Source organism: Akebia trifoliata, chromosome 3 (assembly GCF_017979445.1).
Source record: "Akebia trifoliata isolate Shusen 1 chromosome 3, ASM1797944v1, whole genome shotgun sequence".
Lineage (NCBI taxonomy): Eukaryota > Viridiplantae > Streptophyta > Magnoliopsida > Ranunculales > Lardizabalaceae > Akebia > Akebia trifoliata.
The window spans coordinates 7,985,148-8,109,696 of record NC_141377.1 but is presented as its reverse complement, the minus strand read 5'-3'; the positions used below and the strand labels follow the sequence as shown (position 1 = coordinate 8,109,696).

At 35.5% G+C, this 124,549-nt stretch overlaps 5 protein-coding genes across 9 annotated transcripts in view; 3 read left to right on the top strand and 2 right to left on the bottom strand.

Annotated features, from left to right (window-relative positions):
- Positions 1–9,259: 9,259 nt before the first annotated feature.
- Positions 9,260–22,446, bottom strand: LOC147405866 (ATP synthase subunit O, mitochondrial-like). The gene is made up of 6 exons (XM_086433745.1): positions 22,259–22,446; positions 21,710–21,760; positions 20,240–20,483; positions 14,659–14,771; positions 10,316–10,402; positions 9,260–9,706 (listed from the first exon to the last, which is right to left on the bottom strand). Exons 1-6 carry the CDS (start codon positions 22,385–22,387, stop codon positions 9,578–9,580), a joined length of 753 nt encoding a protein of 250 aa, XP_086289871.1. The 5' UTR covers positions 22,388–22,446; the 3' UTR covers positions 9,260–9,577.
- Positions 22,447–40,066: 17,620 nt separating this feature from the next.
- LOC147405865 (Tetratricopeptide repeat (TPR)-like superfamily protein) lies at positions 40,067–42,815 on the top strand. Its single transcript, XM_086433744.1, has one exon. It carries the CDS (start codon positions 40,255–40,257, stop codon positions 42,238–42,240), a length of 1,986 nt encoding a protein of 661 aa, XP_086289870.1. The 5' UTR covers positions 40,067–40,254; the 3' UTR covers positions 42,241–42,815.
- A 9,710-nt stretch (positions 42,816–52,525) lies between these two features.
- On the top strand, positions 52,526–77,269 carry LOC147405864 (uncharacterized). The gene is made up of 9 exons (XM_086433743.1): positions 52,526–52,677; positions 52,907–52,990; positions 55,205–56,605; positions 69,643–71,436; positions 72,555–73,628; positions 74,550–74,654; positions 74,819–74,908; positions 76,053–76,163; positions 76,250–77,269. Exons 2-9 carry the CDS (start codon positions 52,931–52,933, stop codon positions 76,796–76,798), a joined length of 5,184 nt encoding a protein of 1,727 aa, XP_086289869.1. The 5' UTR covers positions 52,526–52,677; positions 52,907–52,930; the 3' UTR covers positions 76,799–77,269.
- Positions 77,270–86,134: 8,865 nt separating this feature from the next.
- EMB2076 (Pentatricopeptide repeat (PPR) superfamily protein) lies at positions 86,135–89,396 on the top strand. Its single transcript, XM_086433742.1, has 2 exons — positions 86,135–88,188; positions 88,943–89,396. Exons 1-2 carry the CDS (start codon positions 86,557–86,559, stop codon positions 89,147–89,149), a joined length of 1,839 nt encoding a protein of 612 aa, XP_086289868.1. The 5' UTR covers positions 86,135–86,556; the 3' UTR covers positions 89,150–89,396.
- A 2,831-nt stretch (positions 89,397–92,227) lies between these two features.
- Positions 92,228–124,549, bottom strand: part of LOC147405862 (SNF2 domain-containing protein / helicase domain-containing protein / HNH endonuclease domain-containing protein) — a 67,646-nt gene continuing 35,324 nt past the window's right edge. For 4 of the 5 annotated variants that reach the window (XM_086433737.1, XM_086433739.1, XM_086433740.1 and 1 more), the window contains 19 exons: positions 118,591–118,626; positions 118,380–118,470; positions 117,321–117,380; positions 116,592–116,820; positions 114,111–114,310; positions 113,607–113,708; positions 112,967–113,077; positions 106,269–106,334; positions 106,089–106,187; positions 105,306–105,635; positions 105,047–105,172; positions 104,833–104,940; positions 96,682–96,996; positions 95,937–96,124; positions 95,764–95,866; positions 95,283–95,428; positions 94,232–94,311; positions 93,816–93,979; positions 92,228–92,644 (listed from right to left, as the gene is read on the bottom strand). In XM_086433737.1, the coding sequence (XP_086289863.1) occupies positions 92,507–92,644; positions 93,816–93,979; positions 94,232–94,311; positions 95,283–95,428; positions 95,764–95,866; positions 95,937–96,124; positions 96,682–96,996; positions 104,833–104,940; positions 105,047–105,172; positions 105,306–105,635; positions 106,089–106,187; positions 106,269–106,334; positions 112,967–113,077; positions 113,607–113,708; positions 114,111–114,310; positions 116,592–116,820; positions 117,321–117,380; positions 118,380–118,470; positions 118,591–118,626 (2,692 nt within the window). In that variant the 3' untranslated portion in view covers positions 92,228–92,506. The remainder of the gene's footprint in view (positions 92,645–93,815; positions 93,980–94,231; positions 94,312–95,282; positions 95,429–95,763; positions 95,867–95,936; positions 96,125–96,681; positions 96,997–104,832; positions 104,941–105,046; positions 105,173–105,305; positions 105,636–106,088; positions 106,188–106,268; positions 106,335–112,966; positions 113,078–113,606; positions 113,709–114,110; positions 114,311–116,591; positions 116,821–117,320; positions 117,381–118,379; positions 118,471–118,590; positions 118,627–124,549) is intronic. The other variant, XM_086433738.1, reaches the window with a different exon arrangement.

Genomic DNA, 124,549 nt, shown 5'->3' with positions numbered 1-124,549 from the left:
CTATCAATGGCACCGACCATGCCACCACCAAAATTTTCTCTCTGTCGATCACACCGACAGGACCAGATTTTTAATACTTTTTCAATATTGTATTTTCCCAATAGCACATAAAGTTTAAGTACCTTAGTTTCATTAAAAACATTTAAGTAAATGGAAACATTTACTTTAAGTTATTTAATAAAAATAAGGGAATACCCCCATTTGAAAATAATGGGAATAGCTTAAAAATCTAGTTGTCTACGCGAGTCACCTTCTTCTAGGCTCTGTTGGACGACATAGCATTCTCGTTCAAGTATAGGCCGACCATTGTGATGGTTCCTTAGGATCCAGTATGACCACTTAGGTCTACGTTGCCACAATATTGTTCTATAATCTGGTCTGGTATTTTTGGTTTCGTAGGAGAAGGATTACTTAACAAATTAAAATCTAATTTTTGGGTACAAAAATAAAATGCAAATTTGAACATTTTTGTCAGATTTACAATCTCTGATTTCTTTAATTTTTTCTTGAAATTAAGTTTCAAAATTATATGATGTTAAATCTCGTGGTAACAACTCTCTATTCCAAAAAATCGTTTTACATTTGAAGAACTTTGAAAAATTATATTTTTGACACTTAGCGAAATTTTCATCAGCTTTGACTAGTCTTCAATGATTTTATCCCAAATTGCATATATAACCTATTTTTGGCCAATTTTAATTATTTTCTTCACATACTTTTATAAATTGAGTTTTAATATTTAAACTTTATTGAATAATTTACTTTTATCTCTTCAAATAATATAGAAAGATTTGGTTGAACTTGAAAAAGAAAATAGTTTGATTTATTAAAAATTTGAGGGATCGCATTGTAGGTGTGATATCGTATATATAATAAATGAAAATGTAAGCTCTCATTTATTTCTATTATCAAGAGGCGATGTGTATTGTTGTTTATTTTTACGAGTTGAGCCGTTGTACGGTAGAAAATTGGATATACATTCCACATACTTGTATTGTTAATTTCTATTTTATTTTCAAAAAGAAAATGTATATATAAAATTATTTTGGGATCTCTTAAAGAGTTTATGAATGCCTGACAGGATAATTTGTCATATCACATCCAAAGTAACATAATATCCTAGGATGAACGATTGTGATCGTAAACTCCTATGTAGTCACCATGTATAGGGGAATAGCATCACAACTGAGATTCGGGATATTCTTTTCTATCTTTACCAATGAACTTTGTGGTGAAAAGGTAGTTTGTGGCAGTGTTGAGATGTCATTAAAGAATCATATGTTCGCCTGATAGGCTTAGATGAAGATGACCAGTCCATGATCATTAATTGTCTAGAATAGTCGAACATTCTAACACTTTGTGAAAGAACTTATACCTTATGGTCATAGTCAACGGTCAACCTAAGTTGAATAAATGGTCATCCAAGTTCTGGTAAATGCAACAATCGACCACGAAATCAAGAACTAACAATGGGGTTCCACATTGGTGAAGTTTGAAACATATTCGGATCCTAACTAATAGGTATCCAATCGTGATTCTCACACTCTTATCAACTACACTACCACTATTTGCATGTAATAATATTATTATTAATATTATATGGATTTTAAATTGAGAATAATTACAAATTGATAAATTGATCTATTTATATGTCCAGCCTTGTTTACATTATGTTACAAAAAAATTCATGATTTTTTTAAGGATGATATTATATCTTGATAGTAAAATTGGAAAATTAATTATTTTTGCAAATTATCATTGCTTTTGGTTATTCGTTATTTTTTAGAGTTATGTTATGACAAAACCTGTAGTTATTTATATTTCAAGTATAATTATACATTAAGCTAAATATTACATTGAAAAACATGCATATGTTTCAAACGCTTTAGAATGATTTTTTTTTCTCAGATTTAAGGGACTGTTAGTTTGAGACATTTATTTCTTGCTGGATAACTCTTTATTACTCACCCCATCTTTCACCATTTCAGATATGTCAGTTATTGAGGTGTCAACCTTCAAGGAATTAAAGTACAAGAATGTACTTGAGGTTCATCATTCCGATGAGTTGCAACCCTCATCTACTTGAGGATGATCTTAAGGTTTACTTGTTTATTTTATTTTGTTGAGGTTGTGTATTGGGAGTATTCTAAATGAATTATGGGTTGTAATTGATGTTTAGTTTCTGCACTCTGATAGATATTTTGGTCTTTAATTATTCATATCCATTATTCTATTATCTTTTTATCACTTTATTATCTATTTATGCTATTATCATCTTTGCGTAGTGTTATTTAGTGTCTTAGAATACTAGAATCTGGAGGCGCTATAAGAAAAGTAGAAAAACTTTTGTAAATGTGAAGAAAATAGAAAGTCGAAATGATTTCAATTAGGGCATGTAACCCTAACACACAATCTCAGTTAGGTCTTTCCTTAACATAATAACCAATATATATGCCTTTGAATTTTGATCGATCTATTTTGAGAAACTCTTTTATCATGTAGAATTAGTCTACAAACGTTTACATAGAAAAATTGATTTACCAAATAAAATGATCTTTCAAAAAATTATTACAAGAAAAAAAAACCAATTTATATTTGAATATTTAATAATATCCTTTACCCAATCTTAGATATTCTCCCATTTGCATAGGTATAGATTCTTTATCAAGAACTTCCCACTATTCAATATACAGATATGGAATATTCCTTGCTGAAAACTTACAATTACTCAATTACATGTTTCATGGATCAAATGTGGTAAAAGTTGGTAAAGGCTTGAGGAGAGTTGATCCCATGAGTTACCAAACTAATGAAATATTACTAACATAAGTTCATCGAATCGAATCTATCTATATGTGATATAATAGTTTTCCGATAAGAAGCTTCTCAAGTGTGATCGATCATTAATTGAAATAAATATTCTACAATGCTAGCTCAAGAATCAGTTACTTCCATCCATCTAATTAATAATAACATACTAACACTATGACTACCATATAAATAAAATTAAACGCCAACTTGATTTGTGGCTGTGACCGTTTTGGGTAATAACGTAAGAACCTTAACCTTAACGATAATCTCATGGTCATGTACCCGAACCTTTAGCATGAAATATCATCCAATATTAGACAATAATATGAATCTTGTGCTTAAAAAGAATCTTAACTCTTATAAGCATTCTCTATCAATAACACAACTCATTCTTAAAAGTGACTTAGTCAGTCTAACATACCAATGGTGTTGGTATTATCAAAAAATTTTCATTCTATTACAAAAACAAGTTGACATTTAGGATGAATCCGGCATTTCACGAAAGAATCAAAGAAAGAGATCAATTTTCATCTCACGCCCAAACAAAAAAAAAAAAGTCATATTGTGAATAACTTACATCCAAAATGTCGAATCAAATTTGCAATGTCGAGCCTACAAATCAATTTTATGGGTGCTTGGAAGCCCAATGTGAAAATTTTTCATGAACCATCTAAATTCTTAAGAAATTTCAGCAAATGATTTAAAGCACAAAGCAAAGACTAGAGCAAATCATTTGCAAAATTATTCAAAGCCAACCTACCAACATCAAAATTACTAAAATATCTATTATTAAAGAATTTAATCAATTCACAAAAATACCCTCAATAATTCCAACAAAGTTCACTTCCGATTAGATACTTAGGCCCCGTTTGATACAACTGTTAGAATCTGCTGTCAGATTCTACTGTAAGAAGCTACTGTCAAAATCTACTGTCAAAGGCTAAAACACTGAAAAGCTTGTTTGATAGAGTTGTGTACAAGTGTTGTGTTGTTTACCAGAATCTGGTAATTATTGTTTGATATAGCTTCTGGATTCTATTGTATTAGGATAAAATGACTAGAATACCCTTAATGTTTATAATGCACCCAGAATACATAAAAAATTACCATAATACCCTTATAAATATATAATTACATTAAATATATATACATATAATAAATTTATATTAAAATTTTATAAAATAATTATTTTAATTTTAAAAAATTTATAATTCTATAAAAAATCAATAATTCTATAGAAATTTCGACAACATCTCCTCTTAAAAATGGACATATGAAATTTTCCTGATAAACAAAATACATGGATAATATCGATGAAGTCAAATTCAAACAAAATGGAGAACCCGAGTATCACCAGTTTCTGAATAGAATCACACCACCCAATGAAGAATCTCTCTTGGCATACAAGGTCTTGAACCCAAAAAAATATTCTCAATCAACTACAAAACATAATTAGTATATCCCAATTAACCCACATGCCTGACTTATTAATAACACCTAATTAAACTCAAAGAAGTCCTAATTAAACCCTAATTATGCAGATTCTAGACCCACTAATCAAACTTAGGCTTGAGGCCATTGCACAACTATAAGGGTCTTGGGTTTGGGTTGTATTACAATGCAGTCTCTTTCTCATTTTATAAAAATGCTTCACAGTTATTGACAGATTATAATGTGATCTTGCTAAGGATAATGAACATACTTAATTTGCCCCTTTAAAAATGATTAGTGAAGCTAAATATGATTACATTAACGATAAAATAACAGCATAACGGAACCATTGATGCATAATCAATGGCTAGTGGCTAGCCATTACTACTTTGTTACAACTCCAAGAGATAAGAGCTAAACAATCTACACCATTACCACCTCAGTGCTTTTGGTGTATTGGTTAGGTTTGTCTAAATTGGCATCAGAGCCAACGCCACATCTTGGGCTTGAATCCCAAAATGAGAGACATGGAGAAAGGACTACCTAGGGGCTCCAAAAGAAAAAAAAGGGTACCAAAATGAATGCCACCATAGAGGGGAAGGGCTACATGAGGGGACTAATATAGAAGGGTACAAGAGTAAAAACCACTAAAGAGTGGGCGGCCACAAATGTCGACTGTGATGTGTGCAACCCAAAGATATAAGGACCAAATTTTCCTCACCATTATCACATATGTGCATTTGGTGTTTTAATTAGGTTCATATCTATTGATATCAGAACTAGCACCACATCTAAGGCTTGAATCCCATAAAATCTCATAACCAACATCTTAGTTAAGCATTGAGATAGATTACATGTAGCTGGTAGTGAATAAATAATAAACATACTATAAACCAAAAAAGAACAAGAATTGTTTTGATATATATTAAGAAAGGATATTATATTAGAAATAGACAGCCAAACAAAATACCTAAGGAATAAAGGAAAAACCACGACATCTACCTTATCATCCCTTATTTTCATGTCATTCCTTTCCTCAGGTAACCTATCGACACCGACAGCATTGACACTGGGTTCTCTCAATACAGAATCAGGCACTGTGCTCACTGAAGCCATTTGCTAAAAGAAGAGATTTGTGCAGATATTGATCCAGCAACTTGTCCACTTGGCTTTCCAAGTCGAGGAAACCCAATTAGTTTACCTGATGAATACATAATGAGATTATTGATCTCCACAAAGTTGCAATAAACAAAGGCTGCTTATGTCCCACGCATTTGCTCTGAATTGTGAAAATTCACATGTCCTCACATGACTCATCTAAGTTGTTAGCAATAGCCTACAAGATTCTTGATGTGTGCATCTATAACTACCAGAAAATTTAGTAAGTTGAATCATGGGCACCAATGGATCAGTCTAAGCAATGCCCTAAGAGAAGAGAAAAGATGAGCAATACAAATTAGCAGATCCAAATTTCAAAACAACCATAAATGTGCAGGATTCCTTTAAATCACAATAATACACATCTCGGAATACTAAAAATTTGATTCAACGTATGCATAGAAACTCACACTTGGTCCCCAACCATCCATCTACTATATAATCGTTGCCAAAATATCAAGATTGAGAAAAGGTGGTCATGTTTCCAAACAAAATACCTAAACAGGAAAATCACTTTTTTATAAGTTCAAATATTTTCTTTTCTTTATTTCCAACGTTTCCCTTTGCTCTCTGTTTTGATTTCATCTCGCTAAGAAAGTAAATAACTTTGTTTGAATAAATAAAAATCAAGAAAAAAGGGTAAAAATGATGAAATAATACTTCGAATGCCTAGAAAACACCATTATTATGAAATGTCTACCATCAAACTTTACCAAATAGCAAAGAGTAGTAAATTATGAGATAAGCTCAACCAAACTCCCGCAAAACAATAACAAAATAGCACCCAAAAAAAAACAGGATCGCGTTGATCAAACTAAAAAATTCAGACAAAATATACCAGATCACCCTAAGCAAAAAGATTTATGCATCCAAACCAACAAAACCAAGCAGATCATATTAAACACTATCGGATTCGATTTCAAACTCTATACAAATTAAATCCAGAGAAAATTTACCAAATGAACAGAAATAAACATTAAATCAATGACAATCGTTCTTAAATAAGAAATTTTGACGACGAAAACTATACCGATCGGATCAGGATTTTTCGGGATCAACTCTTTTTGAAAATCAACAGCATTAATGGCTACATGCTAGGAATACCCGATAACATTCGAATCAATTTATTAAAAAAGTTTAAAATTTTAGAAATTAGAATATTGAAAACTCGATAATATTCGATTCGATCCCATCAAAAAAAATTATTTTATAAATTTATAAATTAGATTATCGAATACCCGATAATATTCGCTTTATAAAAAAAAAAAATTATAAATTTATAAATTTGATTGTCGAATACTCGATAACATTCGATTCAATTTACAAATATAAATTATCTATAACTCCCCTTAACATTCGATTCAATTTATAAATATGCAATCAACAAAAACCCTTGATTTTGAAGATGAAAAACCATTAATTTTTACATACAAATCGAGAGTTTCTTAAAATCGAGGGTTTCTTTGGCAGAGAGAAAGAGAGAGAGGATATCTGCACGATCGTCGTAGGAAAAGATGGAGCCGAGGTCTGCTCAAGCCGAAGAAGATGGTGTCGAGATCGGCTACTGTTGAAACACTCTGTTTGAGGGTTAGGGCTGTGTGAACTTCTGTCAAGAACAAAAGGGAAAAAATGGCTGAGGGTTAGGGCTTTGTGAGGATCTATCGAGAAGAAGATCTAGAGGACTGTGGTGTGTGAGGTTCAGTCGAGATGAAGATCTACAGGGCTGTCTGAGGTAGTATCGACAAGAACAGCTGCGTGCTGTCGACAAGCAGAGAGAGTTGTGCGAGGCTTTTACAAGAAGAAGAGAAGAACAAATGTGGGTGAGGTTTTGTCGAGAACAATGAGCTACTATGTGCGGCTCTGTTGACAGAAGAGAAGATGAGAAGAAAATTGCGATGGGTAGTTCGGTCATTTCACATGAACCGTTTTTCAATAGCTCGTTTCTCCCACATACGCGAATTAAAAAAGCTTATTTTTACTGCTTTTCATATCTGCATTTAAAAACGCAATTTTTTTTAACAAATGGTAATTACGGATCAAAACGCAGATTTTCAGCGCAAATGCACTAAAATCCGCATTTTGAAGTCAAATCAAAACCCCACTTAGTTTTTTTTTCTTCTCGAATGTCTTCATACCTTTGTCAACTGCTAATGGATTGCATCGAGGGTTGGATATCTCTTATACTATCCTATTCTGACTGTTTGGAGCTTGCCAAATCTGTCCTTTATATAGCCTCCACATTTATTGGCTTTTAGCTTTTAACATCCCAAAAGGAATGCAAAAGAAAACTGAATCCCTCTTTGAGATTTCTTTGGAGAGGTCCAAACCTTCAAAATTCTTACCACCTTACTCAACTGGAACAATGTATGTAAACCTCTTTCCGAGGGTGGACTTGGCATTATTGGGAAATGGCAGGCAGGCATGATCAAACTATTTTGGTCTATTCCTGGATTCGTAGAAGATACATTGGAGGTGGTGACATTTGGTCTTTCTCTCTTCGTCGAAATGACTCATAGGCTTAGAGAGGTATTCTAAGAATAAGAGATCTAGTAATGAAAAATATCAGAGTTTTGATTGGCAATGGAGAAAATACATTCTTTTTTGGAAAGATGGCTCTTTGATATCTCAATTCGGCCAAATGCTAAGGTGGCAGACAGAACTTGTAAGCTCTGAATCGAGGTTGCTTTGCCCCCTCATAATGACCGAATGAGGTCTGTAGTGAATCAAGTTTATTCACCACCTCTTCTTGAAGCTGAAATACGAAACAAGTATATATGGACCCCTCACGCCTGTGACATCTTCAGCTTTAAATCTGCTTGGGAATACACGCATCTACACTCTACACTGATAGTAATCAAATTGGCTGGCAAAAATTGTTTGTAATCCACTTAGAATTCCGAGATATTCATTCATTAATTGTATTCTCACTATCGAAAATCTGCAAAAGAGAGGTCTTAATATGGTCTCTCGCTCTGTTCTCTTTGTCTGCAAGCCAGAGAAGATAACGATCATCTGTTTTTCAAAAGTTCATTCAGCTCGTGGATCTGGAAATCATTTCTTCTTCGTTTTGGGATTCATCGTTTGGGAATAGGTAATGTAATATTCATGAAGATCTTCAACGTATTATGAACTTGAAGCTTCCCTATTCCTCCTCGCTCTATCTCAGTTTTTTGGGCTTGTCCTCCTTAAGGAGTTATCAAATTCAATTGTGACGGATCCCTTCTTCCCTCGGGAGGTGATTATTGTATCTTGCTCAAAACTCGGAAGGATCCTTCCTTAACAGTGGCTGGAATTTTTGTCAAGGCTTAGATATTGCTACAATCAAACTCACTCACTGACTTCTATTCTTGAAGCTCCTCTTAAGGTAGAAAGAAAGGAAGACTTGCCAAGAATTATGAAATTGTCAGATAATTCTAATGCAATTAGTAGCAAACGGAATCATGAGCGGCTGGCCCTCTTCAGTGAATTTCAATTTGTTTTCCAACGGCGAGAAGCTAATCAACCTAGCAAAGCAAGGGGGGCATCATCAAGGACTTATTTTCTCATAAGATACTTCCTTATTTCCTGATGTTTTTCACTATTTTGTGTAATGACCTCTCATGTAATTATATGAGAATGTATATCCCCAGCTTATCAATAAAATAATTGCAATTATGAACCAATCACAAACAAAATATGATTTCATATAAGATTTCCCAATAGCTCCAGAGCCATAGTAAATTGTTCATTGCAAAACATTTGGGGCGCAGGCCCTGCTTGATAGGTACTCATGTAAATGCAAAAGATTTGCACTACAAATGATTTACAGCTGCAAACTATTTGCTGAAATTTGTCAAGGGCTTAAGAGACTGAGTATCCCTGGTTAAACACTACTACTTAGAAAATGAGCTGTGCAAGAAATGTTTGGATTTATGATTCAAAGAAACAAAACAAAAGACCAAATGGAAAAAAAAAAAAAGGTTTGTTCCCCAAACATAAGTGTAGTGTTGATACCTTATTTCAGATTGAAAGACCTACAACCCAAAGACTCGAAGAGATAAATACCACCAATCCAAGGCTCTAATGAGAAACCTCTCTCTCAGAGTACTTGATTGAAAATGCAACAGAAGTAACATGAAAATGAGTGATCATAGCAAGCTCATCCATCATGCTACAATGCTTCAATGAAGCCTCTTTTTTAGATGCTATCAAAGTTGACGGGCTCCCGCAAGAACCTCTCCATCTGTTTTGCCCTCGTCCTTATCGACATATCAAAAAGCTTTTGCCCAAATTCCACCACCAGTCCACCTAGAATGCTTGGGTCAATCTGCAGGTGGATGGTGTAAATTAGACTCATTTTCTTCAAAAACCAACTACAATATTGTGTAAATAAAAAGCTTTAAAAAAAAAAAACAAAAATAGAGGTCTTAATTGTTATCAAAGGATACCTTTATTAAAATGTCCTGCGGGTTCCAAAACCATGGATACTAGAGTCATGATATTTTTATATTACAAAACATAAATAATTCATAGTAGAATAAGAAGTTTTATTTTATAAAACAGAAATTTCTCATGGCAAATATGAGAGGTTTCTATGTTTACAAAACAGAAACTTTCATGGATGAAACAATATGTTACCATGTTATAAAACAGAAACTTTTCATGATACCAGTCTTCCATGTTTGGGTATGGCCATACGAGTAAGCACTATACTTTCATGGACTTATTTCAACATAGCTAAAACAGATGGTTCAAACAAGTCGGTTTTATTTTTATTTTTTTTATCAAATATTATAAGTCAAAGGAAAAGAGTAGGGCAATGTGATTCTCAGCTGACCATGTGAAAATCCTAAACCAAAATGGCATGCATGGTGTAAACAAGCTTAAACTAATAAAAAAAGAAATACAGTAAGAAAATTTGATGTAAGGTAAGTACCTTTTGTTCAACCTTAACCTTCTTCCCACGTCCAACAATCTCCAGCAGTGTCTCATTAAGTTGTTTCTCCTCTTCTGGTGGGAGGGGCTGACGAAAAAGGAAACAGAGTAGAATAAATGGTTGGAAAATTGGGTTTCACGTACATAGCATCAGTGGTGAAATGTAAAAAAAATAATTCGAAACCAGGTGGCTCTAACTAAATGTTCTTTTATGCCAACAAGAGAAAGCTCTAACTAAAAGCTTCATTAAACACAATCAAGAACTAACTTTGCGGCTGATTGAAATACATTGTCAATGTCAGATTTACAAGATTTATGTAAAAAAAAAAAAAAAAAACGCAGTCTTATGATTAGATTGACACTAAGAGATCAGAACATCTTAATGTGGCTTTGCCCTACAGTCTCATTTAATTGTGGGTTTCAATTTCTATAAAAAGAAAATAAACTTAAAATTCATATACCAGTTTCGGAAATTATCTGTGGGTCTTTTATCTTTTACAGTCATACTTTGATGTAGGATATCTACAATCCTAGTTAGAGTTCTAGTAGGATTTCTATTTCATAGTTAAGTTAGAAGTACAATTCCTTACTAGTTTCTAATTTGTTTTTATTATTTAAGCTATATAATTAGAAGTGTCCAATTTGAGTTCAAACAGGATTAAAAAGTTAGTATTATGTTAAAGATATGTTAAGAATGTTAATTTTTAATATTTTAGTAGAATTTTAAATTGTTATGATAGAGTTATCTATCTAAGGAACTCCAAATCCGAAAATTAATAATAATCAAACAATCAATCAATTCAATTATATTTTCTCTCTTAATTACTTTTTAGCTTTATGCTTTATTTTCTTTCAAGCTATTGCTTATTTATCAATTGAATCTATTGATTCAAATTGATTTGGAGTGTCCTATTGAACACAATATCTTAATTCCTATCAAGTCTCTTGATTCACACGCTTCTGCTATGTCATAATTCGAGCTTCCAATATTATTTCTAACGGACTTGGCTATTTAAGATGCTCCTATGGAAACTTCAAGGCAAGGGGCCATCCCTTAGTCGTCATCCTTGAGCATCTTTATTTTCAAAATATTTTCAATCTATGATAAAATAAATGTTCTCTCATTCTCATCTAAATGATTATTTATTTGTATTTTGATTAGTGTTACGACTATATTATTGGCAAATAATTTTTTTGTATCAAAATTGATTCCTTAAAATTCTAAGCAGCACACTAGCGAAAAAGTCAAAGGTAGGATGGTAGGATGTAGAAACATGTACTTCAAAAGTACGATATACGGAAATAAAGAGAATTGTTGAAGTCACTGAATTATATATAGAAAATAAAACGGAGGTGATTTTTTGAGTTTCGACAAAGAACAAGGTTCTCTTTCTAACTCTACAAAGATACAATAACAAATATTATTTGAATTTAATAGTTGCTTTTAAAAGAATGAAAATTATCCCAAAGAAGTGTCAATGCCCTTGGCAAATCGGGAGACGGGTTTTAGCCATCCAGAAGTTAAGTGAAAGCTTCAAAAGCTTCTCCTTCATAAGCATTATGTAATAATGAGGAAAATGTGACCAATTTTCTTTTTGCTTGTTGTGTGGCCTGGAAGAAGGCTGAAGAAAGTTGGGTAATCTTCTTGGGTTAAGAGGTTACACTAGATTCTCTTTCAGTAGGGTGTTTTCTTGGGGAAGAGAAATAACAAGAAGATCCTAGTGGATTTTCTTCAAACTGTTACAGGGGTGATGATCTGATTACGTGACTATCAGATAACCAGTGACTAGTGAAGCCGCTGGAAAAGTTTATTAGGCAGAAGGTCTCACGTTTGTGGTCGCAACTCTAAAATGAACCATGTGTGTAAGGCTAGGCAAAGATAATAGATTTCTTGGTTCGCTTCAATTCACTTGTGCATGTGTGTGTATATAATTTAAGCATGCAAATTACAAGTACAAATATAGGGTTAATAAATTTTCAAGTGTTAAATAGAAAAATTGATGGGGACATCAAAGCTTCAAGAGTAGATTTTAGTTTTTATTTAATTTTCTATTTTAGGACCTTATTTTTATGGTCTTTGAGGCTTATTTTCATGTTTTATTAACCCATGATCTTAGTATAATATTTAGGGGTAGTTTGATAAATTTAGTTTGTTTTTTATTTAAGTTTATAGGGGTTGGAAAATTAGGAGAGAAAGTTATGAAATTAGGTTATGTATTTGGTATTTTAGATTAATTAGGATTCTTAGATTTATTTTCTTTATATATAGATTGTATTAGGATTTTTTTTAACGAATAATTTGATGAATAAAGAATGAGTTTCTTTCATGGAGTGAAGTGAATTCTCCACCATTCTTGGTGTGATTCCAAGGTTCTATCCTTCTATCCCAGATTTCATTTTTTTCCCTCCTCGTCCTACATCAAAAATTCTAGTTTTGCTTCTCTTTTACATATATATATATATATATATATATATGCATAACTGAATATTTCAAAAACAACAACTAAACATTGTATACTTCACGATTTGGTTCACCAAACTCAATAATAAAATTCAGTAAACCAGAATGGTTGGGTTCACAAATTAGTTAGCACAGGTTTGCTGAATTCCACGAACCCAATATAGAAACTGCACCACGAATTGGTTCAACTTTGTACCAGTTTGCAATTCGATCTAGTAGAATTTGGTAACATAGAGACAAATAGTGGATCAGAAAAATAGCAGCCACAATATCATTGTCCCTTGTCGGGGATGGTCATATACCATCCCCCAAGCCTTTATATAAATCATATGATGTAGGAGCGCAGTTAACATTGGACTCCATCCTCTGTAATTTTTTTTTTTTCAAAGTATAAGATTTTATTAGTAATGAAAAAGTGAAGCGGCCGAAGTGTTCCCTATACAATAATACAACAAAAAAGACAAGGCAAAAAGAAACAAAAGAAAGAAAGGAAGTTTGGCCACAAACGAGCTACACATGGCACAGAGAAACCCACTTAAAAATAAAATCTTCGAAAAACACCCTTCAAACTCCTTTGACAGCTTGCTCCACAAAAAAATCCAACCCAAAATATCCAAAATGACCTCTTGGAGTCTTTTCCTCTCCTTAGAACACCATTCTGTTTCTCTTTCCAAAGTCCCCGGCACAAGGCAAAAAGAAGAACGACCCACAAATATCTTTTTCTATGGGAGAAAACGTTATAATTTCACCCAATAAACAAAGATAAGACCTCCAACTAAGTGAAAGGGAGAAAGGAAGTGAAACCAAATGCAAGGAGAGAAAGGACAATGAATAACAATGTGGTTCCGTGATTCCCCAGCCTTTTTACAAAGGAAGCAATAATTTGGTGAGGAAAAGCCCCGTTTAATCGGGTTATCGAAAGTTAGAATTTGACCAAGGGAAGCTGTCCAAATGAAAAAACTGATTTTTGAGGGAACAATAGACGTCTAAACTACATCATCTCTAATTATTTTGAACCACGTATGAAGGCGCAAAGTGGTGATGATTTGACATGATCATTGTTCAAAGCTTGATCAGTCTCAGAAGGTTTCAGCAGAACATTCCAGTCTCCGCAGAAATCGGAACAAAACATGGACTCTGAAACATACAATGTTTTGGATTGTCTAGGAAGTATTGGTCGAGACCATTTGGATTTTTCTCCTGACCAAAACATTGCATCGAAACAAGGATTTAAACCTTTGATTTGATAGCCTCCCATGTCAGAGATTGTTGTCCTTAGTTCAACCCTTTGGCTGTTTGGGAACAAGAACCAACACTTCGTTGTCCTTAGTTCAACCCTTTTGTTGACATATAAATTTGTATGTTGACTGTCATAGTGTCTTAACGGCTGTTTCATCTAAAGTGGCTTGTGACTTTACATGCTTGCTTTGTCATTTCTATAAAAAGCACTCTATCTAATAGTTTAATACAATTTTTTAGTGATTTTCACAACATTTCCATAGTTTTCCAAATGCTTCCGCCTATATCCACAAAATAGTTCCATTTCCACAAGGATCAAGTGTGTCGAAATAAACTAAAACCTGGGCCATTATACTATAGCACAAGCAGTTAGAAAATAAACCTTTTTCAGAGAGTAAGCCGGATCAGACCTGTGACCACATGGATCAAGATCCACATATTGGTTAAACACTCAAACAAGCATCATGGACATCAAAAGATGCAGTATTTATGAAGATTTTTCCAAAATCAAGTATACCATACTCAGAATCCTCATCTCCAGAAAGAAAATATCTTACAAATCCCAAAAGACCCAACACTACGCTAGTTATGAATAGTGCGCTTTGCCACGAAATATAAGTATGTCAAGGAGAAAAATAACTTACAATGACAGTTTTCACAGTGACTTTGACCTCTCCCCTATGTGCCATGGTCAACTCCACAAATTTCTTTGTGATATTCTCAACGTATCGTAACCCCCCTTGCTCAGTCAAGATAACTAGTGCAAATAAAGCCAAAGCAGGCGCGTCAGAATAATGAGCCAAAATTGTTCAAAACCTATATAAACCCAAAGCTAAATAGTTGGTGAGTGTAAGACTACAAGTGCGAGTATTCATTAATAAAAAACGGTTTTCAATTGAGTAATATTCAGAGTAACAATTACAAGGAACAGCAACAATCCCATAATGGTACTTCGTAGAACAGAAATATCATGAATTCATGATTTAGGTCAAATTAAAATGCATTAGTGAAGACATGACAAGTGAAGCCAAAAGAGACCAACAAATTTAAGTGGCAGTATGTAGCAATCAGACAACACACCAGTAATTTTGCATATAGATATTTGGAAGATTCGTTCAACTAAATAGTAACCATAACAGAAAAATAAGCTTATAAAGTTTAAAAAAAAATAAAAAAACATTTTTAAAGGTGAAAGCAAGAAGCATCACTCTCGCAAAAAAATCAGCCATTCTGATTTTCCTAACTTCATGAACAATACACTTGGAGCATTAGGAATGCTATATAGAGTTGTTCAAAGGGTTGTCCAACAATTGTCATTTACAATTTGCAAACGATGCCAGTAATTGCAGGAGCTTCCTTATACCTAGTTAAGATTCTAGAAGCAGCTCATTTGTTACTTTGAGGTAGTTTCCGTGCTGAGCATAACTTTAGCCATCAGCAAGGTGTGTGGCAGTGTTTTAAACGTTTAGGAGTAGGGATAAGGTGTTCAGAAGCCAAAGCCTTAAGGAGTAAGACTCAAATGTGTAAAGCGCAACCTTCAGGAGCATCCATTTTTTAAATACATACATAATAGAAACTCAAATAAAAAAGAAAATGAAAGAAATGTCACAAAAAAAAAAATAACCATGCACAATTTCAGATTCCAAAACTTATCAGACAAATCCAAACTATCAAGATCAAATTAAAAGTTAACCATATCTAAAATTTCATATTGGCAACTTTCCATGTTTTAATCCTCAAATTATTATTATTATTTTTTTTTCAAAGAAAGAAAGAAAAAGTGCAACAAGCACTTTGACTAAAAGGGCTTAACAGCTTGCTAAGTCTCAAGAAGAAGTAAGTGTATAGAGATAGAGTAAGGAAGAAACACAAAAATAGTGGAAAAGGGATCCAAACATTGATGGAGTTCCAAATCAACTAGAATCTGGAGGTCAAGGCCAAAAAAAATGTATAATAAAAGAACCTTTATGCAAATTAAATGTCACAAGGACCTTTAGAATTATAACGACTTATGTAATAATACTAGAAAAACAGAGAGAAAATTAATACAACATATTCCACTTTGAGGCATAGACCAATGGAGTCTAGTTATGGATCAAAGGATTTTTGGCACCCGACTATTAAGACATTTCAATGAAGTATCCCTGTCGAAAACCTTAAGATCTTTCAAGGTTGTTACTTAAGAGTACATAATCAAATATTATTGTTTATTTCATATCCCAATTCCTCACCCCTATGTCCATTACAAAAGAGTTGAGAAAATTATTATACTTCGGCGAAAGGGGGTCAAATTCTCCGAACCTTTGTTATTTTAGTTAGGTTCAAGTCTAGAAGGAATAATATTCTACAACTAGCAACTCATATATTTTCAAACCGATCCACTTGCTATGTATTATTTGATTGACTAATCCTTTATACTGGGATAAACAAAAAATCAAATGTTTTGGCAATTCCTAATGAGATGATGAATCAAGATGACTTTGAATCAAAGCTCTGGATTTTTGTTCATCCCTTGTCATAATAATATCTCGATTGTTTGTGGAATGACAAGGCAAGGTTCTAAATAAATACCACTCAAGGTAATGAGCATGATATCTTGGACAAGAGGCTATGGAGGTTTGGAGTTGAATAGCCATATACGTGGAGAGTCATTTGGACCAAGTATGGAAGCAGGAATCTTGATTGGGATAGTGAGAGGTTATGCGTATTTTGTTCAGAGAAGCAACCAAAATGGTATCCAGAACTTGTCAAAAAGTTATATTTGATTCTTCTCCCTAAAGAACATACTCTTTGTAGTAGGCTCCCATCAATGGTGTGGAGGAGTACCCTTCAAATATGTATACCCATAAATCTTTAGTCTCTATAATATGAGAAACCAACCGATTAAAGAATCCATGGTATTAAAAAACGATGAGTTGTCATGGGATATGTCAAGATTTGTTTGATCCCACTTTTCATCAAGTTGGCAGACATAATAAATATGTATTTCATATTTGATCGTTTAAGCTGATAAACTTTGATTCTCTCATCTAGAGAACATACCCTTTATAGTATGCTCCATTTGCAAAGAAAAGGGGTGTTTTGGGTGAGACAACGATAATCATGCTATTGTTTTAAATATTAAAGCTATTTTATTGTGGCCTAAAATATTTATTTTTTTAAGATTTTGTAGATGGGATCACCTTGTGAAGGATGAGGGGGCAAGTAGGTTATGGCTTCTTCCTTTTTTTTATTGTGCCCGTGTAGGTAGACCTCCTCAACCTATTAAATCTTTAAATGCATTTTTTACAGATAAAACAATTTTATTGAAAGAAAGGGGAAAAAAAGGGACAAGGAGATCAATCTGAAATCCGCAATACAAGCAAAAAAGAAAGGGAAAACCATAATCTTTACGTAAGGACTCCTCACCTGAACAAAAAAAAGAAATTCAAAAAACAAAGTTCCTTCAAATTCCTCAATACACTGGCACCAAAAAATGCTCCTTACCATAGTTGTAGTTGTTGTTTGAGATCACATATACAATTTTTTATTATAAAATCGCATATGCCATGATCACATAGATAAGGATGCAATAGTATATGCAGTCACATATGCTCTCAACAGTCAATTTTTAACTTGAGGCAACAACTAATCTCTGTTTTTTTTTTTCAAAACCGAATTCTTCTATAACACCTCAGTTCCACCTATCCTCATTCTTACAGCACTCTAACTTACTACTACTCTCATTTTAGCTCCCTTCTAAGTTCTCATTTTAGTTCGTCAAAGGAATATAAATCTTAGATGACAAAAAACTGACCAAGCATAAATCCTCCTCAATAACCAGCCTATTGACCAGATCAAGTAGATTGTTTGATACATGTTTCTTTGCCACACATGGAACCACATATACTAAAAAATAATATATCAAGAAGGTAAAAAATCCCACGTCTTTTTCATCATTATTCCTAAATATCTTCCACCTATTTACCAGAGATAATCTCTCTTTGCTATTTGGGAAAGAGCATGACCATCAACTTCTACATTTTTCAGTTATTCATATGGACAATGACTTATTTCCTTCCTTATTGGCAGTCTAGACAAATAGGCAGCATCTTCGATGCTAAAGTATACGAGAAATGTGAAAAAACAAAAGTATAACTTGGATTTCACAGCTCTCTAAGAAGAATAAAAAAAAAGCTTGTTCAGAAACATATTATTCACTGAAACTTTAATGGCAACCAAGAAGTTCATCCTCCTTAATGTATCTTTATGACCTTTATCAGTAAAGATATATTTTGCCTCATAAGCCCATTCCTTTGATTCTCAATTGTTCATATAGTGAAGAACTGGAATCATATATTTATCATTGTCTTTTCAAGTGGTATGGCCTTAATAGAGAGAAATCAGAACTTGTAGTGAGCCCTGTGGATACTTTCTTAAATTGAATTGTAAAGCATCCATCATCTATATATCAGATTGTTATATGTCTCTTTATAAAGTTGGGATATTCAAAAAAGTAAAGGGATCACTTCGAGGAATCTCACCCTCTTCTAATCCTTCATTTCTAATTCCAGATTTTTAGGTAGCTATTAAAGTGTTCCCTCTCAGTGCCTTTTAATTTGTCACAAATAGTACTAGATTTATACCAATGAGCCCGAACAAATGTTATCATTTCTCTTCTCCCCCCTTCCAATTATCCCTTCCAATTTTAATGTCTTTCCACTTTTACCCCCTCAACCAGACAACAATGCTCGTGCCGTAAGCCGAGAAAACTCTACTTGAATAAAAGGATCGATACATGATTCTTTGTCAAACAGGAGCTGCATAAACAACATGATAACTTAAGACTAAAATTTCATTCTTTTCTTCATTATTCTTGAATCTCTTCCACCAATTTACTGGAGATATACTCCCTTTGCTATTTGGGGAAGAGGCTGACTTCTTCGTGGCCATCAACTCCTATACTAGGATCCTCTTTCATATGTCAGTGATTTGTATTGAATATGACCTATTTTCTTCATGACCAATCTAACGAAGTAGACAACATCTATGATGGTAGAAGTATACTTCAAATGTGAAGCACCAAAAGCATTAGAAGTTGGGTTCTACTAATAAGCATAGGCTTGCTCGAGTACATATCATTCATCAAAACTTCCATAGCATAGAAAAAACTCATCCTCAATTTCTCCTTAGAACCTTCATTAATCAAGATATCTTTCGCCCAATAAGCCCATTCCTTCAATTCCCTATTGTTGATATTGTAAAAAATTTGGAATCACATTTTTATCATTGTCTTCTTGAATGGTATGGGCTTGAAAGGGATAAATTATTTCTTATATTGAGACCTTCAATACTTTCTTAGGTTGAGTTGTAAAGCACCCGTCATCCTTCTACCAAATCTTCATTTCACTTTTTATAGTGGTTTGGATACTCCCAAAAGATATGGGAACATATACAAATACAAGAATGGGCTGGGATATTTGTACACAATTTTTCCATGCTAAGTTTTGCAGGACATACTTGGAGACCTGTTGAAGGTTGGTTTTGGATGAGAATGATCTTAGCATGGAGATGATGCCACAAAAAGTAGACCATCATGAAACTTATAACCCTTCCCTCTATTGGCCAAACAAATTTGGGGAAATAAACAGTCCCAATTATTTCAACATCTAATCCTTTGATAGGGTAAGAACTAAGAAGTTCAAGAATTAGCTCATTTTTGGAAAGATAATTCCCATGGTGAGAATTATCATCCTCCCCAAGAATCATCCATATTGAGAGCAAGAGAGATTTGTGTGCATGCGTACAAGGAGGGGGAGAGAGGGAGATAGAGGTGGAAGTATCCAAAATGTAACATTAAATGCCTAAAAGAATAAAGATACAATGCCAATAAGGTGGCTAGGACCAAGCCTCAAGAAGCAGAGGTCCTGAGTTTAATTCTCCCCCTTGGTGGCCCCCCCCCCCCCCCCCCAGTACACCTAGTATATGTGGAAGGGGTTACATACATACATTGTGGGATTAGTCGGGTCCTCTAAGAGGCTCGGATACCAAGGTATCAAAAACAAATGATGGTAAAGTGGTGCCATATTGAAAATTTGCCATTTCAATGTGCAAAAAAGTGTAACAAAAATGTTTTCCCACAAAATGTATGTCAATGGACACAAATATAATTCGAGATTATCTTTCCAATACTAGTATCAAAGTGCAACAAATAAAAACTAAGTTTCTTAAAACGGCTTGACGTACCCAAAAAATTCCTTGTGATAGTCGAAAATTTGGCTTCAGAGCATATTTCATCCATAGCATTTACCCTAGTCCCCTCGGGTACTGATAAATCCTTCATGAACTGTGAGAAAGTAGGACTTCTCTTGGAAGCCTCAACAAAATCAAGAACCTCAGACTCAACTTTGTCTAGCAAGTTTGCTTTTGTTGCTGAGATATACAATGCAGAGGCATAGGTTCCAAATGCCCCAAACATAGGCAGTGGCACCTGTAATGTTGTTGACAACTAAGATTAACATAAATAGAAACACATTATCAAAATAATATTTGAGTATTTAAAATGATTTCCCGAAAACCTATAGAAGTAAATATTGATTGTTGACCGATTATTTTATTTTTTTAATAGGCAAAGAAATTGTTAACCTATTATTGTAAGATACCATAATAAGAAGATAATTGTAACTAGAAAAATCAAGACACCACAGTTTTTTTTTTCTTCATGTTTGCATGTGTTAGAATCCTGTTGTTCTGTTATTTACACGAACAGCCAGGTTGTTCATATGTGTTGTGTGACTGCCCTAGGGGCTTTAGTTATATCGTGGTGGGCGTTTTATGTAATGGGGCCCATCTTGTTTTATTTATGTGAGCCCCACATACTTTTAATAGTGGTTTTAATAAATAAAAGAGGATAGGCCGAACCCTATAGCCAAGGCAGTGTTTGGCTCTCTCCCAGTCTCTTTCACTAATCTTCTTCTTCTCCTCTTCTACTTGTTCTAGGTTTTGGTTTACTAACTACATGCATATCACAAAATAGGATGTTGAACAATACATACCAATCAAGCTAAAAAAAATGTTTTATGACAGTAAAAGACCAATAAAACTTTGCGGAGGAAAATGTGAGGCAGTTAAGATATATCTTCAAAAAATGAACATAGCCAAGATGAGGAAGTTGAGATGGATAATGGAAAAAACTAGAGAAAAAAAAAATCAGATATGAACAAATTTTAAGAATGCATAGGAGAAACCACGGACCCAAATAAAATTTAAAAGGCACATATTTCATGCAGTTAAAAAAATAGTGAAGGTGACAGCGCTAAGTTGTTAAGTTCTATGATTGTTGATTCAACAACCAGGGTTCAAAACCCACCTACATCCACTAGGTGATTTAACTTACTCTCCACTACTTCTGCACATATACAGAAATCAACAAGAATGATCTTTGTAGACCTAATGTGATTAGTGGCAAGAAGTCCTATAGAAACAGACAAAATCAATAATGATACCTTGAGTGGAACACTGTCAATGGATCAAGTCGGATACAGTCAAACTGAACACCCCCACTATGCATTAGTTTTGTGTCAATAAAAGAGAAGGGAATATGGAAACAAGCATTGAATTCCACAGAAATTATTTCACTAAAAGATTAAAAACTCTTCAAATTTGGACAGACTGACTTAGGTTTATCGCACCAAGGTGTTGACAAATCTAACGTACCTTAACCTTCACTTCCTTTGATGCTGTTTCAGTTGCATAATTCCTTGAAAACTGTGAGTACAAGAATGAGAACACTCAGATTATAACCAAACCAAGAAAACATTCAGCCTAGAACCACAATGAGAGAAATCGATCAAAAAAAAGAAAGAACCATGAGATTAAGTATAGAAATAAGGAATTTCAACCTCCTTTAATTATCAGAAATTAGACGTCAAAAATCGATTGGCCTCTATGAGATCTCTTCGTACATAAATAACAGAAATGTAGTGGAATTAATCACAAAAAATCATACTTACCTCTATTTTATTATCAAAATCACTTGTATTTACAAATCCATAGATAAATTTTGGTTAAAAAAAATATATATATATATTTAAAGAAAAGAATCAAACGTCAACAAAATACAATATAAAACCCAGGATGATAGAGTGGATCAGAAAAATAGGGTCGATTATTAAGTGAACCGAAAAAATGTAATTCATGGATCTTGAAACACAGATCAGATCAGAAAAATTAAAGAAAATCTACAAAAATGAATGAAAATTTTACCTCAGGAAAACCAGGGCGGGGGCGTTCAGAACTTTGTTGAAGAACGGATCTCTGCGTAAGAACCGATTGGGATCTCAGAATCTTATGGAGAAGAGGGAGACTTGATCTCATTCGCCCAGCCAACGCCATTAGAAACCCTAGCGAGAGAGAGAGAGAGAGAGAGAGAGGAGCGCACGAAATTGAATAATGGCTGTTACTGAGGTTTTCTTTGTTACATAACCGGAGATGGTTTTTAATCGTATCGCGAGGAAACACATCCATGGTCAGACCCACGTCAGAATTGAGAGAATTGCAGTAAATGCCGTTTCATTCCGGCATTTTCCTTCAAAGAAACTTGTTGAGTTGAAGAGGTTAGAAATTATAACTATGTAGGATTTGATCCTATGAGTAGTAATTAAGTAAACTAATAAGTTATACTTCCATCCAATTAAAACTAATTAAAGTTAAAAAAACAAAGGCTTTGTAATCCTAGAAAACCAACACACACAAAAATAAATGAAAATCTAAAAAGAGTAAAAGTTAAACAAGATCAATCCATTTTAATGGAATTGAAGAAAAAAAATTAATAATAATAAAAATAAGACAGTCTTCCATTATAGGTTAATGTTAATTGATTTGAATGCCCTCGTCTTCAACTTCTAGCCAAAAAGTCATTATATGTCTCTGAAGTATGTCATTTTCAAGTTCTTTAACTTCTATGTGCGTTCCGCCAAAGAGATCACCCACCCAACACAATCAACCAGATGAACTAGTCCACATTGAATACAATCCACTCCATGCATTCCTTTCGATGGTTAAGAAATATGACTTCAATGGCTTCTCATCTAATCGGGAAGATTTTGCCTAGGTCCTCTAGTGGACGTGACCCATTGAACAAGAGTCTGAAAATCATTGCATTGTATGATAGGATGAAGCCTGCAATTGTTGTTGTTGTTTGTTTATATATATATATTTTCCATTGAAATTTGGATGATTAGATTACAAGTAGAAAAACTCTTTCCTTACCAATTTAGTAAGGAAAGTTTCCCGACAGGACAAAATTCTAAGAAACTTAAAAAAAAAAAAAATTTTGAGAAAAAAGCTAGTTTTTTATTATTGAAATTTTTTTTTAATGTTAGATTTTCTTTGAAATCTAGAAGGCTATGTAGTGTTGGATTGCAAATGTGGTGATCAATGTGGACCCAATCATGCTTAATAAGATTTTAGGTTATCTAGGTAATAAATATTAGAGAGCTGCTATTAACACCCCAACTTTTACTTACAAAATATTAGAGATACCCCCCTATGTTTTGAAATTGATGACATGTATCCCTTGATCTCAGTCATCTAAATATACTGGGAAAAATCTCAAATGCCTTCATATTCAAGCCAGAAAACAAGATTTTTATTCTCAAAACTAGTCATCTTCAAGTCCTTCAATCTTCATAGTATACTACTCAACTTTATACCTTCCATTCATCGTTTTCAACTTAGAACAACTCTTTACATAAAATCTTAGGTTTTTCTATCCAAAATCCCATTATTTTCAATTTACCCCAAAATCTAATTTGTTTTTTCTTCCCAAAACCAACCATCTTCAAGTTCTTCAACCACTAACGTAACTTTAATCTATTCAACCTTATGTACATCATTCATTTTCTACTGAAATTTTTCTATTCATCCTTCATTTTCCACCCAAAAATCCAAGATTTTTCCACCCAAAATTTCATCATTTTATACTTCTTCAAAAAGTGTATCTTGCCTAGAGATTTGAAGGTTAAAGACTTAAAGTAGATAAATTCTTAAGATAGATGATGAGGGTTAAAAAATTTATCCAAAAAGACTGAAGATGAGTGGTTTTGAGAACAAAAATCTGGGTTTTGTACTAGAGGTTCAAAATGAGGGTATTTGAGTCTTTTCCTCTTAATCTACGTAGAAGACTAAGGTCAAGGGATGCATGTAATCAATTTCAAAACATACAGGATATCTCCAATATTCAGAAAAATGATGGGGCATGTCTAAATTACCCTTTGTTAAATTATTTATAACACCCCAATTAATTAAAGATTAAAATCATAGTCACTAAAATTTGTAAAATTCCCCGAAGTAGGGGCTAGCAGATTAAATCAATGATTCCTATATTAATAATGGAATATAGTAACATTTTTATCTTTGACCTTCAAATTTTTTATTTTTTCAACATTCAAACATTAAGAAGAAGATAGGGTTTTTAGCGAGTTTGAAGATTATGGGTTCTAGTAAGAAACCCAAAAACAAATTTTGTATAATCTCCAAAATTTTCTAAATTTTTTTACAAAACTTTTTTGATTTATTTGAAGTAACCAAATTGAACCTTCGCCGAATAATTACTAAATCCGAACTTTGTTACTATGATTAAAATACACTATTCAAACATTACAAAGACTTTACTCAAGTTATTAATTAATATTACAAAACATTATAACACACATTCAAACAATTTCAGTAGTTGTCTACAGCTAGGATTAGACTCATATAAAATCCTAAACCTACAAAAAATAAATGTTACAAGAAAAAAATAGAGAGAGATATTTATTCTCAACCATATACGTATTTTTTTATATTTTGAATTGAGGTGTAATACGTAAAAGTTGGGGTGCAATTAATGCTATCTAATATTATTATAAATTATTATTTGAATTTTAATAAATATTTTAAATAAAACTTTGATTAATTAATTTTATTATATTATTAATAAATATTTTTTAAATTTAAAAAATATATTAAATAAAATTGTGACGTAAGAAAAATAAAATTTGCTTTTGCTTTTTAAGAAGTTAGAGGATACTAGGTATGTACTCTCTTTTTCTCCACCCTTAGTTGTAATTTTAAATTAATAATATTAGTCTAAATCAATTAATTTTAGGGTGATTTAGACATACCCCTATGTTTTCTTGAATATTAGAAATACCCTCCTATATTTTGAAACTGATGACATGCATCCTTTGACCTCAATCTTCTAACTAGACTAAGGAGAAAAGACTCACATGCCCTTATCTTTAATCATCAACCAAAAAACTCAAATTTTTCTTCTTTAAAACCAATCATCTTCAGGTCTTTCAACCTTTAAGATAACTTTAATTTATTCAACCTTATTTTCATACATCATTTTCTATCTTGTCTCCTTTTGTAAAACATCCTAGATTTTTCTATCCAAATTTTTTTCATTTTATACTTCCTCAAAAATTATATCTTGCCTTAAGATTTGAATGTTTAAAACTTGAATACAATCTTAAAATTGATAATGAGAGTTAAAAATTTTATCTGAAAAAGGTTGAAGATGACTGATTTGGAGAAGAAAAATATGGATTTTTGGTTAAAGATTAAAGATGAGGGGCATTAGAGTCTTTTCCTCTTAATCTATTTAAAAAATTGAGATCAAGGGAAGCATGTCATCAGTTTCAAAACATGGGGGGTATCTCTAATATTCAGCAAAACATAAGGGTATATCTAAATCACCCCTAATTTTACTTTTGTACTTATTTATTTATTATTTTTTTGAAGATTAAGGGGGGGTTAGGCAAACCCCCAACCAGAAGAAACAAGATTACATTCTGTTATAGGCATGCCCATTCGCATCCTTACTTACAATATTTTGTAGCTCTCTAGGTAAGTTCATAGGATCCAAAATAATCACCCCTGGCATGTTAAGAAAAGAAGCTAGGAAGTCAGCCGCTTGATTACTCTCCCTATAACAGAAGGAGAACTCTATCCTTTAAAAGTGTGTTGCTTTTGTCTTGATCGCTTGGACGATTCTTTCTTCTCTCCAAGGAGCGTTAACTCTCCCATCAATGCAATCTATGGCAACTTTGGAATCAACTCTAACCTTCAAGGATCTAACATTAAGGGAAGCAACCATGTTCATTCCTTTTAGGATAGCCTGAAGTTCGTGAAAAATGAATAATCTTCCTTGAGTGTTTTCTGCAAGAGCACCGATCGTCAGACCTCTATTGTCTCTAATACTGGCACTTTCCCCTCCAACATTTCCTTTTAAAGAGCCATCTAAGTTTAACACGTGGAAGTCCTCCGAAGGCTTGACCCATTTACAACTGAGAGGCGTTCGCATCTCAAACCTAGGCTGCAGGTTCCATGAACTCATAAAAGCTCTTGATGATGCATTGTCTTCTATTAACACTTCAACACTTTGAATCCTTAGTTGTACATCCCGAACTATGATAGCTTCAAGAAGGTTTGGAAGGATGTAGTTGTTCTTGAATAATCATCTACACCTCTCGAGCCAGATATGGTGGATAAAAGCATTGAAGGCTAGCTTCTTGACTATGGAGATGAGATTCTTTCCTTTAGCATTTTTGCACATCCATTCAATTTCAATACTCTAGTCCCTATTTGTATGGTTCATGTTAGACCTCTTAAGAAGTTTTTGCCAGATCTCATAGGCATAGTTGCACCCTAGGAAGAGATGTGCTTCATCTTCGGCCTCCATTCTGCAAAAGCAGCATATTGAATGTTGAATGATGCCTCTCATCAGTAACTTATTTTGAGTCTTGAGGCCTTTGCATAACCCCAGCCACGTAGTTGTGTTGTGCCTCTTTATGTTATTTGGGAATCATACTAGATGATGCCAACTAACTTGGGTGTTGGGTTGACACATAGCCTCGTAAGTTGATTTCAAAGTGAATAAACCTTTTGGCACAGGCATCCAAACTACCTTGTCCTTAAACGTGACATCAAGGTCCAATGATCTGATCTGGTCCCATATTCCCCCCAGGTTGGTGGCAAAATGCACTGGAAGATTCCAAGTGTTATGCCTGATTATATCACTTACTTTAGCCTCTCTATGAATTATTGACTCCAAGTTAGCAACCTATTGGAAGTTGTTCGACAAAACTCCTTCGGGTGTCCATGGGTCATGCCATATAAATGAGTCTCTCCCACTCCAATTATGTAGGTCACAAGATGTTGGATGGTTCCCCTAGCTTGGAGGATCTTCTTCCACATCCAAAAGGCATATTTGGGAACTGGGATTATCCAGAAATGGCCTCCCTTAATTTTATTGTTTTGGATCCAATCAACCCAAATGCTATTTTTATTGGACACTAAGTCTCAGACTTGTCTTGCAATGCCCGTTCTGTTCTGGATTTTCAAGTCTCTTATCCCTAAACCTCCTTCCTTCTTGTCTCTAGTAATTTTTCCCCAATTGATGCAATGCATCTTTTTCCCCATATCTGGGCCTGCCCAAAAGAATTTTGCACAAATGCTTTGGATCCCCTTTAAAACTTTTATAGGAAGCATAAGAACATTAGCCCAAAAATTGTGCATGCTGCTAAGGACTGATTTTATCAGCTCCATCCTCCCAGCTATAGATAAAAATCTTGCCTTCCATGATTAGATTCTATTGGTAATCTTGGTTATAAGGGTCTGACAATCTACAAATTTCAGTCGAGTAGAAATAAGAGGAATTCCCAAGTATCTTACAGGTAGGACACCTTCAGTTAAGTGCAAGGTTCTGATAATGTCTCTTTTTTCTCTGTCCTTAATGCCTGAACAGTAAACGTAACTCTTTTCGACGTTCATTTGGAGCCCTGTGACATTTTCAAACCAATCCAATGCCTCTTTAATAGCTTCGGCTGAAGTTTGGTTTCCTTTGAAGAAGATCATGAGATCATCCACGAATATCAAGTGGTTGATTTGGGGGGTTCTTGTAGTTAGACATCAGCTCCAGTCTGCCCTCCCTGGTGAGCTCCATGAGCTTAGTAGATAACAATTCCATTACTAGCACAAATAGGTAGGAAGAGATGGGGTCTCCTTGGCGGATACCTCTTTTGCCAGCAAAATAACCCTTTAGGCTTCCATTAATGGAGATGGAGTACATTGGGGAGGAAATGCAGCCCCAAACCCAAGTAATGAAAGTATCCGAAAACTTCATCTTTTCCATGCAGTAAACAATGGCTTTTTAGGAGATAGAGTCATACGCCTTTTTGATGTCTATCTTGGATGTACATTTTGGGGTATCTCTTCCTCTATGGAAGTTTCTAACCAGTTCATGGGACAACATGATGTTGTCTCTGATGGATCTACCTCTAATGAAGGTTGATTGGAAGGGGCTGATCAGATGGTTTAAGATGTTCTTTATTTTGTTGGCTAAGATCTTCGATATACACTTGTAGATGACATTGTAGCAAGCTATGGGTTTGAATTCATCTATGGTAGTTGGTCTATCTATTTTGGGGATGAAGGTGATGGCAGTGGCGTTAATCTCTTTAACCAACTTACATTTCTAAAAGTAGAACTTGACATTAACTACTATATCATCCTTTATAATAATCCAAGTTTTTTGGAAGAAGGTTGTAGTTAAGCCATCTGGCCCAGGAGCTTTGTCTCCATCCATAGAGAAAAGAGCCAACCTGATATCCTCCTCCTCAACTGGGAGACTAAGCTCATTGGCTTCAACTTCTTCTAATTCCTTGAGGTAAACTTCTTGCTCCATGATGTCAGTCCTCGAGCATCTACCATACAGATTTTTATAAAGCCCAAGGATTTCCTTTTCGAGGTCTTCTTCCCTGTCTAGCTATGCTCCATTGTTATTTTGAAAGGAAGTAATCATATTCATTGCTTTTCTAGCAATCAAGGATTTGTGGAAAAACGGGGTGGTGAAGTCTCCTAGCTTCAACCAATTTATTTTGGATTGTTGTCTCCTGGCTGCTTCTTATTTTTTAGCAATCTCGTAGCATTCATGAGCAATTTTCTTTTCCTTGGCAACAAGGTTCCTATTGAGAAGTTGCTCTTAGATGACTCGTTGAATGTCTTCCAGCTTCTGATAAGTTTGTTCGACCTTTCTCTTATCCTCTCCAAAGTGTTGAGCACTCCAAGCCTTCAAGGTGGTTTTGAGTCTTTTAAACTTCAAGACAACCTTGTACATAGTGTAGACATGAAATGTTCGCCATGAGCCTCAATGCTACTTTGTTTGGAGTCACCACCATTCTTTTTTGGAAAATGGGTGTGAATGGGTACCCGAATCAATTTTTTTGAAAATCATTTTTTCCATGGCATTGTAGTGACTCTCATTTGTTGGAAAGGGCAAGGTCTACCTAATATCTAGGTAAGGAGGTCCGGTTAGAAGATGGGGAAGGTGTTAGGCACCCCATCCTCTCCACCAAAGGTGGTTACCTTGTTTGGCCATTTTATTTTGTAAAATCTTAAGAAAATAAATATTAAAATGCATGGGAATGCATGATAAGGGTGGTGTGTGCATTGGAGTGAAATGTTCCCTTAACAAAGGGTTTTGATTTTCAACATGACATTAAGGGCATTCTATGGAAAAGAATAACCCATGTAGTCACATTAAATTTATGAATATGAATGTAGGTTTGAGTTTTTAGAAAGACTCCATGATGGAGTTCCCTTGAGGCCACAACTTTGATGCATGTATGCATGGCTAGAAACTTAGTGTTTCACCTCATCAAGAGGGTGACACATTTCTTCATCATTGCCATGCATAGGTGAGTGTGTGCATTGTGTACAATATGATGCATGATTTTAAGGTAAAAATGGCTTCAACCCCCATCCTTTCGATCGAACCTTAGTCCAATCTACCGGGGATGGGAGAGGGCATGCATTACATCCTAAGGGATTTCTAAAAAGAAAATAAAGTAGAGGGTTAGAAGAAGAAGATGCAAGCTAAAAAATAAATAAACTACATCTTAACCCCACCTTGTCCCTTGGTGGTCTTGAACCTTGAGAGTTGAGTGAGATGGTTGAGGGTTGAGTGAGTTGAAATTAGAAGATGAGAGAATGAGTATGGATTTTGGTAGAGTTTTAGGTTGAGAGATGGGGGCTTGAGAGCATTAGTTGTTCATAGAAAATGATGGTATTTATAGAGTTTTTGGAGAACTTTTGAGGATAAAGTGGTCCAACCTTAAAAATAAAGAAAATGGACATGAGGTTTAGGTTGTTTATTTTTGGATTTTCCATTTGTATGAGGGTAAATATGACATTTGTGAAGAAACCTTAAAAGCATTATTTGATCTTTGGTTTTTTGGTAAATAGAGATAAGAGAATAGAAATATTTTTGGGAGGATGAATAGGGGAGTGACATGTGTAAAGGTGGAGTGGTAGGTGAAAAGTAGACCTTGGTTCATTTGTAAATAACTTATAAAGTAAGGGTAGAAGGATATTTTTTTAAATGGACTAATAGGAGAACAAAGTAATTTTTGGGAGGGTGAGTAGGAGAATGACATGTGTAAAGGTGAAGTGGTAGGTGAAAAGTAAACATTGGTTCATTTGTAAATAACTCATAAAGCAATGGTGGAAGTATATTTTTGAAATAGACCAATGAGAGAGCTCCATGTATGTACTTGAAGATTCCCACCTTTTAAGGGTATGATTGGAAGTTTTCTCACTTTATGGATTATTACTAAAGACCAAAGTATCTTTTTAGTTTGACTAACCTTTTTAGGAAGGGCATTCTTGAATTTTCACAAGGGGGAGTTGACTCTCCAATTAGATGATGCATTGGGTATTGAGGATTTATGGGAGATCAACATGTGTCACATTTTGAGGTGTGAGAGAATGAACTTAGATGGGATTGGTGTTGGGCTTAGAATGGACTTGGTTTTGGGTTTAGGATATGGACTTGGGTTTGGGCTTAGAATATGGATTTGGGTTAGGTTGGAGAATGGATATAGGTTCGGATCGGATCATGGAAGTAAGTAGAATTGACTTGGATTAGGGACAAGGTATGAGTATACAAAAATAATATGAGGTGATGCATGTATGCATGACTAATGTTACCAAGTGGCAATGCGGGCCCGTTGAGAGGCTTGAGTTCTAAATCGAAATCAATTCGAGGAAATTCAGATTTTTCTAACGGGTTCATGCAAATTGGGGTGTCTACACATAAGATTTCCTCTCACTGGTTCATTCCAACTGGTTTTCACTAGGTCGAGGAATCTCTTGTCAGCTGCTCAAAAATTGTAGAATCTAAAAAGCCTCAGTCTGTTATTGTCTTCCTCCCCCATGGTAACAGACATGAGACTGTGGTCAGAGATCCCTTGAGGATGGAATTCAGCTTCGGAGCAGTTAAAGTCTTTAGCCAATAGATGTTGGTTAGCACTCTGTCAAGCTTGGACATGATTCTTCTGTCATCCTGTTGATTGCACCAAGTGAGTTGGCATCCTCTAGCCTTTAGGTCCATAAGGCTTGACTTCTGTAAGCTTTCCACTAAGTCTTTGACATCAACATTAGTTACTCTTCTACTTCTCACCTTCTTTCCAGCTTTAGTTATGGCATTGAAGTCTCCCATTACTAACCAAGGAATGTTGGTGTTGGCAACAATACATTCTAGCTCCCTCCAAGCTATTTTCCTTTCTTGTCTATCGTTAAGCCCATAGACAATGGTCAACAAGAAATTGGGTCCTCTATTGACATTCCCTTGCATGGTTATCAATTGGTCAGATTTAGCCACAAGGTCCATATTGACTCGATTTTTGTTCCATCCCACCCAAATCCTACCCCTCAAAGCACAAGTGTAGTTCTCATCCATTTCTCAATTAGGCCACACATGCTTGGCTATCTCATACTTGTTAACTTCTCTAACTCTCGTCTCAATGATGCCCATGATGTCAATGCGGTTCTTTTTGACGAATCTTCTGACCTCTTGTTGCTTGGGAGGGTCATTCAACCCCCTTATGTTCCAGGTTGCGCACTTCATTGGGTATCATTTGTGTCCCCCTCTTCCTCCCCTTCTTGCTCCTTTTGAACCTCTAAATGCATATCATGCTCCTGCATAGCTCTCATTGCTAGCTTGATCTGTTGGAGAGTTTAAAGGTTTTTGGTATGCTTCATTGCAATTTCATCCACTCTTAAGTTGTTGAAATCCTTGTCTCCTTATTTATGAATTTCGACACTTTTATTATCCTATTCATCTTGGAGTGCTTGGAATCTATTCATGTAAGGGGTGCGGTTGTTTACTGGGGGGTTGTTTTTGTTGGGTGTTGTCATCTTTCCTTCCGAGAAGTACTTTTCGTTTTAAACCTTTGTCCCTTGGTGCTACTGTCTTCTTACTAGATTCGCCTACTTCCTTGGTAATTCTCTCATCATTGATTGGCTCATCCCATTCCAATCTTTGCTGGTGTGGTCTAGAGTCCCTATCATATGGTTGTTCTTTTTCAATTATTTTTCCTGTCTATTTTGGGTTTCTAGGACCTCTGTGTCGGGTAATGTTGGTGGGTTTATATGTAACCAAGGTCTAATCTGTTCTTTCTCTCTAGTTTCCTTCTTTCTTCCTTGTGTTGTTGTGTTTTTGGCTTTGTTCCCAATTACCCTTCGTAGTCTTGTTATTTTGTGGGAGGCAGTTCCCATCCAGGTGCCCAAAAGTACAGCAAACTGAACATCTTGGGAGCATCCAGTCATACTCGATTGTCACCTCTACAACAACTCCCTCTTCTACTTCAACGAAGAGCTTGTTAGGGGGGTCCCTTGAAGCATCTATTTCCACGCATACTCTAGCGTAAGACATTCTCCGAAGTTTTCCGTGGCACTTTCCATGAACAGAGGTCTGCCTATTGAGCTCATTATGTATCCCAAAGCTTCTAGATGCCAAAATTGATTGGATAAGTCGTGGAGTTTGATCCAGATGGGAATGGCTACTGTTTCCATCTTTTCTAGTTTGATTTTTGCCTTCTATTCCTTAAGAACCATTAGTTTTCCGGATACATGCCATAGGCCTTCTAGTAAAGCTTTCCTTCTATCTTCTTCGTCCCCGAACTTGAAGAAGTATAGTTTGTTGCCTTTGGAGAAGATTTCTAAGTTCCCTTTAAGGCTCCATAGTCTTTCCACTGCCTTCTTCACCAGTGCATAGCTAAATTGATGTCCTTGGAAGTGGTCCATTAGGCTTCCTTCCCATTCTTCCTCCCCTTTCTTGATCATTTCCTTCGGGCAACTAATGTAGTTCTTGTTTCCTTCTAGCACTTGTGGGTGAAAAGCCAACTTGCCATGCCCCCTTGCAGAAGCTTTGGTATATGCCCCCAACAAAGCTGCCCAAGAGTGGGTGTTAGTAGGCAAGTCAATAACTCTTTCCTTTACCTTCCCAATACCTATGTATTGCTCTATTTGGGCCTTATGGGTACCCCTTTCCATGGTCTTAACAGTGGCCATTAAGTTGACACTTTCCTTAGCATTCTCTGTAATTATATATATTTATAAGGGTATTCTAGTAATTTTTTATGCATTCTGGGTGCACTATCAACCTTAAGGGTATTCTGGTCATTTTACCATAATACATCAACTTCCAAAAGCTGTATAAAACAATAATTACCAGATTCTTGTAAACAACACAGCATTTTTCCAAAGCTCTATCAAACAAGTTTTTTAGTGTTTCAGCTTCTAACAGCAATTTCTTACAGTAGAATCTAACAACAGATTTTGGCAGCTATATCAAACGGGACCTTATCAAATCCTTCATTAAATAATTATCTAGAAAACAAGTTTATAATAAATCGAGAGAAATGAGTTTAAAGCTTGTTAAAAGAATTAGTTTAATGAAAACTTAACCTAATTGATAAGAGATCCCAAGATCTAGGTTCAATAGGACAACTAAGTTATGGGTAATTCAAAGAAACACCAAATAGAGAAAAATCTCTACATCTCAATTTTATGATGTAAAAGTGCTACCTACAATTATGTAAGATTAATATTAGTTATTTTAATGATGCATTTATCTTATTTATTTAAGTGAAATATAGTAAAATACTCTTAATAAGAGTCACATATATAAGTAAAGAAGTGTGATCGTTTCTATGAGAATTATATCTTAAAGGTTAAATTCTCTAAAACATTTATGAATCCAAGAATTATTCAGGGTTGTAAGGAATACAATCGTAAGAATCCGTTGTATTGAAAAGAATTTGTATGAAATCTATTGTCTTAATGTACAAGATCGGCTAGTCAGTTTAAGACATCATGTTCACTGAATAGCCAAGTAAATCTGATTAGTCTTCACCAGGGGCGGATTTATAGTGGGGGCAGTGGGGGCAATTGCCCCCACAAGAATTTCTAAAATTAACAGGGAGGTACTAATAATTTTAAAAAAAATTTAAACATTCTACTACTTTGCCCCCACAGAAGTTTTGAAAAAAAATTTATTTATAATTTGCCCCCATAGTCCACAGAAAATCAGAAATTAAAGATTAAAAAAAAAAATTTAAACATCTTCTCTAACTCTCTAACCTCTCTAATGTCCGTCTCCTCTCCAAGGTTGGAAGACAACTCAAAACCCCCGTCTCACGATCTACGAGTCCATCACTAAAGTCTCTTCTCTTCAACTCAAAAGAGTCTCATAGTTTAGAAACTCTAGCTCCCTCTCCATCTCCACCAGCCGACAAGGTGAGAAGAACACCGAATTCGAACCTTGAACTGAAGAGTTCTTTGGTATGTTCTCTCTCTCTCTCTCTCTCCATAGTGGAGATTTTGATTTTGTTAGAGGTTTTTATGAGTGTGAAAGGGGTTTTCAAACCCTAGATGAAAATTGAAGAACAATGATTTTTCAAAACATGATTAAACATGATTACATGATGGGGGTGGTTCAAGGGACATATGCAAAAATAATGATTTTTCAAAATATGGGTTAGAGGTTTTGGATTGAGCTGATTTTTTGTGAGGATGGTCACTATGATGAGAAGATAATCCTAACTAAAAATCAGCTCAATCTGAAATGAAAAAAAAAAAAAAAAAAATATATATATATCTATATATATATATATATATATATATATATATATATATATATATAATGGGAAATGTTCAGCAACAAACATTTTGGCAAAACATTTTTCAAAACATGGGTTAGAGATTTTGGAATGGGCTGATTTTTGGTGAGGATGATCTCTACGGTGAGGAGATCATCATCACCAAAATTCAGCCCATTTCAAAACTTCTAACCCCATCAAAAATGATTTACAAAAAATGGACGGTCCACGATTTTTCAACTTGTAAACATGGGTAAGAAGTTTTGGAATGGGCTGATTTTTGGTGAGGATGATCTCCTCGCCGTAGAGATCATCCTCACCAAAAATCAGCCCATTCCAAAACATCTAACCCATGTTTTGAAAAATGTTTTGCCAAAATGTTTGTTGCTGAACGGGACCCATATATAATATATACTACAATGAATCTAAATGCTGATGTTAGTTTTATTTACATATAGAAGTGTCCTATGAACCATTTGAGCAACTTCATTCACAATTTATTGCACTCTTTTAATAAGATATACCATGTAGAGTGTTTTTTTTTTTTTTTTTCCTCTCATTGTATAACTGAATTAGCATCTCAAAGTTTTCAAAAGCACATAACTTCCATAAATTGACTTATAATAAAAATGGATCCTTCAGATAGCACTTGTCAAGATCTCTACATTGATAACTATATTACAATTAAATTTATATTTATTATAATTAAAATTCTTATATTCATTTATTATTTCTTCCCTATGGACTATGGTGAAATACAAATTATTCATAATTTGGTATTTTATCCTTTCTTATCAACAATCGTTTAGCATTTTTTTTCCTTACGTTAAGTGATTATTCATTCTTAAAAACATATTAAGTAATGCCATTTCGTGAGAAGATGTTAGAAAGTCTAATTTCAACTTTATGAAATAGAAAGTCTAATTTCAACTTTGGTCCTCTTGTGTCAATTATTTCTGTGGATCCTAGTAAGTTGAATGTTTTATTACACTGTTCTCCTCACCTATGTCATGTAAAGTGAGTACTGTTGTATTGGTGTTTAATAACATTTCTTATTATCCACATAGGGTGAAGAAGTTAACATGGTGATCAAGTTGGCAGCACTATTTAAATATGATTTTGGTGACTGTTTTATCCAACCTAGAATGTAATTGGTTCCATAATAGATATTTCCCTGTTTTTAAATAATAAAATTAGTAAGTATGATGTGGAGTTAGAAATATTTTAGTGATATGCCTTTTCGGTCCCTGTGGGTAGATGCATTTTGGTATAGTTCATAACAAATATGTTGAAATTTAATACAACATGTATATATTTAAAAAGTATGTATCTAAATATGGACACTTTTGAGAGCCATATGTTCAAAATATCTAAGTTGGTTCCTCAGTGAGGTGGTAAAGTCTGTGCTTGATAGTACCAATTTATTGTGGTACACATGTTTTGTTGCTTACTTGCTTATCTTTTGAACTTCCATGGTTTGTTTTGAGGGTTGTTTGTATAATTGTATTGTGTTCATTTTTAATGTATATACATCGAATTGCTCTTTTCTAAGAAATTTAGAATTTCTATTTCTGATACTAATGGTGAAGAATATATATACATTACTTGTTATATTTTTTACTCATCCAAGTATAATTTTACAGGAATTTTTCAATTTATCACTCAATCTAAGCCTTGATCAGTCAACGATCAATACTCTTCCAATTTTGTTATTCAAGCATCGAAATTAACTTCAAAGGTATTCACTTTAAACTTATGTCGTTATTTCTTTTTATAAATGTATAAAGGGCGGAGCCCAATTGTTAATTTAGTAATGAAAATTTTATATTTCTTTTATGAATATATGGGGGGCAGAGCCCTATTATTTGCTTTATCAATGAAATATTGTATATACAGGGGGGCGGAGCCCTATTGTTAATTTATTGATGATATATTGTTATTTTTTTTTATAAATATACAGGGGGGCGGAGTCCCATTGTTAATTTTTTAATGAAATGTTATTCCTTTCATGAATATATAGGAGTAGAGTCCCCTTTGTTGATTATTGATTTTGTTTATAAAATTATAATGTTATTAACTTTAATTTTTATTGTTCATTGAAATTGTTGATTACACAATTGAGATTAGATTAGTTCTTGTTACCTTTCTTTTATATGTAAAATTATTTTTCAATGTTAGATTACATAACTTTCTAGGATAGAATAATATGTATCTTTAATATATAGAAATATGTTAAAAATCTTGATATCTAACTAAATAAATTAAATTTGTGAATCAGATATGAATAAATTTCTTATAAGAAAGACTAATTTGGAACAACCATTCATTACTCGATAAAGGAATGATCCTAGTGATGATGATATGCGATGATATTCAAAGCATAGTCGTGTTGAAATCAACTTGGAAGATCTTCTTTCGGATCCTAGGTTACGAATCAAAATTTTGGATTATAATTCTAATGATCGAGACGAAATTCGAAGAGCGTACTCACAAAAAGGTCCATGTCATCCTCGTGAACATAATTTCCCACAAAGAAAGTTTGGGAAGGTATTACGTCGTTTTAATTCAACTTTGTTTGATAATTTTGGAAATTAGAAAAACCTTGGTGCTCCTCTTCCTACCATTTGTCCACTAGTTTTAATGTTACTCTCCCTCTTCTTCACCTTTTAATTTCTCTATTTTTAATTGGATAATTCATAAATATAAATACCAAGGTGTCAAATTTTTTTTTTTGACGAATCGAAACCATCAAATTAATGAAGGATGGGAGAAATTTGATGGCTCTAAGCCATCAAATTGGGGAAGATAAAAAAGTTTAACGGCCATGGGTTGTAGAAATTTGATTTCTAAAATTGGTGGGCTTTATATTGTAAAGTTTAAGGTATCGATTGCAAGAATCAAACTTTTTTTTTTCTTATATATTTTTATCTCATTATTTTGAAAAAAATATAATTTGGTATATTTTTATTTTATAAAAAAATCAAATTTGAGAAACCTTATTAACTAAACAAGATTATGATTTTCAATTATAAATTCAGTTTTCAAAAATAGTTTAACCAAACGGAATTTTGGATTTTGAAAAATAGTTTATACAATCTAATTTTAAGAATTCATAATCAAAATCGAGAATTAGGTTTTACAATCCGAGCCATTACCCTCGTAATCACATAGTGAAAATAATATATCTTGGAAATCATATAACCAGCCATTCCACACTCATTCTTATAATGTGATTCAAATTTTACATAATTAGCTATCCACCACTCACCACTCTTCTTTACATAACTCTCCCATAACCCTTCACATATACACACTTGTTTCTGGCAAAGAAGTCCCATTAAGACCGATAAGAACCTGATAGGTGTTAGTGGTGTGGAAATTAAGTTTAAGTGTTTATCTATTCAGGGCTGTAACACAAGGGCTTAAAATGGGTCGGGTCCAAGTTGGAACTGAGTATATTCATATCTAAATCTGAATTTTTTATCCAGATCCAACTTGGATTCAATTAGTTAAAATCATATCCGAACCATTTTACTTTCACTAAATCAGATCTGATCCAATTGGATTATTTGATTCGGATTGGTCAAGTTGTTTAATTTCGAACTATTCAACATTTTTTGTTATATTTCTTTCTTTAGAGCTATATTATTCTATTTTATCATTTTAAGTCTTTTATTTTATAAGAATTCATTTTATATTAAACACAGTAGAAGAAATATATCTTGAAAAACATAAAATATCATTTTCAAAGTAATATATTATTCGGATTTAGGCTGATAAAAGGATCGATCCTTACCAATCTAGATCTGACTCAGTTAAAGGGACATTAACTTAGATTTGACCTATATAGATTATTATTATTATTTTTTATATTTATAAATGTCATATATCACTACTTAAACTTTATCTTGTCCTTGTTTATAGGTCTTAACAAGAGAATATTTGAATATCATGGGGTCATTGGACACGATTGAATATGCTACAATATATTTTCGAGGGAATTTATCAATCATTTTTAAATTAATAGAATAGGAAATTAACTTTACAATAATGGATTTTTCGTGCGAGTAAGACTATAGTGATAGAATAATGATTTTCTGACACCCCCTCTGATATACGCCCCCTACATCCCATCACATAACCATAGATCATTTGCCTCAAGATACGTAGAACCATACATCTTTTTCTTATGTATCCCAAGGCAAATGATCTACGGTTTTGTGATGGGAGCGTATGTTATCGGGGGGCATCAGATTATCACAACTCATAGTGATATTCTACATACTAGAGTAACATGTCTCACCTCAAACATATTCTCAATGATATTCATGATTTCAAACCTCGGTTTGACGTCTCATCTCGTTCATGGATGAGACCGAGTTGTCTCGGACATACCAAGATGACTTTATCCAATCTTTAAAATCAGGATGTAGATGTACTGCAATTTTGACGAGATCCAATCTTTACATTTTATTCAAGTATCATGTTTTTAAATACTAAAAACATTGATTATTTTAATTAAAATATATAAAATCCCAATTGACTCGTTCAACTCATCTCGCAAGATTCCACATAGTTGAGATCCCATATCTATCCGTCTCGTTCATGAACGATACCAAAATGACTCGAGCGAGTCATCCTAGTTTGGGACAAGACTTGAAACCACGATGATCTTAACCCAACCAATACACCTAAACTAAAATTAAGCATTTATTTATGGGTTGGGTTCCGTTAACTCCTAAGAATGACTTATGAAAAAAACACATGATCCCAACCCTTTAAACACAATATCCAATCGTTGAGATTTATGAGTATCTTCATAACATAAATCTTGGAGATACTTATCTCGAGAATAAATCTCATCATTGGATTTTGCATTTAAAAGGTTGGGATCATGTGTTTTTTTCAGTAATCATTCTTAAGAGTTAAGCGATATTGACCCTTTATTTATTTGGTATTCTAATAGGTACATTTTTGTGTGAATCCGAACAAAATTGCAGTACATCCACACATCATGATTTTAAATATTGGATTACACTTGACTCATCTGAGATTTGTACGGCCCATCTCATATTTTGAAAAAATCGGCTAAAATTAATAGAATCGGACGAGTCAACTCAGTATCCGAATACTGGGTTTTAAAACCATAGTCCACACCTAATTACTTCAATCACCAAGACAGCCATTGGTGGGCCCTACCTTCAAATCAAGAATCCAATGATTAAAAAACACCCGTTTCAAGTAGATTGGAGAAGTACTGGATAATTTGGATTCATGATTCAATCTCTCTCGAAATCCAATTTTTTTCTCAAATCAAACCAAAATGTCTCTTACTTCCATCTCTACTATAACAGCTTCAGATCTTCCTACACCATCACCAATCACTCTACCAGCATTAGTTCCACCCTTCAAGCTATCAAGGCATGTAGCAATGCCACCCAAGCACGCCACCTGTTTGATAAATTGCCTCAAAGAAGCTCCCCTGTCTATAACGCCATGATAAGAAGCTACATTTACTACAACCAACCTGAACAAGCACTCCAACTATTTATTGAAATGCTCACTTCAGGACTTCGTCGGCCTGACAACTACACCTACCCTTTTGTTCTCAAAGCTTGTAGTGACATGTCGATGCTCAACACGGGCACCACAATTCATTGTCGAGCGCTGGTGAGTGGTTTTGAATCGGACACATATGTGCAAAACTCTTTATTAGCGATGTACATGAACTGTGGTGAAAAGGAGACGGCTTCACGGGTATTCGATAGAATGCTAGATAGAACTGTGGTGTCTTGGAACACTATGATAAGTGGGTGTGTTAGAAATGGGTGTGTAGAGGAAGCTTTCATGATTTTCAATCAAATGGTATTCGATCGTGTGGAATTTGATCATTCTACGATAGTTTCAATATTGCCAGCTTGTGCCCATTTGAAGGACTTGCGACGTGGGAAGTGGGTTCATGAATTGGTGGATGACAGAGGATTGGCGACACGTAGAGAAGTGAGGAACTCATTAGTGGATATGTATGCAAAGTGTGGTTGCTTAACCGAGGCGCGATTGATCTTCGATGAGATGGTTGAGAGAGATGTGGTTTCGTGGACAGCTATGATGGGGGGGTATGTTTTGAATGGTGATGCAAGAAACGCATTAGCTCTTTGTTATCCAATGCAATTGGAGGGTGTAAGGCCTAATTCAGTGACTATGGCCGCTCTCCTCTTGGCGTGTTCGAGTTCATCTTCCCTAAAACAAGGCAAATCCATACATGGTTGGGTTATAAGAAGTAGACTTGAATCGGATGTTGTTGTGGAGACTGCCTTGATCGACATGTATGCGAAGTGCAACTCTATGAGACTTGGTTTCTGGGTTTTCACCAAAACTTCGAAAAAGAGATTGGTCCCATGGAACGCGATTATTTCGGGGTACGTACATAATGGACAAGCAAGAGAAGCTATAAAGCTTTTCAAGCAAATGCGGGCTGAAACAGTGGACCCAAATAGTGCAACCTTGATCAGCCTCCTTCCTGCTTATGCTAATCTAGCAGATTTACAACAAGCAAAGAACATACATTGTTACCTAATCAGATCGGGATTTAATCAGATAATCGAAATTGCGACGAGTTTGATTGATATTTATTCAAAATGCGGAAGCATAGACTCTTCACGTGAGTTATTCAACATGATATCCGAAAATGACAAGGACATAGTCACGTGGAGTGTGATCATAGCTGCATATGGAACGCATGGACATGGTGGGGATGCCATTTCACTTTTTGATCGGATGGTGAAGTCTGGGGTTAAACCAAATGAAGTCACTTTTATGTCTGTGTTGCATGCTTGTAGCCATGCAGGGTTCATGGACGAGGGACTGCGGTTGTTTAAAAGCATGTTTGAAGATCATCAAATGATACCTCGTACCGATCACTACACTTGCATCATTGATCTTCTTGGCCGTGCTGGTCAACTCAAGAAAGCCTACGAGTTAATCCAAATGATGCCTTTTGAGCCTAATCATGCTGTCTGGGGTGCGTTACTTGGTGCTTGTGTGATACATGTGGATGTTGAACTAGGAGAAGTGGCTGCGAAACGATTGTTTGAACTAGAGCCGGATAATACGGGAAATTATGTGTTGATGTCGAAGATTTATGCTGCAGTTGGAAGGTGGGAAGATGCAGAGAATGTGAGAAGCGTGATGACTGAATTGGGATTAAGAAAATCACCGGCTTGTAGCTCGGTTGAGGTTAGGAATACGATAAAAGTTTAAACACATCAAATCTCTTTTCTTTTGGTACATAAAATCCCCAATGAACAGGACTGGGCACCTGTGAAGTGTGAACTAGTACATTGTAACGCCCCCACCCTTGACCAGGTAACAATATTGTCTGCTTTGGGTTTCTCCTCATAGCTTTAAAATGCGACGATACAAGGTCAGAGAGTTGGATTACCTATAATCCAGAATCTCAAACGTTCCCTAGTTGATGTGGGACTAACTTCACCCCTCTCCCTGCTATTCCGCCTCGCAACCACAAGTCCAGCTAGTAGCCCATTGGTGAGGGTGTGACATACATCATGATAAAGTAAGGCTAGTTTTTTTGGACTTACATCATGAAACCTGTTTGTCTCAGAACAATTTGCGAGTGAAGTCTCTGACATTAAAAATGAAGTGCATGATGATTATAGCTCGAAAGTGATTGTTGGGTTTCTTCTAGAACCATAATTTTATGATTAATGTCTTGAATCTGGTTGGTGATTGATCACCAGGGATGTACTCTACACTACAAAAGTAACATAGACATATATGTAATATAACTCATTTTAGAGTCATGGGAGCAAAATCAAGAGGCTTTTTTTTTATTATTATTATTTATTTATTATTATTATTGATTTCATGATTTGATCTTGGATTTCCCGCTTACACACAACAAGGCATTGATCGAGCAGTGTTAACAACCCAATTTCCTCCTTAAGTAAATTCTTATAATTCGTCACAGATAGCATGCAAGCTATTCAAACAATTCAAATTTGATCCAATTCTTACCATTTGACCAAGAATCCAGTTCGAATATGATTTTTTTTTGTTTGATTAGGATGTTTGAATGGTGTCGAGTTAGGAATGTTCTGACTTGAATGTATGGTCTTCCTCAGTAACTGAAACTGAAGTTAAAATTGGGCGGAATGTTACAACTGAATGCAGTTGGTAAAGCTTTTCAACTTAATGCACCATGGTAACTCGGTGCGGATGGCAATTGAATCTAGTTAGCTAAAATCAACATAGATTTGAGATGCTAACTTGTCTCATTTTTTGAAAGGTAATTGGAAGTTAAGGCAAAGTTATCAATGGCCCAACTTTATATCCATGATCCTTTTGTCTATGATACATGGATGAGTTTTTTCTAGACTGATTTTCATGATAGAGTTTATTTCCCAAAGTGTTCTCTATTTGATATTCCAATTATATGCAAAAGTCCATTGTTAGAAGCATAAAATGTCGGGGAAAATACCTCCTATTGCCATTTTTTGGGCTGTTTGGAAATAGAGGAATAAGTTGGTCTTCGAAAAGTAGGAAAGCACTCCTCATCTTGGTTTTAAAACTTGGTTTCGAGTCTCGTCTCGTTCATGCCAGATACCAAGTCGTCTCGGATGAGTTTTTCGACAGGTTTGAGACGTCTCGTTCAAAAATTAAAAAAATGAATGTGGAGCTTTAAATCTCATCCGAAAAATTAACTTGTTCATCTCGTTCATGCCTGATACCAAGATGACTCGAGTGATATGTCTTGGTCTCAAACTAGTTTTGAAACCATACTCCTCTTATGTTGGTATTAGAAATTGAGGCTCTCTTATACATGTGATGTGGTGTCTTCCAATTGAGCTATAGGGATTTATGATTTGATGAGTGATGACTTGTTTATATATATATATATAAAAGTGAAGACTTTGTTTTTAGATGAGAGAACATTATAATTTTTTCCTCTTAGCAATTGCTTTTGGTTACAAGGAGAGTGTGAGACCCTCTCTCATGTTTACTCCATAGTATTTTGGGAAAGAATAATGCTGAAGTGACCTCAAGGTTGGACCTCACATGGCACATCTTGACATAAAGTGTATGGGGGCCATAAATTCTTTTCCCCAAGATACAAACGGTTCCTATCCACTTTCACGCCAAGATGTGCTATATGAGGTCCAATTTTGAGGTCACTCCAGCACGACTCTTTGGGAAATGATCTTAGAGGTTGTATTTTTTTAAAGATGAACCAAAAGGTTTTCATCAGAAAATTTGGACTATTTGAAGTCTTTTTTTTAATATTGTCCTTACAAAGATCTTTTGAAACATTATTTAAAAAAAAACCTACAAATTAAATTATTTAAAATATGGATGACTCGATCAAATGGACAACAAAAATCACTCATTAATTTCATTAAAAAAATTATTGAACTATTAAATATATGAAAGGGAGAAGATAAAGGAAGAAATTTGGAACTTTACAAAGACGAAAATCCAATGGACATGTTCCAGATTATTTCAATTTTATCCAAGAATAGACATGACCAATACTTTTTTTTGACTAAAAGTTATAAATCATTATACCAAAGCCCATATGTAAGTCCACAATCCCACATTCCACATCTCGATACTAGAACCCAATCTTGGGTCTGGCATGCATGCATGTGGCAAGGTTCAGTAGTCCTGACTGTACCTCCTCTTTGCAAAATAGAGGCAAGAGAAACTTATATCTACCACCTTTATTTTGTTGAGTCCGACTAGTCTTACTAAGTAAGGATTTCACCCTTACTAAGGGTCCTTGGGCTCACTTGTGGCATCTAAAAACATGATTCATTGCTTCAGGGTTGTTGATGACAGAATTTTATAAACTTTGAAAAAAAAATATTAAAAAAAAAAGTTATTTTTCACCATTTAATTTTAATTTAAAGTTTAAGAGTTAAGTAGAAGTTTGATACCCTCCAAGTGGCATACTAAAAATACTCTCTTGACATGGGATGTGTCAAAACAAAGATTTTCTTCCTTGATATACACAACTGCACAGATTTATGAGGATATACTGTTGTGTATCCCGAGGCATAAAGTCAATGATTCTAGCACATGCCACATCAAGAAAGTATTTTGAGTATGCCACGTGGGGGAGTAAGATTGTCATGACTCTTTTCAAAACCTTGGATTAAGCTCAAAAGAATTTTTTTTTTTTTTTTAATATGAGTTTCTTATAAAAATTAGAGGCTTGTGGTGTTGGATTGCTGATGTGGTAATCCATTTGAGCAAATCGACCCTTACTAAGGCTTAAAATCTTACTATATTAATAAGGAAAGTTGTTTCACTATTTCCTTTGCCCTTTTATGAGAAAATAACACACTAAAAACATAAGCAATAGAGTTGATTCAGGCTTCGATTATTTTCTTATCTTTTTTAATCACTAAAGTTATTTATCAAACAACCAAATTCATGAATCTACCATGCTTCTCAATTATGATAGAAGAAGTAGGACATACAACCCATTCAAAAGTGTGTCTCAACACAACAAAATGAAAATATCTGGGGGGGCAGTTCGACGGATGTCTCAAAAACCAAATGAGAAACTGATGTTTTTCAGATGTTGGATGGACGGAAATCAACGGCGCACAGGCTTTCTCACGTCAGTTCAGTTGTTAAAAATGGAGTCATCGAAAATTTCAAATAGATCCCTCGAATTTTACAATTTTTCAACTAACTCTCCTTCTCTCTGTTCTTCCCGACAGAGCGACTGAGACTTCAATTCTCTCTTTTCGTCTCTATCGAAATACTTCGACTTCAAAACCGAATTAATGCTTAGGTCACAGGTCCTACACCATTGCTTTCAGCTATCTCATTCTGTAAATTTCTGTTACAGTTGAAAAATCTTTGAAATTTAAACCACAAGAGGAACCTCTTTTGTTTCATGTATTTGAATCCATCAACTGTGAATATGTCGCATGTATATATTAAAAGTATGAGAATGGTTATTGCTACTTGAATACAATTACATTCATGTAATTTTCACACTATGCCAAACTATACACAATGGAACAGTTCATCCATGAGTCCCGATCAGAAAATGGCATCAACTGCATCCTCTATTTTGTGGATTGGTTGCAACATTTTCCACAATACAATTGTTTAGATGGTTAGACTCATCGGTTGATGTGATCTTTTCGTCTCCATCGAAATATAACATGCCAAATGACTAAACTTGTTAGGAACTAAGAACCTGCTGTGTACCAATTATGATATGGCACTTGTGGATGCTTATTTATTGTGTGGAGATGAACTCAATCATGAAGTTCGAATGGCGTACAGATAGACAGTTAAGATGGATTGTTAGATGCTCTAAACTATGATTCCCCATGCCAAAAATTGACCCAATGAGTAACATTTTTCTAACCACCAAAAGAGTTTGGTGTCTTTGTTTTTTGAATCACCCAAAACTTGTTCTTTTGTGTAACTGTCTCTATTATTTTTTTTAAACAAATTAACAGCTTCAAGGTTCCTTTCTAAAGGATGGCAATACCTATTCATTCTAGGCATTCTTCCCAAATGGAGTCCTCACAGGTATGAGACAAAGGGTTTTCTGCCCGGACGAATGGGTGGGTTGGGTTTTTTGCCGAGGCGAGAGAGAGAGAGCGAGATCAGTCGACGTTTTCTATCGGGACAAATGGGGGTTTGATTTTCTGTCGAGACTCGATCGAGAGAGAGAGAGAGAAAGCGAGCGAGCGAGAGAGAAAGAGAAAGCGAGCGAGCGAGAGAGAGAGAGAGAGAGAGAGCGAGCGAGCAGTCGAGGTTTTCGATGGCTCTCAGTCGTTCTGTCGAGACGAAAAGAGAGCGAGAGTTCAGTCGTTCGGTCGAGAAGAAAAGAGAGAACGAGAGTTAGTTGAAAATTTGTAAAATTCGAGGGATCTGTTTGAAATTTTCAATAATTCCATTTCTTACAACTGAACTGACGTGAGAAAGCCTGTGCGCCGTTGATTTCCATCCATCCAACGTCCAAGAAACATCAGTTTCTCATCTGGTTTTTGAGACGTCCGTCGAACCGCCCCTGTAAATCATGTTATAACATTATTAAAAGAGGTAGCTAGATTGCAAGAATGGAACTCGTGATCAATAAATTTGTATATGATTACACCTCGTATGGGCCATGACATGGTCTAAAAGTGAAAACCCCTTCTCCAATACAAATTTGGAGTAGCTACTTGATGATGGGGGCCTCACATGAAAACATCAAGTGTGGCTTAGATTATTGTTTATGCATTTGCACATGAGGCTTGTTGCGTCGAATTCATGTTTTACCTCAATAATATATGCTAAGTTCCACATTTTTTAGGTTTAGAAAACCAGTTAGGATTTTGAGATTTAGGTTTTGATCTCCATTGGGACTAAATATATCTACTCTACCCAAGGTAACTTCAAAAGTTGAGTAAGACTAGTCTGCCTAGCATAATTAGGCTAGAACACCTTACTAAAAGCTTCTTAACGTGCCATGTGGAGGAAAATCGGCTCTAGCCGATTACCCAATGTGGGACAATCGGTTATGGTTGATTTTCCCTCCACACAAAATACTAAGAAGTCTTAGCTTTGGTTTAGCCTAACTAACATAGTTAGGCTAGAGTTTTCTTAGAAGTTTTGCCAACCGCTGTTAAAATATAATTAACCCCTTCGAAAAATTGGGGTTTCAAAATTTTAAGTTAAGGCTTTCTTGATTATTAGGAGGAATCGTTCCCTCATCCAGGGGCAGAACCATGATTTTCTTTTAGTGGGGGCAAACTTATAGTTAATTGGAGGGAGAGGGGGCAAAAATTGGAGGGAGATGAGGGAGTGGGGGCAATAGGGTCAAACGGGGCATGTTAGTAGTTCAAAATGCATGAATATCTCAAATTTAAGCATAAATTCAAAGGTATCTAAAATGCTCAAAAAATTTGAGTGGCGGCAATTGCCTATCTTCGCCCCTGCACTCATCAAATTTGTAGAAGTAGAAACCAACCTCGTGGCCCATCCCATGGACAAAGTGGCATTGGGTTGGCCTACCATTTCATTGCTCTATGAAAGACATCTGTTGGGTTAATATTCGTCGAAAACCATTGATGCTTAGGTTTCTTGATCAATTTGTCTTGTCATTTTCACAAAGTTTTTAGTAATATATGATTGGATTTAGTTATTGGGTTTTGTAATTGGCTTAGTTATGAGGACAAGTATAAAATTGTATTGATCTTCTCTTGGATGTTGATTGTAGGAACATTTACTGTGTTGCATGTGTGGGCAATAAGTAGGATTTCTTCTTATGGACCAGACATAATTAAAGTGCTTCCTAACATGGCACTACAGTAGCCTCTTGATATCTGGCGCAAATGATGTGACCATTGAGAGAAAAAGTCCCTCACCTTCCCGCATGTCCTCTGCCCACAAATTTTATATTTTTAGATTTCAAATCTTAAGAAGGGTCTTTGGCCCACACAAATTACAATTTTGGGATCTAACATCACATACTTCTAAGTTTTATCAAAATAATCATGTTTAAAAAAAAAAAATTTGAACTTGATCAAAGATTTTGAAAATGAATAGTTAAGAAACACTCAAATTTAAAATTAAAATTTAACGGTAAAAGATTATTATTATTAATTTTTTGTTTTTTAAATTCATAGAATTTCTTCCTCTACAATCCCATAGAATTGGATCATGTTTTTGAATGTCACAAGATGATCAAATTAGGAAATTTTCTTTCTTTCACTTAGGGTAAGGGAGAGAAATTCTCTCTTTTAAATTTCAAATTTGCTCACAGTGTCGTGAGAAAAAAATCACTCTATATATATATATATAGGGTCGGGTTCCTGCAACACACATTGCGACACACATATAGACAACGTGTTTGTCTTATATGGGCAAAAATGTTTGGAATGAGCTGATTTTTTGTGAGGATGATCTCTGTGATGAGGGGATCATCTTGACAAAAAATCATCCCATTCCAAAACTTGTAATCCCATCAAAATTGATTTACAAAAATTGGACGGTCTATAATTTTTCAATAAAAATTGGACGGTCTAGAAGTTTTGGAATGAGCTGATTTTTGGCAAGGATGATCTCCTCACCACAGAGATCATCCTCACAAAAAATCAGCCCATTCCAAACATTTTTGCCCATATAAGACAAAACACGTTGTCTATATGTGTGTTGAAATGGTTGTCGTTTGAACTTGATCCATATATATATATATATATATATAATATATTTGTAGGACTTGGTGTACCCGAGTTGGCTTGGATCTAGCTCTAGCCTCTAATAAGCATACTATGAAATTTTGATATATTTTCATGGAATTTTTTCATCATAATAAGGCCCAATATATGGAATTTAAGGTAGTTTTAGAATACATTTTGATGAAATCCCTGTTCATTTTGCAAAATATTTCAATAATTAGTAAATTTCAAAATAAATAATAAAATCTTATGTATAAAGTGCAAAAGTTTAGTGGAAATATTTTAATGACCAGAATATTAAGAGTTGTTTTTTTTTTTTTGATATAAAAAAATAATTTTTAAAAAGTAAAAAGTAATTTTTTTTTTTTTTTTAAAAAAGTAAGGATAAAGATATTTTTACTTTTTAAAAGTAGTTTTCTAAAATGAATCTAGACATACTTTATAATTTTGTAAATTTCAAAAGTTAAAAAGTCGTTGAGTGAGAGCTCTTCCACACCGGACTCTCGAATCACTATAGCCGACTTCCATCTTTGTTAGACCAGTTGATCTCACAATCAGGTTGGCTTATACCATTACACTCATGAGCATAATCTTAGCTTGACCCTAACTTCACACACCTCCGCTACTCTTTAAGAGGCTTAGTAAAAGTTAAAAAAGTTAAAAGTTACTTTTGTGTGTAGTCAAACGGGCTTTAAAATAATTTATAAAAGTGAAAAAACTTGTGTGGAAGGGACTTGTAAAGTATGTATGGTAACTTAATAATAAGTAATAAATAGGAGACCAACATATCACATAAGTATATATGATTCTACTTGATGGAAAGAAAAAGGTTGAACAACCTTAGAATAAAATGAGACACAAAGCTCATTCAAGGACAACACCCATGTTGTTGTTGTTGTTGTTTTTTTTTTTTTTTTTACTTTATTTAAAAAAATCAACAAAATCATCGTGATTGATGCATCGTCATTTGAAATTGATGTTTGACAAAGTCATGCTTAGATTGATCAGACAATTTGAAATCATGAACAAATATTTTTCTTCATCATCAATGTACATTGATGGTTGACTTTTAGGCTCTTACCCACCCAATTTAATTTCATTGATTGGGGGTGTTACAATTCAAAACATAAAGTTTGGTATGGCAATATCAAATCTCTGATAGGAACCCCACTTTCTCTAGCATCCCGGTGTGGGGTTTTATTGTTACTCAGGTATTTGTTTTTATGTTGTGTTATTTTTTTATTTTAGTATATGGTTTTGAATTTTTTTTTTTTTTTAAAGTTATATGGTCAATTATACTAATTATATTATAAAAAATAGTAAGTGGCATGTGCAAATCAAATATATCACAAATGCATGATTTAAAATTTTCTATAATTATTTCAAATTTTTAAAAAGGTAATTTAATTTTATAACATATTTTTTTAATTACCATATTGTAAAGTCTTTTTTTTTTAATAGCTAAAATATTAGGAACTGTGATAATATGACGCTCTCCTCTGACAAACGCCACCTTACCCCCTCCCCCCTCCCCTCACAAAATCGTAGATCATTTAACTTGGGATACACAAAAAAAAGATTTGTGATTGTATGTATCCTGATGCACATGATCTACGATTCTGTGATGGGGGGGCATTTGTTAAAAGTGGGTGTCATATTATCACGACTCAAGTATTAATTACAGTGATTTTAAAGATAACACAATAAAAAAATATTTTTGTAATTTTAGAAACTGAGTGCCTACAAGGGTGGCTTGGTTGTAATTTTATAATGCAAGTTTTTTTGCAATTTAAAATATTCTAAAGACATTTTGAAAACAATAATATATAAATGGGTGGCAATTTCAACACGACATGAAGTTAATGGTTTGGGTCTAGCCTAATTGGGGTTGGGTCATAATAGTGTCAACCCGTCTAACATAATTATTAAATGGGTCGGGTCTGGGTTTTGGATGTCAATTTGCTTAATTTGTTTTGACACGTTTAATTATTCTGTTATTATTAATGTGTAATTTTAAATATATCGACAATTATTTAAATTACTTATTTTTTTCTACAATTTCTTAGAACTTTTTCGTAATACAATTTTTTTTTTTCAAATTCTAAAAAATATAAAAGTTTTTTAAGACATTTTTGAAGTAATAAATGGTTAAGCTTTAGTTTGAGAAAAAAAAAACTTTTCTTACTAAGTTATTTATTTATATATATAATTTTTTATTCTATTTTTTTTCCATTGAAATATAGAGGTATGTAGTGTTTGATTCCTAATATGGGCAAAATGTACGTCAAGAAGATTTAAGATCTTACTTAGTAAGGCAAGTATATCTCATGTGATAACAAAACACACTTTGCGTAACCAATAATAACAATAATAATAGTAATAATATTGAAAAACACTAAAGTTTTCTAACCACATCACCTTATGGCATCCAAAAATAATGATCTGATGCCACAGGTTGTCAATGACAAAATTCTATGAATTTTGAAGAAAAAAAAATCAAAAGAAAGTTCTTTTTCACCATTGAACTTAGTTTACGGTTGTGTGAAATTATTTTTAGTAATGATTTTTTTATTATTATTTATATGTGGGTTGGGTCATGTATACCTATTTATATGCCTATAAGAACTAAGGGCAAGGTTCTTAAAAGCTTTGATGTAAAATTGCCTACACCTGAAGATCAAAACCATTAGATTGGACAGAGGACAAGAGTATATCAGGTTTGAGTTTAAGTTTTTGATACAATTATCAAATGGGTTGGATTTGGGTTTGGTAAATTTTTATAATACCTTTGCCTCAACACAACACAACCCCGACCCACTGACATTCTTATATAAAATTATTAATAAATATATTTATATTTAAATAATTATAATTTTTCAAAAAATAAGTTAATAAATCCTCAATCATAAAATCATATTTATTTAAATAATAAATATTTAAATTACTATAAATAATTATTTTTCATCAATATTCAAAATCCAAAATATCACACAAGTCATTTTGAATCTCGAATAAGTTAATGTGATGAACAATTCTTAGGATGGCTTGATCGAGTCTTCTCGATATCAGACAATTTTAAAATCCTTATATAAAATTATCAACTATTATTGCCTAAATACCTTCCATAAAGAAACTATTACTGCCAAAATCCTATTTATATTTTTCAGAAATTATCTGAAATTAAATTTTAATAAAAAAAAATTCAGCAAAAAAAAAAAAAAAAACAATATAGTGGGAGGTGAATGTCATTACTTTTCTCAGTAGGGACAGATAGGTAAATTCAAATCCATCTTCTTGTTCTTCTGTTCTTGCTCCAGCTAATTGTAAACATTTCCTGTCTTCTCCACCAGTCCACACTCAGAAACCCTAGGAAAACCACAACGTTCTTTGAAGAAAAACCATAAGTCTCTGCGGAAATTATGCCAGAATTCCTAGAATTTCTAGGGTTTCACGAGGATTTCATGAATTTTCCCTTTGAGAGAGGTTTAGTTCGGTATCCGTGTCATGGTTCTTCGTAAAGTATATAAATTATTTAGGTTGAATTCTTTGATTTTGGTACTATTTTTCAGATACATTGGTGTTTTTTGGGATGATTATTGTGCATTAGTCTTCATTTTCAATTTTTAGTAATGGTTCCGAAAATTTAGCAACTTTAGAATTGATGGATTGAATGGTTCAAAATTTTCTGATCATGAACTTTTTGGGTTTTAAAGTTTTCTTATTGTGAGATTCTGATTGTGATGGAAAGCAACTGCAAAGCTGAAGATGATCTGGACGCGGGATGGTTAGAAGTGAAAAAGGTTTTTTCTTGTTCTCTCTTTTCTCAACATTTTTGTAAATTTTATTGTTATGGTTGTATTACAGTGTAGATTCTACAAAATTTTACCTAAATTCGTTAAATTGGCCTCATTCTATCACCCAATGAGATGGGAATTAGATCAGAAAAGAGAAACAAATGAGTAGAACTGTTTTGATTTTGCCTTTTTTACAGACAAAAGGTTAGAAATTTATCTTAAAAAACCTCTTTTGTTTTGTTGCCTTGAAAATGGCTATCTGGCAAATCTGAGTCCACCCTACAAATTTCCAGCTTAGTAAGTGTATAATCTTTACCTTTTAGTTGGTGAATTATTGCTATATAAGTGCGAATATCATGAAATTTGTGAAAGTGTATTGTGAGTTGAATGCGGTTTGCAATTTTAAAATTACTGTAAGTAGAAATGTTCGTTCGGTAGAATCAAAATTTACTGAAGGATTGACTAGTGTGCATATAAAAAACTCAATTGGGTCTGATACTAGAAAACTATTTATAAACTGATTTTTTTTGGACCTACGTTACCTGATTCGTGGGTTCGCTTGGTTTGAATTCGGGATCATGGTTTGCCACTGTAAAATGAACTTGGTTTGTAGGGGTACGTAGAGATAATTCTTTTCTTGGTTTGTTAGTTTCAGTTCTCTTGGGCTTATATACAATTCAAGAATGCAAGTAATAAGTACAACTATAATATTAAAAAATTCTTAGAGTCAAACAAAAAAATATACATATAATGACTGGGGAATAAGCATTGGCTAACTCTGTGCCAGCAGCTGCGGATGAACAAGGAAGCTATAAGTAATGCAACTATGAATCTCATGGAGAGTTTGATCCTGGCTCAGGATGAATGCTGGCAGCGTGCTTAACACATGCAAGTCGGACGGGAAGTGGTGTTTATCCAAATTTTTTATATATAGGTGAAGAAGTAGACGTAGTACAAGATTTGCTTCTCTTTTATACATTTACATGAAGAAGTAAGATGAAGTGGCATCTTTGAATTTCTCAAAAAAATATGTTTTATCATCACTGTTTGGTTGCCGAACCCAATGAAAAAATTTAGCTAACCGGAATGGTTGGGTTCACAGATTGGTTAGTATTTGGTTTGCTGTATTCCACAGACCCGGTACGAGTTGTACCACGAATTGGTTTACTTCATACCGGTTTGTGGCTTGGTCTAGTAGGAATTAATCTGGTAGCATAGGTTTGGACTGAGGGCCTATAGAAGGCAGGAAAGAAAGGTGGAAGAAGATTTTTTCATGCCTGTGTCCTTTCAAGAATTTTTGTCATCCATTCCTTAACTTGAGTTCGATGAGGAGTACACAATATCATAGATTTTCAACATTCTGTATTGCTGAGATTTTTCAACTTTAACTACCAAGGTGGGAAGCTGGCCTCCTTGTCAATAAAATTATACTTATAAAAAAAAAAGTTGGGAAGCTGGCCTCCTTTCAAGAATTTTTGGCATTCATTCCTTAACTTGAGTTTGATGAGGTGTACACAATATCATAGATTTTCAACATTCTGTATTGCTGAGATTTTTCAACTTTTAGCTGCAAAGGTGGGAAGCTGGGCTTTCTGCTACATCTCTAAAATTACAACTAGAGTTTAGGCTCTACGTTCATATTTATTCGCCTTCAAGTAACAAGTAACCCACAAAGTTTTTAGTCTTTGGTGCCATTCTCTTTTCAATGAAGTCTCTCATTGGTGTTCATCTCTAGGGAACTAAAGATTGTTATTTAGGGTCCTAACAGGCAAGCTCCCTAGGATCATTGTTCAAAATTTTGTACCGTTTCAGAATGTTTCGGCAGCACATTACGGTTTCAGCCTAAACCAGAACAGAACATTCACCCCAAAACATTGAATGTTTTGAATGAAACTGTCTCAATTTTTCTCCTGACCAAAACATTTCCTTGAAACGAGATTTTAAATCTTGCCTAGGATAAAGTTTACTTTAGTTTTCTTTCTTTACCAATTTTATGTTATGCCTAGCAAAAGAAAAAAAAAACTTATTTTCTGTGATTAACTTTTACTGGGAAGGATTTATTTTTAAGTGGAGATTTTTAGTGCAACAAATAATTGGAGACCAACCATATGTTAGGCTTAGAATATTTTTCTTCTTCTCAGAATTCATCCATTTAGTGTGTAACCGTATTAACTGCCGATATCCTGTTTTACTTCTTATGTTTTCTTTCATCTTCTCCAGAAGCATAGAGGTAGCTCAAAGTTCTCCATACAAGGTTTGGTTGGGGGATTTTCCAACAAAGGCCGATCTAATTTTCTGCGTAATCGGTCCTCAGTTAATGACAGAAGTGGAAAGTCCAATGCCAAGCAGAGATCCCAGCACTCTAAAGTCAGACAAGATTTTTCCACACATGTCATGATGGGTGGAGAAAATTCTAATTCTCTGTCGAAAGAAGCAGATAAGGCTGCTGGTCAAGAATTTGCTACACATGTCCTGGTGGATGGTGAAAAATCTAATTGTGTGTTGAAACAAGCAGAGAAGGCCATACATTGCCTTGATAAATGTGTTGTTAATCTAGATACCGAACTTCCCAAGTCGCCTCCAGCTAGATCCACAAATTTCAAGGAATCGAATGACGTAACCGAAAAGGTCAAAATAGTTACTCAAAATGAAAAATTGGACATCGTGCCCAAGATCAAGTGGGGTGATCTGGAGGATGATGCCTTGGTGATATGCCGTGAAAATTTGGATAAAGCTGAAATAAAATTTGGTAACCTGGGTGATGATAATTTGGTGTACAAAAAGTTGGGAAATTCTAACGACTTAGTATCATGTGATCCTTCGTGTGCTGATCCCCAAGAAGACAAAGCAGTGGTAACACCTGCAGATGCTGACCTTGTTGGAACGGTTTCATCGACTATGAGGAATGAATCTTTTGAGGAGAATTGTAGAGAGTTCAATGAGATATCAATTGTAGATGAAAAGATGGTGACTCCAAATGATTGCAATCATGAGGAAATCCACCATAAACATGTCGAGCCGATGAATGTTGATGTAAAAGATGTTTTGGATTTTAATTATCCAGAAACTGAAAATGGCCTCTCTACAGCTCTTGATAATAAATCTGAGGATGGTGCTGTTTACATTTCTGAAGTACCAGTCGAAAATGAGGTTACGAGCATAGTTGTGGATGGGCAACATTCAGTTTTGCCTCCAGTCCTGACAAGTGATCCCGAAGCTTCGGGTGATGCTTCAGTAGGAGTTGTTGTTGAAGAGCAGAAGGGGTCACAAGAAGATACAGTAAACATGGCTTTTTCAAAAGTCCAGTTTATGAATGCCTTTGAAGAAGGTGAATCTAGTGAAAGCAAAGAAAGGTTTCGACAACGTCTTTGGTGCTTTTTGTTTGAGAATCTTAACAGAGCAATTGATGAGCTTTATCTTCTCTGTGAATTGGAATGCGACTTGGACCAGATGAAAGAGGCTGTTCTTGTTCTTGAAGAAGCTGGATTTGATTTTAAAGAACTCAAATCTAGAGTTGAAGGATTTGAGAATGCGAAAAGGTCCTCTGCTCAACCATCAGTAGATGGGCTGCTTGGGAATGTGAAGATTGACCACCGCAGGCCACATGCTCTTTCTTGGGAGGTTAGTGTGCTCAGCCCATCCCTTTACTAGCATAAGTTAAATAGATTCGCAATATTAACGTGGATACATGACTTGCATATTAATAAACACAGACAGACTTGCGTGCATGCATGCAAAATTCAAGGATGGAGAATGTGAGATGAATGCATAAAAGATGAAAGTTAAAATTGGACATGAATAACTCTTATCATTCTAAAGGTGAAATTTGTCAAGTTTATGAGTGTTGATACGACAACCTATGTTCAAAATTGGCCTTCACCTATTAATTCCTAACCATTAACTCACATATAAAAAATAAGTCTGTTCATTTGTAATTATGACATTCTATATTGAATAATATAATTACAGATTTCATTCCTGGGCATTATTAAGCATGGAAATTCGTAAGGTTTTGATTTTTTTTTCTTCACGTTCCATTGGGAAATCTCAAAATTTAAATACTTCTGGTGGTGTGGCCCACATGGAGATCATGTTAGACAGTCTAATCGCATAGTAAGTTTTCCATATTGTTGAGTTCCTCTTCACAAAAATTTAGTCCATTCCGATCTTCTTAACCTCATGAAAAGTTTGGCTTGATTTTGAAAAATCTAGAGCATCCAATTCAACCGGTGTCCATGTAGCCCCACCACTGAGTAGAAATAGAGTTTCTTGCTCTCTACACATTTATCGGTTGGTAGAAAAGTTCATATATCACATTCAAACATCAAACCTTTTAGGAAAAAAATATTAGAGATAGAATTATGATGGATTATTAGCAACAAGGGAAATTTTCTAATGGTTATTCTTAGTGAGTTTGTTATATACTAATACACTTGTGGTTCTTCTGTGTCCTAGTGGGACAATTCTCATTGGTTTATTGAAAATTAAGAAAATATTTTCAAGACGAAATAAATTTTATGGCATACTCCATGGTCAAAATCACTAGGATAATTAGAACTAATATTTGTTGCATAATCTTGTTTTTAGCTGCTGAGAAAGGTACCGACATGATACCGGCACTAGCTACAACTGCAGTGCTTAGGAATCTTCCTCAATTTTGCAAGTGTTTCCTTATAATAATGCTTTGGCTAAGGGTAGGGTGGGGTAAATTTTTGGTTTGCCATCATTTCCTCAAGATCCACCCCACACTCATATTTCTTGATCGTATGGCATATCAACACACGCTCAGAAATTTAGGAAATATGAATTGATTTATGAGTAAGGGAGCGAATAGTGCATAAAGAGAATTAGGAGACACTGTTTATTGGCAAGTTTTGTCAACCTAAATCAGTGACAATGCCCTGGGCTCTTGAAAGAGCCAATCCACAGGAGTTATTCTCTGGATATTGTAAGTGTTTCTTCTTTAGACCTTTGTTGCACCTACCTGACCTTTGTTGGACCTATTGGGTTTCTTTCTTATGTTTGTTTCATATTCATGTCTCTCATGCTTTTTCATTTTTCCTTCTCCCTTATCCATGTATAAGGATGCCTTTGCTGTACCCCTTGCTTAGTAACCTGATGTATGGAGCCCTTGATCAAGCACAATTGAAAAAAGAAGATTCTATAGAAAAATCCAGAATTCTCTCTATTACAATCACACACTTAAAGAACACAAATATGAATTTACAACAATATTAAAATGGCTCAAAACACACAAAATTAGAAGTACTTACGACATATAAGTATTCTAAACACTCGTAAGTTATTCTAAACACAATTCTTAATCAAGGATGAACTAGAGAGTCTATACTCAATTTTACAAAAGGCTTAAAAAGCCATTCAAATTTATACTCCAAAAACTGTTAGAAACGTCCACCTCCTAGCCATATGTGTAGTCTCCAAAAGTGTCATTTCTTCAACTAATAAACCCATTAATTCCCTCTCATTTTTCTACAACCTTTTTTTCTTCCTGTTAGTATATTTGTTTTCTCCCAAAATTTCAACTCAAAAAGGTTCAAGAGAACCTTTTGGCTCCCAATGATTCATTTGTTCCCCATAATATATGTGGGGCGTATTGCTACTTTATCATTTGAATCAAACTCTTTTGAGGATAAAACAAGGACGCCCTTCATTTGAATCTAGTTCGGGTTCAATACGACCCAAATTTGTCTTGAGTGGATCTACCACTTTGATGATGGGGTTGCATATTCTTGCCTCATCATTCATCCCTGTTTGAGGAGAAACTCGACCTCGAGTTTGCTTTGCTCATTATGCTTCAAAAACTTGGTTCATTATTCATTGCAAATCTTTACAGTAGTTACATACCTGTAAAACAATCTCATTTGGAGTTGGTATTCGATCCATAAAATACCTGTATAATGCATGAAACTAATCAAGCCAACAGTCACAAGCTCCAATTGCAATTTTATAGTTATTTGGATTTTCACTTGTTTATCCAAATTTAATTTTTATCACATTTATTTTCTTTGGGTTAGTTTTAAATTAATTAGATTATTACACTATAGTTTTGATTTCTTATGGTTTTTATTTAATTATTATTTTAGGAGTCCAATTTGAGTACGAGTACTAGTTACGTCACTTTTCTTTAGGCCTTATTTTTAGGGGTCAAAACTTGATGTATTAAGTTTTCTTTTCATGCCATTTGAAATGATATTCAGTTAACCACGGTTGTTAAAATTGCTAAGGGGGGCCTAGGTGATGGACCCCCTTAGAACCTTGGTGGGGCTTAAGAGACGGAAAAAATTAATATTTTAATTTTTATATGAAGTAAAATTTATGCAAAAAGTGTGTAAAAATAATACAAATACATGTCATTGCCTAGATAATACCAACTACCAATCAAGCTAGTAAGTCAACACAGCTAACATGTAAGCAAGATGAAAACAATGTAACCACCAATTTTCAGGCAATTTAATGCTCACTTTCAAATCTTTACTATTATAATGAGAGAGGGATGAATAGGTGTTTATTGACACCAAAATTTGTAAGACCAAAAGTTCTCTCACATTTACATTTAACTTACTATTATTATTAAGGTCATTTTCATCAAAATAAGTAAAATTACAATCCCACGACCCTCTTACCACATTATTTTTTTAGTTTTCTAAAATTATGGAAACTTTTTTTTATTATGTTATCTTCAAAATAGCCTTAGTTAATATTTTAAATTCCAAAAGACCCCTATAATAAAGAGGGGATGTCCCAAGTGTTAGGGTTGGTTCTCACAATGGAAATAGTGATTTTTGTGGGAATGAGATTATGTAGAATATTTAAATATTGTTATAATCTTTTTTTTGGTAATTAAGTTTTTTATTGATGTAGGCAGTTGGGGATTAGGAAAAAAAATCAATATAAAAGAGACTTGAAATTGATATTGAATTTCGGAGTTGAGTAGTTCTTTTGAAGAAAGACTATTTTTAGTAATGGACCTAGTCCTCCATGATTTGGCTAAGTGGATCCCTGTTGGGTCGAGTTAATCTCCAAATTGTTACTTGAATGCAATATTCCTAATCATTTCTTTCCCCAATCTATCTCTCATATCTTTTGTAAATTTTTTTTTCAATTTTTATTTTGTAGTAGATTTTCAGATCTACATTATATGGAATTGGTGTTGTTTATCAATGGAAAACAATATTTTCTATTGGTCTTGGTTCAATCTTGCTTTGTCAGTTGTTCGAGTACAATACGACCCTTCCGACCAAAGACGAAGAGCATTTAATGCGGAGCACAAATGAAGTCAATAGTTAAGAGTTTCAACGTAAAATTTGTAATTAGTTAGCTTTTCACTTAATTAGGTTTAGATTTATCGTCGAGATTATTTTAGATTAGTTGTTGTTTTTTGTTTTTTTGTTTTGTTTTGCTTTGAGTTGTTTAAGGACTTTATTATTATTTTTTTTTTGGGTTTATTTTAATTGAAGATTAGAGAGAAAAGAGTTATTGTATTATTATCTGCCCTAATTAGGCTTTAACTAAGAATTACAAGACTAAACAATGGAAAAGACTAAAAAGGACAACTAACTAAAAAACACTCTAATAATCAGAATTAACACTCTAATAATCAGAATTATTCAACACTCCCCCTCAAGTTGGTGCGTGGATATCAACAATGCCCAACTTGGATAAGACACCTTCAAAGGCAGTTTTACTAACACCTTTAGTAAGAATTTCGGCGAGTTGTTGAGATGTTGGAACAAATGGAGTACAAATCTGCTCAGAAACAATCTTCTCTCTAATAAAATGTCGATCAACTTCAATATGTTTCGTTCTGTCATGCTGAACCGGATTTGCTGCTATGTTAATGGCTGATTTATTATCACAATATAACAAAAAAGGGACTGTTATGGAAAGACACAAGTCAACTAGTAAGGTCTTGAGCCACAACAACTCACACACTCCAAGTGCCATAGCTCTGTATTCTGACTCAGCACTGGACCGAGAAACCACATCTTGCTTCTTACTACGCCAAGTTACCAAGTTGCCATCAATTTTAGTACAGTACCCCGAAGTGGATTGTCTATCAGTCACTGACCCAGCATAATCTGCATCTGTCCACGCCTCAATGCGAAGATGACCATGATTACTAAACAAAATACCTCGACCAGGACATCCCTTTAGATATCTAAGAATGCGATAGACAACAGTAAGATGAGATGTTCGAGGTGAGTGCATAAACTGGCTTACAACACTAACAACATAGGCAATGTCGGGGCGAGTCATAGACAAGTAGATCAATTTACCCACAAGGCGTTGATACTGACCAATATCTGACAAACACTCCCCCTCAGAATCAGCCAACCTGTGATTCTGCTCAATAGGAGTATCAGCTGGACGAGAACCAAGTTGACCAGAGTCACTGAGTAAATCGAGGATATACTTACGTTGAGAAATAAAGATATCAGAATGGGATCGCGCAACCTCAATACCTAGAAAATAGCGAAGATGCCCCAAGTCTTTAATCTCAAATTGACGTCCTAAGTAAGTTTTGACCTCGGTAATGCCATCATTATCATCTCCAGTAAGAACAATGTCATCAACATAAACAATTAAAGCAACGGTTTTGCCGTGGGAATGACGCAAGAAGATGGTGTGATCAGCAGAACTCTGATGGAATCCAAACTACTGCATGGCCTTAGTAAAGCGCTCAGACCATGCACGAGGAGACTGTTTTAGGCCATAAAGAGAACGACGAAGGCGACATACATGTGCAGGAGAAGCAGATGTAAGAAACCCAGGAGGTTGGATTATATAGACTTCTTCCTGAAGATCACCATTGAGAAAAACATTCTTCACATCCAATTGAAAGAGAGGCCATCTTTTAATAGCGGCAACAGAAAGGAGAACGCAAATAGTGGTCATTTTGGCAACCGGAGCAAACATCTCCTGATAATCAATCCCATAAGTCTGAGTATAACCCTTGGCCACCAGACGGGCCTTATAACGAGCAATAGAACCATCCGGATTATGCTTAAGTGTGAAGACCCAGCGACAACCCACAGCTTTCCTTCCAGGCGGAAGAGGTACAATTTTCCAAGTTTGAGTCTTTTCTAGAGCAGTTAATTCATCAATCATAGCTGCTCGCCACTCAGGATGGGTAATAGCATCTGCAACAGTAGTAGGAAGAGAAACAGCGGAAACAGAGGCAAGAAAACTCCGATAGGAGGGTGAGAGGACAGAATCAGATATATAATTAGAAATAGGATAAGTACAAGTGCGCTTACCTTTACGAGTGGCAATAGGACGATCATCACAAGGTACAGATGGAGGCGGAGCTGGAGGCGATGAGGCGAGCTGACCTGGCATAGGAGTGATGGTAGTATTGCGTGGACGTCGAAAGTAAACCTGCAGTGGAGGAGGTGATAGACTGACAGAGGGTGAAGAAGGAGGAACGGGCATGGGAAGAGGAAATAAGGAAGGTAAGGGATCATCAGAGGAATCTAAGGGAAACCACTCAGATTGAATGCCAACGGACCTATTGTAGTACGGAGTATGTTCAAAAAATGAAACATCCCGAGAAATGAAGCGCCGGCGAGAAGGAGGATGGTAACAACGGTATCCTTTCTGGGTAGAGGAATAACCCAAAAAAATACATTTCATGGCCTTAGGGTCAAGTTTAGTACGAGTTTGGTCAAGAAGTTAAACAAAACAGACACACCCAAACACGCGGGGAGGAAGTGAAAATAATGGACGATCTGAAAGGAGCAGAGAGAGGGGCGTGGCAAACTGAAGAGCTCGGGAGGGGGACCGATTAATAATGTAAACAGCAGTAAGGACTGCATCGGCCCAATAGGATTGTGTCACATTCATGCCAATAGAGAGGGCACGGGCTAACTCCAGAATATGACAATTTTTTCTTTCGGATCGACCATTTTGTTGAGGAGTCTTGACATTGGACATTTGGTGCTCAATGCCAGACTCTAAACAAAGTTTCACAACCTCACTATAGGTGTACTCCGTACCATGATCAGAACGGAATGTTTTGACAGCACAACCAAACTGGGTATGAACCATAGCAAGAAATTGCTTGAAGATCCCATAAATTTCACTCTTGTGTTTCATAAGATAAACCCAAGTGGTACGACTGTGATCATCGATAAACAAGACAAAATAACGAAAATCAAGAGTGGATGTGACAGGGGAAGGACCCCACACATCAGAATGAATTAGGTCAAACATAGCAGGTGCAGTAGTATTCATGCTAATAGGATAAGAAGAACGCACATGTTTAGCTAATTGACAGGTTTCACAAGAAAAATCAAGTAAAGTATTATTATTAAATAAATCAGGGAATATGTGTTTCAAATAGCCAAAGGAAATATGGCCTAAGCGTAAATGCCAACGCATTACAAGAGCTTTATCAGACTGACTACTACTACTAAACTGAGAGACAGAATAAGTGCTAGGCGAACTGGGTACGTTCAAGATATACAAGCCATTCACTTCACGTCCAGTGCCAATCGTCCTCTTCGACTCCAGATCCTAAAAGATACAATGAGAAGGATAAAATATTACACTACAATTCAAATTTTTGGTAAGACTACTAACGGAGATCAGGTTAGTAGTAAGTTGAGGAACATGTAGTGTTTTAGTTAAGGATAAAGAAGATGTGACAGGTAAATGATCTTGACCAGCTATAGAAGATAAAGACCCATCCGCAAGGCGAACCTTACGATGACCAGAACAAACACTATAGGTTTTGAAAAGGGAGGACATACCAGTCATGTTATCAGAGGCACCGGAATCAATGATCCATGGTGAGGAAGTGGTGGAAACACTGTGTGCAGATGCAAAGGTACCTGAGTTAGCGAATGTAGAGACTGGCTGAGATGAAGTCTCCATCTGATTGAAGAATTTCCTGAACTTGTCAAGCTCGGCTTGGGATAGAGAAACCGAATCTGAGGAGATGGTAGTAGCTGCAGGAGGTGCTAGATCAGTAGTTGGCTGAGAGACTGCATGAGCTGAAGAACGTTGAGACTGGTGTCGTTGTTGATGAGGAGGACGACCATGAAGTGCATAACACCGAGCCTTCACATGACCCAACTTCCCACAATGATCACACTTATGTTGCTGACGGGTAGGTAGAGACCCACTAGAAGGCTGTGGAGAAGGTAGGCGAGCAAACATAGCTGAGTGATCTCCTGAAGAATGAGGTAGTACAGCCGCGCGACGACTCTCATCAGCCAAGACATAAGAATATGCAGTCTGTAGGGATGGAAAGGGATCCATACCCAATAAATGAACTCTCGCATACTCAAACTCATCCCGAAGATCGGCTAGAAACTGAAATACTCGATTCTTATCTAGAATCGATGCATATAATGCCTCATCAACAGAGTCCTTCCAAGCATAGGACGAGGAGTAGAAGGTTAACTCTTCCCATCGAGCACGTAACTGTGATATATAGGAGGTGACTGAAGAGTCACCTTGTGAAAGGCGGGAAATCTCACGCTCCAAGTTAAAGATCCGGACATTGTTTTGACGTTGCGAATAGATATTCTTTGCGGAATCCCATATCTGTTTTACTGTCTTGGAGAACATGAAACCAGTAGCAATGTGTGGTTGCATAGATGTAACTAACCAAGACCGGACCATAGAGTCATTAGCAAACCATTGGGGATAAGTAGTTTCAGTTGGTGCCGGTTGTTTTTCCGCCCCTGTGAGGTAACCGATCTTTCCTTTTCCACCAACAAACATTTCAACCGATCGAGCCCAAAGAAGATAATTTGGACCATCTAACTTCACAGTGGTAATTTGGATGCCTGGAAAGTCGGTCGAATGAGAGGAATGACCTCCTGAACCAGCACTGTCACCGGTGATCGAGGAAGAAGACATTTCAGAGGCCATAAAAAAAAAATGTCTGTGTATTGTGGCTTAAGGGAGGTCAAACTAAAAAAAAAAAAAAAAAATGTCTATTTATTTATTTATTTATTTTTCTGCTGCTGTTATTCTCAAACACAAAAAAAAAAAAAAAAACTAAAGTGATCGTAGCTTCCAGCCAAAGGATCTGGGGTGATCGCAGCCTCCCAAGAATAAATTTGCAGTGATCACAGCCTCCAAAATAAGGTCTGCTGTGATCGTAAACCACAAACTGCACCTCTGCAGTGATTGTAGATGTTTGCAGCCTCTAACACAGGGTCTGCTGTGATCGTGGACACCTAGCTGCACCTCTGCAGTGATGATAAACCTCAAATAAAGATTCTGTTATATTCATATTCACCAGACCCAAACTGCATCTCTGTACTGATCGTAAGACCCAACTGCACCTCTGCAGTTGCCATGGAAGTCAAACAGCACTTCTACTGCTGTCGTGGAAGTCAAACAGCACTGCTGCTGCTGTCGTGGAAGCCAAACAGCACCTCTGTTGTTATCGTTGATGACAAACCAACACTATATCATCATGTTGTTGTTATTGTTAACTCCAAACAACAACCTTGCTGATAGAACAGCCTGATCACAGGCTTCAGACAGATCTAGAACCCCTATCGCATGATGCGATTAGGTGTAGAGTGGAGGAGAACCCCCGTAAGGGTGATAGGGATTGAAGACGAGGAGTGTGGAGGTGATTTAAGAGAGAGGAAGATGATGAAGGTGTAGCAGACGAAGCAGTAGTTGAGATTGAGAGGGCCTTGCTCTGATACCAAATTGAAGATTAGAGAGAAAATAGTTATTGTATTATTATCTGCCCTAATTAGGCTTTAACTAAGAATTACAAGACTAAACAATGGAAAAGACTAAAAAGGACAACTAACTAAAAAACACTCTAATAATCAGAATTAACACTCTAATAATCAGAATTATTCAACAATTTTCATGTTTTATTGGCCCATGGTCTTAGTATAATATTTATGGGCAGTTTGATAATTTTAGTATGTATTTTGTTTAAGTTTATTAGGGTGAAAATTTAGGAGAGAGAAAGTTACAAAAATTAGGTATTTTAGTTTTCGTAGGACTCTTGGTTGATTTTCCTTATTTAGAGATTGTATTAGGGTTTATTGAGGGAGAATGGGGAATAAACAAATTACAGAAGTTTCTGTTTTCTTTTGAATGTTGGTGCATTCAATGTGATTGATGCCATGAAAATCATTAGGGTGATTCAAAGGTAAATATCAATTTTTTTATTTTTTTTAATTTTCTTCTTATCCTTTATTTTCTTTTGTTTATATGTGAGAGATTAAGAAACCATCAAGAACCCTCTAATCCTTTCAAGAACCCAACCCATAAACTTAGTTTTCTTGATTTTTCAAGAATTCTTGAATTCTTGATTCTTGATTTCTTGGATTCTTGAATCTTGAAACTCCTTTATTAATTCTTGAAACTTACAAACCTCAACCCAATAATTTTTCCATTCTCTTAACCATTACCCTATAAACCTTAACCTTTAACCATTTTCATATATCTTGTTGTAATTGCGCAAAAAAAAAAAAAAAATAAAATAAAATTTTACTTTTGGGTTTACCCTATCCCAGCCCAAATCCTAGCCCAATCCCCAACCAAATTTCCCTAAACCCCCTTATTTTGTACTTCTCCCCTCACCGTCCAGCATCAACATTCTTCAACTTGGATTACAAATAAGGAATACATAGTATAATCCAAGAGACAAACACATTAGGTTTTTCTACTCTTCTATTCTACTATGGATATATTTTTTTTTTGATAAATATAAGCTTGTATTAAAAAACGGAACGAGAAGATGAGGCTGAGATAGCCCCCCAATACAAGATTAAAAAACAGTAAGAAAAAACAAAGAAAGGAAAAAAAAAACTCCCCAAGAAGGGAGGACCTAATCACAAATAGCTTCCCAATTACTAACAAAATCATGGAAGCACACTCCCTCAAAGTCTCTACTCAACTTTGACCAAAGGAACAGAAATCCCAGAATCTCTAAAATCACAGAGTAAGTTGAGCTCTCCTTGCCATGAAATACTCTGTTGTTCCGCTCTCTCCAGAGACCCCAAGCAATGGCCGATGGAAGGATAGCCCAAAGGTGTTTTTTTCTCGAAGAGAAGATATTAAAAGTCCAACCCTCTAAAAGCGCAAAAAAAGATAATGGAAGAACCCAATCCACCTGAAAGCGAGAAAAGAAAAACATCCAAATAACACGGGAGAAAGAACAATGGATTAGGATATGATTAGCAGACTCCCCATCCCTCGAGCAAAGAAAACAAAAATTAGGGGTGATCCACCCCCGACAAATCAATGTATCCAAAGTGAGGATTCTCCCCAAAGAGGCAAGCCAGACAAAGAAAGACACCTTAGAAGGAACAAAAGCAGACCAAATGATAGTAGGAGAGAAAGAAACCTCACTCAGAGGGAGAAGGCAAGAATAGAAAGACTTGACAGAGAACTTCTTATCCTTAGTCTTGATCCATTCTCTTCTATCTTGCTCATTCTCTCTAAGTTGGATCGAGTTTAGGAGATCTAAGAAAGATGCAATCTCCATCAATTCCCAATCATTGAAATTCCTCCTAAATCCCAGATCCCAAGAATCAGTATTCCCATTTCGAGTCAGACATTGCCTCACTGAATTATTCTTTTTTAAAGAGCAAGCGTACAAGGATGGAAATTGAGTCGACAGAGATGAAGTTCCACACCATCGATCCTCCCAAAATCTAACCTTATCCCCCAATCCCACTTTGAATCTAATCTCCCTATCAAATTTATCGACTCCCTTCAAAATGCCTCTCCACACACTACACCCGTAATTCTACTATGGATATCCCCGCACAATGAATTCATATAGGTTACAAAATGATCTCAATTCCCAGCACCTCATAAACTCTTGGGTACAAATTTTGATACATACTCTCCTAGTAAATAGGCTAACTTAACACATAGCTACTAACATCTTTTCATATTCCAAAACACACACTACTTTCAAAGCATGGGTTTTAGTGCCACAAAACTAATTCTTCCCCTCTCTCATTTTTGGGGTAATGGTCAAAGTCCAAGAAAGCTAACTTTTGAAAGTAAATGCCTATTCATCCCTCTCTCATTGTAATAGTAAAGAGAGGGAAGCTAACTTTCAAATCTCTACTTTGAAAGTTAGCTTTCTTGGACTTCGACCGTGACCTCCAAATGTGTCATGGGCGATCGAATTGGATCGGGTGAATACACTTTGATAAGGGGGTTCCATATTCTCGTCTCATCATTCAATCACTTCTCTTGATGAAAGGATTCCATAACTTCTCAGGTTGAAGGAACTCATAATTCCCATTTGATTGAGGGTATTAGTAACTCTCCCTTGATTTGTAACCCCACTTGGTTTCAAGATATGTGGCAGACTTGGGGATATGCAACATCTGACACGCATCTCAAAATGGCATAATTCCTAGGTATACATCTCAAAAAGGCCATATTGTCAATCATAATTAAGTTCCAAATTTTCACCCCCACAGGTAGCCTAGGCTGTTGCCTTGGACTTTTTACCCTATTAATGAGTGTTGTGCCCGAGGGGGTTGTGGGGGGGGGGGGGGGTTCTCACATGGGATACTGACATGGAAAATCTGGTGTCTGTTTGGTAAACAACCATTTAGTTGGCCAGATGGACAATGTCTTTATCCACCTCACAACCCTGTAGCCTCCCATGCCTTGTTCCCTTCCCCAAATTAATACGAGGGGTGGTTCTCACATGGGACACTGACATGGAAAATCTCGTGTCTGTTTAGTGAACAATCATTTAGTTGGCCATGTGGACAAGGTCTTTATCCACCTCACAACCCAGTGGCGCCCATGACTTGCTCCCTTCGCCAATTAATGGTCATCTTTGAATTTTTTAAATAAAGAGGAAAGCAAATGAATTATTTCTCTTTTTTCCATTAGCAGAAAGAAATTGGGTGAATGTGCCACACAAGATGGGAGTGATGTAACCAACTTTTGAACCCCTTTGGTCCTGGCACCTCAGCTGCCACATATGAAGACACTGTCTTTGTGTCTTCATGTGGTTTGAAGATGTCATCCCATTACACCACGCATACTGTTCTTATGCTTTTCTTAGTTAAAATTTTTCAACACAAATGATAGCTTCGCTGTATGGACTATCACAACTTGCTATTAATAGTTGGTGATATAAATTCTTAAGTGGCTTTCTGTTCAGCATGAAAACTCATCTTTTGTTTATGTTTTTGTTTGTTTATCTGTTTATTATAAGCTACGGCCTATGGGAGTTTTGCTTGTGTCCAAAATCTTTTTGCAACTGCTGATTTTTAACTTACCACTTTTGGAATCTGAAATCCCATTTAATTTTATCTTGTACAAGTGTAACACAACTTAAATACGATTTATAAGCATTTTTATGGAATGTCTCATTTTCAGCCTAACTCATTAAATAGATAAACTGATTTGGCAATTTTGTTAAGTCCCCCTTTTTCCTTGTGCTTGCCTCCACCCTAAGATAATATGAACGTTAAAGTTTTCCTGGTGTATATGAGCAGTGGACATGGGAATAACAGGCAGCCTATTAGTAAACTAATAATTGATTTATAAATTCTATTAGATTCTTTAATTTTTTTTGACTTCGTACAAAATATACATTTGCCATTCCTGCCTTGCTTCAAGTACTAGTGTACAGTACAAAAATGTTAGTTACTACTGCTTGAGTGCAGGTTCGGAGAATGACAGCATCACCTCATAGAGCAGAAATACTCTCTTCATCTCTTGAGGCCTTCAAGAAAATTCAGAATGAGAGAACTAGCATACGTTCAGTCCATGATGCAAAAACCCTGAACCCTGCTTGTGCAAATCATGTTTCTAATGATTTTGTTGGGAAGTCAGCTCGAAGAAATGATAGAACCACAAATGCTAGAGAATCATTAATAAAATCAAGAAAGCAGAGTGGACTTGGTCAGGGGAACCTAAATGGGGAGAAGCGAAACATGGACGGAGGCAGGTCAAGCAAATCATATTCGGTACAACTGATGAGCTCATCTACTCCTGATCCCAATCCATCCCAGGTACCTTTGAGGGATAGCACCGCCCCTTCTCTTGTTGCAAAGAGCAAGAGAGAACCCCATGGATCAGCTTCTGAATCAGAGAAGCATTTGCTCAAGAAGGAAAAAATATTGACAGAAAGCAAGGCTGAGAAAAATCCCAAATATATGGATCCCCTAAAAAGGCAAATTCCTCTTCCCGACAAGGAGAAAGAAAAGAGGAATACAACATCATGCAAGTCCATGGATGCGTGGAAAGAGAAGAGGAATTGGGAGGATATACTCACATCTCCATTACGTATCTCTTCTCGATTTTCACATTCACCAGGCATGAGCAGGAGAAGCGTTGAGCGTGCACGAGTTTTGCATGATAAATTAATGTCTCCTGAAAAGAAGAAGAAAACTACATTGGATCTGAAAAAAGAAGCAGCAGAAAAGCATGCACGGGCAATGAGGATTAGAAGTGAATTAGAGAATGAGAGAGTGCAAAGGCTACAACGTACATCAGAGAAATTAAATCGTGTTAATGAGTGGCAAGCCGTTCGTACTATGAAGTTACGAGAGGGAATGAATGCTCGACAGCAGCGTAGTGAATCTCGACATGAAGCTTATCTAGCTCAAGTTGCGAGAAGGGCTGGTGATGAAAGCAGTAAAGTTAACGAGGTCCGTTTCATTACTTCCTTAAATGAAGAGAATAAAAAGTTTATGCTGCGTCAGAAACTACATGATTCGGAGCTGAGGAGAGCTGGAAAGCTACAGATAATTAAGACTAAACAGAAAGAGGACTTGGCAAGAGAAGAAGCTGTGTTAGAACGAAGGAGGCTTCTTCAAGCTGAAAAGTTGCAACGCCTTGCCGAGACACAGAAAAAGAAAGAAGAGGCTCAGGTAAGAAGAGAAGAGGATCGTAAGGCTTCAAGCGCGGCACGTGAGGCAAGGGCGATAGAACAGCTTCGGAGAAAAGAAGTTAGGGCTAAAGCCCAACAAGAGGAAGCTGAACTCTTGGCTCAGAAATTAGCCGAGAGACTTAGTGAAAGTGAACAGCGTCGCAAGTTCTACTTGGAGCAAATACGGGAGAGAGCTGCTATGGATTTCAGGGACCAATCTTCACCTTTATTGCGCCGATCTTCGAACAAGGAGGGCCTGGGGAAATCTACGTCAACCAGTAATGTTGAAGATTATCAAGCAAACAGTATTTTAGGTGTAGGAGGTTCTGCTTTGGGAATAGGTGATACTGCACAGCAGCCTTCGTTGAAGAGAAGGATTAAAAAGATTAGGCAAAGACTTATGGCTCTGAAATACGAATTCCCCGAGGTTCCAATAAGTGCTGAGAGTTCGGGTATTGGGTATAGAACTCTAATGGGATCTGCGAGGGGGAAAATTGGAAGATGGCTTCAGGAACTTCAAAGGCTTCGGCAGGCTAGAAAAGAAGGGGCTGCAAGCATAGGACTAATAGTCAGTGATATGATCAAGGTACTTCTTTTGGGTCTTTTTATTAATTTTTGTATGTAAATTATTACTGTTTGTATAGCCAGCCATGCGATAGCAATTAAGTCCCATTCTTTGCTTGGTTAAGGCTTCCCTTATCCCAGTTTGCAAAATTGGCATTGAAAAGATTTACATCCAAAATCAAACACTTAGGAGCATTTAAGGATTATTTTTGTGCATAGAAACTAGAGAAGGAAGAAATAATCATATACATATATATCTCCAAAATCTTTATGCATAGATTATCATATACTTAGGACATTTCGAAGGTGCCAACTTGTTAAGTTGGTAAGGCCTATGCATGATAATATCACAGGCCTGGTGCTTTAAACCGCTTAGCTGTCAAAAAAAATATTTAAAAAAGTAAGACATTTCCATTCATATAATATGACTAGATTCCACATACTTGTTCTTCAGTGCCTCCACATATGTGATTGCCATCTACATTTTTTTTGACAAGTAAAATTTTACTGACATGAGGACAAGATGTTCTCAAAGAAGAAAAACAAGCTAGTTTAACTCGTTACTTACAAAATCCCACCTAAGCAGGAAATCTTCAAAGGAATTTTTTTTGAATAAAAAATTGTCATTTACATAGGAGACAGAGCTTTAGTTAAGTCAGCAAGTTTTATTCCAAAAGGTGGTTACATAAAGGGAGATGGTAGGAGGGTACAATTGGTCACCCAAATTGTACCTCATCTCTTCAAGGGGTTCAGTCCACTTTTCAGGAGTTTTGTTTAAATATCCTTGGGTTTTTATTTTCTTGGTGTAAACTCTTTGTTGAGTTTAAAGGTGCTTTTTTGAGGAGTTTGCTTTTAGGTGGGAATCTGTTTATTTAAGGTAGTTTTTTTTTTTCCCTTTGCTTTCAGGTCAGTCATCTCGACTGCCTTTTAGTACATTGTTCTCTTCTTGGAATAAAATTATATTTAAAAAAAAAAATGTTAGGGAAGTTCTGACTGATGCTTGTGATGAAAACGTTCATGAAAACAATCTTTTTGGGTGACTATTTCAATGTAGGGGACGCCAGTTCTTTCCTTTTGGCTTGGTAATTTGATATGGGTTGGATAATAATTTACTCTTTCTTTTCTGTTCATGTGAACTAGTTTTTTGAAGGAAGGGAAACTGAGCTACATGCATCTCGCCAAGCTGGTTTGCTTGATTTCATTGCTTCTGCACTGCCTGCTTCTCACACATCAAGGCCTGAAGCTTGCCAGGTTACAATCTACCTTTTAAGACTTCTGAGGGTTGTGCTGTCTGTACCTGCAAATCGGAGTTATTTTCTTGCACAAAACCTCTTGCCTCCAATTATTCCCATGTTATCTGCAGCTCTTGAGAATTATATCAAGATTGCAGCATCTTTGAATGTCCCCGGAAACTCTAACTCATTATTAAGCAAAACTTCGATTGAGAATTTTGAGTCAGTCTCTGAAGTACTGGAGGGCTTCTTATGGACTGTTACAACTATTATTGGTCACATCTGCCCAGACGAAAGGCAACTCCAGATGTTGGATGGTTTGTTGGAGCTTGTGATTGCCTATCAAGTTATTCACCGGCTTCGAGATCTTTTTGCGCTCTATGATAGGCCCCAGGTTGAAGGTTCCCCTTTTCCTTCGTCTATTATTTTAAGTTTGAATCTTCTTGCAGTTTTAACATCCAGACCCAAGACCATTTCTTCAATAGATTGGGGATATTTTCCATCTAAAACTGTCTCGGCAAATGAAAGTGAAGAAACTAAACTTGCGGAATCCACAGAGCTTCACAATTCCTCTTCAAATATCACTGATGGGGATCAAAATGTTGTTACAGATAGACCTCTATCAGATGTAACAGAGGAAAAACCATTGAATGAATCATGTTTGTTGATTAAACATGAGGAGCCACTATCAAATGCCAGGGATCCTGAGAAAGATTTGACGGATATTTCAGTTGACTTGAATCATATTTCAGGTGCACCCCATAAATGTCTTGTTGAATGGCAATCCAAGCCCTCCTTAGCTCAGAAGGATGTGAAGAGCTCCACAGATATTGGTTCTGGTCGAAAGAAAGAAAACATTCAGGACTTGAAGCAGCCTGTGACGTTTCTTCTTTCTGTCATAGCTGAAACCGGCCTGGTCAGCCTTCCCTCACTGTTGACGGCTGTGCTGTTACAGGCAAATAGCAGATTGTCCTCTGAACAGGTAACTTTGCTTTCAGCTGCAATTACATGATCACTCTATGATACCCTGTTGTTATGCGTCTTATTTACTGCATCGTGAGGAGTGGGGAAGCTGACAATTAATGTGTTGCAGACATGGCATCTTTTTTTTTTTTTGTTGATGGGTGAGCTGGACTTGAATCCACGACCTCAGAGTTGTTTTGCAATGTGTGAAACCAACTGAGCTATGGGTCTTGAGCCCCGGACATGGCATCTTGGGCTACCATACATTTTTCTTCTAACTTTTTGTAGTGAAAAATGGGTACAAAAGTGTAACCTGATTCCTTGGTTACAAAATGGGTATCACTCTATGATACCATACATTTGCCCTTGGTTTCCTTAGGGTTCTCTCTCTCTCTCTACTTTTTTTGTTTTGGTATAGTCTTTTAAGGGACTTCTTGTCCCTATAGGTTGTATATTTTGGAGATTTGTCCCTTCTTTCTCAACATACATTTACTTGTAAAGAAAGAGTTTTAATAACATGCTTATTGGTGTCTTTTTTTTTTTTTTTTCTTGTTTTCTAGGCAAATGTAACCCCTTATTTCTTCTAATCTTCAGGGTTATACTTCTTTTAATCCAACATCTATTGTCACTTGGTAAAATAGGTGAAGACTGACATCAATTCGTGGACCTAACCAATGTACTTCTCTTATTAGTACACAAATGGCATATTATTTCTTTCCCATGTGACACTATTCTACTAGCAATGTTATGGAAGATCTGTGAAAAATTCTCCCTGTTGAACTGTATCTTGATCTCATGAAACAGTTGGATTCTAGCAATGTATTTTTAAGTGCGTTATTAAGGTTCATTACTTGAGCATCACAATTTCCACAATTTTGATTGTTGAAAATTTGTCTTGCATGTGGAGTTCAACATTGAATAATCCATTTTTGAATTTTAGGCATCTTATGTTCTTCCATCAAATTTTGAAGAAGTGGCAACAGGCGTATTAAAGGTGTTGAACAATCTGGCTCTACTGGATATTACTCTTATGCAGAAAATGCTAGTAAGTCATTGTTTATCATGTTAAGGTCTGGTTAAGGATATTGAACTTCTTGAGTTTATCTCCATTCTGGTTCTCTTTTTCGATTTTTATTTACACGTATGTCACGCATCAATTTAACATGTTATGCAATAAATGGACACATTTTTTGCTTGAATTGTGCACAGGCTAGGCCAGACCTAAAAATGGAGTTCTTCCATTTGATGAGTTTTCTTCTCTCTCACTGTACAAGCAAGTGGAAATTAGCTGGAGATCAGGTAATTTTCTATATTTAGATGTTCTCGGATCTTTTTTGCTTATGAGATTGGGTTCCATGGACTGACTATCTATATGGCCCACATGTCCACGTAGCACCCAAAAACATGATCGGGTGCCGTATGGATTTAGAGCACAGAATTTAAGAATTTGAAAGAAGAAGAAGAAGAAGAAGAAGAAAGTTTTCACCATTGGTCAATGCCTAATAAATGAGGCTGTCCATTTTCAAAGTTTTGACCAAGCAAAAAAGATATATATATATATATATATATATATATATATATATTTTTTTTTTTTTTTCATTTTAATAAATGTAACTTTCATGCAGCTTTCTTGGAGATCTTGGGTTGCTTATACCTTTGGTCAAAACAGAACATTGAGTTTGCGGGAACTTCCTTTGATGATTTTGTATTTAGATGGCACTCTCTTTGTAATCATTGAGGCTGTAGTTTCTTTTCTTTGTTGCTTCTCGTAAGGCTTTCTCTGCCTCCTTGTATTTCGTTTGCCCTTTTTATCAAATATATTATACCTTTCAAAAAAAAAAAAAAAGTTGACCAAGCAAAAAAGATTTTTTTTTTTCATGTTTATATATATTTTGTTGTGAAGACCTAACATAAAGTCTAAACTGTGAACCTTGAAGGGCTGCAGTGTCATTTGGGCCACTGTGGTATTCCACGTGGTTTAAATGGGGCCCTTGGTCCATGCTCTATATGGTCGTTTATTCCATATTACCTTTTTCCTATGTATACAATATTAAACAATCCAACCATACAATGTGTTTTCTATATATATAATATTAAACAATCCAACCATACAATGTGTTTTATATGGGACTGTATTTGTAGATTGTCCAAGTTGTGTTTTGGTGTCTTGTGTACTCTTTCTTCTTGGTCATCTCGACCACTTCTAATATAATTTGATTTTACCTATCCAAAAAATAAATAAATTATGGAGGGGATCATTCATGCTGACATTTCTAACCTTGTGAATTGTTGTCTTGAAATTCAAAAATCTGGATTTTTGAATTAGTTTATGTTATTTCAATTTGGTTCATGACTACATTCGAAGCCGAATTTTTATTACACGTGCTAGCATATATGTGCAGTACCTGAGGTATAATTATCTGCATTTTGCAACTTGTCTCAGGTGGGTCTGCTTTTGCTTGAATCTCTATTACTTCTTGGCTACTTCGCTTTGTTTCATCCCGGAAATCAAGCAGTGCTTCGGTGGGGCAAGAGCCCTACTATCCTTCACAAGGTTAATTAATCAGGTCTCATAATTCTTCTCTTTGATCTTCAATGTTTGAATGGAAACATCTAACCTGTTCAGCTTTGTCAAAACAGGTCTGTGATCTTCCATTTGTGTTCTTCAGCGACCCCGAGTTAATGCCCATATTGGCTGGCACACTAGTCGCTTCATGCTACGGGTGTGAGCAGAACAGGGGTGTGGTTCAACAAGAACTCAGTACCGACATGCTACTTTCCCTACTCGGATCATGCAGAAATGGATTGCTTTCTGTTCAATCCAATCCATCACTCCTAGACAATCCCACGATGACAACTGACTCATGTGAAGGTAATCAAGCGGGGACAGAACCTAAAATGTTTCAAGTTGACTTCCCCATAAGATCCCGGCACTATCAAAGAAACACTCGGGTTTCTTTGGGAAAGAGTGGTGGTACATTGGGAAACAGTGTCAGAGTAAGCAAGTCGAGAAACCAAAAGGATGGCAAAGCAACGAAAACTTGTGAAGATTGGGCTCTCAAGCACAACCTACCTGCTTCGGAGACTTCATCTACTTTCATGTTACATAGTAGATTCCCGAGCAGCTTCATTGATCGAGCCGAGGAGTTCTTTTCAGCTGGTATCACTAGCGTGTCTGACAAGGTATGACTTTAGCTGACAGAACCATGTAGGCTAAACAAGCTGACAGAACGTACAATCAATACAAGCGTCCTATTGTTTCCAAATGTGATCTCACTTGCAAATCCAGCATTTCCCGTAAGGGTTGCCGCATGTTTTTTTTTTCTTCTCTCTATACGGAGGCTTTGGAAGGAAAGAGCCATTCTAGTCTTAATGGAAAGGAACTTACTGTTCAAGAAGTAATTAGCAGTATTTTAGGCTTTAGTTTTTCCTGGTGTGAAGTTTGAAAAGAGTTAAGGTCTGCAAGTGTGTCGCGATGTTATGTAGTAGACGTTTCCTTGGTTGTCGGTTGTTTGCTTACCTAATTAGGGTTGTCTATTTACCTATCAGGTAGGTCTCCTCGACCACCTCATGTGCTTTTCTGCTTGTTTTAATGAAAATTTACACCAAAAAAGAAAAAAGAAAAAAGAATAACATATGATTTATTTTTTATTTTTATCATATTAACAAGTGTCGCCTTAATGGGTTCTGTCAATCTCCAAACGATCTATCCCAATTATACTCACATTTCTTGAATCTGCATCTGCTGTGATAACTCAGTGAAGGTTGAAGAGAAGTTTGATTCCAAAAGGGGAAGAACATCCCACTTTTACTGAACTTAAAACTGTTCTAATAATCCACTACAAGACATGATTTCAAATTTTGGTTTGATGCCTCGTTCATGGATTAGACCGAGTTATCTTAGGTAAGTCATCTTGTCTCGTATGAGAGAAATCATTTAACTTGGTTTACAATTATTTATTCAAATATATTTACGTGTAAATAATAACACATTTTTTTATATTTAAATAATAAATATTGTCAATTGGAAGTTATTTACTGTGGAGGAATTTGAAGTCCATGAAGACTCTTCACGGAAAGGTATTCTCAAATGCTCTCTTGAGTTGTTCAGAAGGTTGGCCTTGTGGGGCTGGGAAGGATTCTCTTTTGGGAGGACGGTTGGTTCAGTTCTTTCCCTCAAAATGCGAAATCCAAATCTATATTTGATTTCTTCAAAAGAGAGGTTTCCGATTTAAAGTTTTTATTTCTTAAATTTTGTTGTAGTGTAATGAGTAAATGTTGGGGTGCCGATAGTTCTCTTTTTTCTTAATTTTTAGTTGGTGTGTGACAAATAATTTAGGGTGTTTTACCAAAATACCACACAACTCATTTTAAGAGATATTTACAAAATAATAAACGACTTTTGTTCTAATTACGGTTTTGGTACATTGTTCATCTTTATGCATCTATGAACTCATAAGTTTAAAAGTGATGATTTTACGAGGTTGTAGATGCGTAAAAAGTGAACAACGTAATGTGTGCATGTTTTGGAAATTAAAATGATCAGTGTATCGAAATTAGAATTTCCGCATATTCAGTGCACGATTTGGAGATTCACCCTCATTTTAATTCCAAAATCGGTAATTTACTATTTTTAAAATTAATTAATTAATTTTTTTAAATGATAAATTTTCTTAAATTTGATTTGTGAAGTTATTGTACCTTTTTCTAGCATAGGCTTTAAACTATGAAATTACCCTCTAATCTCCACGATCAGGCTAACACATCACCTCCTCGACCATCGATTCTTGCCATTTTTCCCGTCGTTCTCTTGAGATCACTTCCACTTTGTTTGGATTGAGAGAAATGAAGAGAGAAAAAAAAAAAAAAACTCATTAAAGGAAAAGAAAAGAAAGAGAGGAGAAATCCAATTTCTTTCCACTTTATTTGGTTTAACAATAGAAAAACTAAATAAATTTTTTTTTGGTAAGTGTAATATATTGCAAAAAGAGAGAAAACAAAGTACGAGGAGGCCGAGAAAGCCTCTCAAAGAGCAACAAAGCACAAGAAAATTAAAGCATCAATCATTACATAACGAGTTCCATCAAAAAACAAAGTCAACAAAAGTAGTCCCCTTGAATTCTATGTTCTGTCTCGACCATAGATACAACAGGCCCAAAATCTCCAAGAAGTTACCGTGAGCGCTTCTCATCTTACTCTTGAACACCTTGTTATTTCTCTCATTCCACACCCCCCAAGCAATAGTCAAGGGAAGAATAGCCCAAAGGAATCTTTTTCTTAAAGAAAAAACATTACTGGCTCACCCTTCAATCAACGAGGAGAACTTATGAGGAAATACCCAATGAATACCGAAAAGACCAAGGAACATTGATTAAATGTGATATGAATATGAACAATGAATTAAAATATGATCGACAGACTCACCATTCTTCAAGCATAGAGGACAATAATTAGGTGTGATCCAACTTCGAACAATCAAGTTGTCCATTGTAAGAATTTTCCCAAAGGAGGCTAACCAAACAAAGAATGAGATTTTAGAGGGAATTGGACTAGACCAAATAATGGACCCCAAGAAAGATTGCTCGACATAAGGATTAAGCCACTTATAGAAAGAACTGACAAAGAATCTCAAGTCCTAACCCTCGTCCATTCTCACCTGTCCTGTTCCTTTTCATCAAGAAGACGCAAATGCAAGAGATCAAAGAAAGATGCCACGTCTGTTAGCTTCTAATCATTAAAGTTTATCCTAAACCCCAAATCCTAAGCATACAAGGACAGAAATTGAAGCGCTAAAGGTGACGTGCCACACCAACTATCTTCCCAAAATCTAATCTTGTCGCCTATTCCCGCTTTGAACCTAATCCCTTTTTCAAACGCCTCTCTCACTTTTAGAATCCCCTTCCAAATACTACACCCATACAAAGTGCTCTTTTTAGTCACGAGCATTTCTTTTCTCTCCATTTCACTCTATTACTTTTCTCTTCTCTCCTCATTTAACAATCCAAACGAAAGACATGGAGAAAAACTCATACTTTTTCTTTTTTTCTTTCCATTTCCCCCAATCTAAACACAATGTTCGTATTTATCTCCATTAGAGGTAATGTGGGTTAAACCCTAAAATTATTTATGCACATTTTAACTCAAAGTTCATCTATTTGTTTAGATGATGATTTTTTGTGAGTTTTTCTCTCTTCAAAAAAGAGAAAAACATCTGTATGTGAATCATGGTTTTAAAACTCGTTTTGACGTCTCTTCTTTTCCATGAACAACATTGAGTTGTCTTGAACTAATTGTTTGATATGTTTGGGTCATCTTTGTCCCATTCAACAATAAGACAAATAAACCATGATTTTAAATCTCACCTGATACGTTTGACTTGTCTATCCCTCTCGTTGGTGGTCAAAACAGTTATGAAATGTCATGATCATGTGTCTATCATATGCAATAATCTATCTTATATGTTAAATTGGTTTTGGGGATAAAATTAGCAAAATGAGGGCATCTGGGTCGTTTATGTCGGTCTCTCCCAAAAGACCTTGGTAAAAGGGGCATGTCATCAGTTTGAAAATATGGGAATATTTCTAATATTGACCAAAATGTACAGAGGGCATTTGTAAATCAACCTAAAAAAAAAGAGTCGTGATTTTTTGACGCCTTCTCTTACATAGGTTCCCTGATGAATTTTCCTCGGGATACACAACTATACATCCTCATAAATATGTGTAGTTGTGTATCCCAAGGAGAAATCTATGATTCTAGCACATATCATGTTAGGCGGGCGTATGCCAGAGGGGCGTCAAAAAATTGTTATTCAAAAAAGAATTTCATTGTTTACATAAAAAAAGAGGATATTGACCTTAGGGGTGGCAATCTTAACACGACCCATGTACATGACTCAAAAATGACCCGAAAGTGGTGGATTTGAGTAAAGCCTAATTGGGTTTGGGTCATAATAGTGTTAACCCGTCTAACACGATTATAAATGAGTCGGGTATGGGTTAGGGGTGTCAACCCACTTAACGTGTAGTTTTAAATACATCAACAATTATATAAGAATTTTTTAAATTGCCCAATGTTTTGCTTGAATTTCCTAGAATTTTTTTATAATATTTTTTTTTTCAAATTCTATAAAATATAAAGGGTCTTTTAAGATAATTTTTTAATTAATTAATGGTTAAGCTTTTAGTTTGGGAAAGGGAAATACTTTCTTTACTAAGATATATATATATATATATATATATAATTTGTTTTTTCATTCAAATCTAGATGCATGTAGTGTTTGATTCCTAATATGTGATCCATGAGGGCAAAACGGCTCTCAGTAAGATTTAAGGTTAGTATGCCTATGTAATAATGAAATACGCTTTGCCTGGTCAAAATAATAGTAATCACTTTCCTTACTAAGTAAGGAAAGTTTTCTGACCATATCACCTTATGGTATTCATAAATATGATGCTGTAAAGGATAAAATTATATGAACTTTGAAAAAAAAAGATCTAAAAGATAGTTATTTTCACCATTGAACTTAGTTTTGGTCGTGAAAATAAAACTTATTTTTCTTAATAAAGAATAGAATTTTATTAAACAAATTATATATGGGTTGAGTCAGATATACCTATTTATAAATGGGTTGACTATGGGCTTAAGTTTTTTACATGATTATTAAATGGGTCAAGTTTGGATTTTGTAAATTTTCATAATACACTTACCTCAACATTACACGAACACAACTCGACCTGATCCATTGCCACCCCTAGTTCACCTTGAATTAAGAGGTAAATCTAATTTTTAATTTTTATGGGGTAAACCTAATATCACCATTTTAATTAAAGAAAAAGAAGATGGAACAATTTAGAAATAAATCCAACTCAGTACTCACTAGTGGATTTTTCATTAGACCCAAAAATATCTCAAAATTCAGTTTTCCTTCTCACTCCTCTCCATCTCTCCTGCCATTTAGGAATTGGGTTTCCTTCTATTTGATCAGAATTTGATACGAAAAGAAGAAGAAGATTCAAAATAGAAAACAATTGCTCCCCTTATGAAGCTATTTATGGGAGGTAGTTATACCACCATTCTGCTAGTGCCAACCACTTAACCCATTGATAAGGTCGATCACCCGTAACACATCTGAGGTGGTTTTCAAGGCATTTGTTCACCACTTCTGCTTGGTCGTCAGTTTGTGGATGATAAGACGAACTCATCTTTAATTAGATGCCTTGTAACTTAAAAAGTTCTTGCCCAAACTTACTAACAAATATTGAATCCCTATCACTCACAATGGCGCTAGGCATTCCATGCAATTTGAATATGTGATCCATGAAGATTTGTGCCACATCGATAGCCGTATACGGATGTTTGAGGGTGACAAAGTGGGCAAACATCATATTCTCGAATGTAAGAACGTACCTCGGAGCTTCCTTCCAATGAAAGATCTTTTAATGCGGTGAATTGTCTTGTGTACCCCATCATGTTCACCAAGTGGGCTGTCATGAATCTCCTTAAGGATAGTGGTCTTGATCGGAGAAGTAGGCCCAAGTACAAGTCGAACTTTGTATAACAACTGTTCATGGACCCAAGTATAACCCGAATATAAAGTTGGATCAGTCTGAAGCCCATCAGTAATGACCCGAAGATCTGCGTCGTTGACCCAACCAGACTTTATATCTTTCATCCAGTCTGCCAACACACTTGAAAGGGCCAAGCATTGTCTTTGAACATCATCCTTTTGTAACATATTGGTCAATGGTTTAGTGATTTTTGTTGGAATTTAGAGGGTTGAATTGGAAAACCCTTTAATATTCATTTATTTGCAATTATATGGTAAATCAATCTATTGACCATAGGGTATTTAAATCCCATGTTTGCTTTATGCTTTTTACTTTATTACTTTATGTTTAATTGAATGTTTTGATTTTGTCTTGAGTAATTTTAGTCCCACATCGACTAGGAGAAGAATTGATTTGCAATTCTTAAGTAGTTGTGTTTCTAATAGCTTTAAAGTGGATAGAAGTAGTGGGCGGGCTCACGCGCACACACGGGAGTCCAAGAGGGAAACCCATGGTTCTAATTGGAATTTGGATCCATCGGTCCGAAAACCTGGGGTGCAAATTCTCGGATTTACACCTCACGTGGGTGCTTTTCAAGGTCCGTTTTTATTAAGTTTATTCTGAACCAGTTTGTGACTGTTCTAAACAGTCACTTTCTCTTTTGTTTAATTGATTTAGATTACTTAATTTTTCTGCTATTTTATATTCTCGAATTATCATTAATTTATTATTCGTTGTGAGAGCACACAACATCGTCGAGTTCGAAGTTACGTTGCAATTTAGAGTACCCTTTTGGATACGTGGGTTGTTGAATCCTGCAGAACGAACGCTTACAGACTGTGGTACCATAGCAGGGGCGAATTTCGTTTTAGTACAGTGCTTTGTGCATACCTCAACCATTTCTTTTTAGGTAATATTTTCTATTACATTCAATTTGAAAATCAAGATTTGTTCTAACTTCTTCTCTCTCTGCCATAAGAAATCAGTACATCAAAAACAACAATTTTACCATAATCTTTGACAAATCATTAATAGTACCCTATAAGACCAAGGAAGCCCCTTAATTATTTTATTGTGCGTGGTTTAAGCTAGTTTACCATGCTGTCAATCTTGGATGGGTCCGCTGCAACTCCAATACTCGAGATAATATGACCTAAATAATCCATTTCATGTTTACCAAAAAGACATGTTGTCCTTTTGGCAAATAGCTGATATTTTTGTTACACTTCCAAAGCTATTGCTAAATGGCAAAGATGATTCTCCCAACTATGGCTATATACCAAGATGTCATAAAAAAAATATGAGAATAAACTTCCGCAAATAAGACTTGAATACTTGGTTCATTAGACTCTGGAAAGGTGAGGGAGCATTCGTTAGGCCAAAAGGCATAACAAGAAACTCATAATGCCCCTCGTGTGAGTCCAGAAAGCTGTTTTGTGAATATTTGTAGAATGTACTCGTATTTGATGGTACCCTGCACACAAATCTAACTTGAAAAAGTATTTAGCTCCATGCAACTCATCTAATTTCATCAATCACTGGAATAGGAAACTTTTCTTTAACTATATTATGATTGAGAGAGCAATAGTCCACACACATTCTCCAATTGTTATCTTTTTTTCCAAACTAATTGGACGAGTGAAGAAAAAGGGCTTACACTTGGTCTAATGAGACCAACTGAAAGCATTTCTTGAATAATTTTCTCTATCTTATTCTTTTGTACATATGGATATCGGGTACGGGCGAACATTGGTAGGTTTGCTATCCGGTTTGAGTGGGATGCAGTGATCTTGAGCCCTATGAGGTGGTAACTCAGTTACTTCTGTAAACACTGTAGAGTACCTATTTAGCAAAACATTCAAATCAGGTTTTAGAGTTATTTCTTCTGAAATATTTTGGATGGAAAAGAGTTGAGTGACAACTCCTTGTGTAGACTTTTTTAGAGTTCGATCAATTTGTTGGCTATTAATTATCTTGACTTTTCCAAATTTTGGTCCTCTAAGCACATGTCTCCTCCCATTAGTTGTAAACTCCTTACGCAGATTATGAAAGTCCCATAAGATAGGACCAAGGGTGAATAACCATTGCACACCCAACGCCATATCACAACCACAGAGTGAGAGAAGACGAAAATCGGTTTGAAAGGTGGGTTTTTGCATAACCCATAACATTTGCTTGCACATGGTCGTACTAGTCAATCGTGAACCATTAGTTACCGCAACATAAATAGGAGTAGTAGGACTCACCTCACAACTAGTTCTTTGTGCAATTTTAGGATCAAGAAAATTATGCATGCTACCTGAATCAATTAAGATAAAAAGGCTTGCGCTTGATGTAACTACGAACTTGCATGGTTCTGTATGGTGTGGCTCCAGCTACATCATGAATAGAGATAATTGGCTCCTCGGTTACCTTGTCGTAAGGCTCATCTTTTTTATGGGAAATCTCTCATTTTCTTCATGTTCACATTCACCGTCTAGAAGAAAGAGTTGTTGTGTTTTACAGCGATGACCAAGAATGTACCTTTCTTCGTAGTTATAACAGAGTCCTTCAACTCTACGCTCTTCCATTTCAGATGGATTTAACCTTCGAATAAGGATTTGGTGAGAAGGACCATCAGACTTTATGGCAGGCACTATGGATGTTGAAGGCTTGGGAGGGATTTTAATGCGTCTTGTGAGGGCATCAAAGACCTCTTCTTGGAGTCTAGCCAACCCGATAGCTTGCATAATTGTTCAGGGCTCAAACATCTATACGCTGACTCTTATTTCGTCTTTTAATCCACTTAAAAAATAATTAAGAAAAAAGTCTTCTGGTAATCCACGAGTGTGGCTATAAAGAGATTCAAATTGCTCCTGATATGCTTTGACTGAACCTGTTTGTTTAAGTTTAGTTAATTCGCCAACAACATCTTCATATGCTTTCGGATTAAAGCGTTTGATAATGTCTCGTGCAAGATCTTGTCAATTGAATTTTTGTTTAATGGTTTCATACCATCAATATCACTCAGGGGCAACATCCTCCAAATGAATGGAAGCCAGGTAGACTTTAGAAGACTCCTTGATTTGATTGTAGTTGAAGAAGCGCTCATTACGGTACACCCACCCTTAGGTATTGTTTCCATTGAATCGTAGAAAATTGATTTTTTGCATAGCGAGTGTGAACAACAGCATGGTTGAAATTGGGTTGTACTCTGGAGTTTTGTGAGGATTCGACTCTTAACTTTTTCCCAAATTCAATTTGGTGGCTATTTGATCATACTTAAAACTTATAGTTGTGACCATTTGTTTAATTTTAAGGAAAGCTTCATCAGTTTTTTCTTTCATTTGCTTCATTACTTCTTCCATGCGTTTTATATCTTGAGACCTAGTTCCCTCAGCCATGTCTTCAGTACCACACAGGGTACAATTACTGCTCTGATACCAAATGATGCGGAAAGAAGAAGAAGATTCAGAATATAAGACAATTGCTCCCACGTCCAGGGGGAACCCCACTTAAATATTTATTGAAAATTTACTAACTTCAATGATTCATTTCAATGAGATTACATAAATTTATAGACTCCAAAAATAACAATAGAGACTCTTAAAATAATAATACTTCTAAATAATGAAAATTCCTAATTGAAGAACAACTCTTAACCCATAGTAGAAACTCCTAATATAAACTCCTAAAAAATACTTCTAATAAGCCAGGTACTGATCCATGTATCTGAATCACTGATTTTCCCTTTTTCAAGGCGAAGGCTAAACTCGTTCAAGACCAAGACGTATCATCCGAGTTAACTCGGTATCTGGGCTGAATGATACAAACACACAGGTTCCGTTTTTTGGCCGAGAATTAATACCTCACGTCTCAAACATATTGGAAAACTTGTCCGAGATGACTCGGTATCGGGCTTGGACGAGACGAGACGAGACGCGAAACCGAGTTTTAAAATCATGACTTCAAGTCTTCAACGAGGTGGGGTTTTAATCCACTATGAAAATTTTAATGTTTTATTCGTTTCAACTACTGAAGGCTTAAACTGAGGTCGGTTTTCTTTTTAGATGTTGTTCAAAATCACTTTTTTATTTTCTTCTGCATTTTGAACCTTGGAATTGCTTCTTTGTAAATGGGTTTCTTCAAGTTTCAAGTTGTGGGATTGCTTTCTTTTCATGATGTGGGTTGTTTCTCACAGCTATGAAAAATCATATTTGTTTCATTTATAAAATCTGAATCAGTGGGGAAAAAATCACTTTTTCTTCAAGTTTCAATCTTAGAAGTGTCTCAGATGAGATGTAACATCCTTTAATTGACACAAAAATCTCTTTTTTCCTCCCCTTCATTTTCAAGCTTGGGATTGCCAGTTTGCTCACTAACTGCTTGAATAAAGATACTTCCTTTTGGTGCCCAATTATGGTTGAAATGTTAAGAAGTCCATTTGCAATTAACATCACATCTCATGGATCACATAGCCAACACCGCCACCCCCGCGAAAATAAAATGTGTGTTCATTGTTTTCGTTGTAAATTGAATTTTGGTTCAGCTAACAGAAAATCAAACAAAAAGCATGCCTGGGGGCATGGCCTAAAAAAGGTGGTGTATGGAGTTCGGAAAATGAGGATCACAGAGGCCAATTGGGTATTTGGGTCTACAAAAGTAAAGATAAATATGGTCATTTTCGCTGGTTTCGAATATGGGTTGGTTTGTGAAGACGAGAAAGACGAAGTATTGATTCCAAAAGGAGAAGATGAAATGGGTATTGTTAGTTGTGAACATGTTTTGCCTCCTTGGGGAAACGTAGAGAGTCGAGAAGATCACATTGTTGAACCTCTAGGAGGTGACCCGTCTTCTAATTGTGGGAGAGTGGCTTCTATGCTTGAACCCAAGCTGCATTTTTTAGAGGAAAGGGACGAAGAGATATTGTCGAGAAGGTTGTTGGGCCTTAGTAGATCAAATAAGGTTCGAAGTGCTTTCGAATTGTATATGTCGATGGAGGTTTCAGGTCTTCAACCCAATCTCCATGCCTGTAACTCTCTTCTTTCTTGTCTTTTAAGGAATGGGTTGGTCAATGATGCCTTGAAAGTCTATGAGATGATGAAGAAGAAGGAGATGACTACGGGTCATACATATAGTTTGATTCTCAAAGCGATTGCAACCACTTGTGGTTGTGATGCAGCCCTAAAAATGTTCATAGAATTGGAAGGTGAAGGTACGGTGAAGAATGGTTTTGATGTAATCGTTTACAACACGATGATATCGATTTGTGGGAAAACAAACAATTGGGTCCAAACGGAGAGAATATGGAAACGTTTGAAGGAAGATGGTCATAGGGCAACCACAATTACTTATTGCCTATTAGTTAGCACTTTTGTTCGTTGTGGTCAGCCCGAACTGGCTTTTGATGCTTATGGCGAGATGGTTCAAGACGGATTGAAACCCAGTGAAGATGTAATGAAAGCTATAATATCTTCATGCACGAAGGAGGGGACATGGGATTTGGCGTTCAGTGTCTTTCAAGATATGTTGAACAATGGGTTCAACCCAAATAGTATTACCTACAATTCCTTGATCAACTCTCTTGGAAAAGCTGGTAAAGTCAAATTGGCATTTAGGGTTTTTGATATCATGAGATCTTCGGGTCATACACCTGATGTATACACATGGAATGCATTGCTTGGTGCTTTGCACCGGGGGCACAGATACGCCGATGCTCTTATGCTCTTTGAGAGCATCAAAAGTGAGAAGAGTTCTCAGTTGAATCCCCACTTATATAATTCAGCACTAATGTCTTGTCAAAAGCTTCGTTTATGGGATCGATCTTTGCAGCTTTTGTGGCAGATGGAAGCTAGTGGTTTGTCAGTTTCAACTTCATCATATAATCTTGTTATTAGTACTTGTGAGGTTGCAAGGAAGCCCAAAGTTTCTTTGCAAGTTTATGAACATATGGTTCACCAGAAGTGCACCCCTAACACATTCACTTATTTGTCGTTGATAAGAGCTTGTATCTGGGGATCTCTTTGGTCTGAATTGGAGGAAATCCTAGATGTAAGTTTCTTAATACATAATCACCATCATCAAAATTTTACATCTTATCTCATATATTGGGATTGGCAACATAAATCTTGTTTCTCCATTACTTTCTTAGTATATGGTGGAATTTTTTTTTTAATTTATTATTATTATTATTATTTGAGCCAGAACTTGGCTGATTTCCCTCAATTTGTGTGGAATGATAAGATCTGATCTGAAATATAGATATTCATATTTTGATGATAATTCAATCTATCTTTTATAAGTTTGCCCATTTATGATGGGTCAAACTTGAAAAAAAAATTGGAATTAAAATTCTTTTTCAAGAGAGAACTGATCTTTTTAACATATGTACTTTTGTGGTCTTTTATGCATTCATTTTCTTTGAGAGCTGCTATTGGCACCCCAACTTTTACTTATTACATCCCAATTAAGAAAAAGTCAATGGTGAGAATAAGTAAGAGTTGGGGTGCCAATAGAAACTCTCTCTCTCTCTCTTTTTGTTTAGTTTTCTATTTGTTAGATTTAGGATTTTATATGAGCCTGATCTTAATTGTAGACAATTGTTGAAGTTGTTTGAATGTGTTATAATGCTTTGTAATATTGACGTGACTTTGAACCAAGCTTTTTGTAGTGTTTGAATGGTGTGTTTTAATCTTTAATTAGGGTGTGATAAATAATTTAAGAAATTGGTGTGTAATAAGTAAAAGTTGGGGTGCCAATAGCATCTTCTGTTATTTTTAACATGAATATCATTTGTGTTTGGCAGCATGTCACACCCAATGTGTCTATTTACAATGCAGTCATTCATGGGATGTGTTTGCGAGGGAAGATCATATCGGCAAAGAAGTTGTACATGAAAATGTGTGAGAGTGGGTTTAAACCTGATGGGAAAACATGGGCATTGATGAATCAGAACTTGACAGAAGATTGGGTTACACGAAATAACAAGTACCATTCTCGTACTCGTCGCTAAGCGCAAGAGATTAAAATAGGACTACAGAATTTTACAGTTATACATAGAGTTACTTCACAATGAACTTTATCTGACTTCCTTTCGTATGTAACCCAAAATTGCACATCTTTAACCCTTGATTCATGTTAATGAATCTTTCTTAAATGTTTATAAGTACAAGAGAAAAAGGGTGGTGTTGTGCTTCCACTGATGCAAATGTGATAGAATTGTTCATAATATGTGTATTTCTTTTGCTTGATATTTTCAATATTGATTTCATTGCACATTGAATGCTTGGACCTGTTTCTGTTTTAAATGTTATAGTAGTCCCAATAGGTAATGAATTAAGGGAAAGGCAATTGACAAGGTTTGATTATGTGCAACAAAAACTGAGAGCAGCCCAGTTAGAAGCAACTTGCAATTGGAATTTCTAAGTGTGTGTGTGCGCGTGTTGTCACGGCCATACTGGAATAACAGCGGAGGGGCCGTGCGGCACGCTAGTTCGTGACCCAACTAAAGCAAGCCTTTAGCATGCCAAATGTGGCACAATGCTTTGGTGCTTCTACGGCTTGCACAAATGTGACATAAGCTGAGGGGTCCCCACAACCACAGCACATTCCGCTTGAGTTTTGGTCCAAGAGTCTCATGGAACACCCGTCTCATGTGGAACGGGATAGCCAATGTCCCCTATAGGGACTCTTCGAGGATACCATGCATCTGACCCAATTATGGCGTATAGCGATGGTACGGGTCGAGCCTCAAGACTCTATGCGTGCCGCAGTGCAGTTGTCCTACTGACTGTCTCGAGGCGTTTCCTAGTGCATGTAAGAGAGAGAGAGAGAGATAGAGAGAGAGAGCTGATATATATTTTTTTAATTTGCAAGTAAGACTAGATTTGAAGACACTTGAATAAACAGAAACATGTTTTTAGATAGAATTGATTGACGGAACATCATTTGTTCATTGATCGCAGACTTTTATGATGGTTGAACTTGAAGGGATATGATTTGTTCATTGGTCTCCTGACTTTTTGTGATAATTGTTTGAAAATGATGATGAAGATGGTTGTTACTTCATTCTTGTTCCCCATTATTCGTTCAGGCTATTTTCCCTTCTTTTGTTGACAACTGCAAAATTCATTAAAAAATAAGAAAAATTATATTTGCACCCCAGCTTTTACTTATTACATCTCAATTACTTATATTATTGGGTAAATGACTATTTTGTCTAATGAATATAGGAAAATGCATATTCTAGTACATTGTTCATTTTAATTCCCAAATCATGCTATTTAGCGAGATCATCACTTTAATAAAATCAGTGAGATTGTCACTTTTCAAATAAACATCAGCGATCTCGCTAATTTTTATCAGTGAGATCGTCACTTTAAAATACCTGCGATCTCGCCATGCATGTTTTTGGGATTAAAATGAACAGTGTACTGAAACGGGAATTTTGAATTTTAACAATTTTTGGAATTTTCTCTTAATTATATCCATCTTTTTAATTAAAGGAAGGTAATTTAGTAAAATCACGTGGTAAAATAGGTGATATTATTTGTTTACCTCCTGAAAATGTAAGATTAGAGATACCTTATTTTTTCAAACGGTTGACATGTCCCTTTACCAACGTCTTCTAGGAGAGACTGACATAAATGACCTAAATGCCTTACTTGTGGCTGATTTTCTCCCCCAAACCAGACATCTTTAACCTTAAAAGGGTAAAATCAACAACTGTTGTTCGTAGAGCATACAATATTCTGTGAATATTTCACATACATGACAAGAGTTGATTAGTCTTTCAACTTCCCCAAAAATCTTATATTTTTCTTGAATTTAGAAGGTTTTAGGAGAGAGAATCTTAGTTTGAAAATGTGCCTAACTTTTTATTTCCCTAGAGTTTGAAGATCCGGGTTTTGGAGAGGAAAAATCCAGGGTTTTTATGGTAAGAGCCGAAAAGGTTAAGGATAAAGAGCATTTATGTCATTTTCTGTTAGTTTTTTCAAGAAGTCCATGGTCAAGAGTGTAATCAGTTTAAAAACATAGTTATTGACCACACGTAGCATACATAACTAGAATTGCTAATTGGTATTGAATGGGTATAGAAATTGGAACATTGTAACCTTTGGTTCCTCTTTAGTTGTTGGGGAGCTCTCAACAATTAGTATTATGATCGACAAACTTGACTAAAAAACAATACGAGATATGAAGTTAGCGGGTTTGCGTTGAACCTAATTATGTGTGGGGCATAATTGTGTCAAACAGGTAATAATGTTCAGGTTAGGACAACAACCCATTTATGCCATTTTACTCGTTTGACCATTGGTATATCGACATATTATGTTGATTTGTGTACAACTTGACCCATATATATTCCATTTAAATCATGAAACATAGGTATTTCAAATATCAACAAAGATTTAAGCAATTTGTAAAACTAAAATCCCTATTAAGGACTTTTTCACTTTCGACAAACAAGTAATCAAATTATAATCATGTCATATTCACAAGTTATGCATGTTGAAAACGGCAAACCTTAACCTGTTTATTAAATGGGTACATTTTATTTGCAGCTTATTTGTATAAATCACAATGTATGAATTAAATTTTCTAATTGTATATGTGCACATTTTATGAATGACAACACAAACAATGTTGTCAAATAGCATATGCAACCATGTGCGACCAACACATGCTGCTCGCATATGCCATTTCACACATTGCATATACGGTGACGTATGTTGTAAGAGGAAAAAATGTTTAAATCTCAATTCTTGAGTAGTTTTCTGTTTCTTTTAAATCTTGAGAGTTACCAGTTGAGAATGAGAGAGTGACTTGAGTTGAGACTTGAACTTTGAGAGTAATAATGTAGAGTAGAGATTAGAGAATATTTATAATTATGTGAATATATTAAAAAATGTAATGAGATTTAAGAGTTGGAAGCTTTGTGAGAGTAAGAAAGAGATTAGAAGGTAAAATAGATGTTGTAAAAGGAGTACTGGGGGTAGAAGTGAGATATTTATGGGAGAAAATGTGTTTAAGCTAAAAAAAATAAAAAAATTTATGTTCAAATATGACTGCTGGACAATATTCCATCACATACAAAAATATGTCAGCACATATTGTGCAGATAGCATAACTTCATATATGCGATGGTAGAATATGTGAAATTCAACTTGGAAAAGGCATATGCATATGCGACCGCATTTGACAACATTGAACACAATTATGCTAAAAATATCTGTCATTGAATCATTATTCCTTGGCATTCTAAGAAGCAGATTGGGTATAGAGCCAACATTCAAGAACCCTCAGCAATTTCATTAAATATTACCGAATTTTCTCAAAAAATTCACTCAGCTCTAGAAAATCTTCTCCATTAATCATTTTCGTTGGATTTCTGTTCATCACTTCCAGTGATGGTTGTTTCACCTCTAGAGTATGCACTGCCAGGCACCGTAACTAATAGATCATCCACAACTGTATTCTCTCCCATTTCCAAGTGCTTGTTGTCGTCCTGAAAGCCATAAAAACACTATTAGTGTTTTATTAATAGTCACACTTAAAACATTGGAGAGTTGGTGGAAGAAAAATAGCAGAATTTGATCTTTCGAGGGATGCATGAAGAAGATTAAAAAAATGCAGCTCTCTTCTATTGCCACACTATCTTTTACTAAGAGCACCCCAAGATGTGTGATAATTATTTGTTGGTATCATTTGAATTGGTGTCCTGTTTGTAAAAGTTGGGGTGGCAATAGAATCTCTGAAAAAGAAACCAGAACAATATTCAGCATGGTCATGTGGCAATGAGAGAGTCAATCTGAGTATCAGAATAACCAAAAATTCGGAAAAAAAAAACATGTATCAAAAGCATCTTGAAAACAACTCTTTTGACTGGTGAGTGAACTTATTATTTGGAATTTGGGATAAACATGATCATATCATAAGCTTTGAGAGCTGCTACTGGCACTCCAATTTAAAAAAAAAAGTGAATGGTTGACAATAAGTAGAAGTTGGTGTGCTAATAAAAACTCTCTTTTTTTCAATTAGATTTCAATTTTTAGGTTTAGGATTTTATATGAGACTAATCCTACTTGTGGACAACTGCTGAAATTGTTTGAACGAGTGTTAAATGTTTAGTAATGTTGAGATAATAATTTGAGCAAAAACTTTGTAACATTTTAATAGTGTGTTTTAATATTTAATTGGTGTCATAAATAATTTAAGAAATTGGGGTGTAATAAGTAAAAGTTGGGGTGCCAATAGCAGTCCCCTAAGCTTTTTGGACATGGATTTACCGACTGTATAACTAAATTACATGATAATTTTTATTAAGCAAAAAATTTGGGGAGAAGCCAACTGATAAACATTTGATTATCAAATTTGTGGTTTGCATAAGATAAAGTGCCATTCCTAGGTCTATACTGACCATTGATACTCAATAGAAGGTGCAGAGTCTAATCCATGACAGTTTTATCAGACGATCCAGCCTTCATATTACATGTCATGGATGGCCCTTAGTTTCAAGTCGTTTGATCAGTCAATGATAACATATACCCTATGACACTGTTGAGACTTGAGGCCTCACGTCATTACTTAAAGCTATAGAATAATTTCAGTTCTTTCAGTAGATACCTTAGACAAAAGAAATAAAGAAAACTAATCAACTAGAATTCAATGGCCTCTACCTTCAAATTAGAGTTCATCCGGTCTGTCCTTTTAACATCTTTGAGCTCACGCATGACCAATCTGAGTTGTTTCCTAGCCTCGCGTTGTTCAGAGCATTGAACTGCAGTAACTTCATAATGACAGGCCACACAGAGAGTCCTCATGTTATCTAGATTGCATTCCCCTATCCAAAAAACAGAAAAAAAAAAAAAAAAGATGGTAATATTAAGGCTTCAAATATGATGTCGCAGCAATTCGATATTGTAGATGGAACAAATTGTCTTGAGGTTCAGTGATCGTTATCAACCAAGCCAGGTCCAAATGATCTAGCTGAGTTTCAATTACCAAGTTTATATCAATTAATGTCAAGAATTATTTATTTTCATTGAGTGCGTGCCCTTGAACAATGATTTGAAAGATATATCAAGTTGCACACCTCCTCCTCTCCGGACAGGTACTATGTGGTCCGCATGCCATGCATTGCCCGCTTTCGGTTGTTGTACAAGCTTATCAAGTCTGCAAGATGTTGAACAATAAAAATCTATCAAAAAGCTGGACAACAATTGTACATCCACATGTTAACACTGTTCATGGAGTAAAAGAAATTCAAAATTCAGTGCAAAGTGCTAGTAGTTGCGTTGAGCATATAACCTTGCATCCAACTACAATGCCTGAAATGGATATTTTATGAAAAATAGGAAGTCCTTTTTATATAGCTAAGTAATATATTACAGCTCAGCACACATTCATGAAGTCGCATTCTGTAAGATTAACATCTATAATTTTTATATAAGTAAATGTATAAACATTAATGATGTGTTTGATTGAATATTTTATGAGTTTAACCTGTTAAACCATTTAAATCCTTTGTTCATCTTCAAGTATTCATGGATCACAAATGCAAGAAAGGGATTGCTCATCCTCCTATCGGATTGTAAGCCACTGCTTCAATGAAAGAGAGACCGTTAATTTTATTCATGTTTTTATATCTGCTTTCACTATCTCAATCCATGTTGTTGATGTTCCTCTCACTCTTCAAAATCTTGAACTTCCACCATTTCCTAACTGAGGTGGTAATTGAACGGTCTTCATTCCACATGATCAATAGGTGATATTCCTACATTTCCACAAATGCGTTCATTTCTACTTTTATTTTCCTTAGTCTTTCTACTCAGTATGATCACTTGCTATGCTCACTAAGAAAAGTTTGTTTCCTAATTACCCAATATTCAGCTCCATAAAAAGCATAAACGATCTTACTATCATTTTAGAAAATTCTACTTTTAATTTGATTGAAATATGTCGCTTGTTTTATTTTTTTATGGCTCAGTCTAAGTCACCAGTCTCTGCAACATTTAAGCACATTAAACTGCCTTCAGAAGAATCATTTTGCACCATAGCATTGGACAGGAAAAGTTGGCACATGTAACAAGCAAATTTACAATGTCACAATTCTCATGTATTAATTAAAACGTAACAGGACTCACAATTTCTTCCGACTAGCCACCTTTGGAGCTACCTTCTTAATGTACTTTCGCCGCTTTGCAACAGATAAGGGTCTTATGCATTTTACAAGTTTATGACAGTCCAGGTTGCAGACTTTGCAAATGCCGTGTTCTATTTTGAAAAGTTCCTGGAAAACCTCAAGAACGTTACTCACAAACTAACATATACTGACTACCAGACAAGATTAAAGGATAAATATAAATAATCAAGTTGGAACATCAGCAGGAAAACATCTCCAATTGCATCCAAGAAAATCTGGACTATAGGCAAAAGGGAGCTTCTATTGCCACACCAACTTTTGCTGAGCCACCCCAAGATGCGTGCTAATTCTTTAGTGATTTACATATTAATTGGGGTGGTGATAGCAAAAGTTGGTGTCGCAATAGAATCTCTCTAGGAAAAAGTATATCTGTACTCCAATCAGTATTTAAGTACAATAAAATATGAGATTAATGTCCTAACCTGCCGTAGGAAACTTCGATTGGTTCTTAGACGATATTCTACAGCGCAATCCAATTTACAGAATAGATCCTCAAAATATTCGGGAGTCTTAGCAAGTTTGCCCCTGAAATAGATCGTATATTAAATATATACTACAAGGAATTACTGTGAGGGATTATTGATTGGGGAGTTACTTGCACGGTCTTTGGCACAGCATACAAAGTGGTTCATCCGCCATGGTCCAACCCTGAATGCATTTCTTTTCCTTCTTACCATGGCCACTACATACAGTAACCTTCTTCCACACAGCATTTTCAGGCAACATATAGCTTATCTCATTCAAAGGTGTAGTACGTCGGTTGCTTCCACCTTTCAACAGTCCCTGTAAAAGTAAACTATTTGACTAACATCTTATCTAACTTCGCCAAATTGAAAAGAAAAAGAATAAATAATCAAGTTTTTTTTTTTTACTATGAATTCAATAGATTATGAAAGAGTCCGACTAGCCTTACTAAGGGTCTTGGGCTCACCTTGTGACATTCAAAAACATGATCTGATGCTTCAGGGTTGCAGAGGACAAAATCCTATGAACATTGAAAAAAAAAAAAAAAAATTCGCTGTTGAATTTTAATTTTAAATTTTGGAGTTTGGTGGAAGTTCGGTAGCCGTCCATTTTCAAAACCTTGGATCAAGCCCAAAAGCAAATGTTTTTTGTAATTCTTTTTTTTTTTTTTTCTGAATCTGAATTCTTCCATGAAATCTAGAGGGCTCTATTGTTGGATTGCTAATGTGGTAATCCATTTGAGCAAAACAACCCTTAGTAAGGCTTAAAGTCTTACAAAGTTAGTAAGGAAAATGTTCTTCATTTTAAAAAGGTTACATGAAGTAATATGCATGCCCAAGGAAAAGTCAGTATGTTTAAGTTCTTAAAAGACATACCCCACTTCCATGGTCACGGCTTTCTTTCAGAAAGGAAAGCTCAAAGCGCAATGGGCATTGTAAAGGCTTCCCAAGCAATTTCTTTTGTTGGATGGGTCTTAAATCATTCCAGTCCTTGATGAATTTCAGAATAACATCTTGGTATGCTGGATTTTCCTTGATACAATTTTTATTTATTTTCTTGCATACATTTGAAGCGGAAGTATTCTGTGACTCAAGTTCATCCGGGCGGAAATTCTCAAAGATCGGACTTGGTCTTGAATCTTTTCCTAGAATGCAAGCGTACAAGTGGATCCGTCCGGTATATTGACTTACCTGCAAAAGTATAGGAAACATTCAAAACTAATCCCATATGTGGTTGCTTTCACCATGTTCAATGCCAACTAGTTAATAGGAGTATACTGGACTAATTGATCACTTTAATCAGTGCAGTGCTAACGAACCAAGTACTCCAAAAGACCGATCTGTTGGAGAGGGGGAGTACTATGAATATTAGAGGTCACAGGGCTTAAGTGGGGCATGACACACCCGAGAGTGGATGAGATATATACACTCAACACTCCCCCTCACCCGTAAGGGTGGAAAAAATCAACCTCCCGACCTATATGAATCTAGTGCTCTGATATCATATTAATGACATAGCGGAAGTGTGTGAATCAAAAGATTCAATAGGTTGTGTTCAATGGAACACTCAAAATTAATTTGAATTAATAGATTCAATTGATAAACAAGCAATAGCTTAAAAGAAAATAAAGCATAAAGCTAAAAAGTAATTAAGAGAGAAAAGATAATTGAATTGATGATTATTGAATTTACGGATTTTGAGCTCCTTATTTAGAGAGCTCCATTATAACAATTTCGAATGCTACTAAAATACTAAAAATTAACATTCCTAATATATCTATAACATAATACTAACTTTCTAATCCTATTATAACTCAAATTGGACACTTCTAAGCACTTCTAATTATAGCATAAATAATAAAAACGGATTTAAAACAAATTAGAAACTAACAAGGAATTGTACTACTAACATAACCATGAAATAGAAATCCTACAAAACTTTAACTAGGATTGTAGATGTCCTACACCAAGCCCCGTTTCTTTGAGAAAACTCGTCCCCAAGTTTGGCGTAGGAGTAGAAAAATCATCCTCCAAAAAGCAAGGATAAATGTCCTTTACGTTGAATGTCAAGGATATGTGCATTTCATCAGACAAATCCACCACATAAGCGTTATTGTTAAGTTTCTTCAAGATATGAAACGGTCCAAATTTCTTTAGCTTGGTCTGTTTGTAAGTTCTAACAGGGAAGCGATCTTTACTAAGATAAACCATGACCAAGTCTCCTTCATAGCTCTTGAATCGTCTATGCTTATCAACATTTGTTTTATACTTTTCATTAAAAGTTTCAAGGTTCTTCTTCATTTGTCCATGGAACCAGGAAGGCTCTCAATCATGTCATGGGTTGCCACATTGGAGTTGGGCCAGAAAGAAGTTGCACATAATCCAAATTATGATTAGGTGCTTTGGAATAGACTTTCAGGAATGATGCGTAATTTGTAGAATGAGGACTGAATTATAAACGAATTCAGTTTGTGCAAGTGCCAAGTCTCGTTGCCTCAATTTGTCACCGGAAAGGTATGGAATCAAGTTGCCAAGAGTATGGTTCACAACTTCTCTTTGTTTATCTGTTTGAGGATGGGCGGTGCTTGAAAACTTAAGTTCATTTTTCAGTCTAACGCATAGCCTTCCAAAGCCAACTCAAAAACTTAAAAGTCATGATCCGATGTGATGGACTTGGGGATGCCATGTAGACGTACAACTTCACGAAAGAAGAGGTTGGCTATATTTACCACATTGTGAGTCTGGTGGCAAGGGATAAAGTATGCCAACTTAGAAAAACGATCAACAACTACGAAGGTGGAATCAATGTGGTTTGCTTGTCCTTTCCCTTTTTGGTATATGATGCAGCGACGAACAAAATCTTTAACATATTTCTTGAGGGACTTCCAAAAGTACCGTTCTTCCACAAGTGCAATGGGCTTGTCTCGTCTAAAGTGTCTTGAGAGTCCGCCACCATGTAACTCTTTGATAAGATGCTCACGAATTGAACCATTGGGAATGCATAACCTTGTTCCTTTGAAGAACCCATCTTGAACCACAAACTTTGAAGTACCTTGTTGTCTCGAGTTGCACTTTTCCCACATAACTTAGAATTCTGGGTCATCAATGTAGAGTTCTTTGAGGACGTCAAAACTTAACACATTGCTCCTTATAATAATGAGCAAAAAATCTCTATTTTGCGAGGTATGAGAAGGACTACGACTCAGTGCATCAGCAAGACTAAAGCTTTGATTCCCACAGAATTCTCAGTTCTCGACTTCCCGTAACTGAACTACTAGTTTAGTTTCTCTGATCAGCCTAGCTACCGGCACTTAAGTACCGTTCCTTTATTGTTGAGGCCAGATTTATGTTGAATAGTGAAGTTGAACTCCAGAAGCAAGGTGATCCATGAAGGATGCATGCAGTTGGTCAGACTTTGATTTTGGATGAATTTCAAGGCTTGGTGGCCCACATAGAGTACAAATCCATTTTGAATAAAGTAATGCCTCCACTTTCTAAGAACACAAACAACGACATAGAATTCTAGTTCATACGTACTCCACTTTTGTTTTGCCTCCGTTAGCTTACTAAGGAATTCAATAGGCTTTCCTTCTTGAGATAAAATAGCTCCTACTCCATGTATGGAAGCATCACAATGGATTTCAAAAAGTTTGTTAAAGCAAGAAAGTGCCAAAATAGGGGCAAAAGTAATTTTAGCCTTTAAGAGATGAAAGTTAGCTTCAACATCATTGGTCCAAGTAAATTTTTTGTTCTTCCATGTGTTAAAGGTGCTGCGATGGAGCTTAAGTCCTTAATGAAATGCCTACAGAAAGATGCTAACCCATGAAAACTTTGAGCTTTGACGGTTGATTTTGGAGAAAGCCAATCCCTTATGGTAGCAACTTTAGTTTCATCCACGTGCATACCCTCTTTGGAGACTACGTAACCCAAGAAAAATACTGAAGACATGAAAAAATGGCACTTCTTCAAGTTGATGTAAAGAGAGTTGGCTTTTAGAGCCTCAAAAACAGTCCATAGATGCAAAAGGTGCACCGTATCAGATTTGAAATAAATTAAGATATTAAAATAGACCACAACGAACTTACCAATGAAAGGTTGTAGTACTTGGTTCATGATGCGCATAAAAGTGTTAAGCACATTTAATAAACTAAACGGCATAACTAGCCATTCATAAAAGTCATCCTTGGTCTTGAAGGTTATTTTCCATTCATCTCCGGGTTGGATCCGTATTTTGATAGTAGCTAATTTTCAAGTTGAATTTGGAAATATGGTTGAACCTGTTAGCATGTTGAACATCTCATCAAGCCTTGGAATCGGAAAACGATACCTTATAGTAATTTCGCTCACCACACATTTATCAATATGCATTTTCAATGTACCATCCTTCTTAGGTACCAACAAGGCCAGAATCGAGTCTGGACTAAGGCTTGGTAGAATGAGACCCTTGGAAAGTAAGTTTTCCACTTGTTCTTTCAATATGTCATGCTCTTGTGGACTCATCCTATACTGGGCAGATTTGGGAGGACTTGAACCGGACAGGAAGTCATGAATCCAGTAACTCCGAAGGAAGAACAAAAAAAAAATTTCAAGGAGGGGTTGCACTTAAAAAGGAATTTGAGTAGGAGAGTATCGATTGGAAGATTACACTACCACAACGAACACTTGGCTTGTTTCCTTTAAGTTATCATTGATGTTGGTAGAAAGAAAACATGTTCTCTTCTCCTTAGCTAGTTGGGCAGCCTTGAGCTTGACATAGGAAGGATGTATGATCACTTTGACACCAATTGCATGAAAGAATAAGTGTTGGCCTTTTTCCAATAGACTATATCATTATCATGAAGCTAAGGCCTTCCCAAGAGGATGTGGCATGCTCTCATTGGGATGATGTCACAAATAACCATATCTTTATATTGCCCAACTGTAAAAAAAAAGGAAGCATTGATTGGTTACACTCTTCTTGCATTCATCGTCTACCCAACCTATAAAATAAGATCTAGGGTGTTGTATGGTGGGCAACTTGAGTGCATCAACCATGTGACTTGAAATTATATTTTCTGAACTTCCACTATTTATAATCAATTGGCACAACTTGCTTTACACCTTGTATATAGTTCGGAAAAGACGATGTCGAGTTGAAGGATCAACATGTTGTACTTACAATAAATTGCGAATAACACAACTTAGATATTCACCTTCATCCTCCTCATAAGCCTCAAAGATGACAGCAGCATCGTCATCAACATAGTCTTCGTCATTTTCATAATCAGCCTCGGCCACTAATGCTTGCTTGCTACAACACACTTCGGAGGTATGAACCATTTTCCCACACTTAAAACGCTTATTTTTCTTTGGGTGGTGTGATTGGGGTAGAGAGTGTTGGAGTTACATGGCTGAAATGGTTGGAAGAGCTGGTTGGATGGTGGAGGTGGAACTTGAGAGGTTGAATCATGGTTGTTATTGTCATAAGGGGGCTGATTGCAGGATGGATAAGGTTGATAAGATGGAAGGGTAGATTGTGAATAGTTTGACCTCCAATTGTTGGTATAAGAAAGGTGAGAAAAAGTACGAGAATCAAGCATAAAGAATTCTACCTTTAGGGCATTGTTTATGGTCGCGTGCAAGCTTGAGTATTAATCCAATTTCTCTTAAATTCTTCTATTCAACCCATTGATGAAACGTTTAATAGTTTGGTCTCTATTCTTTTAAAGTACATTCCTTAGGAGAAGACGAGGAAGTCATCAACATATTCTTGTACACTTTGAGACCCTTGCCTACAATTTTGTAGGTTGATGAACAAGGTTTGGATGTAATCTAGTAGTAAGTATCATTGGTTAAGCAATTGCTTCATGACTGACCATAGTTGCCCTTGCCAAAAGCCTTGACGTAGTCGATCTCGTTGGAGATGGTCCCACCAAGAGGAGGTTGCCCCGGTTAGCTTAAAAGACACAAGTTTGACCTTCTTATCCTCCGAAATTTCTATGTAATTGAAGAATCGTTCAACATTGGAGATTCAATCAAGAAAGTCCTCAATGTGCAAAAACCCATTGAAGGTAGGAATATCAGCCTTAAGTCTAGTCAAAAGACCGCTCTTGTTGCGAATATATGAGGATGGGTTATGGATGAACATGCATTCAACCTCCTCAAAATCATGGAAGGGCTGATTTGTGGATGGAGGATAATGGCATCGTCTTGCATTGGCTTCGCGATATGGGGGTCGGTGAGTGTGGGGGGTGTTAGGGGGAAGTTTATCAGGTCAAAATAGGGATGTTTAGTTGGGGGAGGGATAGTATAAGGATCCAATTCATCGATGTAATCCATATATGGGGTTATTATGGTCCTTGAAGGGTCATTGAAATTGTTTGATAAGTTTTGAATGATATTTGAAAGATTAGGGTTAGGAGAAACATTTTGTGGGAGTGGATATGTGGCTATTGAAGGGTGAGGGATTTTATTTTGAGGGTATAGGAGTGATGCGATATAGCTAGAAAGTTGAGGGAGCATGGTATGAGGTGTAGGGAGTGGTGGAGTTTGGGCAAAATCAAAATTATGGGTAAGGTTCTGATTTTGTGGGAATTCGGCTTATCCAGAAGAGTTTTCTTACATTTCTCCTTCTCAATGGTGTTGAGAACCATGCCTTACATTTCTCCTTCTCAATGGTGTTGAGAACCATGCCTTGAACACAAAACTCCAACATAACCATAATTTTGTGGGTGATTTGTTTCTTCAAACTTCTCCAATTTGACTTCCAATTGAGCTCTTAGATAAGGTTTTGTGACAAAATCACCTTCACCAACCATTTTTGTGGATTGTAACAAGGGCTTTGATACCACTTGACATAGTAGAAGCGTGTGAATCAAAAGATTCGATAGGTTTTGTTCAATGGAACACTCAAAATCAATTTGAATCAATAGATTCAATTGATAAACAAGAAATAGCTTGAAAAATAATAAAGCATAAAGCAAAAATGTAATTAAGAGAGAAAAGATAATTGAATTGATGATTATTGAATTTTCAGATTTGGAGCACTTTATTTAGATAACTCCATCATAACAATTTAGAATCCTACTAAAATACTAAATTTAACATTCCTAACTTATCTATAACATAATACTATCTAATTCTATTAGGACTCAAATTAGACATTTCTAAGCACTTCTAGTTATAGCCTAAATAATAAAAACGAATTTAAAAAAAATTAGAAACTAAAAAGTAATTATACTCCTAACATAACTATGAAATAGAATTCGTACTAGAACTAGAAATAGAAATCCTACTAAAACTCTTAACAAGGATTGTAGATGTCCTACATCAATTAACCAACAAACTACTCCAAAAGACTGATCTGTTGGGGGGGGGGGGGGGGGGGGGAGAACTGTGAATATAAGGGGGTCAAGGGGCTCAACTAGGATATGACACACCCAAGAGTGGAGGAAAATACAACCTCAACATACAACAAAAAGGGAGGGCAAGCTCTCATTGCTTGTGCCAAACTCACTTTAATTCTGCAAACGCCCCTAATGGCTAGAAAGAAAGAAGACAAATATTACTATTTCATTCCAATTAAATTGCTACCCAAGACTCAGATGTAAGTATAAAAACTGTCAGCTTTAGTAAGAAAAACATATCTATCAAAATAACTCACCACTAGGAGCACGACAATAAACCTCATTTCAACATGCATGACTTAGAAAGAGTTACATGGTCATGCATCCATGATCCGAGGAGGGAAGGGTAGCTGGATAGAGGAAGGAAGGATTGCTCAAATTTAAAATGAGATTAAAAATTGTCTAGTGGAATTCAAGGGGTTAGCTAAGTAGAGATAGAAAAATATTAACAAAATCATAATTTTTTTTTTTTTTTTTTTATTAGTAGATTTTTGTCAAGAACTTAGCAAAGAAAAAGCATAAAATTTATTAAGAGAGAGGCAAGCCCAAAAATCTCAAAGAATATGAGAAGGCCAAGACAAATGATTACAAAGTAGATACATAATACACGCTTGAAATAATTGTGACGTGTGTAAGAACAAATGGTGAGGAGACAAATGAGTACCCAATTATGACAGGTTTACATTAGGGATTGACTTTGAATCTACATCTGTTTGTTCTAGTTACTGATAAAGTAACTACTTATATTAAAGAGCAGCTCCCTTTGTAGTGTCAGTTTAACTCGTAGATGCAATCTTCATATACTTAGCCGGTAAATTATTTACTCAGCCAAGTCACATGCAACTGTGTTAGTTCCAACTTTGTTGACTTGTGACTTACCAAACACCAGCTACGCCAAGTCCAAGCCAAGCATGAAAGTCAAGAGATATTCTCATTGAACAAGTGATTGTGGTTCTCAAAAAGCTGTGAGAACCTTTCCACTATTACCTTCAATTAGTAGTAAGCATGTCATCTAACTTTGAAATCCCATAAACACAAGCCAATGAGCAAGAGATTCATCATTGTGTAAAGTTCATACTTCTAAGAAATAGCACATGGTAGGAAGAAGTTAAAATAAAGGGAAATTACATTTTGACCCCCTGTAGTTTTGCATAATTCCATATTGACCACCTAACATTTTGACAATTGCACCTTTCACAGACGGTGTTGAAGTTCAGGTGTTATTTTACTATTTTACCCTCTCATTTTACCAGTTTTTATACAATAAATAAATAAATTTTAAAACTATAAAAATTTCTAAGCATATATTCACTCTTAAGCACCAACCCATTTTTTCCCTGGGATATTTTTGTTTATAAAAAAGAATAATATTTTAAAAAGGGTAAAATGGTATCTATAAAAAGTAAAAAAAATGAAATAAAATAAATTTTTAACTGCTTGGTAGAAGGCAAGTAGACAGAAAGGGGGAAAGTGAGCCCGTTAGATAACTATAGAGGACGTAAGTGCAATGGTCAAAACACCCGGGGGGGGGGGGGGGGGGTCGATATAGAATTATACTAAACCATGGGGGGTGAAAGTGCAATTTACCTAAAATAAATAAAACAAAATCTAGTCCAAATAAAATCAGGTATAAAGGTCCCACCTCAAATCGCAGGGAATCTGCAGGGATGGAACTACCAACATCAGCCTTTGTCAGTTCAACAGGTCCGATTCCATCTCCTTCAGATGCTCTATTGAAGATTTTGTCCACCTACATTTTAAATTTACTAAAATATTTGAGAAACAATTGTCTCAGCACTGGGGAATGAAATCCCTTAAAGCATTACGTGTTCCAACAATTCATTTTCATCATTTACCGCATTCAATTTGTCTGTAAGAACTTTGTCAGAACTTTCAGTTCTCAAAATTTCACTAGTATAATCTTCTAAGCTTCCACTTGACACAGAATTCTCAACCATCTCTACAGAAGAAGCCATACTTGCCTGTTCATCCAATTGAATTTTGGTTCAGTAAAATTGAGAACAAGACAGCGGAGTTATGTACCAACAAAGCAATACAAGAGTAATAGGTGTGAATTCAATTTCAACTAGACCTTCAATGACTGTTAAGTTCTACCTTGAAATGAATATAATCTGTTTGGGTTGAATTGATTAGATTGGTTTCGATCCGTATGTTAGATCCATCCTTCTCAGCTATTATCTCGGAAGTGTCAACAGGTTGCATTTTCAGATTTATATCAGTTCTCTCAGAATTTGTTGTCTCTACTTCAGGGAGTTCATCACACACCGTTCTTTCCGATAGCCCATTCTCACCAGTAGTCTTAACGGTCTTACTGACAGGATTTGAAGTTGTAGATCCAATTTTCAAATTTTCACTCTTGTGTACCGAATTTTCATATTTAGAGAAATCCCCTTCATCAAAAACAAAATCAGAAATTCTTTCAACCTGCCAAACCAACAAAGTAATGTGTTAAACAAATTAGGAACCAATTTCCTCATTTGATACTGAGTGGTTTTTGACTCGCAACCAATGGATGTCCAAGTTGATAACAGCCTTCATGTGAGACAGGCATTTGTTATTTAGTACAAAAGCATTCGAGTTCTAATTAACTGTTTATAGCAAAAACCTAAAAGAAGTTCATGAATACGGCTAGTCCCATATAAAAAATAAAAGCAGAGATGATTTCAGGATACAAAAGAATGAAATAATCTACAAAAAAAAATCAAGATTTTTGGACAGGCAAGCAAACAAAAGGAGTTTAACACCTCTTTAATCCCAAAATACTATGGAGGTCACAGAAACCAATGCATTGCTGAGCTGAGTAATAAATTTAATGAACACTTCCAAATTATGTGAATTAATCCTCAAACAAATAGAACAAGAAGGATAAAACTTTACCGCAATTTCTTGAACTGCATCATATTTTCCATTCATCACAGAAGAAACACGTTGGAGACTCTTGTTTAAAATATGCCAACAGGACTCATCTGAAGTATCCTGAAATATGACAGTCCCTCTTAAAAACAACAAAAGATAAAGCCAAAAAATTAGGCAAATCTTTCTGTAAACATTTATCACCTTTGCAGAAAAGATGTATATGTTGACTGCATTGGTTTGTCCTCGCCTATGAGCTCTATCCTCAGCCTTTCACATCAGTTGCAAAAGTGCACATACACAAGACCAAAAATTGAAAGCTTACCAAAATCAAATTAAGGCAAAACAGGAAAATCAGGAACTTAAATCATCTTTAGTTAAAAAAGAGAAGAAAGAAAGCAAGAAAGATCAGACTAATGACCTTGGGGTTTGTTAGACATGCCAGACATAAGTTAATATTCACCTCAAAGGGGGTCTTATGGTGCAGATCCAAGTTTTAGAAGGATTGTTAATGACTAGGAAATGAAAAACAATGCTGCTATTTCCCATTGTCTTTGGGAAGCGCCTGCCACGGAGAACGTGATAAAAAGGATATGGAAATGGTGTTGGAAACCTTAGCAGATTTCACATCTACATGCAAATCAAAGAGAAATGCCCCACTAGAGCAAATGCAAGTTAGCAATTGATTGATGGAACCAAAATAGAAATAAAGACACAAGGAAAAAATAAGAGCACACATGATTTTTATCTGGAAAACCCTCCAATGTGAATGAAAAAACCATGGGACCTAGTCTAGAACTTCCACTACATAAAATAATGCGATACAAGTCTTCTCTGACAAAAAACTAGAGAATATTATGCATCAAAAGTAAAATCACAAGTCTTGGGTAATAAATGCAGCTCACAAATCACAACTTTCTTGACAACCATTAACCTCAAAAGACTGATCTGATGGGGAAGGTGCAATTATAAATATAAGAGGGTCACGGGTTGAGCTGAGGCACGATATGTGAGCACATGACACCCAAGAGTGGATGCGGATAACACAACACTCAACACTGTTGAATATTTTCAAAATAAAATAAGGTTTATTGGTTTGTTTTTTCTTAAGTTAGTTTTTGAAGTTTTTGTGTATATAAGGTTTAGTACCACATCGCTCACAAGTAAGAAAGTGGTGAACCTTATAAGTAATAGTCAACATAGTTAGTTGTATTTGTGTCACACATTTAGGCTTTGATCCAGTGCTTCGAGGTGGTGCGAAGCACCACCCGCGCATGCGCACGTACGACGTGCGAAAGGACGATTGGACGTTTAGGGCACATTGGGCGCTTTGAGGCGGCTTTACACTTCGCACGTACGCATCGTCGCGAAGAGCTGGGGAGCCTTAAAGTTTTCGGGATACGAAACCATCCAACGATTGTGGTTGATCCGTCACGTGTGATGGATCGGGTGCGATCAGCACCGCACGATCAAGTTAGTATCCGATCGGATACGATAGATCGAAATAATACTGGATCGAGAACGATCCGATGCGTTGGATCAAGATAGTACCTGATCAGAACGATTAGGTGTGATGGATGATATAGTACCTGATCAGAAACGATCAGATGCGTTGATTCATGATTGTACCTGATCAGAAACGATTAGATGCGTTGATTCATGATTGTACCTAATCAGAATTGATCAGGTGTGTTGGTTCATGATTGGAATCCGATCAGGAACGATCGGATCCGTTAGATCAAATGGCAACTAATCGAACGCGATCATAACTACTAGATCAAACAGATTCAACTAAAAGGTATTAGTTAAAAGACATGAAACACATACCTTCGATAGGGTGCAATCTGGATCATTAGATCTCAGATAAGGCACAATCTAATGACTATTAGACCAAGAGACATTAAATCATGACTCTTGGTCAACAGACACAAAAATGACTATAAAAAGCCAACCAGAATTCAGATTTCTTCACTGAAAAATTATGTATTCTCCTCTCTCTAAGCTTAAGATCTAGGCATCATCAGTTTCTTAATTTTCCGAATGTTCTAGGCTAAATCAGATCGTACATAATCTGATTTAGTATATTGAGTATAAGGCTTCTTTGTATCCTGAAGGCATTTGTTCGTCGATCCCTTGTGTACTTTGGTTCAATCAATAGGGGAGAATATTTTTCTAAAAGAAATCGAATCTTTTCGAGCCTAGAAGTTATTTTTCTTCCTCCATCGTAATTTTCCAACAAACACTTCCCCTCACCCATAAGGGTGGAAAATTCCTTCAAGGAGTCTTGAACCCGTAACCTATTTGAACCTAGCGCTCTGATACCATGTTGACAATCATTTACCCCAAAAGACCGATTTGATGGGGAAGGCACAACTATGAATATAAAAGGGACACGAGTAGAGCTAGGGCACAATACGTGAGCACATGACACCTGGGAGCGGAGGCGAATAACACAACACTCAACAAACTCTTGGGTAAAATCACATCTCTTGTTCAACTAGAAGAACAAAGAAAAGTCCCACTAAAACAAAGAAGATGCAAAGATTGGTAGAAGAAAGTGGTAAGTCACTACCATTTGTCTTCTTTTTTCCTCTTATCTTGCTCAAGAAAAGAATCTTCCAATTTCTTCATCAACTTCTCATCCTCTAATTCTTTCGCTTCTCCTTTTTTCTTTAATCTTCCATTTTTTCATTAATGAGAAAAAATCCCAAAAAGTCGTTTTATTGGAATGAAGATCAATTAATGCTCTCACAGACAACGAATTCTAACCTTTACCTTGAATTTTGTCAGTTATAGTTTAAGAAAAGTGGGCCCACCCACATGAGCAGGGAACCCCAAAAATAGCTCGTTCTTGACTCGTGAAGAGGGATCTATCATGCTCAAACTTATCATTCTTTTACAATACTCATGATTATCCTTAGTGCCTTAACTTATCATATCCGAAGGATTCTTATCAATATGGATATTCTAAATATGTTGGTCTTCTTGAACATCCTGAATACAAGAATATATATTTCTATACGCTTTGTTTCATAGAGAAAACTTGAATTATTACTAAGACGAATGGTGTTCTGGATGTCATAATAAACGACATACTTCTTATAGCTCCATACCCAAATCCTAAAAGAAGTTCTTCATCCATAGCATTTTTTGTAAGCCTTTGTAGCCGTGAAATATTCTACCTATAGTAGGTAGGGGCAGACACTTCTGCAATTGGATTGCTGTAAGACTCCTCCCCCAACAAAGTTGAATTAGTACGCCAAAGTAGACTTCCTAGAGTCAAATGTATTCAATCATGTTTGCATATGTATATCCATTTCACATAGGCCCACCTGTTCCAAAGCATAAATAGACTTAGGATGATGCCTTGTGATACATGAGAATCTACTTTATTGTTGCCCAATGCTCTTTGCCATGATTGACAAGAAATCTGATAACTAGTAACAACACGAATTACGTGTGTAATATTAGACCTCAGGCGTACCATCACATACATCAAATTTCCCACAACTGATGCATAGGGAATTTTCTCCATCTCTTTTTCCTTTTTAACTTGAAGAGCTTTGTTTTGAAATAGGCTTGAAATGACCAATAAGTGGAGAACCGTGGTGGTTCGCTTTTTCCATGTTGAATCTCTCAAGCACTATCTTGTGATAGCCAAATTTTTTAAAACCTTTCCTACCACGGGAGGAAAAGGAATCAATTATGAGATGTTGCGCTCTACCTATCATGTTCCCTTGCAAAGTGCAATAACAACATGAAGATCAAATATATTTACTACAACAATGAGAAAAGGTGAAGTAGAAGTGGTTCGACACCAAAATTTGGATCCCACAAATAACCCCACCTTCATATTTAATCTAAACACAATCAGGGTCATTTTCGTCAAAAACCAATAGAACTACAATCCCACGACCTTATAATCCCATTGGTTAGTTTTCAAAATTACAAAAATATCCTTTTACTATGTAATCTTCCAAAACTTTCTGATTAATATTTTAAATTACAAATAAGCCCTTATGATATATGTACATTTGCACATGCCACCTTCTAGTGAGATTAAGATGAGAAGAGTAATCAATTGTGAGATGTTGAGAACTACTTGTTTGACTTACATTTGTGTTATGTGAGTCCATTTGTGTGGTTAGTAAGGTCAAAAGGGGAAAACACTTTATTTTGGTGACGACTAAGTCTTTAATGGCCAGTCTTCTCCATTTTTTCCCTTTCTACTTCTATTGATTATGTTTCTAAAGTAGCATCCTATCTCGTTTCTTCAGCAGTAGAACTAGATTTATGTAAACCTGCAGCAGGATTCCACTAGATCGACTATGAAACGAGCTTTTAAGAATTCTTACTTTGAAGTCACAAGCTTTGGATTTTAGGCCTACATGGGGGGATAAAAAGGAAAGAGAGAGATGGGGTTTCTCTTACTTTTGGCATAGCAACGAGCTATTAGCTTAGTGGTAAAAAGAGTACTCCTCAATACTTGGATCAAAGTATTTCTTGAAGTAAGGATATTTTCCATTACCTTTCATCAACTCACTATTCTATTTGTAAAGAGAACATTACTTCAGCTCGAACTAAGGGAGTGTTTTCGAAGAAGGTAACATCCATGGATAGACGTTTTTTTCCCAATAAGTCTCTCAAAAGACATATATCACTTCTAAGATGGGAGATACACCACAAAAACACACCGAATGGCTTTAAGATTAAGTTTTAATACCTAAAATAAGAACAAAGCAAAAAAGAATAACAAAAGACTTTGGGAGGAATAGAGAGAAGTAAAAAAAGTGGATACTAATTAAAGGAGATTGGACATTAAGAGCATGAGTAGGAATCCTATATGAGAATGAAACGTGCTTCATACTGCAGCATTTCTGCAAGTTCTTGTTGAAGAGGAGAATCTTGGCAACTTCAAGTAAATGGCGATTATTTGGTGAAAAAGAAAAGCACAAACTGTGATATATTGCTATTTTGATCAAAATATTTTACTTTTATAAAATTTCAGCAATAAACTAACAAAAAATAGTGATAAGAAAGCAATATGATCAAAAGGGAACAAGATAATATGAGTTTTAGGGCAAAAACGACTTCACAATCTGATTTCAAGATAAAAGACTCAAAAAAACTAATTACAAAGACTCATATTAAAGTATTTATGCTAGCGTTACAGCAGATCTAACATCCTAGCCTTTGATTACATCATTAACCTTTTAATCCTAACCCTTCAAGCTATTTAAAAACTCACATGACCATTTTAAAAATACTAGGGGCATAACAATTATCGACAAAACTAGCATAAAACATAAAATATTCCAGAAATACAATAAAGAAAAATTAAAACTAAAAATCCAAACTAACTAGAACCCAAACTAAGCCTAGTAGGTCCGCTTGGCTTTTGTACACTTCTTGGATGCTCCTGCATCATTATTCCTATCAGCAATACCATTTTGTAGTGGGATCCATTTTCAGCAAATTCGACTTATTGAAAAAGTTATGATTAAACAGTGACTTTTTCCTTCATCGATTTAATCATTACTTCTTCAATAAATCATGACTTTTACGAAAAATTCTTTGACTTATTGAAAAAGTCGCGATTAAATTATGAGCTTCTTGATTAAATTGCGAACTTTGCAATAAAATCAAATTAAAACAAAAAATGAAAATGAAGCACAAGTAAAAGAAGATGACCTTGATGAAGATGTGCTAAGCATTGTATAGATGCAGCATTAGATAATGAAGATGCAAATGAGGACGACACTGAATATTCTTATATTTTGAATAATATAAACCTTGAATGTGTTGTGAATTTGTGGTTACTTGTAGTGGATGCAAGGATTACATCTAAATGGGGGTTCGGTGATTTATTAATGTGGTTTAATATGAGACTTGGTGATATAATATGAGAACACAACTTAGTATTCACAATTACACAGACTCGAACATAGCCCAATTTCTTTCCCTTTTTGTACAAGAGAGTATAAGGAAGTGTAAGAAAGACAGTGAAGAAGTAGTTTACTCTGTATGTCCCAAGGTATCAAGAAAACAAAAAAAAAGCTTGTGACTCTTTATGTTTTTTAGAGGATTTATTCTTGATGTTTTTTAGACTCTTTATCTTTCTTGGTAGAGAAGATCTGGAATACCAGATTCACGTAGTGGAGTTTCTGGGCAACGTCATGTGGTTTTGTTCTTTGTATTGAAGTGTTTTCCACATAAACTCTTGGTGTATTATTCTATCATTCATTTACATCTTTTATTCCAGCGCATAACCTCCTTGATTGCACGTAGGGGGAAAAGTTTGTTAAAGATTTTCCCAACATTTTCACAATGCAAAAAAATTAAATGAAAGAAGGATCTATTCAACAACATATAGAGGTGTTGCAATACATATGAAAAACTTATATTACATGAATTTCAGTAAGAAGTAGCACACATTAAAATCGCGCATGAAACATATTCGATGAGTCAATGTCACCAAGCCTTCAAAAACTAAAGTCAATCATTTAATATATCAAAATGCATGTCAAACACCAACAGACGGCCTTAGATTTAAATAAGAAATATCAATGGATGCTATATCAAGCAAATACACCATCCCAACTTTTAAACCCAGTTAAAGTGTACAATTTTTTTCTTCCTAAAACTGGTTTCAATTAGGACAAAGTCAACTGTAATGGAGCCATCAGATACAAGGTCAAGCTTAAAACACTTGAATAAAAAACTTTGCAAAGCGAACTTGATGCAAGGAATTCGACAACATGCGTTCTCCCATTCTAGTCATAAAGTTAAGCCATTTGTAGTAGTGTCCAGATTTTAATTAAACAAAAGGATTGGAGGAAAGCCATTGTCAAATGATTTATAGGATGAATTCCAAATGCTAAGCAAGATTTCAGATTGTACACCTGAAGCATTTCTGATGCAGACTGAGGCATCTCCAAGAACACAACAGTTTGGGCTGATGAAAAGTCTATTCCAACTCCTCCAGCAGTTATTCCAATTATTGCAATCTTGATCTAATTACAGAAGAAAATTAATGTGTTATTATGTCTCAAAACAAACTTCTTAACCATAGGAAGTGAAATATACTGCCAATTAGTTTTTCTCAAATGTGTGCCACGCCTCAAAAATATGACTGGTGAAATGCAACTTTAGTGACAGAAAAATAAAAATTGTAAACCCATCTCATGGAACTGATTGGAATAAACATGAAGAAAGAACAGCCTGTAAAAGAAAGCATATGCATTATGTGCTTGTGCATGAAGAAAATCATCACATTGGTGTTGCACACGCAACTTGGGGAATGTTTCATAAGTGTTGCTTAATAATTTTCTAAATATGCATCAAGTTGTTTACTCCAATCAAGTGAAAATCTTTAAGGTATTTGATGCATTACAAGCTGTCCTATCTAAAGATGTCAAGATTATGATACGGAATTGTGAAAGTCAAACCACATTTCACAGACACAACTTCTCAATATCCATGTAACCCAACCGTGTCCATAACCAAACAATTGAGAACTTGTTAGAGGAATATAACACAAACCTCTGCAGAAGACCGAAAAGCTTGTACGGCTGATTGCCTATCTCTAGCAAGAGTGTTCCCATCAATTCGAACAAATCCAATTCCTTTGTCACAAACAAACTCCTAAGGATTTCAGAAAAAAAGAGCCATTTGATCATCAAAATTCAACTCTACCATATGTAGAAAGAGCGACTTATATAATGACTATTAAACATGAAACAAGTACTCCTGTAACCAAAGAGCAACAGCTAGAATTTTCCATACAATCATCATTATCATCAAAACCTTATCCAAAAATTTTGGGTCGGCTGAATGAATCTTGTTCGTCACTTCAATAATGTCTAAGGTTATGTATTTTGTTATTGCAAGTGTGTTCATCATATCTTCTCTCACTACCTCAAGCTATGTTCTTTAGGGTCTTCATCTTGCTCTCTGAGAAAATTCAATTGGCACTTTCCATCTTTCTAGGACTGTAATCACCCTTCATTCCAACATAGAAGAAATTATAGTAAAGAACTTGTCTACCTGTACTCCATCTAGAACCTTCAAGTGATGAGCAAAAATTAACATTTTATGAGAGCTAAGAAGTGTATCCGAATTTTCTGCACATTCTGTTTCTGTAACAATTGGGTGGAAGCAGAGCCACTTGCGAAACCCAGAAAGCTTTGCAATACCAAGTTCTTGATGAGAAAGCTGTCTTGAAGTTCTATGGCAATCACTTGTACCTGAAAGCAACAAAACGAGAGCTTGAAAGAATTTAATCTGAACATTATTTTCTAGGAAAATGCCGAACTGAATTCGTTGGACACCATACTGACCAAGGCAGTGTGCGAAAAACCACAGAATTTTCCTTTGTAGCTCGAGGAAAAAATCATTGTTTTCTGCACACTGCCACATCAGTGTGGTGTTGAGCACTGACCAATGAAGTCAGTTTAGAACAACTATTGTATATGAATGAAATGCAAACGTAAAAAGCCCACTATCACAGTCCAATGCAACCATTGGCCAAAAATCAACATACTGTAGCTTTTGTATAAGTATTCTAACATTTCATGAACTTCACTAAATTTGATAGGGTATATCTTAAATAAATTTGTACCATGCAAAATACTCGTTAAACATGTGAGATTTGAGGTGCGCTAATAAAGCTTCTACACACCCGTAGCCCATTATTTCCATTTTTTTCACAATTTATTATGTTCTATGATGAACGGAAGAAGGTCAAAGGGCCGTCATTAACAGAAATCAGATAAACTGATAAAACAAGGAGGACATCAAGGTGTTCCTCGCAAAATGATCAGGGATAAATAGCTCTCTTCCCATTTTTCTTCACCAGAATCAGCTTTCTTTCAAATCATGCATGACCAATTGGAACGTGCGTTTATTTTTTGGATATATAGCGAGGATCCATGCTATGCGGACATAGCAATTTCTATACTAGATTCTCTTGTTTTTTTCCTCTGAATTCTATTTAATCCGCCCTAGGTCCCTCAACCATGAGCATGCAATTAATGTTTTGCATGATCTAAAGTAAAGCCTATGCTTTTTTAGTTCCATGCTTGGAAAAGAGCATCATAAATATTATTCCAAACAACACATTCAAGACACCATGTTAAGAAGTACCAAATCAAAAGGTAATAATCTATGACCTCAGGGCGAACTTGCAATGATATGATGGATGAAGCAAGATGTCACAACAAAAATAAAAGGAATAAAAAAAGGTGAAATTAATAGATATAAGAAGCAGCGCGGCGGAGCAAGGGCGGCTGCAAAACAGCAGTGGAGCAAGGACGGAAGTAAGGAGAGAGAGAGAGAGAGAAGTAAATTATAGGGTGGATTTCATTTTCCTACAGGGCGGGTGGTGGAGAGAGAGGGTACTTATAGGATGGATTTCATTTTCCCATGAGACTAGGTGGGAAAATGAAATCCAACATTGGCTGGATTGTGGGATGAGGCCATTTTTCATAGAAAAATTCCCATCAAAAAATGTAAATCGTGATTTTCCATGTGTAATGAAACAGACCCTAAAGGTGCAATCTATGGTGGTTCTGGTTGAAACCACAAGCTCTATGGATGCACAATGATCCTAGAAGGTGGAAATAATAGGTAAAGGATATTCAATCTCTTTTCTTCAACAATGAGCTTCTCTAAAGGAAAAAACCGTCGTTCAATTTTATTAGTGAGAATTTTTATGCTCAAGCACACCCATGACAGGTCCTAGTCATTGATTGCATGAGATTCTAGTTGTCTAATGCCTTCTGAAAATAGACAAATTTATTCTCAAGTTACATAAAACCCAACCTCCCGTTGCCCCTTTTTATAGGTAAAACCAAAACCCATTAACTCCATAAATATACTCCAATATATGTCATTCATTTGGACTAGTGCCTTATGCTGCCTTCAGAATGCAACCTCTAGTTATGTCAATTGTCAACAAATGCCACCACTGAGCAATGGGACTCGAGGAAATATATAAATTGACAGATTTTCACACCTCAACTACTATGATAGCTACCAACCTATAACAAAGATTCTCACACATTATTGTTTTAATTTCCTCAAATACCAGAAATCTATATATATATATATGAACATAGAACTGTTAAGAGTAACTCTCCACTATTGTAACAGATAAGCAAAAACAACAAACTTGTGTTTTTATAGGTTATAGTTGTCAATTTATCACCATTGCTACACAACGATTCGTAAGTTACCACTACCCTTTTTGGCTACTTCCATGCATCTTCTCTTAGTTATTTTCTCCGACTCAATTGCAGTGCATGGGCAATAAGTAGCATCAAGCAGTTATCAATTGAAACATGATGCTCGGAGAAAGCCAAATCTGCTCAATATATTACAGAATAATAAACCAAAATACAATTCATGAACCACAGGCACTAATCAGTAATATTATCACAGTGGCATGCTCAACCAAAAACCACGTGCCAACACACTTAATGATGCAAATTATGTTCTTAAATTATATGTTAATAATCTTGGAATTACCATCACATTCATTAAAAGTTTCTGAAACACTATCTTTGTCAGCCTCATTTTCGGGGGTGCAATGATTCATCACAGGTCCAATATCTTGTCCGCTTTCGTTGCAACTGCTATTACGCATCCTCGCAGCAGACATTGCAGATAAGATATCTGATCTCTTCAACATCAATCGTATGATCTGTCGACGTTTTGGCGGTAGTTGTACCAACACATGTTCCTTCAATCGTCGTATCTATCATAAGCAAACATTATGTCATGAATTAAAGGATGTTTCTATATAATATGGCATCCCAAGGTTCATTCAATTCTTAATGCTTGGCATTGAAGAAGGAACCCATAAAACTCTAAACTTATCCTTTATTATCTTGACATGATTTAAACATCCTATGGGGGCTCAACTGAAACGAAAATGAGAAATAAATAATACATGTTGCACTGACCCGCTAACAAGATATGATGTATAACAGTAAATGTAGACCAATTATAATTTATAAATTCTGACGAAGAAGCTCTTTTGGCAGTTAGAATTAAAATTAGAATTCAAGCATCATGGTTAGACTGGTACAATGAGGTTGTTGAGTAATTTATCGGTGCTAACAACAATCACAATCAGTTTGGTGTAAAACATTCAGATACATTTCACGTTTTAAGAATTAAAAATGATTCTTTAAAAGATGCACTGTTGAAAATTGATTAGTACCAAATCAAAGCCAAAAGAGTGAAAGAACAGACCATGATAGTTTGCTTAAGTAAAACGTTCAACTCTTCCAAGCGGATGCCCTTTGAGAAATCCTGAAAGAACAAAAAAATGAATCATTTAAGATTTTTAACTACAAAAATAAAACCAAAAGATATCGCTAAATTAGGACAAGGAATGAATTTTTGAAGGCTCCTTTATCTTCTAATATTGCATTCTTAAATGGATCAAATCCTGGATAATATTCTGATTATCTGTCCCTTGATCCTCCAATTCTTCATTATGTCCTCCATGTGAAAATCCAAAGATGAATCGGTAGATCACTTACTCATTCAGTGCTCATTTGCCCGGCAATCTGAGTGTTCCGATTGTGTGTTGTTATCGGATGGACAGCCCCAAAGATGGTTCATGATCTTTTTCAAGGACAGTACACCAAAGCAAACTCAACTAAAGGAAGTTTTCTTTTGCAGGATGCTTCTGTTTGGATTGTGCTAGTCATTGTTCAATAAAAGGAAAAGAAGAGTTCAGGAACCCCCCAAAAGCGTGGTGTTAAAGAATAAAGACTAAAGCATTCTTATACTTTTGGTCTTTGGTTTTGAAGGAATTAAGGCATTGTAGCTTAGATGGTTTTGTATTTAAATAGGATATTTGGTAGGTAATTAGTTTATATTTTCTTTAATGATATATCTACTGATTTTCTTTTAAGGTATATCTACAATGGGATTTTGCATTCCACTGTAGCTTCAATGGTTTTGTATTTAAATGGGGTATTTGGTCCATAGTTCTTATGTTTTGCTTTATGGTATCTCTATTTATTCCATCTTCAATAGAGTGAGTTTGCATTCCCTCCTGGTTTTATTTGTTCTAATAAATTTTCTCTTATGAAGAAAAGAGTGAAAAGGAAATAGTTTGTAAATTCCAAACACAATAGATATGTAATCATGATCTAGTCTATGATGGAAACACAAAGAGAAGGAAAATTGCATGACCTTAAGTATTGTCGAATAAGTAAAGCAAATTTTGAGAAACTAATGAACATTACATATGTTTCAGTAAAGCATATGAGTTACCTAAATGCAACTCCAAAGATGTACCTGGTAAATCTTCCCTTGAGCATCTTGAACAAATTTTAGTTCGCAATAATTTCTTGCGAATTCATATTTGTCCTTACCCAACAAACAAGGCCTAAGGTGAAGAGAAACCACCACCAAAAAAACAAAAGAAGAATTAATGAACCATAAAGAAATTATTTTTATTCACATTAAACATTGGCAATTTCAGAGATAAGGTATGAAGAGAACTTGCCATAATATATTTATTTGATGAAAAATGTCATAAGGCCTATGATCACCTAAGAAGAAATACAAAATAACAAATTAGAATGCATTTAAAATTGATAGAATCTCAATAAGAAATGTGGTATGAAATGTTTAAAAACAAAGTTTTACAAGGTTTTATAACCGCTAATAATGCCACCATAATAATCATCATCATGACATATTGCAATACAACTTTGAGGTCATGGGCTCAACTCCAATAAGGTCTATGTGTGTATGAGTCAATATGCAATCCTCCATCTCTACAAAAGACTATCATAGGGGGAAAAAATTAATGTAGGTCTTCCTTTGTTATAATTTAGCTCGATAAGGAACATTTTTACCAAGTACCAGATATATAGTGTCATCAACATTATTTAAGACTCAACCAACATAAATAAGTGGTTTTAGAGATGTGTGAGGCGTACGCCTCAAGGCTTGCCTCAGGGTGAGGGTCACTAAAAATGCCTTTAGGTGTGAGGATGAACATAAAAGAAGCTAAAGAGTACTACTCCTTAGACTAAGAGGGGTCCAAAAGGCATACGCTTCAATGTGAGACGTGATTAAGGCACGCTCCTTTTGACCAAAGTGTACGCATCACGTTAATTTTTCTATTTTCATTTTTTTTTAATTATATATTTCTTCCTCCCTTCCCATTCTTATTCTTTTCTTCTTTACTTCAATTTCTTTGTTGTTGCTAACATGCAACACAATTACAGCACTTGTAATAAATTTGAATGCAAATTAGCAATACATGCAAAGGAAATTATTGAAATGATTTAATTCATAACCAAATTTTTGTAGCATTTTGTATCATCTGAGCGATGAGATTGAAAATGTGGTATTTAGTTGTATTTCTACAATAAATAAAAATAGTTTTTACCATAGAAACTTTCAATAATTCAATTATAAACTATCTACTTTCTTTTGAACTATCCAATAATATAACGTTTAAAACTTTAAGCGGATATGAAACTTGAAAATATATGGTTCCTACCCTAAATTTTCAATTTTTCAATACAATATCAAGCATTTAGGGCATACGTTTTATGCCCCGAGACTTACGGCTTGAAACGTTGGCTTGTCAAGTATTTTTTTGCCAAATAAGCAAGTATGTATTAATCACAAGAAAATTACAAAGGGGAGGCCCATTAGTTTACAAGTCTCAATTGAGGTAATTGTAGTTTGTCTCCAACTAGACATTTCCTTACAATCAAAGGTAAGCTCTCTAAAGTACAAAACGGATGATTTGAATGGCTCCTTATTGGGATATTTGCTAAGACATCTGCAACTGAATTGCCTTCTCGCTAGGTATGTTGAACTCTCCATTCGAACCTACCCAGTTTATTTCTTATTTTTTGCAAAGTTGAATTCACTTTTCAAAGTAAATTACCTCCTTCCAATCCATCACAATGAGAGAGGAATCTAACTCAACTAGAACAACTAACAAGACCAAAACACTCCAGAGCAGCTTCTAATGAGCTGCATTCCGCTTGGTTGTTCAGCATAACACCAAAAAACCAACAGGCCGCACAGATGAAAGCTCCATTGGCATCTCTAAGGAGTCCACCACCACTTGCAAACCCCAGATTTTTCTTTGACGCTCTGTCTACATTTAACTTTAGCCAACCAAGAGGAGGTTTGAGCTAGCAAACCACAAAACATCTCCCAGTAGGAATTGACTTTACATTGAAGTTTACTTGTTGCAACCTACACCCTTCTTCAGCCGAGAACAACTTCTTGTAACTCAACCCTCCATCCAACTCTTGCAACCAACGAAAAGTGTTGTTGATGGCTCCTTGAACTGAAGGCCTTTTGTCTTCAAAGATTGAGCCATTTCTAGCACCCCACACTATCCAGAACATAACCCATGGGACTATGTCAGTGACAGCTCCAAATTGAGCAAGTTTGATCTATTCCACATCCTTATGCTTCTTTGATTCAAGGAAACAAAAGATTTGCTGAGGAGCATCAAATCGAAGTAGTTCCAGCCTTCTATAATGAAAGAGCATTTCAAAAAGAGGTGGTCGATTGACTCTCTTCTTTGTGGTACATAGGACATCTGGAAGCTAACTAAACATCCCATTTGTTTCCTCACTGAATCCATTGGACATCTTTTGTGAATTAATTTCCAACTGAAAGTCTTGACTTTGGTTGGGATTCTTGCTTTCCAAATATATGACTAGATTTCATTTTTTGTACCTCTTGTTATGATTGAATTCAACACACTGTAGGAAGAAAACAACTCTGATGTAGTTCGTGCCAAACTACCTTATCCACAGTGCCCACTTCTAGTTCAGAAGATAAAACTCCATTAAAGGCCTCAACACCCCTTAACTACGGTGAAATTCTAACTAATCTTAATTAACTAACTTGACCATAGTTAATTTACCTCTACCCATGATTAAATCTAAACCCAATCTATATGATCCTATGCAAGCACTTTTTTACAACTGACCCCCTCTACTTAGTCCATATGACTTCATATTGCCACCTCAATTTATAGTTCTCTCCATTATATAACAATTAGGTAAATCTCCAAGTCTCTACTCTTTCATGCATTCTCTATTGCCTAAGCATCTCTAGAGACCTCTCATCCCCCTTAATTACCTCCACAAATCTTCATAACTCAAGTCTAGTGTATATGCCTCTTCTAAGGCTCTTCACTCAACACCATTAAAAAGTTCTAAAGGATTCTTGAAGAAAAAAATTAGTAACCTTCTTATGTCACCTAACTTGGTATTTGAGAAGAAGTCTTCATTTAATACTTAGTAAAGTAAGCGATTTCCCACTACTACATATTCTTCTATCTTTTTCATTTTCTTTAGCCAATTCTTATTCTTATACCTTTCTTTCTTATTAGGTTCTCCCCTCACTTAGAAACTACAGCATCAACTCTTCTAGGAGAGTCTACCTTCAAGCATTCTTGAAGAGGAACACATACAACCATAGGTAAGATCTATTAGTGAAGGAAACTTTAGCTAGAATATGAACTATAGACATTCATACTTAATGAAGTCTTTTTGTATTTTAGCCCTAAAAGAACTCAAGTTGGTAAAGCAAGAGCACGGAACAGAGACCGAGGAATGGGATTTTTACGAGTTGTCCTGCGGTTTGAGAAGGTATGTACCTTCCCACCCTAGGTAGGTCACCCGGCATGTTTTCTAAAATAATGGTATTGCTGATTTTAAAACTAATAGTTTGCAAAATCTACGTCATTCAACTTATTTGACATAGGAGGGAAGATATTGTGTTTTATATTTCACTTGCCATATGTAGAATGATTTTCTTGACTTAATTATAAATGACTTGGTTATTTGATATTAATCGTTAGAGAAGAAAGTTTCATCCTTAAATGTTTATACACTTCTAAATTATGGATTGTTTTCACTATCTTGTTAGACACTAGAAACATAAATATTCGAAGAAAAAACATCACTAGAAATCTTACAACCTACCTCCCATAATTGTTATATAATATTTCTATTTTATAACATAGAAAACTCTTATGTCATTCATGAAATATTTTTGTTTTATAATATGGAAGTACATCATTGTTACCATGAAATGTTAATATGAAGTGCGTATGTTTTATTATATCTATAAAGTTCTCAATATTTCTATTTTTCTATATAAATATACATCATTTTGCCATGGAATACTTATGTTTTATTACCTAGAAAGCTCTCAAATATTTCTATTTTACATCATACAAATACCTCATTTTTATAAAAAACAATTTGTTTTGTAAAATGATTTATAATCTAGAACCACCCATCTAACCCATGAAAGGTTTTGTTTTGTAAATCGTAGTAATGTTTCCTATTTACCATAAGGAATTTATAATTTACAATTGAAAAACCTCTTATGTTTACTTTGAGATATCATGTTTAGTAGCTTAAAAATATCTCATTTTTTTATCAAATGTTTCTGTTTTGGAAACAAAAAAACCTCTTCTATTTTCAAAGTTACCTATGCTAGAAGTAAGTGCATGTACTAAGTATGTATAGATGACTGTTGCGATGTGTACACGTCACATGGATACCTAGCGGTGTAATTTAGGAGTAATATAGTGGATGATCAATTTTGAATATGGATAATACATTGTTTATGCTTATGGATGGGTAATTCAATGAATATATTAAGATAAAACATGACATTGGAATTGACAGGCAATTTTTGGGTATCCATGGAACGAGTTGTTTCGTATTTTGATTTTCTTTTTAACAAACCGGAATTAAAACAATTATTATACCAATGATTTAACATCTCACCGATTTCTTCGGGACTTCTTGCAAATAAAACACATACTTATATTATTTTAGTACAATTGATAAGTCGGAAAAGGACTGTGAAACTACCTTGCGGGTAATCCCTTGGCTCTTCCGGAAACGAGGAATTACCTAAGATGTCGATGGATTTGACTTGCTCTTTGGAGGTATGGGACGCCTTGGAGACAGTTGCTACCAACGAAGTCTAGGAAATACTGGTTATATCTTTTTCCGATAAACCTTGATTTTGGTTGTAAAGAGATTGAGGTCAATAGCAAGAGGGATTTGAGACTACACGTACGCATGATAGGCATTAGATGCAAGGTTCACACCTGGTTTAGACATGGATCATCCTAAACTGTAGTTGTCAAATGGTCGACCGCCATTAAATTTAGTTGGGTCGTTGACCATATTGTCAAATGGCAACCTGGGCCGAAAAAGATGGTATATTGCGAACGAATCCACGCTCTCCATGAGAGCCAACGGTTGCCACACTAAACCGGAAAATCAGGACAAGTGAGGACGCCCAACCCATGTTAAAAGGCCAACAATGTTAGGATCCCTCATCGGTAAATTAATGGGACCCTGGTTCCATTCTACGCCGGTACATAGTAGAACTCTGCATGACTGGACAGTTTGATTTTGATAGGAAGATCAGTCGCAAGATACTCCTCACCTCATGTTTTGTAATGTGATCTTATATGCATATTTATTATGTCATTATATAACTATAATAACTGAAATAAAATCAATTGATTATTGTGGGAAAACGCGTTTAATGACTTGTATTTTGTAAGTGTATACTTAGCTATTTTAGGAAATTTTGTAACAGCCTGTATTCCTAGAATCAGGCCGATTTGGTTAGTTTCCTATCTATTAGAAAATCCCATAAATCATGGGATTTGATATAACCTAGTTAGTTTTCCCTTTTTGCTGCTAGGGTTGATGTATATAGCTAACATTTTGTGTATTATTCGAATGTATGAAGAAAATTCTTCCACGAAGTGTTTCTCAGTTTATATCATGGTATTAGAGCTTTAGGCTCTTTTCTGGGATTAAAAACCTCTTCACACAGGCCTTCATTGCCGAGACCATACAACTGCTTCTTTGTACCCTATTTTACCCTATTTTTAGTTCAAAAATAGAGTATTTTTGCCCTTCCTCTGTTCAACCTTCATTGCTGAAATTTCTTAGACCAGTTTCCGTTTTATTTCTACCTTTGCCAGCCTTCATTGCTGGTGGTTTCCGTTTCGAGTGATCTGTCTTAATTACCAAGAGATCATTGTTCGTGAAGAATGTTGGAGGTTGCAGAGATGGCTGTTATAGCTTCAATCGAAGGAGATTGTTCGATCCCAACAACTCGGGGATTTGCAAAATATCCAGGTAGCATATAGGCTGAATGAAAAAAACTACCTCAAATGGTCTCAACTTGTCCGTGCCGTGCTGAAGGGAAAGGGAAAGATCAGCCATCTCAAGGGTACGGAGCCGAAACCAAGAGGTCCTTATTTTGAAGCATGGGATGAAGAAGATTCCATGATTATGGCATGACTGTGGAATGCTATGATTCCTGAGATTAATGACACATGTATTTTCTTAGCTACTACCAAGGATATTTGGGATGTGATTCAACAGACATACTCAGAAGCAAGAGATGCGGCTCAAGTATATGAGGTGAAG

What these genes read in the sequence shown, in the direction of transcription:
- LOC147405866 (XM_086433745.1), bottom strand. Translation starts at nt 22,387, where the DNA reads ATGGCGTTGGCTGGGCGAATGAGATCAAGTCTCCCTCTTCTCCATAAG. An exon ending in TCACTGTGAAAACTGTCATT is followed by an intron (nt 10,403 to 14,658) that starts GTAAGTTATTTT and finishes CTTTTTCGTCAG; the next exon opens with CCCCTCCCACCAGAAGAGGA. An exon ending in AGGTTAAGGTTGAACAAAAG is followed by an intron (nt 9,707 to 10,315) that starts GTACTTACCTTA and finishes ATCCACCTGCAG; the next exon opens with ATTGACCCAAGCATTCTAGG.
- LOC147405865 (XM_086433744.1), top strand. Translation starts at nt 40,255, where the DNA reads ATGATTCAATCTCTCTCGAAATCCAATTTTTTTCTCAAATCAAACCAA.
- LOC147405864 (XM_086433743.1), top strand. Translation starts at nt 52,931, where the DNA reads ATGGAAAGCAACTGCAAAGCTGAAGATGATCTGGACGCGGGATGGTTA. An exon ending in GATGGTTAGAAGTGAAAAAG is followed by an intron (nt 52,991 to 55,204) that starts GTTTTTTCTTGT and finishes CATCTTCTCCAG; the next exon opens with AAGCATAGAGGTAGCTCAAA. An exon ending in CACATGCTCTTTCTTGGGAG is followed by an intron (nt 56,606 to 69,642) that starts GTTAGTGTGCTC and finishes GCTTGAGTGCAG; the next exon opens with GTTCGGAGAATGACAGCATC.
- EMB2076 (XM_086433742.1), top strand. Translation starts at nt 86,557, where the DNA reads ATGGTTGAAATGTTAAGAAGTCCATTTGCAATTAACATCACATCTCAT. An exon ending in AATTGGAGGAAATCCTAGAT is followed by an intron (nt 88,189 to 88,942) that starts GTAAGTTTCTTA and finishes TGTGTTTGGCAG; the next exon opens with CATGTCACACCCAATGTGTC.